Consider the following 144,179-nt stretch of genomic DNA (forward strand, 5'->3'; position numbering starts at 1 on the left):
AGGGGAATTAAAACTTCTGCTGCATGAATCAAAAACTCCAACAAATGATTAGTGGCAGTACCAGACCGACTCCAGTGCCAAGACGGTCAAGAAGAAAGCTGAGTGACTCAGTGCTCAGAGTGTAACCACGGTGTGCAATCCCAACCATGCAAGAAATGAAGGTAGGAGAGTTGTTCACATGCTTCATCCCTATTCCTGCTTATTTCCTCAATTTGACTGTGCCTTGATGAAAAAGAGTGGTGGTGATCCACCAACCTCAAATTCAACCTAAAGGCCCAAAAAACACCCAAATTAGACCAAATCATCTGTAAAAGTTGTACCCTATCTCCTGCAAGACTCAAATGTAATCAGAAATTGTGCACCATTGTTACAAACCCATGGCCACAATTTATCCAAAACCGTCACGGAATGTTGCTCCGTAAAAGCTACACAAATAAAAAAGCAAGTAACCTAAAACATACTCCATGTTGTGCAAAACAGTACTGTGCTACAAGTGGTCATAAACTAAAATGCCCATACTTTGATGTGAGCCCAGAGGTCTCACATACCAGAGGTCAAACCGCGTTAAGCCCTTGCTTAAATTGAGAAAACTATCACCGAAGAACCTGCGGTCGTTGCAACTGTTTACAAAAATAACACAAAAAGAATCATAACTGAACTAAGAAGAAACTCAGATTTGTAGAGCAACATAACATATATTCCATGTCTTACCACTACTTCTAAATGTAAAAAACGGAGGTACCAATGTGCTTGCCTCTAGCGACAGCCGAGCCCCACCGAACAGTAAAGTGCCTGGAACAATATGTGTAATATGTAAATAAACTTCCCTCATAAAGATAATAGTCTCTTCCTAGCTATGGCATTGAAAGTATTCAAGCCTGAAACTTACCTTTGTCGGCCACGACCTCTAATGCAAACAAACTCTGACAAACAACCGTACTGAAAGGCACTGAAAAGATCTCACTTGTCTGCTGCGACACGCTTTTAAGGATAGTCCTGGAAAGAAGACTAGTAGTAACATTAGTGAACATGAAGAAAGGACATGGCACCGGATGCTATATCTCCTGAATGTTAACAAGGCAATAGAAATGTGAAAATACACCCACTTGCGAAGAATATACACATATTAACACCTCTGGATTTATTTCCTCCTCCACCCCTCCATTACTCCAGTCTAACTAACAAACTCTCATATCCGCGGCTCAAAATAACTCATAATAATACTAAAACTGTACTCATTATTTAACGATACTAATCCATCACTAATTCTTGTTGGGTTCCGGAGTAGCGTGCTACTCATCGAAAAGCGCTTCGACGCCTCGTCAGGGGTAGTAAGCGCTATATAAATACGATTACAATACAATACAATAATATTAACGTACTGGAAGCAGCGTTAGGCTAATGCATTTCAGTATGGCGGTCCGCATCACACACTAAAATGTAAAGTCCCGCATTTAGAGTGCCTCTCAAAGCAGTCACACCAGAGCGCTGCTAGAATTAGCACTGTACAAAGCAGCGCGTGGTCGGGCTGTTCTGACAGCCACCGAGTGTGTGACTAACAGACTTTGACTGCGCTTGCTAGCCCCATTCACCTCGGCATTCAGGTGCCATGATGAGGGTCATGGAGACCGCAACAATGTGTCCATGATTTGCCTAATGCCAGCCAGAGACAGGGCTACTTAATGATGGGGGGGCTGCCAGCAGCGTGAACGGGCAGCAATTTTGGGCCAGATGTATCAAAAAAACGAAATGCATATCTTAAATAGCAAATTTAAAGAAATCGCTATTTAAGAAATGCAAAATGGTATGAATTTTGCGATTCGGTAAAAGCGATTTCTTAAATTTCGCAAATGCTATTACCGAGTCGCAAATAGTGAACCCAACCCCATTTGCACCTACGGGCATGTAGGCCCATAGTTGCAAATGTTTTTGCATTTCCCAAATTGCGAATTCCACTTAGGAATTCGCAAATTAGGAAATGCAAATCCCAGGGTGCTGGGGGCCTAAGGCCCCCTCTGCTGCACCCCAATTTTTTTTTAAGGACATGTGAAGCACACACGCTACATGTCAATTTAAAAAATGCATTTATAATGCATTTTTAAAATGTGCACATGGTTACCACCAAACTTTAATTTGTGGTAATTGCATTTCCTCAATGCCCAACTCGCATTTAGGAAATGCTTGATACATGTGCTTTGGAAATCGCAAATAGGAATTCTCTCTTTGCAATTTCCAATTTAGAGAATCGCAATTTGCGATTCTCTAAACGGGGTCGCAATTTTAAGGAATCGCTATTTTAGCGATTCCTTAAAATTGCACAATGAATGCCTTTCATACATTACGAAAGGCATTTTTGCATTTGCAAACTGACAAATTTTGCAATTCGCACCGTTTGTGAATGCAAAAAAGCTTGATACATCTGGCCCTTTGTTTCTTAAAGTCTCGCAGCCTGCCGCTGCTCACACTACTATCTGTTGCATCAGCAGTATTTGGTGCCTGCAGCCTCTCATGAAGCCGTTCGAGTCCGGAGCGGACCACGGCCGCTGCTGGAGACACTTGTCGTGGCTGTCTGTCACTCTCAGGTAATTTATCCTAATATATTTACTGTAGACTAGAGCGTCATCACTGCTGAGCCTATTGTGCTCACTGACTGCTTTCCTCTCAGGCTGCGCTGGATGGTGCCATGGCAGTCTGGGCTGAGCTGCACTCAGCTCTGAGCTGAATAATCCAGCTCATAATCATTTTATTATTACATTTAAATATTTTTGTACAAGTCGCTTTACAATTCGCTTAATTCTCATTAGGTCATGACCTTGTACATGCTGTGAATCCCAGGTATGCCGCTTCAGCAACATGTCGTCCAACACAAGCGAGATGTGGAGCGCTAGCGAGTCACTTTATAGTTGAAAACACTTGGAAACATTCAATTATCACATTCGCCAAACAACAGCACCCAATAGAGAGCTGTCTTAGATTTTATTACATGACCAGAGGCTCATTTTATGCTTTCTTTTCTTACTTTAATAACACAACAGCCAAGAAACATCAAAACTCTGGGAAAAACTACAGCATTACATTATAATAGATAGTCCAATCACACGTCGAGTAAGAGCATAACTATCTTGACTGAGACAAGACCTCTTTTCTTACTGCTCCCAGTCAAGATAAGTACTCTGCTCGCTTAATTTATTTACACACGGTGTATTTTCAATTCTCATAATGTCTTTTTATTGTATTTTAAATATTATTGTGACTTCTCTTAACGTTCATTACTTCTTTCACAAGTGTCTCACACACACTTTGGAACGTTATCATCCTTCCTTCCCCTGCGCTACTTCTCCTCGCTGCACTGCTTCGAACGTCTGTAACATTCAACTCTTCAGGCACTTATCTTGACACTTCGCCCTTCAAAGCAGCGGTGCGCCTCCTCACTTGTGTTAGCGAGTTACACGTCTAAGCGCCCACAGCCTCCCTACACTTCCGAGGGCGCTTCTGAGAACGAAACGCCTCCTAGTGGGCATTTCTTCCTCGTTCATTTAATTGATTGCTGGCACACCTCTGTCGCATCTTCCTCAGGCCTGCCAGACCGTTCCCCCTTATGATTAATCCCCAAGGGTTGGTTTTTTTTGTCTGAACTGACAGTCAGGTTTTTGTTAGTGTTTTTTACTCTTTCCTTTTAGGTTTCCTATTTATTTTCTTATTTTATTGATTGATATATAATTTCTTCCTAAATAATAAAAAAAAAATCACCATGTCTGGTGATGAACAGGCCCAATCTTTAAAGGACAATCTAAAATCCTTTATAAAAGATTCTGGCCCTCATTACAACCCTGGCGGTCGGTGTTAAAGCGGCGGAAAACCCGCCAACAGGCCGGCAGGAAAAAAATGGAATCACGACCATGGCGGAAACCTCCAACAAAGACAGCCACTTTAACACTCCGACTGCCACGGCGGTACAAACAAACACTGCGGCGCTAACCGCCAACAGACAGGCGGAAGACAGTGTACCGCCCACAGTATTATAACAGGCCAATCCGCCACCTTTTTCGGGGTGGTTTCACTGCGAACAAAAACACGGTGGAAACAGGACTTGGAAGGGAAAACGCCCACCTCTACACACCCCACGAGGAACCAGGACGTCATGGAGCCGGAACTCAATATTCTACCTGCCTTTGTCTACCTGCTCCTCTACCAGGAGCACGAACGCCGGTGGCGAAGACCACGGTGAGTACTGCACCTACGGCACAGGGGAGGGGGGAGGGAAAAGAGAGTGACACACACACGCAACACGAAACACCCCCACCCACCCTCACCCACTACAGCAGACACACTAATACATGTTGATACATTACAGTTACACCCCCCAACCCCACCAGAAGAATGCAAAGACAAAAGGAAATGATTGTAATAATTGTAATCAATTAAAATCCAGTACTCAAAAATATATATACACTATAAACAAATATATATACCAATAATACAAGTCCAGGTATTGCACCATTTATAGTCCGTGGACCAATGGGCCCAAAATGCATGGGTGAGGCCCACACGCGATACCCAATCAAAACGGAGAGAACACTGCAGGGGCGTCAGATAGAAATACAACAGGCACCTCAGGGGGAAGGGAAGGGGGGCACCTCAGCCGGATGAGTGCACGACGCCAGATCCACGAGGGGGCTCAATGCCCACTGCTGTATCCTGGCGAGTGCAAAGCCACAGTCTCTCAAGTCTCTCCAGTGGGTGGTTTGCCCACTGCTTTATCCTGGGGAGTGCATAGCCACAGTCTCCTAAGTCTCTCCAGTGGGTGGTTTGCCAATGGCTTTATCCTGGGTAGTGAAAAGCCACCGCCTCTCAAGTCTCTCAAGTGGGTGGATTGCCCACTGCTTTATCCTGGGGAGTGCAAAGCCACAGTCTCTCAAGTGGGTGGTTTGCCCACTGCTTTATCCTGGGGAGTGCAAAGCCACAGTCTCTCAAGTCTCTCCAGTGGGTGGTTTGCCCACTGCTGCATCCTGGGGAGTGCAAAGCCACAGTCTCTCAAGTCTCTCAAGTGGGTGGATTACCCACTGCTTTATCCTGGGGAGTGCAAAGCCACAGTCTCTCAAGTCTCTCAAGTGGGTGGTTTGCCCACTGCTTTATCCTGGGGAGTGCAAAGCCACAGTCTCTCAAGTCTCTCCAATGGGTGGTTTGCCCACTGATTTATCCTGGGGAGTGCAAAGCCACAGTCTCTCAAGTCTCTCAAGTGGGTGGATTGCCCACTGCTGCATCCTGGGGAGTGCAAAGCCACAGTCGCTCAGGTCTCTCAAGTGGGTGGTTTGCCCACTGCTTTATCCTGGGGAGTGCAAAGCCACAGTCTCTCAAGTCTCTCCAGTGGGTGGTTTGCCCAATGCTTTTTCCTGGGCAGTGCAAAGCCACAGTCTCTCAAGTCTCTCAAGTGGGTGGTTTGCCCACTGCTTTATCCTGGGGCGTGCAAAGCCACAGTCTCTCAAGTCTCTCCAGTGGGTGGTTTGCCCACTGCTTTATCCTGGGGAGTGCAAAGCCACAGTCTCTCAAGTCTCTCAAGTGGGTGGATTGCCCACTGCTTTATCCTGGGGATGCAAAGCCACAGTCTCTCAAGTCTCTCAAGTGGGTGGTTTGCCCACTGCTTAATCATGGGGAGTGCAAAGCCACAGTCTCTCAAGTCTCTCCAGTGGGTGGTTTGCCCACTGCTTTATCCTGGGGAGTGCAAAGCCACAGTCTCTCAAGTCTCTCCAGTGGGTGGTTTGCCCACTGTTTTATCCTGGGGAGTGCAAAGCCACAGTCTCTCAAGTCTCTCCAGTGGGTGGTTTGCCCACTGTTTTATCCTGGGGAGTGCAAAGCCACAGTCACTCAAGGCCACAAGTGGGTGGATTGCCCACTGCTTTATCCTGGGGAGTGCAAAGCCACAGTCTCGCAAGTCTCTCAAGTGGGTGGTTTGCCCACTGCTTTATCCTGGGGAGTGCAAAGCCACAGTCTCTCAAGTGGATAACAGTCTCCACTGGTTCTGGAGGGGGCTTTGTGCCCAGAGTGCTTCATCCTGCCAAGGACAGAGGTAGTGGATGTAAATCTCCACTGGTTTTGGAGGGGGCTTTGTGCCCAGAGTGCTCCATCCTGCCAAGGACAGAGGTAGTGGATGCCTTTCTCCACTGGTTCTGGAGGGTGCTTTTTGCCCAGAGTGCTCCATCCTGCTAAGGACAGAGGTAGTGAGGGGCATATTTATACTCCGTTTGCGCCGAATTTGCGTCGTTTTTTTCGACGCAAATTAGACGCAAAACTAACTCCATATTTATACTTTGGCGTTAGACGCGTCTAGCGCCAAAGTTCCTGGAATTAGCGTCATTTTTTTGCGTGAACACCTTCCTTGCGTTAATGATATGCAAGGTAGGCGTTCCCGTCTTAAAAAATTACTCCGATGCTATTGCGTCGGATTTATACTCCCGGGCAAAAATGACGCCCGGGAGTGGGCGGGTCTAAAAAACCTGCATTTGCGCCGGATTTTAGCGCCTGGGTCAGGGCAGGCGTTAAGGGACCTGTGGGCTCAGAATGAGCCCAGAGGTGCCCTCCCCTGCCCCCAGGGACACCCCCTGCCACCCTTGCCCACCCCAGGAGGACACCCAAGGATGGAGGGACCCACCCCAGGGACATTAAGGTAAGTCCAGGTAAGTATTTTTTTTATTTTATTTTTGTGGCATAGGGGGGCCTGATTTGTGCCCCCCTACATGCCACTATGCCCAATGACCATGCCCAGGGGACAGAAGTCCCCTGGGCATGGCCATTGGGCAAGGGGGCATGACTCCTGTCTTTGCTAAGACAGGAGTCATTTCAATGGGGGATGGGCGTCTTAAAAAAATGGCGCAAATCGGGTTAAGACGATTTTTTTGCCTCAGCCTGACTTGCCCCCTTTTTAGACGCCCAAACGCCATTTTTCCCTACGCTGGCGCTGCCTGGTGTACGTGTTTTTTTTTCACGCACACCAGGCAGTGCCGGTCGGCTAACGCCGGCTAACGCCATTCAATAAATACGGCGCCCGCATGGCGCTTCAGAATGGCGTTAGCCGGCGCTAATTTTTTTGGCGCAAAACTTCGTTAGCGCAGTTTTGCGTCAAAAAGTATAAATATGGGCCTGAATGCCTTTCTCCACTGGTTCTGGAGGGGGCTTTGTGCCCAGAGTGCTTCATCCTGCCAAGGACAGAGGTAGTGGATGCCTTTAACCACTGGTTCTGGAGGGGGGTTTGTGCCCAGAGTGCTTCATCCTGCCTAGGACAGAGGTAGTGGATGTGAATCTCCACTGGTTCTGGAGGGGGCTTTGTGCCCAGAGTGCTTCATCCTGCTCGTGGCGGCCTCTGTAGCGGCGGTGCTTGCGGCGCTCATTGGCCTGCGGTGCTGGTGGGTGGCTCAGTGAGCATTCTTCTGGCGGCGGTGTCCTGGGCGGCGGTGGTGGTGGCGGCGGTGTCCTTGCCAGCGGTGCTGGTGGCGGCGGTGTCCTGGGCAGCGGTGCGGTGTCCTTGGCAGCCATGCTGGTTGCGGCGTTGTCCTGGGAAGCGGTGCTGGTAGCGGTCTTGTCCGCCATGCAGGTTGGCGGCGACTTCCCTTTCTTTCTGTGCCCCTTCCCCACCTTGGATGGTGGCGCAGCTTTCTTCCCACTCCCAACTGTAGTCCTGGTAGGGCCCTTGGTGGCAGGTGTTTTACCCTTCTCCCTCCGGGCAGTGGCCAACTTCTTATGCTTCTGAGGTGGGGGACTGTCCGTGGTCTGGCTCCTTCGCACACTGGCTGCCCTGCTTCTTGGCGCACTCCAGAAGCCGGTTACTGCTGGCACCACTGTTCCCGCTGATGTGGTGGCTGAGGTGCTGGGTTGGGACCTGGAAAGGCATGCCCTAGGGGACTGAAGTGGTGGGGGAGGTGAGGTAAAGAGGTCATTGTTGGACAGGAAAAGTTTTTTATACACACTGGGACGGGTAGATGGAGTGGGTTTGGGAGTGGAGGAAGAGGTAGTGGTTGTAGGAGGTGTACGTTTGCTGACTTTGGGTGAAGGTGCCTGGGCTGGGGCTGTTGTGAGGTGGATGGCTGTTGGGTGGGTGTGTGACTGCGTTTGTGTACCTTGGGAGGTGGGCTCACAGACACACTGGGAGAGGACACAGGGGATGTGTGAATGGTAGTGGGGGTGGTGAGTGCACATGAGCGGTGTGTGGTGATGGGTGTGCTGGTGATGGACGTAGTGGCTGAAGATGTAGAGCATGCAGGTGTGAGTGGAGACGTGACAGGGAGGGAGGAGAAAGACGAGGAGGAGGGGGACACAGTGGAGGCAGTGGCTGTTGGTATGTCTGCATGGGTATGATGCTTGTGTGAGTGGCTGTGGGATGTGTAGTGCTTATGTTTTCCAGAGCTGCCCTTGTGTGTTGAAGTGTGTGCATGCTGGTCTGATGGTGTGCTTGGGATAGGATGAGGTACAGGGGTTTGGGTCTGGGTGGAGGAAGTTGGAGGGGGGAGGCTGGACACAGGGACAATGGCTGCCATCAGTCCGGAGGCCAGAGTCAGAAAAGCTCGCTGTTGGGCTGCCTGACCAGAATGAATGCCCTCCAGGTATGTATTGGTCTGTTGCAACTGCCTCTCTACACACTGGATGGCATTCAGAATGGTAGACTGCCCAACAGTGAGGGATCTGAGTAGGTCAATGGCCTCCTCACTGAGGGCAGCAGGGCTGACAAGGGCAGGTGCTGAGGTGCCTGGGACAAAGGAGATGCCCACCGTCCTGGGTGAGCGGCCACAGGGCACACGCTGAAGGGCTGCTGGGAGGGTGGTGCTGGTAGGGAGGGTGGCAGCTGTACCTGTAGATGCGGGGGGCACAGAGGGGCCCGCCACCGTAAGGGAGCTCCCATCAGAGGAGGAGTCCGTGTCGCTGGTCTCAGCTCCTGTTCCCGCCGTGGAGCTCCCCTCGCCCTCCGTCCCACTGGTGCCTTCATACTCTGTTGTCTCGCCCTCCAGGGCCATGTGGGATGCAGCTCCCTCCTGCTCCGGTGCCACTGCTCCTCCACCTGATGATGCTATTGCACACAAGAACAGGGAGACCAAAAAAAGGGGGGGGAAGACAGAAGAAAGACATTTTGAGTGCATGCAATACCGCTACCGTTGGCGGACACTACAGACACAGAAGACCTCTGCACTACGCCGTGCACTTAGAGTTCCCTAATTAATCACAGGGACATGGGGTACAAGGCCTATGCCCGATTGATGCACACATGGAAGTCACACGAGCCTAACTAGGTGTAGTTGCCTCTGAACACTGGTGGGGTGGGGTGCTGCATGGCCTGCCTTACGAAGGGACCTTGCCTACTAAACTCGCCCTGGCCTAGGGGAACCCACAGCCCACCTCCCCCACCCAGACACCTCGTAATGCGCACTGAATCAGCTGAATGAGAGTGTACTCACCCCTTTTGGTTGCTGTGATGCTCTCAAGTGCCCATCCAACTCCGGATACGCCACCGCCAGGATCCGGAACATCAGGGGGGTCATGGTGCGACGGGCACCCCTCCCACATTGGGAGGCCATCCCCAGCTGGGCCTCCACCGTCTTCTTTCTCCAGCGGCGAATGTCCTCCCATCTTTTCCGGCAGTGGGTGCTCCGTCTATGGTGGACCCCCAGGGTCCGGACTTCCTTGGCGATGGCACGCCAAATATCCTTCTTCTGGTGGGCGCTGACCTACAGGAATAGTACAGGGGAAAAGGAGAAGATTTAACCGTCTGGACCGTCACAGTCATTGGCCCGCGTTCCTACCCTTGCCATGATGCACATGCACTCACCGTAGTTTCATGCACGCCTCATTCTCCCCCCCCTATCTTCCTTCCACACCATTCCACACAGGCATTGCCCATACAGCATGCTCACAGTGTACTCACCTGTTTGTCTGGAGGACCGTAGAGTAGCGTGTACTGGGGGAGGACCCCATCCACTAGTTTCTCCAACTCCTCTCTGGTGAAGGCAGGGGCCCTTTCCCCAGAGACATGAGCCATTGTCTCTTCTAGATTGAGGTTGCAGCAGCACTTGCAGTGTAAGTCCTCTCCTGTCGAAGATCAGGTATCAAGTGAGTGAACAGATAGAAAATGGCGGTTACGTCCGCGGCGGTGCGTACCGTCACCGCCTGCGTACATCGTCAATGGCTCCTGGGACCCATAGGGTCCAATGTTAACCAATGCAGGATTGCGCTGCGGTCTTCGACCGCCTACCGTGACTGTGTACAACGCCAGCGCAGTTACCTCATATCCCCTTGTCCCAAATTACAGGTCAGGCAGCCGCCATTTCAGGGGGCCACATGGCATTAATTTTAAATGAGTCACACATATCTAGGCCTTGCATACACATTAAGACAGGGACATAGCGGATTTAAAAATGTGTGCAATGAAGTAGTGTTTTCGTACCTCAGTGTTGCCTGACCCTCTGCTCGCTGTTCTCCTCCATAGAGCACGTCCGCTGGGACAGGTGAGGAGATGGCGGCATCCTCCGGTGTACAGACTGCTGGTGGACCTGTCGACAACGGAAGAGCGACATGTAATTGTCACCTACAGACTGGACCGTGCCACAATCCAGGAACTGTGTGTCCAGTTGGAGCCGGACCTGATGTCAGCTATCCGCCATCCCACAGGTATCACCCCTCTAGTGCAGGTGCTCTCAGTACTCCATTTCCTGGCAAGTGGGTCTTTTCAGACGACAGTGGCCATAGCATCAGGGATGTCCCACCCTATGTTTTCCAACGTGTTGTCCAGAGTGTTGTCTGCCCTGCTGAAACACATGCACAGCTACATCGTTTTCCCTCAGGTGGAGGATTTGCCAACAGTAAAAGGTGACTTCTATGCCCTGGGACATATTCCCAACATCATAGGTGCCATTGATGGGACACATGTGGCCTTGGTCCCCCCTGCAGGAGTGAACAGGTGTACAGAAACCGGAAGAGTTACCATTCTATGAATGTGCAGATGGTGTGTTTGGCCGACCAGTACATCTCCCATGTGAACGCCAAATTTCCTGGCTTAGTGCATGACGCTTACATTCTGAGGAATAGCAGCATCCCTTATGTAATGGGGCAACTCCAGAGGCACCGTGTGTGGCTATTAGGTGAGGACATAGACCCTATACAGTGTGACTAGGTGTCTGGGTTTGGAGTTGTCCCTAAGGGTTAGTGTGTGTCTAACAGTTGTCCCTCAACATTTGCAGGTGACTCTGGGTACCCCAATCTGTCATGGCTACTGACCCCAGTGAGAAATCCCAAGACAAGGGCAGAGGAACGCTACAATGAGGCCCATGGGCGAACTAGAAGGGTTATAGAGAGGACCTTCGGCCTCCTGAAGGCCAGGTTCAGGTGCCTCCATATGACAGGTGGTTCCCTATTCTACTCACCAAAGAAGGTGTGCCAGATCATCGTGGCCTGCTGTATGCTTCACAACTTTGCGACGACAGGTGCCTTTTCTGCAGGAGGATGGTCCAGATGGAGGTGTTGTGGCAGCTGTGGAGCCTGTGGACAGTGAAGACGAGGAAGCAGAAGAAGAGGATATCGACAACAGAAACACAGTGATTCATCAATACTTTCAGTGAGACACAGGTAAGAAGACATCACTGCCTGCTACATCTGATACACATGTTCTACCTCTCATCTGTCTGTCACTTTCACCCAGTGTATGGACCCTGAGTTGTCACTTTCCCTTTTGATTTCACAGATTTGGGTCCCACTGTGTGACATCTGCTTTGTTTCCTCATGGACTAGAGCTGTGTGACATAGATATGTTGACAATACAATGGATATATCATTTTTACTTAGTTATTGCAAATACACATTTTTGAAAGCACAGACTGACGCCAGATAGTTTTGTGATTTAAGGGTGTTTATTTAAGTGCTAAATAGTGGAGGGGGTTGTAAAATGGTCAGGGGTGATGTGGAGCCTGTGGACAGTGAAGACGAGGAAGCAGAAGAAGAGGATATCGACAACAGAAACACAGTGATTCATCAATACCTTCAGTGAGACACAGGTAAGAAGACATCACTGCCTGCTACATCTGATACACATGTTCTACCTCTCATCTGTCTGTCACTTTCACCCAGTGTATGGACCCTGAGTTGTCACTTTCCCTTTCGATTTCACAGATTTGGGTCCCACTGTGTGACATCTGCTTTGTTTTCTCATGGACTAGAGCTGTGTGACATAGATATGTTGACAATACAATGGATATATCATTTTTACTTAGTTATTGCAAATACACATTTTCGAAAGCACAGACTGACTCCAGATAGTTTTGTGATTTAAGGCTGTTTATTTAAGTGCTAAATAGTGGAGGGGGTTGTAAAATGGTCAGGGGTGATGGTGGAGGAATGTCCATGGCAGAGTCCAGTCTATTAGTCTCACAGGTGCATTGGCCAAAGGGGCATAGGAAGTGGAGCTGGGGCAGTTTAAGAATGGACAGGGTGACAAAGTGGGACAAAAGGATGACAATCAGGGTGGTCTCACTTCTTGTCGGGGTCTTGGCATTGTTCTCTGTCTTTGTCCTGGATCTCAGGGACCGTTTGCGGGGTGGTTCTCCATCTGCAGGGGGTAGGGTGCTGGTGTGGTGGTCCTGTGGCGGTGCCTCCTGTCCACTAGTGCCGGCAGAGGTGTTGGGCAGTTGATCGTCCAGGCTAGTGTCAGGGGCCCCTTGTTGTGCCACAGTGTCCCTCCTGGTGTTCACTTCAGCACCCCTACAATGGTGCCCAGGGTGGAACTGATGGCTTTGAGTTCCACCCTGAACCCCAAATACTGCTCCTCCTGCAGCCGATGGGTTTCCTGAAACTTGGCCAGTACCGTTGCCATTGTCTCCTGGGAATGGTGGTAGGCTCTCATGATGTTGGAGAGGGCCTCATGGAGAGTGGGTTCCCTGGGCCTGTCATCCCCCTGTCGCACAGCAGCCCTCCCAGTTCCCCTGTGTTCCTGGGCCTCTGTCCCCTGAACTGTGTGCCCACTGCCACTGCCCCCTGGTCCCTGCTGTTGTTGGGTTGGTGGGTTAGCCTGGGTTCCCTGTAGTGGTGGACACACTGCTGCTTGATGTGTCCTGGGGACAGAGGTATGGGTGGGTGCTGTGCTGGTGTTTCCAGAGGGGGGAGGCTCTGTTGTGGCTTGTGCCAGTGTGAGGGGAACCGACTGTCCCGAGGTCCCAGACAGGCCGGGCTGGTCATCTAGATCCAGTTGGACAGATCTGCTGTCATCACTGTGGGCCTCTTCTGTGGGGGGAGTGGACATGTATGTAACCTCCTGTCCAGTGACGTTGGGTAGGGGTCCTACAGGGGTGTAAAGGCATAATTATTGCATCTGTGTGTGCCATGGTGTGCAATGGGTGGGTGACCCTGTACCCCAGTGCTTACATTCTTGTGTAGGACCTTGTGTGATAATTGATTAGGGGTGTGTGTGGGTATGTGCAGGGGCCATGCATTGGTGATGGGTGTCCATGCTTTGGTGTTGAATGCAGGGCTTAGTGTTGGGATGGGTGGGTTGTGATGGTGGGACATATGTGAGGAGTTGGAGTGATGGGGGTGAGGGCGAGGGTGGGGGTATGTGAAAGCATGCAGGTAGGGTAGGGGATGAAGTAGTGAAAGCTTTGACTTACCAGACTCCATTCCTCCAGCTACTCCTGCGAGGCACTCAGGATGCAGTATAGCCAAGACCTCCTCCTCCCATGTTGTTAGTTGGGAGGGAAGAGGTGGGGGTCCGCCGCCAGTCCTCTGAGCCGCGATGTGGTGTCTTGAGACAACAGAATGTACCTTCCCCTGCAGGTCGTTCCACCTCGTCCTGATGTCATCCCTAGTACTTGGGTGCTGTCCCACTGCGTTGACCCTGTCCACGATTCTGCGCCATAGTTCCATCTTCCTAGCTATGGTGGTGTGCTGCACCTGTGATCCGAATAGCTGTGGCTCTACCCGGATGATTTCCTCCACCATGACCCTGAGCTCCTCCTCAGAAAACCTGGGGTGTCTTTGCGGTGCCATGGGGTGGTGTGGGTGATGTGTGAGGCGGTGTGTGTTTTGATGTGTGGGGTGATGTTAAGGGGTGTGTGGTGTTTTGTGCGTGGATGTGGATGTGTGATGGTGTTGTGTGCCTCTGTATGGTGGGGTTGTCTTTGCTGTACTGTCTCTCTGGCCTTCGTCTAAATTTCTGGTCAGAAGGGTTTGTGGGTGATGTGGGTGTGTGTTTTATATTGTATTGAGTGTGTGGGAGTGGTGTGTGTATGTGTATCAGGTGTGTGTATTAGGAATTGTCCAATGTGGTAGTGTTTTGTAAATGTGTGTGTATTTCGAGTGCGGTGGTGTGTACCGCCAATGGAATACCGCGGTTGAAAGACCGCCACGTGAATTTGTGGATCGTGATGGTGTGGGCGTATTCCTGTTGGCGTGACGGTGGAGGTTTTGTTATCGACAGTTTATCACTAACATTTGGTGTGGCGGACTTGTGTGGGTGTCTGGATTTTGGCGGATTCCGAGCTGTGGGTCGTAATAGCTGTGGCGGAATTCCACGGCCACGACGGTGTGTTGGCGGTCTTCTGCATGGCGGTAAGCAGCACTTACCGCCAATGTTGTAATGACCCCCTCTATCTCTATGTTAGACATAGCAAAAGATTTAGAGGCCTTTATTGCTAAAATGTTACAAGGCCCTTCTGATATTCCTTTAAAAAAGGAAAGAAAGATGTGGCTCCTTCTTGTGGACCCCATAAATGCATTACAGTAAAGTTTTGTCCCCCCTCCCGAGAGGCGAATAATTCGGGACTTCCTAGTTCACCCCCATTGTAGAACTCCAGGACACTGACAGTGATGGGACTGATGGTTTGGATGATTTTTCATTTCATTTGATTTACAAGATGACAATTTGAATGACTGGCCTTCCGAGAAAAGGCGTATAATTTCTCCTCCAGATATTTCTTCCCACTCTCTGTCTTATGATATCTAAGATCATGCAAGGGAACCAATGTTTGACCCTAGTTCGATTCACCATCCTATTTCATCGGAGTGGTTTTCTTCTGACCATGTGTCAGATTATGTTTAATTCTATTTAAGACATTCCCTGGAAAAATCAACCAGAAATAAATTAAAATCCGTATGTCCCCCCCCCCTCCCCCTTCCCTTCCCTCTATGGTGGCTGATACACCTGCAATTGACTATAATAAGCTATTATTTTTTACTAAGTTTGGCAAGGATCCCAAGAAAGGGGTGAATAGAGCCAGGTCCAATTGCCAGGACAGACTTCTGGATTTAATCAGTTAATTAACCAGAATTTTGGATTTGGCCAAACGTGGATCCAGGCACACTTTCTAATTGGGCACAGCGGGCAATCTGCATGTTAGGCAATGCAAATGCATACATCTCTCAGGAACAGTGTAAGAGTAGTTTTTTTAAAAATCAACCCAAAATTGAGCAGCCTGGCGACCAAGGAGGAGGGTCCTGAGGCAAAAGGTCTGCTATTCAGCTACTCTTTTATCAAGAAAATTGGAAAATATGTTTTCACCTTCACCGCTGTTGACAAAGCCCAGGTGTCGATGAAAAAGATTTTTTCCCATCAGGTTTTTGGCAGGGCTGGCAAAGGGAGGAGCCATTTTGCCAGCTGATTTGCATCAAGAGGACAACCTCTCAGCAGAGGCTCCTGCAGTGATAACTTACAACAAGACTTTTACCAAGGATACAAACCCTAGTTCTATCCCAGATGCTCATGTGGATTCCGCAACAGGAGTTACAATCTCAAATGAACTCATATCTCAGGTTAAAACTTCCAGATCTGGCCCTCCTCTTGTAGGAGGCAGATTAAGAACATTTCTAAATGCTGGTTGTCTCTGACCTCAGACCTGCGGGTGATTCAATCTGTACAGGGCTACTTCATTGCATTGTATCAAATTCCTTTTCAGACTCAACTTCCTCATCCTCTACTTTTTTCTAAACAACTTTTTTCTAAACAACAATCTCTTTTGGTCCAAGAACAAATTCATTCCTTACTTGCAAAACAAGCAATATAACAAATCCCTTTCAATCCGTCAGGTTTCCGCAGTACCATATGTTTTGCATTAAAAAAGAACAAAAAACATTGTCCAGTCATAAATCTCAAGCTATTCAACAACTTTGTGCTTTATCATCATTTCAAAATGGAAACCATTCTCCACCTCAGATATATTTTACTCCAGAACATGACGGTTCTTGTCTATCATTCGTACAGGAAGTTTTTACATTCCTAATGGGAAAATTCTTTCAATTGCTTCAAAACTGTTCCTTTGAGCCTTTCCCCAGCTCCGTAGTGTTTCACCAAAATTCTACAACCCGTAGTAACTTTCCTAAGGAGTCAGGGTGTAAAACTCATAGTCTACCCGGACGATTTTCTGATAATGGCTCAAGACAAATCTTGTTTCTTGTAACATCTAACTTTTTACCAAGAGTGAGATGATGCCTAGGTTTTTCAATAAACTTTCCAAAATCTTCCCTCATTCCTCCTCAGCGGCTCGAATTCCTGGGTTTCATGATAGATACTTTTCAAGCTATTATCCAATTACCTCAACAGAAGGTAGAGCTCATAAAAAAGGAAATTTGTGACACTCTGGGGGTGATTCTAACCCTGGCGGGCGGTGTTAAAGCGGCGGCCAGCCCGCCAACAGGCTGGCGGTCAAAACAATGGAATTCTGACCCTGGCGGGAACCGCCAACACAGACAGCCACTTTAACACTCCGACCGCCACAGCGGTACAAACAAACAGCGCGGCGGTCACCGCCAACAGACAGGCGGCACACAATGTACCGCCCACACTATCACAACTCACCAATCCGCCACCTTTTCCGGGGCGGGAGCACCGCCGATAAAAACACGGCGGAAACAGACTACGAATGGGAAAACGCACACCACTACGCACTCCAGGAGGAAGGAGGACAGCATGGAACCCGAATTAAACATCCTACCTGCTCTCGTCTACCTTCTCATCTACCACGAGTACGAAGTCCGGCGCAGACGACAACGGTGAGTACTGCACCTACGACACACGGGAGGGGGGAGGACGAAAGGTTACGGGCACACACATATGCGACCCCCCCCCCCAACTATGTACACACCAATGCAGAGCAACAATTCACAGTGACACCACCCAAACACCCCTGAAAAATGCTATGACATAATCAAATTTGGAATAAATATTTATGTAACAAAAAGCTCCTGAAAATTATCGTACAACCATGAAAGATATTTACAAGAAAACAAATGATATACACATCAGTGTATAACTGAAGTAACAAGTCCTGCACATCCTACGAATTCATCATGTCCGTGGGCCAAAGTTTTGAGAAACAAGGGCAAAGCCCACACAGGAGACCTGAGTCCTTTGGAGAGAACACTGCAGGGGCATCAGATGTAAAAACTACAGGCACCTCAGGGGGAACGGAAGGGGGGGGCACCACAGCCACATGAGTCCACGACGCCAGATCCACGAGGAGCCACCATGCCCACTGTACCATCCTGGGGAGTGCAAAGCCACAGTCTCTCAATGTCTCTACAGTGGGTGGGCTGCCCAGTGTACCATCCTGGGGAGTGCAAAGCCACAGTCTCTCAATGTCTCTACAGTGGGTGGGCTGCCCAGTGTACCATCCTGGGGAGTGCAAAGCCACAGTCTCTCAATGTCTCTACAGTGGGTGGGCTGCCCACTATACCATCCTGGGGAGTGCAAAGCCACAGTCTCTCAATGTCTCTACAGTGGGTGGGCTGCCCACTGTACCATCCTGGGGAGTGCAAAGCCACAGTCCATCAGGTGGATGACAGTCTCCACTGGTCAAGGAGGAGGCATGGTGGGCACAGTGAACCATAAACAGTGCTTGAGACGGCGGTGCCCAGCGGAGCAGTGATTGAGATGAAGGGCCCAGCGGAGCGGTGCTTGACAGGAAGGGCCCAGCGGAGCGGTGCTTGAGAAGAAGGGCCCAGCGGAGCGGTGCTTGACAGGAAGGGCCCAGCGGAGCGGTGCTTGAGACGGCGGGGCCCAGCGGAGCGGTGCTTGAGAAGAAGGGCCCAGCGGAGCGGTGCTTGAGATGAAGGGCCCAGCGGAGCGGTGCTTGAGAAGGCGGGGCCCAGCGGAGCGGTGCTTGAGAAGAAGGGCCCAGCGGAGCGGTGTTGAGAAGAAGGGCCCAGCGGAGCGGTGCTTGAGAAGAAGGGCCCAGCGGAGCGGTGCATGAGACGGCGGGGCCCAGCGGAGCGGTGCTTGAGAAGAAGGGCCCAGCGGAGCGGTGCTTGAGATGAAGGGCCCAGCGGAGCGGTGCTTGACAGGAAGGGCCCAGCGGAGCGGTGCTTGAGAAGAAGGGCCCAGCGGAGCGGTGCTTGACAGGAAGGGCCCAGCGGAGCGGTGCTTGAAACGGCGGGGCCCAGCGGAGCGGTGCTTGAGAAGAAGGGCCCAGCGGAGCGGTGCTTGAGATGAAGGGCCCAGCGGAGCGGTGCTTGAGACGGCGGGGCCCAGCGGAGCGGTGCTTGAGAAGAAGGGCCCAGCGGAGCGGTGCTTGAGATGAAGGGCCCAGCGGAGCGGTGCTTGAGACGGCGGGGCCCAGCGGAGCGGTGCTTGAGAAGAAGGGCCCAGCGGAGCGGTGCTTGAGAAGAAGGGCCCAGCGGAGCGGTGCATGAGACTGCGGGGCCCAGCGGAGCGGTGCTTGAGATGAAGGGCCCAGCGGAGCGGTGCTTGAGAAGAAGGGCCCAGCGGAGCGGTGCATGAGACGGCGGGGCCCAGCGGAGCGGTGCTTGAGAAGAAGGGCCCAGCGGAGCGGTGCTTGACAGGAAGGGCCCAGCGGAGCGGTGCTTGAGACGGCGGGGCCCAGCGGAGCGGTGCTTGAGAAGAAGGGCCCAGCGGAGCGGTGCTTGAGATGAAGGGCCCAGCGGAGCGGTGCTTGAGATGGCGGGGCCCTCTTCAGCGGTGCCTATCTTCACGGCGGGCCCTGTTCAGCGGTGCTCCTCTCCACGGCGGGCCCTGTTCAGCGGTGCTCTTCTGCACGGCGGGCCCTCTTCAGCGGTGCCTATCTTCACGGCGGGGCCCTGTTCAGCGGTGCTCTTCTGCACCGCGGGCCCTGTTCAGCGGTGCCTATCTTCACGGCGGGCCCTGTTCAGCGGTGCTCCTCTCCACGGCGGGCCCTGTTCAGCGGTGCTCTTCTGCACCGCGGGCCCTCTTCAGCGGTGCCTATCTTCACGGCGGCGCCCTGTTCAGCGGTGCTCTTCTGCACCGCGGGCCCTGTTCAGCGGTGCCTATCTTCACGGCGGGGCCCTGTTCAGCGGTGCTCTTCTGCACCGCGGGCCCTGTTCAGCGGTGCCTATCTTCACGGCGGGGCCCTGTTCAGCGGTGCTCTTCTGCACGGCGGGCCCTGTTCAGCGGTGCTCCTCTCCACGGCGGGCCCTGTTCAGCGGTGCTCTTCTGCACGGCGGGCCCTCTTCAGCGGTGCCTATCTTCACGGCGGGGCCCTGTTCAGCGGTGCTCTTCTGCACCGCGGGCCCTGTTCAGCGGTGCCTATCTTCACGGCGGGGCCCTGTTCAGCGGTGCCTATCTTCACGGCGGGCCCTGTTCAGCGGTGCTCCTCTCCACGGCGGGCCCTGTTCAGCGGTGCTCTTCTGCACCGCGGGCCCTCTTCAGCGGTGCCTATCTTCACGGCGGGGCCCTGTTCAGCGGTGCTCTTCTGCACCGCGGGCCCTGTTCAGCGGTGCCTATCTTCACGGCGGGGCCCTGTTCAGCGGTGCTCTTCTGCACCGCGGGCCCTGTTCAGCGGTGCCTATCTTCACGGCGGGCCCTGTTCAGCGGTGCTCCTCTCCACGGCGGGCCCTGTTCAGCGGTGCTCTTCTGCACCGCGGGCCCTCTTCAGCGGTGCCTATCTTCATGGCGGGGCCCTGTTCAGCGGTGCTCCTCTCCACGGCGGGCCCTGTTCAGCGGTGCTCATCCAGCAGGTCAAGGGAGCCAGACCTGGCCTGGACTCCCTGCTCAGTCGCCCTCGGACCGTGACGTATCTGGACCCTTCGGGGACGGACTCCTGGCCTCCTTAGTGTCCTCCTTCCCAGCTGGGATGTGGCATGTGGGGTCCACCTTCTCCGCGCTCCTGCTGCCCTTCCGCTCCTTTGATGGGGCTCTTGGGCCCTTGCCTCCTCTAGATGGTGTGGCTGGTGAAGTGGCCGCACATTGCTCCTTGGGGGCAGCCCTGTCACTCCTCGCACGGCGGCCCTTGTTTTTGCGGGTCCTCTTGCCGGGGGGGGGGGGGGCTGGACGTGTCCTTGCTGCTGATCGATGTGTCACTGCTGGCAAAGGGTGGACTCCAGATCCCATGCACAACAGTGACACTCGAAGCTGGGCTGGTGGTGGCTGCGGTGCTCTTGGGACTCTTTGCAGATGGAGGGGGGAGCTCATCGGAGGGAAAGAGGTTAAGATTAGCCAGGAAAAGCTTTTTAGGTCCAAGGTAAAGGGTAGGAGAAGTGGTGATGGGAGTGGAGGAAGAGGATGTGGTTGTAGGAGAGTCAGGTGTGCTGTCATTGGGTGAAGGTGCTGGTGCTGTAGGCTGACGTGAGGTGGATGGCTGTTGGGTGGGTGGCTGCCTGCGTTTGTGTGTCTTGGAAGAGGGGGTGACAGACACAGTGGGAGAGGACACAGGGGACGTGTAAATGGCAGTGGGGGTGGTGACTGCACGTGTGCGGACTGTACTGGAGGGTGTGGTGGTGATGGAAGCACTGGCTGATGTTGGTGTGCATGCAGGTGTGAGTGTAGACGTCACAGGGAGGGAGGAGGGAGACGAGGAGGAGGGGGACACAGAGGTGGTAGTGACTGTTGGAATGTCTGCATCTGGGTGTTGCTTGGGTGAGTGTTTGTGGGATCTGTGGTGCTTGTGTCTGGATGAGCTGCCCTTGGGTGTTGAGGTGTGTGCAGGCTGGTCAGATGGTGTGGATGGGATAGGCTGAGGAACAGGAGACAGAGACAGGCTGGAGGCAGTCAGAAGAGGGAGGCTGGAAACAGGGACAATGGCTGCCGTCAGTGCTGAGGCCAGAGCAGTGAACGCTCGTTGATGGGCAGCCTGACCCGAATGAATGCCCTCCAGGTACGCATTGCTCTGTTGCACCTCCCTTTGCACACCCTGGATGGCATTCAAAAGGGTAGTCTGCCCAACAATGAGCGTCCTCACCAGGTCAATGAGCTCCGCACTGAGGGCAGCAGGGGCAACAGGGGCAGGGGCTGAGGTGCCTGGGGCGAAGGAGACGCGCGCCTTCCTGGGCGAGCGGGCACGGAGCGTAGGCTGAGGGGCTGCTGGGAGGGCGGTGCTGGTGCGCTGGGTGGCGGCTGTACCTGTAGAGGCGGGGGGCCCGGATGTTGCCGCCACCGCTAGGGAGCTCCCATCCGAGGACGTGTCGCTGTCGCTGCTCTCACCAGCGGTCCCCGTCGTGGTGCTCCCCTCGCCCTACGGATCACTGGTGCCCTCGGTGTCTGTTCCTGGGCCCACCGGGGCCTTGTGTCCTGCAGCTCCCTCGTGCTCCGATGCCAAATCTCCTCCGCCTGATGATGCTAATGCACACATGCACAAGAAGATGAAGAGAAAGGGTGGGGGGAGAAAAAAGAAGACCAGGTTGAGTGCATGCAATGTCAACACCGTTGGCGGAGAGGACAGACACAGGAGCCTCATGCACTAAGCCGCGCATTCGGGGTACACTACTCAGTACTACTGACTAGGACAACAGGCCAAGAGACGTCAAACGCGCACATGGGTGATGCTGGACCTTCAATGGCTGTACTTGTCACCCTACAGAGGTGGGGGCCGGGGGCACAGGGCCATGCCTAAGGGAGAGGACTACACTACAGAAAGCGCCCTGGCCTCCTCCCCCACCCAGACGCCTCCACTGCGCAGAAAGATGGGAGAATGTGCTGATACTCACCCCCTTGTGTCTGCTGTGATGTCTTAAAGCGCCCATCCAATTCAGGGTAGGCCACCGCCAGGATCCGGGACATCAGGGGGGTCATGGTGCGACTGGCACCCCTCCTAGGTTGGGAGGCCATCCCCAGCAGTGTTTCTGCGGTCTTCCTTGTTCCGCGGCGGATGTCCTCCCACCTCTTGCGGCAGTGGGTGCCCCGTCTGTTGTGGACCCCCAAGTTCCGGACTTCCTTGGCGATGGCACGCCAAATCTCGATCTTCTGATGGGCGCTGACCTATTTGACATGTACAGGGTTGAAAGGAGGAAATCATCAATGACCTGCATGTTAGATGTGATTGGCCCCCCCCACCAACTTTGCCATATGGCACATGCTCTCATCTGTCGTGCGTTGCACTCCTCATTCGCCCCCCACCCCACCAACTTACATCCACCCCAATCCACACAGGCATAGCCCATTCCATGTGCACCCGGTGTACTCACTTGTTGGTCTGGAGGACCGTAGAGTTGCGCATACTGGGGGAGGACCCCATCCACGAGCTTCTCCAACTCTTCAGACGTGAAGGCAGGGGCCCTTTCCCCAGTCGCAGCAGCCATTGTCACTTCCAGACCGAGGTCACAGCAGCACTTGCAGTATAGGTCCTCTCCTGTGGATGATCAGGTCTCGAGTGATCAATCAGCTAGGAAATGGCGGTCACGCCCGCGGCGGTGCGTACCGCGGCGGTGCGTACCGCGCCCGCCGGCGCACATCGTCATTGGCTCCTGAATCCCATAGGCTTCAATGTTAACCAATGCGGCTTTGCGCCGCGGTCCTCGACCGCCTACCGCCACGGTGTGCCCCGCCAGCGCATTGACCTCACATCCCATTGTCCCACTTCACAGGTCAGGCAGCCGCCATTTCAAGGGCCTACATGGCTTAATTTTGACTGCGACACACAGACCTAGGCCTTGCATTGCCACACATACACGCCTTTCAACCCATTGCCATTCTTTAACTGTGCAAGCTGTCTGTACGTACCTGTGGTTTGCCTGACTCTGTGCTCCATGTTGTCCTTCCTAGGCACCGTCCGCTGGGACTTGCGAGGAGAAGGACGAATCCTCGCGTGTACCGACCGCTGGTGGACCTGTCGACAATGGAAGAACGCCATATAATACTTCGATACAGACTTGACCGTGCCACTATCCATGAACTGTGTGCCCAGCTGGAGCCAGCCCTGATGTCCCCCATCCGCCAACCCACAGGGATTCCCCCTCTGGTGCAGGTTTTGTCAGTCCTCCATTTTTTGGCAAGTGGGTCATTCCAGACAACAGTGGCCATGTCATCTGGAATGTCTCAGCCTATGTTTTCAAAGATTTTGAGCAGAGTGTTGTCTGCCCTGATGAAACTCATGCGGAGCTACATCATTTTCCCAGAGGAGGGTGACTTGCCTACAGTGAAGGGTGATTTCTATGCCCTTGGACATATCCCCAACATCATTGGTGCCATTGATGGGACCCATGTGGCTTTGGTACCCCCAAAAGACGATGAGCAGGTGTACAGAAACAGAAAAAGTTATCATTCGATGAAGGTCCAGGTGGTCTGTTTGGCTGACCAGTACATCTCCCATGTAAATGCCAAGTTCCCAGGGTCAGTGCATGACGCGTATGTGATGCGAAATAGCAGCATCCCCTATGTGATGGAGCAGCTACAGAGACAACGTGTGTGGCTAATAGGTGACTCTGGTTACCCCAACCTGCCTTGGCTACTGACCCCAGTGAGGAATCCCCGGACCAGGGCAGAGGAACGGTACAATGAGGCCCATGGGCGAACTAGGAGGATCATCGAAAGGACCTTTGGCCTCCTGAAGGCCAGGTTTAGGTGCCTGCATATGACAGGGGGATCCCTGATGTACTCACCAAAGAAGGTGTGCCACATCATCGTGGCCTGCTGTATGCTTCACAATCTGGCATTGCGACGTCAGGTTCCTTTCCTGCAGGAGGATGGTGCAGATGGTGGTGTTGAAGCAGCTGTGGAGCCTGCGGAGAGTGAAGAGGAGGAAGACTCAGAGGACGACACAGACAACAGGGACAGAGTAATAGAACAGTATTTCCAGTAGCACACAGGTAATAATCACCCATGCCATTTTACATTTCCTGAAAGCCTCCTGCATCTCAACTTTGTCGATTTCCCCCCAGAACTATGAACATGATGTTTGATTTTCCCTTCCCTTTTCTGTGCTGTATGAGCCACTGCGTGACCTCGGCTTGGTTGGCCCATGGACTAATGCAAAGTTACCTCGGTATGTGTAATTCACAATGTTAATAATACGTAATAGATATGTAATGTGTCATACATTTGTAAATAAGACAGGCTGAGTCCTGATTGATTTCAGTGCAATGTGTGATTTATTATTAGTGCATAGATATTGGTACATGATAGTGAAACAGTGATGGGTGGGGGTGGAGTAATGTCCATGGCGGAGTCCAGTTCTCAGTCTCACAGGTGCATTGTCCATATGCCTGTGGCAGGATGCAGCAGGGGCAGTTCAAGGTTTGACAGGGTGGCAATGTGGAACAGTGGGAGGACTTCAGGGGGTATGTGATGCTGGCGGGGGTCTTGACATCCTACTCTGTCGTTTTTTTTTATCTCAGGCTCCTTTTGCGGGGCGGTTGTTGTTCAGCAGGAGGTGGGGTTCTGGTGGGCTGTCGTTGTGGTGGGGCCTCCTGTCCACTAGCGCCGGCAGAGGTGGTAGGCTGTTCCTGTTCCTGGCTAGTGACAGGGGCCCTGTGTGAAGCCACATGGTCCCGAAACGTGTCCTTTATACGGTTCAGGGCCTGGACTATGCTCCCCATAGTGGTTGAGATGTTGGTGAGTTGGTCGCTGAACCCCATGTAGCGTTGCTCCTGCTGTGCCTGGATCTCCTGGAACCTGGCCAGTACCGTCGCCATCGTCTCTTGTGAGTGGTGGTAGGCTGCCATGATGGTGGTGAGGGCCTCTTGGAGAGTGGGTTCCCTGGGCCTCTCCTCCCCCCCCTGTCGCACAGCAGCCCTCCGAGTTGCCCTGTTTCTCTGGGCCTCTGTCCCCTGGACGGTGTGCCCACTCCCACTGCCCCCAGGTCCCTGTTGTTGTTGGGTTGGTGGGTTACCCTGGGGGCCCTGTAGTGGTAGACACACCACTGCTTGACCTGTCCTAGAGACAGAGGCATGGGCCCGCTGGGTGGGAGCTGTGCTGTTGTTCCCAGAGGGGGTTGGGTCTGCAGTGGCCTGTGTCTGGGTGAGGGGAACCGACTGCCCAGAGGTCCCCGATGGTCCGGGCTGGTCGTCAGGTTCCAGGTCGACAGAGCTGCTGTCATCACTAGGGGCCTGTTCCGGGGGTGGGATGGACATTTCTGGTCCCTCCTGACCTGTGTGTTGTCGTTCGGGTCCTGCATGGAGTAAGAGGGTATGGTTATTGTTTCTGTGTGTGCATTAGCTTGCGTTTTATGGGTGCCCTTGTCCCCCAGTGCTGGCATTCCCTTGGGAGAGGTGTTGTGAGGGTGTTTTGTGGGGGGGGGATGGGTATGTGCAGTGGTCATGCTTAGGTGATGGGTGTCCATAGTTTGGGGATGGCATGCAGGGGTTGGTGTTGGGTGGGTTGTGCTGGAGAGACATTCTCAGGGAGGATGTGTGCTGGGGGGTTGGGGGTGAGGGTGGGGGTTAGCATGCTGGGGGGGGGGTGAAGTGGTTGGCCTTGTACTTACCAGAGTCCATTCCTCCGTGTACTCCAGCGAGGCCATCAGGAGGCAGGATGTTTAGTACCTCTTGCTCCCATGTTGTGAATTCGGGTGGAGTGGGTGGGGGTCCCCCGCCAGTCTTCTGCACTGCGATGTTGTGTCGCGAGACCATCGAGCGCACCTTCCCCCGTAGGTCGTTCCATCGTTTGCGGATGTCCTCTCGATTTCTGGGATGCTGTCCCACCGCGTTGACCCTGTCCACGATCCGCTGCCAGAGCTCCGCCTTCCTTGCTATGGTGGTGTGCTGAACCTGTGAGCCGAAGAGCTGGGGTTCCACTCTTATGATCTCCTCCACCATGACCCGGAGTTCTTGGTCCGAAAAGCGTGGGTGCCTTTGTGGTGCCATGGGGTGGTGTGTATGAGGTGTGGGGTGGTGTATGTGATGATGTGTGTGTTGGTGTGTGGTGCTTTGTGCTTCTATGTGGTGTGTGTGATGTTGTGGTGTGCCTCTGTGTGTCTGGCTCTCTATTCTCTGATGTGTCTCTCTCTCCTTCGTCTCTGGTTTTTGTTGGTAGGGGTTTGTGGGTGATGTGGGTGTGTGTTTTATATGGTATTGGATGTGTGGGAGTGGTGTGTGTATGTGTTTCAGGTGTGTGCCTTTCAAATTGTCCAATGTGGTAGGGGTTTGTAAAGGTGTGTGTATTTTGACCGCGGCGGGGTGTACCGCCAATGGAATACCGCGGTTGAATGACCGCTGCGTGGATTTGCGGGTCATAATGGGATGGGCGTATTTCTGTTGCCGTGGCGGTGGAGGTTTGGTCTTCTCCAGTTTACCGCTGGCCGCTGATGTGGCGGACTGCAGTGGAGGGCGGATTTTTTGAGGTTTTGCAGTTGTGGGTCAGAATGTCCTTAGCGGCTGACCGCGGCGGTATTGTGGCGGCCTTCTGACCGGCGGTAAGCGGCTTTTACTGCCGAGGTCAGAATGACCCCCAGAGGGGGTGATTCTAACCCTGGCGGGCGGTGTTAAAGCGGCGGCCAACCCGCCAACAGGCTGGCGGTCAAAACAATGGAATTCTGACCCTGGAGGGAACCGCCAACACAGACAGCCACTTTAACACTCCGACCGCCACGGCGGTACAAACAAACAGCGCGGCGGTCACCGCCAACAGACAGGCGGCAGACAATGTACCGCCCACACTATCACAACTCACCAATCCGCCACCTTTTCCGGGGCGGGAGCACCGCCGATAAAAACACGGCGGAAACAGACTACGAACGGGAAAACGCACACCACTACGCACTCCAGGAGGAAGGAGGACAGCATGGAACCCGAATTAAACATCCTACCTGCTCTCGTCTACCTTCTCATCTACCACGAGTACGAAGTCCGGCGCAGACAACAACGGTGAGTACTGCACCTACGACACACGGGAGGGGGGAGGACGAAAGGTTACGGGCACACACATATGCGACCCCCCCCCCAACTATGTACACACCAATGCAGAGCAACAAGTCACAGTGACACCACCCAAACACCCCTGAAAAATGCTATGACATAATCAAATTTGGAATAAATATTTATGTAACAAAAAGCTCCTGAAAATTATCGTACAACCATGAAAGATATTTACAAGAAAACAAATGATATACACATCAGTGTATAACTGAAGTAACAAGTCCTGCACATCCTACAAATTCATCATGTCCGTGGGCCAAAGTTTTGAGAAACAAGGGCAAAGCCCACACAGGAGACCTGAGTCCTTTGGAGAGAACACTGCAGGGGCATCAGATGTAAAAACTACAGGCACCTCAGGGGGAACGGAAGGGGGGGGCACCACAGCCACATGAGTCCACGACGCCAGATCCACGAGGAGCCACCATGCCCACTGTACCATCCTGGGGAGTGCAAAGCCACAGTCTCTCAATGTCTCTACAGTGGGTGGGCTGCCCAGTGTACCATCCTGGGGAGTGCAAAGCCACAGTATCTCAATGTCTCTACAGTGGGTGGGCTGCCCACTGTACCATCCTGGGGAGTGCAAAGCCACAGTCTCTCAATGTCTCTACAGTGGGTGGGCTGCCCACTGTACCATCCTGGGGAGTGCAAAGCCACAGTCTCTCAATGTCTCTACAGTGGGTGGGCTGCCCACTGTACCATCCTGGGGAGTGCAAAGCCACAGTCCATCAGGTGGATGACAGTCTCCACTGGTCAAGGAGGAGGCATGGTGGGCACAGTGAACCATAAACAGTGCTTGAGACGGCGGTGCCCAGCGGAGCGGTGCTTGAGATGAAGAGCCCAGCGGAGCGGTGCTTGACAGGAAGGGCCCAGCGGAGCGGTGCTTGAGAAGAAGGGCCCAGCGGAGCGGTGCTTGACAGGAAGGGCCCAGCGGAGCGGTGCTTGAGACGGCGGGGCCCAGCGGAGCGGTGCTTGAGAAGAAGGGCCCAGCGGAGCGGTGCTTGAGATGAAGGGCCCAGCGGAGCGGTGCTTGAGACGGCGGGGCCCAGCGGAGCGGTGCTTGAGAAGAAGGGCCCAGCGGAGCGGTGCTTGAGAAGAAGGGCCCAGCGGAGCGGTGCATGAGACGGCGGGGCCCAGCGGAGCGGTGCTTGAGAAGAAGGGCCCAGCGGAGCGGTGCTTGAGATGAAGGGCCCAGCGGAGCGGTGCTTGACAGGAAGGGCCCAGCGGAGCAGTGCTTGAGAAGAAGGGCCCAGCGGAGCGGTGCTTGACAGGAAGGGCCCAGCGGAGCGGTGCTTGAGACTGCGGGGCCCAGCGGAGCGGTGCTTGAGAAGAAGGGCCCAGCGGAGCGGTGCTTGAGATGGCGGGGCCCTCTTCAGCGGTGCCTATCTTCACGGCGGGCCCTGTTCAGCGGTGCTCCTCTCCACGGCGGGCCCTGTTCAGCGGTGCTCTTCTGCACCGCGGGCCCTCTTCAGCGGTGCCTATCTTCACGGCGGGGCCCTGTTCAGCTGTGCTCTTCTGCCCCGCGGGCCCTGTTCAGCGGTGCCTATCTTCACGGCGGGCCCTGTTCAGCGGTGCTCCTCTCCACGGCGGGCCCTGTTCATCGGTGCTCTTCTGCACCGCGGGCCCTCTTCAGCGGTGCCTATCTTCACGGCGGGGCCCTGTTCAGCGGTGCTCCTCTCCACGGCGGGCCCTGTTCAGCGGTGCTCATCCAGCAGGTCAAGGGAGCCAGACCTGGCCTGGACTCCCTGCTCAGTCGCCCTCGGACCGTGACGTATCTGGACCCTTCGGGGACGGACTCCTGGCCTCCTTAGTGTCCTCCTTCCCAGCTGGGATGTGGCATGTGGGGTCCACCTTCTCCGCGCTCCTGCTGCCCTTCCGCTCCTTTGATGGGGCTCTCGGGCCCTTGCCTCCCCTAGATGGTGTGGCTGGTGAAGTGGCCGCACATTGCTCCTTGGGGGCAGCCCTGTCATTCCTCGCACGGCGGCCCTTGTTTTTGCGGGTCCTCTTGCCGGGGGGGGGGCTGGACATGTCCTTGCTGCTGATCGATGTGTCACTGCTGGCAAAGGGTGGACTCCAGATCCCATGCACAACAGTGACACTCGAAGCTGGGCTGGTGGTGGCTGCGGTGCTCTTGGAACTCTTTGCAGATGGAGGGGGGAGCTCATCGGAGGGAAAGAGGTTAAGATTAGCCAGGAAAAGCTTTTTAGGTCCAAGGTAAAGGGTAGGAGAAGTGGTGATGGGAGTGGAGGAAGAGGATGTGGTTGTAGGAGAGTCAGGTGTGCTGTCATTGGGTGAAGGTGCTGGTGCTGTAGGCTGACGTGAGGTGGATGGCTGTTGGGTGGGTGGCTGCCTGCGTTTGTGTGTCTTGGAAGAGGGGGTGACAGACACAGTGGGAGAGGACACAGGGGACGTGTAAATGGCAGTGGGGGTGGTGACTGCATGAGTGTGGACTGTACTGGAGGGTGAGGTGGTGATGGAAGCACTGGCTGATGTTGGGGTGCATGCAGGTGTGAGTGTAGACGTCACAGGGAGGGAGGAGGGAGACGAGGAGGAGGGGGACACAGAGGTGGTTGTGACTGCTGGAATGTCTGCATCTGTGTGTTGCTTGGGTGAGTGTTTGTGGGATCTGTGGTGCTTGTGTCTGGATGAGCTGCTCTTGGGTGTTGAGGTGTGTGCAGGCTGGTCTGATGGTGTGGATGGGATAGGCTGAGGAACAGGAGACAGAGACAGGCTGGAGGCAGTCAGAAGAGGGAGGCTGGAAACAGGGACAATGGCTGCCGTCGGTGCTGAGGCCAGAGCAGTGAACGCTCGTTGATGGGCAGCCTGACCCGAATGAATGCCCTCCAGGTACGCATTGCTCTGTTGCACCTCCCTTTGCACACCCTGGATGGCATTCAAAAGGGTAGTCTGCCCAACAATGAGCGTCCTCACCAGGTCAATGAGCTCCGCACTGAGGGCAGCAGGGGCAACAGGGGCAGGGGCTGAGGTGCCTGGGGCGAAGGAGACGCGCGCCTTCCTGGGCGAGCGGGCACGGAGCGTAGGCTGAGGGGCTGCTGGGAGGGCGGTGCTGGTGCGCTGGGTGGAGGCTGTACCTGTAGAGGCGGGGGGCCCGGATGTTGCCGCCACCGCTAGGGAGCTCCCATCCGAGGACGTGTCGCTGTCGCTGCTCTCACCAGCGGTCCCCGTCGTGGTGCTCCCCTCGCCCTCCGGATCACTGGTGCCCTCGGTGTCTGTTCCTGGGCCCACCGGGGCCTTGTGTCCTGCAGCTCCCTCGTGCTCCGATGCCAAATCTCCTCCGCCTGATGATGCTAATGCACACATGCACAAGAAGATGAAGAGAAAGGGTGGGGGGAGAAAAAAGAAGACCAGGTTGAGTGCATGCAATGTCAACACCGTTGGCGGAGAGGACAGACACAGGAGCCTCATGCACTAAGCCGGGCATTCGGGGTACACTACTCAGTACTACTGACTAGGACAACAGGCCAAGAGACGTCAAACGCGCACATGGGTGATGCTGGACCTTCAATGGCTGTACTTGTCACCCTACAGAGGTGGGGGCCGGGGGCACAGGGCCATGCCTAAGGGAGAGGACTACACTACAGAAAGTGCCCTGGCCTAATGTCACCCACAGCCCTCCTCCCCCACCCAGACGCCTCCACTGCGCAGAAAGATAGGAGAATGTGCTGATACTCACTCCCTTGTGTCTGCTGTGATGTCTTAAAGCGCCCATCCAATTCAGGGTAGGCCACCGCCAGGATCCGGGACATCAGGGGGGTCATGGTGCGACTGGCACCCCTCCTAGGTTGGGAGGCCATCCCCAGCAGTGTTTCTGCGGTCTTCCTTGTTCCGCGGCGGATGTCCTCCCACCTCTTGCGGCAGTGGGTGCCCTGTCTGTTGTGGACCCCCAAGTTCCGGACTTCCTTGGCGATGGCACGCCAAATCTCGATCTTCTGATGGGCGCTGACCTATTTGACATGTACAGGGTGGAAAGGAGGAAATCATCAATGACCTGCATGTTAGATGTGATTGGCCCCCCCCAACAACTTTGCCATATGGCACATGCTCTCATCTGTCGTGCGTTGCACTCCTCATTCGCCCCCCACCCCACCAACTTACATCCACCCCAATCCACACAGGCATAGCCCATTCCATGTGCACCCGGTGTACTCACTTGTTGGTCTGGAGGACCGTAGAGTTGCGCATACTGCGGGAGGACCCCATCCACGAGCTTCTCCAACTCTTCAGACGTGAAGGCAGGGGCCCTTTCCCCAGTCGCAGCAGCCATTGTCACTTCCAGACCGAGGTCACAGCAGCACTTGCAGTATAGGTCCTCTCCTGTGGATGATCAGGTCTCGAGTGATCAATCAGCTAGGAAATGGCGGTCACGCCCGCGGCGGTGCGTACCGCGGCGGTGCATACCGCGCCTGCCGGCGCACATCGTCATTGGCTCCTGAATCCCATAGGCTTCAATGTTAACCAATGCAGCTTTGCGCCGCGGTCTTCGACCGCCTACCGCCACGGTGTGCCCCGCCAGCGCATTGACCTCACATCCCATTGTCCCACTTCACAGGTCAGGCAGCCGCCATTTCAAGGGCCTACATGGCTTAATTTTGACTGCGACACACAGGCCTAGGCCTTGCATTGCCACACATACACGCCTTTCAACCCATTGCCATTCTTTAACTGTGCAAGCTGTCTGTACGTACCTGTGGTTTGCCTGACTCTGTGCTCCATGTTGTCCTTCCTAGGCACCGTCCACTGGGACTTGCGAGGAGAAGGACGAATCCTCGCGTGTACCGACCGCTGGTGGACCTGTCGACAATGGAAGAACGCCATATAATACTTCGATACAGACTTGACCGTGCCACTATCCATGAACTGTGTGCCCAGCTGGAGCCAGCCCTGATGTCCCCCATCCGCCAACCCACAGGGATTCCCCCTCTGGTGCAGGTTTTGTCAGTCCTCCATTTTTTGGCAAGTGGGTCATTCCAGACAACAGTGGCCATGTCATCTGGAATGTCTCAGCCTATGTTTTCAAAGATTTTGAGCAGAGTGTTGTCTGCCCTGATGAAACTCATGCGGAGCTACATCATTTTCCCAGAGGAGGGTGACTTGCCTACAGTGAAGGGTGATTTCTATGCCCTTGGACATATCCCCAACATCATTGGTGCCATTGATGGGACCCATGTGGCTTTGGTACCCCCAAAAGACGATGAGCAGATGTACAGAAACAGAAAAAGTTAGCATTCGATGAATGTCCAGGTGGTCTGTTTGGCTGACCAGTACATCTCCCATGTAAATGCCAAGTTCCCAGGGTCAGTGCATAACGCGTATGTGATGCGAAATAGCAGCATCCCCTATGTGATGGAGCAGCTACAGAGACAACGTGTGTGGCTAATAGGTGACTCTGGTTACCCCAACCTGCCTTGGCTACTGACCCCAGTGAGGAATCCCCGGACCAGGGCAGAGGAACGGTACAATGAGACCCATGGGCGAACTAGGAGGATCATCGAAAGGACCTTTGGCCTCCTGAAGGCCAGGTTTAGGTGCCTGCATATGACAGGGGGATCCCTGATGTACTCACCAAAGAAGGTGTGCCACATCATCGTGGCCTGCTGTATGCTTCACAATCTGGCATTGCGACGTCAGGTTCCTTTCCTGCAGGAGGATGGTGCAGATGGTGGTGTTGAAGCAGCTGTGGAGCCTGCGGAGAGTGAAGAGGAGGAAGACTCAGAGGACGACACAGACAACAGGGACAGAGTAATAGAACAGTATTTCCAGTAGCACACAGGTAATAATCACCCATGCCATTTTACATTTCCTGAAAGCCTCCTGCATCTCAACTTTGTCGATTTCCCCCCAGAACTATGAACATGATGTTTGATTTTCCCTTCCCTTTTCTGTGCTGTATGAGCCACTGCGTGACCTCGGCTTGGTTGGCCCATGGACTAATGCAAAGTTACCTCGGTATGTGTAATTCACAATGTTAATAATACGTAATAGATATGTAATGTGTCATACATTTGTAAATAAGACAGGCTGAGTCCTGATTGATTTCAGTGCAATGTGTGATTTATTATTAGTGCATAGATATTGGTACATGATAGTGAAACAGTGATGGGTGGGGGTGGAGTAATGTCCATGGCGGAGTCCAGTTCTCAGTCTCACAGGTGCATTGTCCATATGCCTGTGGCAGGATGGAGCAGGGGCAGTTCAAGGTTTGACAGGGTGGCAATGTGGAACAGTGGGAGGACTTCAGGGGGTATGTGATGCTGGCGGGGGTCTTGACATCCTACTCTGTCGGTTTTTTTATCTCAGGCTCCTTTTGCGGGGCGGTTGTTGTTCAGCAGGAGGTGGGGTTCTGGTGGGCCTCCTGTCCACTAGCGCCGGCGGAGGTGGTAGGCTGTTCCTGTTCCTGGCTAGTGAAAGGGGCCCTGTGTGAAGCCACATGGTCCCGAAACGTGTCCTCTATACGGTTCAGGGCCTGGACTATGCTCCCCATAGCGGTTGAGATGTTGGTGAGTTGGTCGCTGAACCCCATGTAGCGTTGCTCCTGCTGTGCCTGGATCTCCTGGAACCTGGCCAGTACCGTCGCCATCGTCTCTTGTGAGTGGTGGTAGGCTGCCATGATGGTGGTGAGGGCCTCTTGGAGAGTGGGTTCCCTGGGCCTCTCCTCCCCCCCCTGTCGCACAGCAGCCCTCCGAGTTGCCCTGTTTCCCTGGGCCTCTGTCCCCTGGACGGTGTGCCCACTCCCACTGCCCCCAGGTCCCTGTTGTTGTTGGGTTGGTGGGTTACCCTGGGGGCCCTGTAGTGGTAGACACACCGCTGCTTGACCTGTCCTAGAGACAGAGGCATGGGCCCGCTGGGTGGGAGCTGTGCTGTTGTTCCCAGAGGGGGTTGGGTCTGCAGTGGCCTGTGTCTGGGTGAGGGGAACCGACTGCCCAGAGGTCCCCGATGGTCCGGGCTGGTCGTCAGGTTCCAGGTCGACAGAGCTGCTGTCATCACTAGGGGCCTGTTCCGGGGGTGGGATGGACATTTCTGGTCCCTCCTGACCGGTGTGTTGTCATTCGGGTCCTGCATGGGGTAAGAGGGTATGGTTATTGTTTCTGTGTGTGCATTAGCTTGCGTTTTATGGGTGCCCTTGTCCCCCAGTGCTGGCATTCCCTTGGGGGAGGTGTTGTGAGGGTGTTTTGTGGGGGGGGATGGGTATGTTCAGTGGTCATGCTTAGGTGATGGGTGTCCATAGTTTGGGGATGGCATGCAGGGGTTGGTGTTGGGTGGGTTGTGCTGGAGAGACATTCTCAGGGAGGATGTGTGCTGGGGGGTTGGGGGTGAGGGTGGGGGTTAGCATGCTGGGGGGGGGGGGGTGAAGTGGTTGGCCTTGTACTTACCAGAGTCCATTCCTCTGTGTACTCCAGCGAGGCCATCAGGATGCAGGATGTTTAGTACCTCTTGCTCCCATGTTGAGAATTCGGGTGGAGTGGGTGGGGGTCCCCCGCCAGTCTTCTGCACTGCGATGTTGTGTTGCGAGACCATCGAGCGCACCTTCCCCCGTAGGTCGTTCCATCGTTTGCGGATGTCCTCTCGATTTCTGGGATGCTGTCCCACCGCGTTGACCCTGTCCACGATCCGCTGCCAGAGCTCCGCCTTCCTTGCTATGGTGGTGTGCTGAACCTGTGAGCCGAAGAGCTGGGGTTCCACTCTTATGATCTCCTCCACCATGACCCGGAGTTCTTGGTCCGAAAAACGTGGGTGCCTTTGTGGTGCCATGGGGTGGTGTGTATGAGGTGTGGGGTGGTGTATGTGATGATGTGTGTGTTGGTGTGTGGTGCTTTGTGCTTCTATGTGGTGTGTGTGATGTTGTGGTGTGCCTCTGTGTGTCTGGCTCTCTATTCTCTGATGTGTCTCTCTCTCCTTCGTCTCTGGTTTTTGTTGGTAGGGGTTTGTGGGTGATGTGGGTGTGTGTTTTATATGGTATTGGATGTGTGGGAGTGGTGTGTGTATGTGTTTCAGGTGTGTGCCTTTCAAATTGTCCAATGTGGTAGGGGTTTGTAAAGGTGTGTGTATTTTGACCGCGGCGGTGTGTACCGCCAATGGAATACCGCGGTTGAATGACCGCCGCGTGGATTTGCGGGTCATAATGGCATGGGCGTATTTCTGTTGGCGTGGCGGTGGAGGTTTGGTCTTCTCCAGTTTACCGCTGGCCGCTGATGTGGCGGACTGCAGTGGAGGGCGGATTTTTTGAGGTTTTGCATTTGTGGGTCAGAATGTCCGTGGCGGCTGACCGCGGCCGCGGCGGTATTGTGGCGGCCTTCTGACCGGCGGTAATCGGCTTTTACCACCGAGGTCAGAATGACCCCCTCTGTCCCTTCCTCTCTGTTCCCTCAGATCGATAGCTTGTCTTGTGTGTCTCCTCTCCTCCTCTATTCAAGGCCTCAGACACAATCTCATTCTGGAAGGATGTCTGCACCTAATAGCACAAAGGATTTTGGATCTTCCTGGAAAACCACAGGAATTTCGGAAGAGGCTATCTGATATGTCCGACAATCCTGGGCTCCTGGAACAACAAAGGTATACAAATTGGCCTGGCTGGCATGGTGTAGCTGGTGTATGGACAGGGGTTCAGCTCCCCTTTCAGCAAATGTCACATTAGTTGTAGATTTTCTAGCCTCCCTGGCACCCCAGGGATAAGCTTATAGGACTGTTAATACCTACAGATCTGCAATCTCTTCTAAGCATGGTAGAGAGGACGGAATACCCACTGGTGAACATCCCTTGGTAAGTTGTCTTTTGAAGGGAGTACGTCTTGCTAAACCGCATATACCCAAATATAATGTTATGTGGGATGTTAATTTGGCTTTACAGCTGTTTGTTTCATGGCCAGATAATGATGAGTTATCGCTTAAACATCTATCTGTGAAATTAACTATGTTGTTATGTTTGGTTTCTATCAAACGTGTATCTGTCGTAAAGGCTCTTTATGTCTCTTCTTTCCATTACTTCTCTCTGGAGATCTATTTCCCGATTCACCTATGTACCAAAACTAATTTATCAACTGTCCATTACCCTTTTTCCCTTGTCAAAATAAATTGTGCATCGGCAATTGCTTAAAATTGTACATTTCTTGAACTGCAGACCTCCAAAGTCATTCCTCTTCCCAACTTCTTCTTTCCTTTCAGAAACCTCACAGACCAGTGTCTGCCTCTACCTTGGCCATTAGGTTAAATGGGTGTTGATCCTAGCTGGCGATTCTACCTCTTCTTTTGGGGCCCATTAAATTAGAGGAGCCATTGCCTCCACAGCCTTTGGGCGGGTGCTAATTTACAGGACATTTTCAGATCTGCAGATTGGTCAAAAGTTAACATGTTTAGAATTGAGATTTTCCTAGCCTTGGTGTCTGAAATGTTATTAAAGACACGGAGGCTAGTATTATCACACCACAGTTTTATAACCCACCCTATTCTTTATTTGCAGTCCCTATGCCTTCATCTGACTCCACTGCATCCAGTTAATCCACAAGGCGCATCTCCCCTGCTGGTTCCCTCCTCTCAAATTTCTGCTTCAGCTCTTCGAGGACTCATTTTGCTATCTGTTTTCCTTATAGACACCTTTGAGGACTTGCTATCTGCATTACTGACTTTGTGTTTTTTCTTAATTTTGCTTTCCCCTTATTATATTTATTGACTCTCACAAGAAAAGAGCTCTTGTTGCTCTCAGTCAAGATAGTTATGCTCTTACTCAACGTTTGATTGGACTATCTATTATGATGTAATGCTGTAGTTTTTTCCCAGATTTTCTGGGTGTTGGTGTTTCTTGGCTGCTGTGTTATTAAAGCAAGATAAGAAAGCATAATACTTGCCTCCTTGTCTTTAATAAAATCTAACCTTTCAGACACCAAGGCTAGGAAAATCTCAATTGCGTGTTTCATCAGTTGTAGAAACGTTAACATTTGAGCTCTATCCTTTCTACCAAGTGTGTAGGTGAAAGCTGTTTTTTTCATGTGGAAGTCTTAAATAAGTCTCTGTCGAGAAACAAAAGTGATATTGTTAGTACTGCGGCCCAGATGTGGGACCTCACCCTCTCTTATAGGAAGCAGCCAAGTGGCACTCCGCTGGTGATGTGATTCTCTACATGTCCAGCCTTCTTTTCCCTTCCTTTGACCACATTCTGGGTCTACCTGATTAGGTTTATCCTTATATATTACAAGAGATAGGAACAGACCACCAGCCATTTCACTGTGGATGACAGCCAAGGCTTAAGCTTTGATGATGACATGGTCTTGGAAATTCTGAAAACCCCATCACTGTTAGGGGCAGAAGGGACAACCCCCACAGGGAGCCAGTCGGAGGACTGGAACTCCTTGGCAGCAATGAAGAGACAGTGGGTAAAAACCACATTTCATGACACCATCATGACTGAGTATTTGAGGGCTATTACCTGCCCCAATTGACTGATGGTTCACAATGTCCCCGCATCGTCTTGGACGATGCCATCTTTAAGAAGGAATGGTTTCATGTGGCATGAAAATGCACCCGGGACTGGCTTATTCTGGTGATGAACACAGCAAAAGGGTTGGCAGATGCTTTATTGGTTAGGATTCAGATAGCAGAGGGAGCTCTAAAAACAAGTAATTTAATTGCAGCTTACAAGACCAAGCTGGCTGAAATTAACAAAGAAACTGCTGATAATAGAGACTATCTGATGAAACAGAAGATTACCGAACTTCAGAAGAACATTCAGAAATATGATAAACAAAAAATCTATCCTTACTAAAAGGAAGATTATTTAATTACTCCAGGAGACACTTCATCTGATGAGAGCCAAAGCTAAAGGAGAAGGAATTCTTCATTCAATAGCAACTCTGGCATATACAGTTTGAGGAAGGGATTAAAACAGAAGGGGTCCCCCACCAGCTATGTTTGGCTATGGTATGGCATCCTATCAGAGACCACCGATTTGGTAGTATCCCATGTTCACACATGGCCCACAGCAACCCTTTCCTCAACCATTCGACACAACTTTTTTAGGCAGAAGTTTTGGCAGAGGAAGAGGACGAAGAGGAGGTCAGAAAAAGGTCATTCGCAGAAACAAACTACTGCAACAACAAATGCAGACCTTGAGTCAGACAGGAAAGAAAATTTGATAGTGAATCTGTCTCACAGGGTACCTACGGAGACAGAAACCAGAGTCCTCAAAAAAGGCCTAGGCTTTGTACCTACACCTAAGATCGATAGGTTCCGAGATAATTGTAAACTTCAGAATTTCTATTGAAAAATACACCTAAGGCCTCTCTTTCATGAGAGACCAAGTGCTGAACAGACAGACTCTGGATTTCAGAATCCTTCCAAATTCATCCCCTCTACAAACATGGCACCAAATGAACTCCTGAAATTTGAGCAGGTGGTTCTGAAAGATATAGCCAAATGTTCATGGGGATCAGGTTTCCACAATATGTCCAGTTGTAAATTAGATGCAGTAAAATCCTTTGCTAACAATACCCAAATCACTATCAAACAGGTAGACAAAGGGGGAGCGGTGGTGATCATGTCCACCACTGTCTACGACATTGAGTTTAGTCAGCAATTGGTAAATAGAAATGACTATACTCCCATCAACCAGGATGCCACTAAGCGTCTTACTACCCAGATCACTTCACTTGTAGCCTGTGCTGAGGCAGATGGGTGGATCACCAAAAATACAGCTAATTTTCTGGTAAACAATAGACCAAGGATACCTTATTTTTACATTCTGTCTAAAATCCACAAGCGCCTCTGGCCACCCCCAGGAAGATCAACTGAGTCAGGAATTGTCTCCCTTCTGGAATTCTGTGACTATTTTCTACAGCCTTTAGATAAGGAAACACCATCTTTCCTACAGTACACCAGGGATGTCCTTAACCTGATTGGGGACATAAACGATACACAAAAGATTGATTTACTAGTGACTCCTGATGTAGAGGCACTCTAAACCAACATCCCACAGGCAGCAACCTTGGAGGTAATAGAGAGTTCTTACGTTCTGTAGAGTGGACATCTTCTACCTCTGGGAGTTTTATCATGGAATGTGCCAATTTGGCTTTGACAGTAAACTTTTTTCAACATGGTGAGCAATTGTATCATCAAACGCAGGGGACATCTATGGGGAGTACATTTGCCCCCAGTCTGGCATGTTTATATGTGGCTGCGTTTGAGAAAGAAATGATCTTTGATTAGTCTAATCTCTTCAGTGCCAACATATCTTTGTGGTGCAGGTATATTGATGATACCCTGATCTTATGGAAACGGGATAGAACAACATGTGACAACTTTTAGGACTGCATAAACACTCTGAATCCAAACTTATGTTTTTCATGCAACATCTCTGAAGAAAAACCCTCCTTCCTTGATCTTAAGTCTTTTTTCTACAGTCGCCACCACCCAAAATCACTCAGGAATAATATGCCCTATGGACAGTTCTTACAGCTGTGCCGTAACTGTAGCACAATGCCGTATTTTGAGACACAGGCACTACAGCTATCAAAAAAACATGGAGGCATGAGAATACCCACCACATTGGGTTAGCACGCAAAACAAATGCCAGAAACACTAACACAGAAGCCTTGTTGGAAAAACGCCCAAGATGATGTACTAACTTGTGTGACTACTTTCACGCCTGACTCCAATAGCTTACAGAGAATCATAAGAAAACACTGGGATATCTTACAAATATGTGGCTTAGTATTGCCACCTCCATGTTTTGCCTTTAGGCGCACCTCCAATTTAAAAGATATGCTTTTACACACATAACCACGCAAACCACCAGAACAGAGCAGGGACGTGCCCCAGGTGACAGGACATTTTCAGTGTGGATCATGTGCAGTTTGTGTTTTCACAAATGCAACAAAAGAGATCAAACTCACAGACACGTTGACTGGGCAACAAAGGACCCACACGAACTGCGACACAAGAAACTGTATATACGTAGTCACATGTCTCTGTAATAAGAGATATATAGGGATGACAACAAAACCAGTAAGGACACAAATCATGGAACACCGGAGTAATATCTGGTGTAGAAGAACAACCACTAAGATGTGTACACATTTTCTGACTGAGAGACATTCTCCTGATGATGTATGGTGGACAGTCTTGGAGGCACCATGGACAAGAATCACCACACCTGTAAATCATTGTTTAATGTGATTTAAGACAACCTTGAATTCTGTCCCTCCATTCCAGAGGAACCCGAGCTCGCGTAGGTCGTCTTGTGGAGTCCTTACTACGACTATGTGAGTACTATTTGTGATATACAAAGAAGGATGCCATACTTTGGATTTACAGAAATAGTCCAGGCTTCACTACATCAGTAATAATAATTGAGCATGCAGATGACTTTGACCAGAAGACCATAATTAATTACTTGAATTTCTAGGTGCTACCGAATACAAAATATCCCCAGTCCTGATGATGACCCTACTGTACATTGATTTATGTCTACAAATGGGGTCGAAACGTCGACACAAAATTGAATGTGGATTGTAACTGTAAAAATACTTTGTGACTTCAGGGCTTCCTGCATTGACGGAGCCGTTAGAAGTCCATATTGTTCTTAACCACCTTCTGTACATATTGTATATTACACTATCACTCTCATTTACAATATTCACTTTCACTGTGTTTCAACATAGGAGCACCTACTATCACAGATATTGAAAATGTGAAATATATACTGTTAAAATTCGTTAAAGGAAGTAAAAAGGAATAAAAAGTGCAATTAATACAATAAAGATTGGATATACGTAATTGTCAAACTGACAGCTTACCGTGGAAGTCTAGGATTACTTCCCCTTTGCATTGACCATATAATAATCTTGCATTGCAAGACCAGCATGCCCTGTGAGGAAGAGGAGAGCACTGGAGGGATCAAGATTCAGTGGGAAGCCATGACGAGTGGACCCCCTTTGCGAGGTGGGAGGAAATGGCTGCTGCTCTGATCCGATTGTTGCCATTGAGGAGGACGAAGTTAGCAACCCTAATATGCTAAAGGAGGTCTGCCTTGAATTGAGCCACGTACATCACTGTGCCAATCACGCCAGAGACAGTGAGTCGTGAGGAGCCAGAGACCTTGTATGCCAAGAGGGTCCTCTGTGAGAAGGTTGCTGTGCTGTGAAGGCTGTTGCCTGTGTGCAGTAGTGAGCCACAACCCTACATGCCAGGAGGAGCTTCCGCAAGAAGACTGCTATGCTGTGAGTGCTGTAGCCCTTGTGCCATGGTGAGCCACAACTCTGTATGCCAGGAGCTGTAGCTGAGGACTTCGCTTAGTACACACAACCATTCCTCAAGCAAATATACAAATGATTAAATATTGAATTAAATTTTTTAAAAAAATATTTAAAAAATACAAATTTGATTGAGAACATTGAAGCTTCTCTAAATTCAATTGAGCCCAATCATCGTCCGTACTGTATTCTGTTTGATGCACTTGCACTTGCCCATGAATTAATCTGAGGATACTAACTTCATTTTTAGCTTCCAGTTTCAAATTCCTTCTATTTCACACGATGTTCCAGTATTTTCGAAGTGTACATTTTGCTTCTTTATTTATAAACACTTTATTATTCTGTTGATATTATTTAATTTTCTAAGCAGTCACAGACCACCAAAGTAGGATTCTTGGACCACCAGGGGTCCCCAGACCACAAGTTAAGAACCACTGGTCTAGAAGAACCCGCAAGAGTTTGTATAGGTAACATTCTTCACCCAGTGCAGGCAGGATCTTCACCCAGGTTGCAGTGCTGAGAGGGCTGTGTGAATGGACTTTGCTACCAATCTGATATGGACTAGGCGGTTGCATTGATGCTATTATACATTTCAGATATTTTCAGCACTGTAGCTCACCAGATTGTGGTCTCTGGGATCAGGGTCTTGCTTGGTTTCAAAATTTAATGAGTTTAAAACCCCAAAAAGTGACACTAGCACATTAAATCTCGCATACCTGATGTCCTGTTTGCATGTACCTCAGGGACTAATCTTGTAACCGTTTTTTTTAACCTGTATGTACATCCGTTAGCATGCCTTATACCATCCTATGTGTATGCTGTTATGTAAGTTAGTGATATGCAGGTCATAATCAGCTGAAATATAACAAACAACAAAATAGAGGCACTGCTTCCATTGGTGAACATGGAACCATTGTCCCTGGAGTCAGTCTTTAGGCGATATTCCGACTCAATGTGTACAAGTCTTGGTTTCAAAATCGACTAAACTTAAATTCCTGGTCTTGTTTTGTTTTCAACTTTGACCCCGGAAAATAATTCCCCAGTTGTGTATTACACACCAGATTATGACTCCGAATGCTTTTATATCTTCCTGGGTAGAGTAATGTAATGCAGTCTACTTGGATATTTACAAATCTGCTGTGAATAGATTGCTACTAATACAGAGCCCTTAAGCTAGACTGGTTGTGGGTTTGCCCAGAGGTGACCACGTCTCCAGGGTTGACTCCGCATCACTGACTGTGTATTCAACAGAGGATTGTATCTACATGCTTGGCTTGTACACAAATGAAATGTCATTCAGAAACATATGACACTGTTGAAAGGTTCCAAATGGCACTGCTTTTCTTGTTCCCTTAGATTAGCAGGACGAGCATTGCTCCTTGTTCCTCAAATCAAATGGGTAAGAGTCATAGGCACAGTTCTCATGGTTGCTTCTGCGGTCCAGTAGCTGCCTTTGTCATTGCACCAAAAAAATTACTTTGCTAAACATAAGGAGTGGTCTAAAAACCTACCTATAGAATGCTAACTGTTCACAGCAGCACTATATGATTCCGGTGCCATTTCTATTTTGCTGCACATCACTAGTGAGACCAAACTAGGTGGAAACCAGTCTGGCCTTGCTTGTGATCCCATCTAGAGGAGAACTGGCCTGGCAGTGTGGCTGGGTCGTTCCAATGGGAGCAGAACCAAGTCCGATTTGCATCTGTCTATGGCTACAGTGGTGAGAAGGGATGCATAAGAATGCGGTCTGTGCAGTTACCCGTGACTCAGACTAATACCTTATTCCTTCCAACCACTTTATTGTTTCTTGTAAGGGACCAGAAACTTGGCACCAAGAAACCAAGAACGGCGCTCGTTCTCCATTATAAATTATAACATTATATAGGAAGTAATCCAGTTTTTATAGACAACCACACATTTTGTCGAATTTATAGTACATTGCTAATCGTACATTTTCTTATAAATTTAACGTACATCTTACCTGAAAGATTATTATTATTAAAGCGTAACAAGTCTGAAAACGATTACAAAAAATCTCTTTTTTTACCTTTTTTTTTTTTTTTTACCAAAAAACAACATTTTAAAGAAGACATGCCTTCATGTATTAATTTATGAAATATATTTTTATTTCACGGTTGTTTTACAGTTTATTACGCAACGTCGACTCCATTGCTTCTTAAAATTGTCAGCTGTGTGAAACACAAGAAAAATGATTGATCTGACAGTAACTTTGGAAGGCAAGAAACACTGCAATAAAACAGTAAGCAGCGACTTGCCAACTGAATAAACTCTGGCTCGCAGCCATTTTCCACACTGTTCGGCTACGTTCGATTTTCTTCAAAAAACTATCTCTACTTTTAGCGCCAATTAAAATGTAGGTTGGCATCTCTCAGTGTACGCCTCGCTCACCTACGGAAACTAGGGGTGGCCACAGGTGGGGGAGAAAAGAAGCTTTGACGTCTTTCTGTAAATAATATGTTTGCCAGCGCGCCGGAGGGGCTTCTGCGTCTGCTCCTGTAAATATGCTCAGCTGTAATCCCCCGAAGAGCCCGCGAGGAGATCGAGGCTGACTTTGATGAATGCAAGCCATTGAAGAGCTTCTGGCTCAAAATGGCCGCGGCAGTCAACAAGAATTCTACCAGCGACGTGATGAATATCAGCTTCCTTGGAACACACGCAGACTGGCGGATGATGGAACAATCGGCGACAACCTTACTGGCATTGTTATTATTTAGCAGAAAAAAACATGTTTTTGAACGTGGTGGCTCGTTGGAAGAATCGCTGCTTGCATTTCTTAGTCTGCACCACCGCCAGTGGCAGCAAAGCAGAATGCTACTCCGATAGCTTCCACTTCGACTCTGTTTCTTCCAGTGCTATTTAGTCCGGGCCAGATGGCCAAGGACCATTGGACTGGCATCCAGCTTCGCTGCCAGTATTTAACACAATCGGTCCTAGTGCGTATCCTTGCACCTTCAACATCTTCTATGGGGGTTTGGGGGGAGCAGAGGGCTTGCCCGGTCTCCCCCCGGGCTTATCAGGCAAAGGTATAGAACCACAGAGGGGGCGAATCCTAATTGGCTGGGTTACAGGATGGGGTGGGCTTTATGGGTGGGGATATATAAGATGAGGGCAGGGTGTGGGCGGCCTCTTTGGCCGTTGTCACACCCAGGAGGCGGTACTGTTTTTTGGGGGCGTAATGGTTACAGAGTGCTAATTTGAAATTGAAAGGTGCTTTTTGGGCTGTTAATTAGTGAATATGGAGCCTAGTAAAGTAGTACAATCGTTGAAGGTGTTACAAGAGGAGGGAAGGGAGGATTTCATAAAGGAGGGGGTGCTTGAGCAAGCGTGGGTGGGGCTGAGAAGACCGAAGAGGTCTTCTGCTGAAGGAGTGACGGCAGCAATTTTAGCGTGCACGTAACCGGAGCAGAGTCCTAAAAAGTTTAGGAAATGTAAATCAAAAAGCTTTTCTGGCCGTAAGATTTCGGTTTCGCCAGAACGCGAGATGCAATTGGTGGGGGAAAGTGAAGTGGCATTACCTGTTGGGAGCCCAGTTCGCTGGGATGACGTGCGTTTTGTGAGGCGGTCTGGTGCTTCATTTTGGCAACGAGTTGCGGCGGTCGGGAGAGGGTCATTGCCTGTTGCTGCGGTGCGAGATGATGGCCAGGTGGGGGTGTTCGTTTCCGGAGCGCGCGTGTTGAAGAGTCAATGCGCGCCTCATGCTGCGGTGTCTGTTGTGGGCCGGGCGGGGGCGTCGTCAGTTGGCGTGCATGCATTTAAACTCAGACGCACGTCAAAAGATGGCTCAAAGCAAGCTCCACCCGCCATCGAGAGCGACGCAGAGCGGTTTGAGCGTGTATTAGAGGAAGGCCCCTTCGGAGGGGCATCCAATATGGCGGCGCCCTCGGAAGCCTCTGGATTTTTGACGGTTGAAAGGGGCAGGCAGCAGCCAAGTGGTGGAAAGGATCGGGCTACGCTTTCCGACATGGATATTGTAGTTATTGATTCAGATGATGAGGGAGAGGATGGTAAGGCTATAGATAGTGAGGTTGGGAGTAGGGTAGGTCTTACATCTGTAGGTTTTAGAGCGAAAGGTGGTAGGTTGATTCAGTGGGTGCCTAGGGTGACTAGTCCCATGCTTCGTAGAGTTCAGGAGTGGGAGGTTGACAATCAGTCGGTCTTTAGGGCTGGCAAGCAGGTGGAATTTGTAGATGATCATGGAACTGTGCTTAGGGGCACAATTTGTGGTGCTGTTAACGCGTCCAGCCCTTATAAATTACTTGTGCTTGGACACGCTGGAAGTCGGTGAACCTTTTAGCCGAGTTAGGCTCTCCTCATCCTAGAATAGTCGGATCACTTAAATCAATAATCAATAACTATTGTAATCAATACCCAATACTCTATTACTAGATCAAAATAACACATTAGGAATCAATAGCAGTCGGTATTTTGACGCAACATGACCTTTCAGTCATGAATAACCACACCAGTTTATTAAAAGTTAATGAGTTTATTTCCCTATATTAACAAAGCTAACACAATATATATGAGTCTCAAAATCAAATGATATATGTATACGAACATTACTAGCTGTCCATAACGACGGAAGAAACACAATCTACGCAAAATCTGAATTATAATGCACTCGGTTATAGCAATACAAATCACTAATATGAGTAATTGAGTTTGACTAATTGCATACATCGGTCAGCATAACAAGATTTCAATTCAACATGGTGCGTCAAGTGAATACCTCGACTAACCTCTAATTAGCATTGGCATGTGGGGCTTCATGCAAAACGAATTTAGTCATCACAAATTTGGAAAACTTCTAGTTTGGGCCCTATCAAAATAGCAGTTGGTACCTAAGAAGGAAAACACAATGCATAATACAATTATCCTTTCATAATTACCAAATACAATCAGCATTCAAGAAAGTCTTCATCCTTCAGGTACCGGTTCGATCAGCATGGGGCAGATTTCAAAGGGGCAGAGTTAAGGGCAAGTTTCCTTGCGGCAGCAAGGAGAATGGGGCAAAGTTACTGCATGGGTAAGACGGGGCAAATTAAAGTTAAAGTCTCTAGGGTGAGAATTCTTAAAGTCTCTTTCTCCGGAATAGAGAAAAGGGCATCAAGATGTCGTCCAAGATGACGTCTGGCATTTGGCTTCAAAGATGGCATCAAGGAAAATGGCTGACTTCTCTTTGTCCGGTGGGTTTAAGTAAGAAACATTCCAAATTCTTCAGGGTCTTCCATTGGAGGGTTCATAGGGTGGCTTCAATTTGACCAATGAATAGTGTCTTTCTCCTAGTACTCATTTATGCATACATTGTCCTTGGAGCCTTGGAACACAAGTTGCAACAAAGTTTGCCAATTAATTTTATCTTAAAGCCTTTATTGTCTGCACCTGCAGGAGCTGACCTTGCATCAAAGAGGATGAAACCGGCCTAGTACGAAACCTTGGAGATAAGTGTATTAGTCATCTCTACTGGAAAAATACAGCTTTAGAATAAAATAATGTTTTTGTTACTATAAGTGAAAACCACGCAGTTAAAATTTGAGACCAGGCGACTAGGCCAAAGCCTCTGCTAAATTTAAGCTAAGCATACAACAGTTTCAACAAGAAAATCATAGAATACATCTGCAATTATGACGGATTACTACATTTGTCAATTCTTCATGATTAATTAAGCTTGTTTATAATAATGGCGAACTACTCCGTGGGCACAATTTCCCACGTACATTATTTTTCTTTGCTAAAATCACACTACCTTATACGATTTTGTTACATGATATATGAATATATGTTGGTCCTTCTTTTTCTGCGTCATCAATCCCTCCTCTGATGACTAATTATGTCATCACATCAAATCTTCCACCACAAATTTTATTTCATTAAAATTCTGTTGTAGTAATTTGGCACTTCAGTCAATTCCCTCTTTCTTTTGGTTCCCTTTGATTTTTTTCTGTATATTTCTACTATTTTGTTTTCTATTTTCTCTTCTCTTCTCCTTTTGTTTCTTGTTTTCAATATTTTAATAGCTTTCCATATTCCCCAAATACCTAATAAACAAATTAACACTATTAATATTCCTTTTACTATTTTCAGTAAGAATCCATTCCAAATGCTGCTGAGCCAATTTCCGACAGAAGCAAATCCTTTTCCAACCTTCTCCCATACTCCTGGTTCTTTCAATTCTTTCAAATCTGTACTTTCATTAGTTAAATTTGTAAGCATTTTTCTAATTTGCCCGCTGTTGTTTGGAATATAAGAACAACAGTGACGTGCACCAAGCATTTTGCAAACGCCGCCATCCTCTGCTAAAAGAATGTCTAAAGCAAGCCGATTTTGAAGAGTCATCGCTCTTTCTGCAGCAAGTTCAGCATCCATCAGGATTATAGCTCCTGAGAATTTTGTCAGCATGTTATCCACAATAGTAGACAACTTTCATATTTTAATTGAATTCAGTATGACTCCTACTGAAGGAATCATCGCTCCAAATATATCTCCTACCACACCAGAAGCTGTCTCCCTTTTCTGAACATGATGTGATTCAGACAGCTTTGGAAAATTCTTTAAGTCGTCCAGTTGATAAATCTTTGGAAATACTATTCCCAAATAACATCTCCCATACCATCCTTTTGGAAGACGATAATAGGCATTAAGTCCACAAATATAATATACCCCTGGAATAACTGGGTCTTGTTCATTCAGCATGAACGTCCATTTAGCTTGAAACAAAAACGTATGTTTACATTCACTCGTTCCCACAAAGATTGTGTCATAATATGCTTTAGGTCTATGTACACAGAGCCTCCCTACGTGTAATGCATCCAAAGCTAGTTTCCCTTGTGTCTTTATCGCGGCAAAAGCATAGTTATCTACAGATGTCCTTTTGTGTAATTCCCTTTCTAATTTCTCCTTCCCCGCTTTCCTCCTATCGTCAGTGTAATCTAAAAAACTTTTCTCCATCGGTGAAAGCAAGCATGTAAGGTTTTCTCTGTGAGCGTAAGCTGTGTGAAAAGGTGACAATGGCTCAAAGAAACCCCTCATTAATTTGATATAATAATCTCTTGCTACTTTACTCAGGTACTCTATTATAGGGATATATGCGAATACAACATATTGATTGGAATAAAAATAGTGAATATACTCCTGGCCATAAAATCTGGTCATTATTAAACTACATGAAATTCCATACGTAAGAGGCATACTATGATATGTCACTCCTTCCATTACTGAGGTAGGTATTTGTGTGCACACATAACAATCTTTCGCATCCATTTTCTCAACATACTCATTCAACAAGCGATAGAAAACGTTGGACGAAAGTTCCTTCTTATCATGCAAATGTCTTTCGTCTTGTTCGAGTTTCTTCAAAGGAGTTAGTTCAGTAGTGGGTTTAGAAGTAGAAGCATCATTCGCGTCTCTTTCATTCCCTCCATGCATTCCAAGAATTATTGCCATAACTGTTAGTACACATGCAGTTATTAGACCTATACACATGTATTTACAACACTTCATTTTATGTCCCTGTGTAGTGTAGCCTGTCATGATCTATATAGAATCAGAAAGTTGAAGACACTTTATCAAATCAGATTTGCAGATATATATATAAAGCTGAACGAGTTCAATGTTCACACGATTCTCTTTAGCAGCATTAGTCTCTTATCGGTTTAGCAGCTTTGTCTGAAGATCGGTTTCAAAGTCAATCAGGTTATCAATGTCTTATTCGGTAATGTTCATGGAATTTCACTTCTCAAGTGCCAAAGTGACGTTCTGCTTCTTCGTTCTCAAGACTGAGAGATAGGAATTCGTCTGACCAATCGTTAGTGGCTATGTATGCCCACTCCGGACCAGAATATCTTCTGCTCAGTATTCTTTTCCTTTTCAATTTTGCATCTCCTTTTGATTCTCTCTCACTGGTACTTTCTTCCTTGGCCGGGTCTTTCTCTTCACTTGGTGTTGTTATTGCGACAGACACTTCTTTTCTTTTCTCTTTCAACTTTGGCCCTTCACTTTCGTTTAATATTTACCTAGTTCTTAATTTCACCGGCGATATGCTTTGTTTCCGTTTCGCACTGTTTTAACCTGATGGACCTGCAACCGGTCCTGGAAGAGTTTGAACAGTTTCACCCTGTCCTGTCTTGTCTTCTCCCCTAGGAGGTCAATCAGGTTTTCCTTTTCTTTTCCTGTATCGTCTGCTTCTGGGAAAGCCCTCCTCTGATCAGGCTCTCCTGCTCCTTCACCTGTCTCAGGCATTTTATCACCTTCAGGATCTTTGTCACTTCCTGAGGCTTCTCCTTGGTCCTACTCAAATGAATCAGTTGTTTCTTCCTCAGAAAATATCTCCCCTTCCTCTATTTCTGCTTGTTCGCCTCCTGGTTCTCTTTGACCAGTCTCGGTGCCTGGTGCTCTCTTGTCAGTCACTGGCGATTTCAGCACTTCAACTTCCTTTTCTGTGGGGCACGTCACCCTTTTCGTGTGACTGGCGTGAATCCAGTTGGGAACTCCCGCACACTTCTCAGCGGTGGTAGTTGTCAGAATCACTTGGAAAGGTCCTTTCCAACGGGGTTCCAGACACGACTTCCTCACGTGCTTCTTTATCATGACACAGTCACCTGCTTTCAGGGCGTGTCCTGGACCTTGGATCGGTGGCAAGGTGGTTGCCTCCACCTGGTGAGAAAAAGAGCGTACCACATCAGCTAGACCTTTGCAGTAGTCCAACACCATATCATCTGTAATATTCAAAAGAGCATTTGCAGGAACTGCTGGAAGCCTCATGGCTCTGCCCATGAGGATCTCATGCGGTGACAGTCCAGTCTTTCTATCAGGGGTGTTTCTCATTGACATTAACACCAAGGGCAATGCGTCAGGCCATTTCAAGTTTGTTGATGCACATATTTTCGCCATCCTTGATTTCAATGTGCCATTCATTTGCTCCACTAGTCCTGATGCTTCAGGGGGGTAGCTACAATGCAATTTTTGCTCAATGTACAGCGCTGCACAAAGTAAATTTATTACTTCGTTATTGAAGTGACTTCCCCTATCTGATTCTAAGGAGATCGGGAATCCGAAACGTGGTATTAGTTCTCTCAAGAGTAGTTTTGCAACTGTAAGGCTGTCATTTCTACGTGTGGGGTATGCTTCAATCCAGTGACTAAAAATACACACAATCACCAACACATACTTCAAGCCTCCATGCACAGGCATCTCAATAAAATCCATTTGCATCCTGCTGAATGGACCACCTGCTCTTCCAATGTGGCTCAAATTTACTACTGTTCCCTTCCCTGCGTTCATTTGTTGGCAAATGACGCAATGATGGCAAACTGCTTCAGCAACGTGACGGAATTTGGGATTAAACCAATCGATTTTAAATAATCTAATCATGGCATCCCTCCCAAGGTGGGCTTGTCCATGATAAAATCTGGCTAACTGTGTCAAAAGACTGTCTGGCAGAACCAATCTCCCTTCACTTGAAACACAAAAATCATCTGGTTTCTTTACGCACTGTAACTTGCTCCATGAGAGTTTCTCATCTTCACTGACATCATTCTGTAGGGATTTAAATTCTTCGATTGTATCTACAACCTTTAGAGCAAAGGCTTCACTTGGTTCAAGTTCTGGCTCATTTATCAAGTTCCATTCGTCTCTGAGCAATATACAGTTCAATGCGCAAAACCTTGCGACTTGATCTGCATACCCATTTCCCAAAGAAACATAGTCTTGTGATTTTGAGTGTGCACTGCATTTTACCACTGCTACTTCTCCTGGTAACTGGATGGCATGTAACAATTCTCTTATTCTTTCACCATTTTTCACTGGTGATCCTGAAGAGGTCATGAAGCCTCTTTGTGACCACAACTGCCCAAAGTCATGTACTATTCCAAATCCGTACTGACTGTCAGTGTAAATGGTGACTTTCATTAATGCGGAAAGTTGGCAAGCTCTAGTAAGTGCTACCAGTTTCGCTACTTGTGCAGAGTAAACTCCTTGAAGCCAAGGCGCTTCCAGAACACCTGTTATTGTACATACAGCATATCCTGCTTTCAATATTCATAGTGCATCTCTTAAACATGAACCATCAACAAAAATAACTTGATCATTTTCTTCCAATCGGGTGTCTTTGATATCAGGTCTTGGTTTTGTACAAAATTCAGTCACCTGAAGACAGTCGTGCTCGATGTCTTCAGCGTTCTCAATTTCGACATTTTCACTGGGAAACAAGGTTGCTGTATTCAGCGTAGTGCACCTTTTCAGCTGCACATTAGGTGAACCCAAAATTATTGTCTCGTACCTTGTAAGCCTAGCACCGGTCATGTGCTGTGTTCGGGAATGTGTCAAAAGTATCTCGACTGCGTGAGGGACCATGACTGTTAAAGGATGTCAAATCACTATTCCTTCACTCTGATTTAGGCTGATAGCAACTGCTGCTACGGCACGCAAGCACCCTGGCAGTGCTGCTGCGACCGGATCCAAAGTAGCTGAAAAATATGCTACTGGTCTGTTCACGCCACCATGGGCTTGAGTCAAGACAGACAAGGAACATGCATCACGTTCATGACAAAACAATGTAAAAGGCTTTGTGTAATCAGGCATACCTAAAGCTGGAGCCCTGCACATGCATTCCTTTAATTCAATGAAAGCATCCATCTCATCTCTTTTCAGCACTATTTCATCCAGCGCATCTTTCTGGGTCAGTTTCAGTAAAGGTTTTGCTAGAGTTGAGAAATTGGGAATCCATTGGTGACAGTAGCTCACCATTCCCAAAAACTTTCTCACCTCTCTTCTCGTCTTCGGTGGACTCATTTGAAGTACGCTTGTTATTCTCTCTTTCATAATTCTTCTCGACCCTTTCTCTATTTGGTGACCCAAATATTTCACTTTCTTCTGGCAGAACTGTAATTTTGAAGGGGACACTTTGTGTCCGTTCCTTCCCAAATGGTTCAATAGGGCAATGGTGTCAACTGTACAGTCATTTTCTGTCTTGGATGCGATCAGCAAATCGTCAATATACTGTACCAAGATTGATTCAAATGGTAGTTCCAATGATTCCAAATCTTTCTTTAGAATCTGATTGAAAATTGATGGTGACTCCGAAAACCCTTGAGGAATTCGACACCAACTGTAGACTCTGTCTAGGAATTTGAAGCAAAAGAGAAATTGGCTGTCCTCATGAAGAGGCACAGAAAAGAATGCTTGTGACAAGTCGAAGACTGAGAACCACTCAGCATCACAGGGAATTTGAAACATTATCACAGCTGGATTTGGTACTACGGGATAACATTTGACTATTATGTCATTTATTTTCCTCAAATCCTAAACAATCCGGACCTTTCCACTCGGTTTTATTAGTCCCATGATTGGTGAATTACATGGATTACTTAGCACTTCTTTCAGTACTCCCTGTTTCACAAACTCATCAATGAGTTGGGTGACTTTCATGAGGGTGTCTTGCGACATATGGTATTGTGGTGTCTGGGGAAAATTTACATTGGGTTTTACAGTCACTTTCACTGGTTCTACTCCTTTGACCAATCCTACTTCTTTCCCTGTCATATCCCACACTTCCTTTTCAACTGTTTCCTGTAACTCAGCAGGAATATCTGCTTCAGTGAGAATTGGATAAAGAGTAATCAGGGGATACTCTTCATCGACAGTTTCCACTTCGTCCCCTCCTAAACTGTCCTCTTCTTCTTCATCACTGTTTGTCTGAATTTTAATTCCATCATTTGAACACATAATCCAGCATCCCAATTTACACAATAAATCTCTCCCTAATAGTGATATCGGGCTTGAGTCACACACCACAAATTTATGTGACCCTTGATAGTTACCAATTCTGACTTGCACTGGATCTTTGATTGGGTTTGTCAGGTACCTATTTGCTACTCCCACTACTTGAACTGCTCTCCCTGAAAGTGGCAAATTTGGTACTTCGATGCTTCTAACTGTAGAGCGTGTAGCTCCGGTGTCAACCAAGAACGAAACACGGTGACCCATAACTCTTCCTTCCACATACGGACCCTTTTGATCAACTTCCAAGGATGCTGCAAGCATACAATTTCCATCCTCATCTGAACTTTCACTTTCCCTTGCATCGTTTATTCCATTCTCACTGTGTAAAGGGAATTGGTGTACTGTGTCATTTTGGTTCATCCCTTGACCCGCAACCTGTTGAGGAAGCATTACTTGTTGCAGATTCATACCCTTAGTATTTGCATTTGCTGATTAGGTACCATAGGAAACTGCTGTTGCATTGGCTGCAACTGTGCCATTTGTGCACGGGGCATTTGCACCTGCTGCGGTTGTATGGGTTGTAAACCCTGCATCTGATTTATATTATTTTGAAAATTTGGATTTGGACCTTTCAATTTCGGTCCTCTGATATTCTGAAATGCATTGACATCATTGTTTTGCTGACCTACACCTTCTTGCACCATCATTGGGCACTCCCGTTTCCAATGCCCGACGATTCCACACGTGTGATATGGCATCACCTTCATTATTGCCTGTATACCATTTGGAATCATAACAGTATTTAAATCAGGACCATTATTCACAAAACCTCCTCGGCCTCTGCCTCTCATTTGTGGCTGAAACATAGCATTTCCCTGCTGTTGCTGCTGCGGCAACTGTTGTTGAAAACCTTGTAAACCTTGCAAACCTGTCTGAGCTGCTCTAAGCTGCATCACCATCACTTTTTCTTTCAACCTTTTCTGCTTTTGTCTCAATCTCATCCCTGCAGTATTTGGCATAGTTCAACACTTTGTCGATCGATTTTGACTGCCAACAAATCAAATGCATTTTAATCATCTGACTGATCTCGGGTCTCAACCCTTCTACAAATCTGAACACAAAATGGAGCATGTCCTTTGCCTCAATCGTTTCCGTGCCACTGTAATTTTTAAACGCTTTCAACAATCTCTCATAGTACGCATGTATTGACTCTTTAAATTCTTGTGCCGTTCTGTCAATCCTCTGCCAATCCACATTTTTCGACGCAACCTTTGTTTTCAAGTGCTCAATCACCTTATCGTATAAACTCATTACCGTAGGTGATGGTGCACCTGTGTCCCTATCTCTTTCTGGTTCACTTGTCGGCCAACCTACAGCCCTCTTACAATCTTCCCACAAATCTGCCGGAACCACAGTTTCGAATAAGGTGTTCAGGCCTTCCCAAAGACATTTTGCGAGTTTCACAAATCTATCTGTTTGTTGATACCATTCAATCGGTTTCTCTCTTAATTTAGGGAAATCGTCCGTAAAGGATTGAATATCACACCTGTGCCACGGTACAAGTACAAGTTTTCCCCCTGCTGTTTCTCTCATTGGCAACATGGTTATCAGGTCGTCATTCTGTTGTGCTTTTTCATTCCGATCTGGGGTACTTTCTTTCTTTTTGTCCTTTTTCTTAACCCATCTACTTTCCCACTTGTCTAAACATCTCCAGACCTGTGAGCTCTGCAGTATCTCCTTAAGGTGTGTTTTCATCCCTGCAGATCTCATGTGTTCAAAATCTTTTGTCTCAAAGTCTAGCCCGTAACCTCTGCTCAAGTGTTTAGTCTTACCTATATTGATCTTGTTTCTATCTGCAATTTCTTGTAACTTCTTATGTACCCTGCTTACTTCTCTTGTAATCCTAGGGCACATGTATCTCAGCTCTTCTTCTGTGTATGATTCTAACCTGTTCAGACCCATCGTTCCCTCTACTAGTTCATCTGCTTCCATGCCCAATCTTATTTTATTCAGGTATTCTTCTCCCTTCCCGCTGGGTGTACTCTGTGGGGAGTTCAGACTGTTGAACCATTGTGTTAGCTGTTGTGCGTTCAGTCCCATCAATGTAGCACTTACATCAACTGCTACTGATGGTTGCTGTAACACTTCAGTTTTTGAAGTTAGCGGTACTATTAGTGGTGGATTTGACCTTACCACAGTTGACGGAGCACAAATTGGAATTGGACTAAATTCCGACAAAGACCCAGATCCATTTGGCAGTGTTCCTACCGGAGTCGTTTCTGGAGTATTTTCTATGCATCTTCTCCCTGTCTCATTTTGTGTCATTACCCCTTGATCGCATACGTTTGGGTTTGCCTGTATATACGATGGTACTGGCAGACCTACAGTGATAGGCAGAGATATTGCATCTGGATTCTGTCTGTTCCCCGAATTCTGTGGCATGTTAATCCCCACGTTATGGTTCATCATTGCTGGCATATTTAACTGGCTCTCTGTTACTCGAGTGTACCTCGGCACTTCTTGTACCTGCTTTTGAGGCATCAAAATTTGTGTTGATTCGGCTTGAATCAATGTCGGTTTTTGATAATTCTGTCCTCCCTGCACCATTAAATCAGAAGTCATTCCCAGATTATGCTCATCACAGCAGCGCCTTTGAACCTGCGGCCGATAATTATCGACAGGTTTCAATTTAGGCACGTCAGGATATATTCTCTGAATTTGTGGTATTTGTGGTGTAAAAGGCATATCGGAACTGCTCTGCCTCTGTGATATTCTCAAATTCGGTGTCACATTACCTTGTATTGGTTCTGGAGGGGCAGTGCTAGTGCTTGAGCCTTTTTCGCTTTCCACATATGGTGGCGGGCGATCGTTTAGCAATTGCATAATGAACTCCTCTGACTCGTCTGACCTTTTCGAATTTCTGTTGTTTTCTCTATCTCTGGACTGACTCCTGTTTGTTTTATAGGTAGCTTTCCTTCCTTCCGTCTCTACTTCGTCAGTAATTGCTGGAAACAATTTAATTCCCTGCAATACATCTGATCTCCAAACCTTTTGTGTGCTATCCCATCTAGCATCCGCTAGTGTCTTTTCTACTTTTCTCACTCTTGTCTCAAATTTCTTTTGTTGTTGGTTTCTAGCCATTAGCTCCCAAATTGCTAATGCCTCAAACTGTGCTGGTCTTGGAGGTACTTTCATGTCGTATAGCGCGAATCTTAGATTCTCCAAAACTCTTAGATTAAACGACCCATGGATAGGGAACGCTACACTTCCATGTTTTCCTGTTAATTTGCACCATTGCTTTAGCCAAGGACATGGTGCGACGCCCTTTTCTTCAATCACGATGTAAGATGGTGTACCCTCAGGCGGTGTTTCTTCTCCCACATTTGCTTTAATATATACATCTGCCCTCAAAGCACTCTTGAATGCTTTGAAAAAGTTCATCTTTCCGTCTTTTATTTTTCTAAAATATGTAATCAATAAGTGACTTTAATTCCCGGAATACTCTTCGCTTGCCTTTCCCCACCAATTGCGCTTCACGGACTGCGTCCAATCCGTGCGCGACCCTTCTCACCAACCAACCTATCCCAGCGCGGCTCCTAGTGACGTCACACTCACACACTGCTGCTGACAAAGTCCCGCGGCTTGTCCTCCTTCATTCAGCTTCACTCAAAACTAATTTCCGCACTATATCGCGAGCACTAACCAAAAAGAAGAAAACAAATCTTTTGGTTTACTACAGGAAGGGTAATACAATCGCTTCAGAAACCTTAGGGATTTTTCACTAGCCTCGGCAGTTATTCCATCTTTCTCGGTTTCCCGCTCTCGCAAGCAAAATTTGACCCGCAAACTTTACTCTCAACTGACAAATGAACTATTCTAGTGCACCTTAGAATTAGTCAAATCTCAAAGTCGAAAACTTTCTTTCATTCCTCAATATTCATACTAACTCGTTGACCACGCCCGATCAACCTATTAAACCGAACAGATTACAACATCAATCGTCTCATACACTTTTCAACATACTCCGGAGTCTCTTGACCTCGCAGGGCCCGTCTCAACATCAACAACCACGTGGACAATTTTCCTGCACAAAGCGCTACACACATGTGAAGTTCGAAGACTTCCCTACTCTCACACTTTGGAGTAACACTCCTCTAAAATCTTTTAATTGGAGTTCGTAACCCCCTAAAATCCTCACAAACTTCTCAATTAATCTGCGGCAATAAGCTGTGCAAGCGCAAAACCCTAACTTCTCTCATACCGTCACTAGAAACGCCAGAAACATTCTCACACCTCCATTTCCTCCATTCGCAAGCTCCGAGATTCCGGGAAAGTCATTGGGGATTTAGGGCATCATCATCTCTCCAACTTGTTTTATCAAAGAAAATTCTAACCTGACTCCGTCTATTGTTCGGATGGGGTCCCAAAGGGCGAAACCATCAATATCTGCTACCATCTACTGTTAACGCGTCCAGCCCTTATAAATTACTTGTGCTTGGACACGCTGGAGGTCGGTGAACCTTTTAGCCGAGTTAGGCTCTCCTCATTGTAGAATAGTCGGATCACTTAAATCAATAATCAATAACTATTGTAATTGATACCCAATACTCTATTACTAGATCAAAATAACACATTAGGAATCAATAGCAGTCGGTATTTTGACGCAACATGACCTTTCAGTCATGAATAACCACACCAGTTTATTAAAAGTTAATGAGTTTATTTCCCTATATTAACAAAGCTAACACAATATATATGAGTCTCAAATTATATATGTATTCGAACATTACTAGCTGTCCATAACGACGGAAGAAACGTAATCTACGCAAAATCTGAATTATAATGCACACGGTTATAGCAATACAAATCACTAATATGAGTAATTGAGTTTGACTAATTGCATACATCGGTCAGCATAACAAGATTTTAATTCAACATGGTGCGTCAAGTGAATACCTCGACTAACCTCTAATTAGCATTGGCATGTGGGGCTTCATGCAAAACGAATTTAGTCATCACAAATTTGGAAAACCTCTAGCTTGGGCCCTATCAAAATAGCAGTTGGTACCTAAGAAGGAAAACACAATGCATAATACAATTATCCTTTCATAATTACCAAATACAATCAGCATTCAAGAAAGTCTTCGTCCTTCAGGTACCGGTTCGATCAGCATGGGGCAGATTTCAAAGGGGCAGAGTTAAGGGCAAGTTTCCTTGCGGCAGCAAGGAGAATGGGGCAAAGTTACTGCATGGGCAAGACGGGGCAAATTAAAGTTAAAGTCTCTAGGGTGAGAATTCTTAAAGTCTCTTTCTCTGGAATAGAGAAAAGGGCATCAAGATGTCGTCCAAGATGACGTCTGGAATTTGGCTTCAAAGATGGCATCAAGGAAAATGGCTGACTTCTCTTTGTCCGGTGGGTTTAAGTAAGAAACATTCCAAATTCTTCAGGGTCTTCCATTGGAGGGTTCATAGGGTGGCTTCAATTTGACCAATGAATAGTGTCTTTCTCCTAGTACTCATTTATGCATACATTGTCCTTGGAGCCTTGGAACACAAGTTGCAGCAAAGTTTGCCAATTAATTTTATCTTAAAGCCTTTATTGTCTGCACCTGCAGGAGCTGACCTTGCATCAAAGAGGATGAAACGTGCCTAGTACGAAACCTTGGAGATAAGTGTATTAGTCATCTCTACTGGAAAAATACAGCTTTAGAATAAAATAATGTTTTTGTTACTATAAGTAAAAACCACGCAGTTAAAATTTGAGACCAGGCGACTAGGCCAAAGCCTCTGCTAAATTTAAGCTAAGCATACAACAGCTTCAACAAGAAAATCATAGAATACATCTGCAATTATGACGGATTACTACATTTGTCAATTCTTCATGATTAATTAAGCTTGTTTATAATAATGGCGAACTACTCCGTGGGCACAATTTCCCACGTACATTATTTTTCTTTGCTAAAATCACACTACCTTATACGATTTTGTTACATGATATATGAATATATGTTGGTCCTTCTTTTTCTGCGTCATCAGTGCGACTATGGAGGATGGTAGGTCAGGTTCGGCTCAAGTTAGGTTAGATTTTTGGCAGCCAAGTCAAGGTGCGTACCGGCCTGGGTGTGATAGTCCTCAGGTTTTTGGCGGACATGAGGTTTTTACGGCAAACCAGCGGTTGGTGCGGCCGTCTGGTCTACAAGTACCAGTGGGGGCCAGGGCACCCTCAGGACACCGGCTTGAAGGGAGGGTGAAACCCGGAGCGGTTCACTTGACATCGAGGGAGGCAGCGGTTCGAGAAAGCGGATCTTCGGATCCTAATTTGGTTTTTGTCGAAAACATTCCTGCTAGCCAGGGCGCTAGTTCAGGCTTGGACATCGGTGAGGAATCTTTGGACTATGATGAAGAGGATCCAGTGCATGGGGTGCAGTCAGTTGCTACAGTGGAGAAGTCTAAGACGAGCAGGCGGGCGGTCCAGGGTGATCGTCTTTCGTGTCGTCATCGGGAGTTGGCTGGAAATTTGCTCAGAGGTGAGGTTTCTGGTTATGAGGCAGGGATGGTTGGGGTTGGTTATGGGGATAATGCGGTTGTGGCACAAGGTAAAGATAATGTTGATGTTGCTATTCAAGTGAGCGTGGGGGATGTGGCGGAGGCAGGTAAGTTGGAAGCTTCTTAGGGTGTTGCGGATGTGGTTATAGGGAAGTTGGAAGTGGCTCAGGTAAGTGCAGGGCAGTTGGATTTGAGTGCTTCGTTTGGGGAGGCTACTCAGGGTGGGACTAAAGCTAAAAAGTTGCCTTATATGGGAGTGTCGATGCCTTTGGGGGCGCATCCCACTCAAAGCTTGAAGGAGAAGATTTGGAGAGGCGAATTCATTGATGTTTTTAAACTGCTGCACAGGGAGGTGCAGGCAAAGGAGGGTTCCAAGGAGGAGGAATGGGAGCTTGCTCGTAGGCCTAGGGTCCCAAAGACAATTGAAAATTGGTGGAATTTGTAGATGATCATGGAACTGTGCTTAGGGGCACAATTTGTGGTGCGACTATGGAGGATGGTAGGTCAGGTTCGGTCAAGTTAGGTTAGATTTTTGGCAGCCAAGTCAAGGTACGTACCGGCCTGGGTGTGATAGTCCTCAGGTTTTTGGCGGACATGAGGTTTTTATGGCAAACCAGCGGTTGGGGCGGCCGTCTGGTCTACAAGTACCAGTGGGGGTCAGGGCACCCTCAGGACAACGGCATGAAGGGAGGGTGAAACCCGCAGCGGTTCACTTGACATCGAGGGAGGCAGCGGTTTGAGAAAGCGGATCTTCGGATCCTAATTTGGTTTTCGTCGAAAATATTCCTGCTAGCCAGGGCGCTAGTTCAGGCTTGGACATCGGTGAGGAATCTTTGGACTATGATGAAGAGGATCCAGTGCATGGGGTGCAGTCAGTTGCTACAGTGGAGAAGTCTAAGACGAGCAGGCGGGCGGTCCAGGGTGATCGTCTTTCGTATCGTCATCGGGAGTTGGCTGGAAATTTGCTCAGAGGTGAGGTTTCTGGTTGTGAGGCAGGGATGGTTGGGGTTGGTTATGGGGGTAATGCGGTTGTGGCACAAGGTAAAGGTAATGTTGATGTTGCTGTTCAAGTGAGCGTGGGGGAACGGGGCGGAGGCAGGTAAGTTGGAAGCTTCTCAGGGTGTTGCGGATGTGGTTATAGGGAAGTTGGAAGTGGCTCAGGTAAGTGCAGGGCAGTGCTTCGTTTGGGGAGGCTACTCAGGGTGGGACTAAAGCTAAAAAGTTGCCTTATATGGGAGTGTCAATGCCTTTGAGGGCGCATCTCACTCAAAGCTTGAAGGAGAAGATTTGGAGAGGCAAATTCATTGATGTTTTTAAACTGCTGGACAGGGAGGTGCAGGCAAAGGAGGGTTCCAAGGAGTAGGAATGGGAGCTGGCTCGTAGGCCTAGGGTCCCAACGACAACTGAAAATTGGACTTCTGAATTTTTGATCTATGTAAGTGTTTTCTGCAAGCATTTCCCGGATAGTTGTGTGGCCCTGTCTAAATACATGGATGTTGTGGAATGAGCTCAGATGGATTATGGAGGGTTCGGCTGGTTTCGATATGACGTACAATTTAGAGCGCGTAAGGCTATTTATCCGGAGAAAGTTTGGGGTGAAATTGACAACGAGTTATGGATGCAGTGGTTGAGAACTGCAAGGAATGCGCCTACGACGCATACGGCAAGTGGTCTACTTGTCCAGTATAAGCCCTTTCAGGGGCAGCTCACCCAATTTGGGGTGGGATTTGGACAAAGAGGGCAGTTCCCGCATAACGGGGCATGCTGGGCATTAAACAGTGGAATGTGCAGTAGGCAACAATGTAAATTTCATCATGATTGTTCCAACTGTGGGGGCAGACACCCAGCGTACCAATGTTTTGGGGGGTTCAATTGGGCTTGGCAAGGGGAACAGGGCAGAGGAGCTGAGAGAGGAAGGGCACATGGGCCGCAGCTGGCAGGTAAAGGGCCCTACTCCTATTAAGTTGGAGGTGGTTGGTTATGGTTACAATTTTATCCTTGGTTGGATGAAGCTAAAATGTTGCTACGGGGGTTTCAGGAAGGTTTTAAATTATGTTATAAAGGTCCAAGGTTAAGGAGATGGGCCAATAATTCGAAATCGGCGAGAGAGTTTCCAGAAGTGGTAAGGGCTAAGCTGCAGAAAGAGCTGGATTTAGGCAGAATTGTGAGCCCTCTTCACAGCTGGCCATTACCTAATTTGACTATTTCACGTTTAGGAGTGGTCCCTAAGAAACAGCAAGGTGACTTTCGGCTTATTCACCATTTGTCTTGGCCAGCAGGAGCGTCAGTTAATGATTTCATTGCGCCGGAGGATTCGGTGGTCCATTATGCATCGGTGGATTCTTTGGTGGGAAAAGGTGGGCGTGGCGCTGAAATGGCAAAATCAGATATTCAGTCAGCATTTAGGCTTTTACCTGTTCATCCAGAAGATTTTTCATTGTAGGGTATGCAGTTTGAGGATGCCATATACGTTGACAGGATGCTACCGATGGGTTGTTCTGTATCTTGTTCTTTGAGATGTTTAGTACATTTCTGCAGTGGTTCTTTCAGTATCAGTGTGGTTTTAGGTTTGTTACACATTACTTGGATGATTTTTTGTTGGTGGGTAGGACTCAGTCTGGTGAGTGTGGTAAGGCTTTGGTTGTTTTTGAGCAGATGATGGACAATTTTGGGGTTCCATTGGCCCATGAGAAGACTGAAGGGCCATATACATGTTTGAATTTTTTGGGAATTGAATTGGACTCTGTGAAAATAGAAGTGAGGTTGCCATGTGAGAAGGTGCAGCAGTTGGTCTCTTTATTGGAGGAAGCGGTCACGAAGCCAAAATTGGAGTTGCGTCGGGCTCAGAGTTTGCTGGGTCATTTGAATTTTGCTTGCAAGGTGGTGAGGGTTGGCAGAGCCTTTTGTAGGCCTGGGTTTTGCAATGCGACTGGGTTTTGCAATGCGAGGAGCAGTTTTACTGCATCATCACGTTCGGCTTCGGGCAAGTGTCAGAGAGGATTTGAGGATGTGGATTGGGTTTTTGCTGGAGTTTAATGGGGTCACCATATTAGTGGATGAGTCTGATAGGTTTTGGCAAATTCAAATTTTTTCGGATGCCTCTGGAGCACACGGTTTCGGTCTTTTCTGGGATGGTCACTGGGCAGCAGAGAGTTGGCCTTTGAGTTGGAAAAATGCTAAACATAGCATCGCTTTTTTGGATTTTTCCCACTTGTTGTAGTGTTGTCCATCTGGGGTTCCACGTTTGCGAATAGGAATGTTGTTTTCAATGTGGACAATCAGTCGGTGGTTAATCTGGTATATTCGCAGAGAGCAAAGGATGAGAAAGTACTGAAGCTTCTGAGAGACTTCTTGTTGAAATGTTTGACATTTAATGTAACTTTCAAGGCAAAATATGTTCCAGGAGTTAACAATGATGTTGCTGATTCTCTGTCTTGTTTCCAGTGGCAGAGATTCCATGGGCTGGCACCGGGAGTGGATGTACTGAAGACAGCGGTCCCCGGGGAGTTGTGGGAATTAGGAGAATGAGGATGTTGGAGCTGGTTCAGAAGTCCATAGCTCCGTCTACGAGGAAGAGTTATGCTCAGGCCTGGTTGGAATTTTTAAATTCAGGTGCTGTTAAACGGGAGGGGGGTGTTTTTGAAAAGGAGAGAGGATGCGGTCCAGTTCATTATGCAACAGATAGAGATGGGTTTATCTGCTGTTACTAAATCAGGTAAGTTATTGGGTATTTCCTTTTACGGGAAGTATTTTTGGGGATATGACCCTGTTGAGGGGCAGATTTGTAAAAGATTGATTTCGGGTTAGGCAAGGGAAGGGGGGGTGAGGATGGATCGCAGGCGCCCTATAACATCACATTTGTTGCAGGAGTTGTTGGGGGATTTGGCTGACGTTTGTTTTTCAGATTGGGAGGTAACATTGATGTCGCTTTGCATGTCAAGGCTTTTCCACTGAGCTTTTAGGGTTTCAGAGCTTTTAGGAGTGAAAGGACACGATCTTTGGATGTTCAGGTAAGGAATGGCGATATAGTTATATGGCTGCGAGTATCCAAAATGGATTAGTTGGGGAGGGGTCAAGAGGTTGTTTTAAGAGGTACTGGTTCTTGCATTTGCCCTTTTAGGCTTTGGTTTTCTTTTGCAAAATGTTTGCCGGAGTTATCAAGGTTTGTATTCATTCACCAAGATGGTTCATTTTTAAGAGCTCATCAATTGCTTGCAGTTCTAAAAAAGAAAATTGGATTATTGGGTTTAGATCCTCAATGCTATGGGACTCATTCTTTTCGGATTGGTGCTGCTACGGAGGCGAAACGTCTGGGCAAATCGGATGGATTGATTATGGGTATGGGGAGGTGGAAATCACAATGTTTTAAGCGTTATGTCAGGTTGGATAAATGATTTTCTGCTTATCTTGTTGGTTAGGTTATAAGGCTTGGCTATGTTGATGCTATTCTTTTGTGCGGATTTGCTTTCTTTTTGCCCCCCCCCCCCCCTCCTCCATCCCCTTTTCCCCAATGACACTTGTTTTGTTAAGAATTTTTTCATGCGTTTTTTTGCTGTTCTTTTGTAGGTTGTGTCGGGGGCCCGGATAGAGCATATTCATTTACTGGGATAGAGAAGCAGAGGAAGAAGGTTAATAGGGAAATGAGGAGATTTTGTCAGGTTCAGGGGTTTTCTTTTCTGCATCATAAGAACATAGTTGTGTTGGATTTTGAGTTGTTTCAGCTGGATGGTGTGCATTTGGCATTTATTTATAATGAACATTATTTATTAGATTTTAGGATTATGATTGCAGATTTGTTGGGGGAGAGGCTTTAGGATCATTAGTGGTAAGTTTTTTGGGTGGGGCAGGAAAACGCCTAGCGGGTTTTCCTGTGTGGCGGGGATTTTCACATAAAGGCATTGGGGGGGAAGAGGAAGATGCAGAAAGATTAGAGGGCAGGGAGGTTTTCTCAAGGATCACAAGGGAGGAAAGGCAAGGGGAACTACAGAAGGTGGGCAGCAGGATAGATGGGGAAGGGATTGATCAAGGGGTATTGGGGAGGGGCAAGTTTAGAGGGTGGGGGAGGGGTTAGGAGGAAATATTGTATTAGTGAGGTTATGTAGTTTTGTTAGGCTTAATGCCAAGGTTATTCTTTATACCAGACCTGTTCTATTAAAGCCGCCTTTACCCCTAAGATGAGCTTCTGTGGTTTGTACGCTTTTCGCCCGATGAATAGGGCTTGTTTAAGGTTTGAAGAGGAGTTTTTCAAAGTGTCACTGAGGCCCTGTAGGGGCTTCTGTAGTTCAGGATTTCGGCCATGCAAGTGCTAGCGCGCCTGGTCCTTAGTAAGTAAACGTACAAGGTGATGCGTATAGGTCGATGAACCTTTTGAATCACATGGAGCATCCTAGTCATGCAGTAACCATTCAATCAATTAACAACATCGATAATCATGAAACAATTTTAGTTAATCACCTTAAAAACCATCTGCTCATGAATAACCACAACTCGGAAAGGCGTTAACAATTTTTATCTCCCTATTGCTTACAATTCTAAATCATCTGTTAGAACTTTATTCAAAACCACTTCTTTATTAATTTATTAACATAAAACATCATCTCTTGAAAGAAACGTATATAGCAATACAATTTCACAAATTAGGAATATCAGCATTAATAACAAAGTTCAGCAGAGTAAGTTTGTCAGTTGTTTGTCACTGTCAGCGTCACCCTTAACAGTCTGCCTAACCAAGATTAGCATCAGCATGTGGGACTTCATGCGAAAAAACATTTTAGATAATGAAATTTTTTGGGAAAAAATCTATCTAGAAGAATATCTATAATCAGCGCAGTTGGTACCTAGAAGAAAAGGTATACGAATTGTCAGTCACATTTTATAGCTACCTATCCAATCAGTCTTCGTCTTCAGGTCATCAATTTGTATGAACCCAATATCAGCACCTCGGACAGCGTCTCCAGACGTCATCAATTTTCTCCCCGAAAATCTCATCTCTCGCCCCTTGTCATGACTTTTTATTAAGGTCTCCCAGTCCATACTCCTAATTGCTAATTGGTCAGTCAGTCAGCAGATATGACTTTAACCTGTAGTTTTTGTTTACCAAATCTACTAATTTTCATATGTTCTAAGTCACAAGGTGCGGATTGGTTCTTCATGCGATGCCCTCATCATCCGGCTCATCAAGTATCAAAATTGTTGCATATGGCTCTTCAATCAGTGCCTCTATTGTTCAAGTCCTGGGAAAGTACATTTAGCCTTCTCTACACATTATTGTAGCAAATTGTCTTCATCATCTCCTGTCCGCTGGTACATTGCAGAATATCCTAGCTAAATAACTTGAACTTGGAATGGGTCAAGGTTGTATACAGCAGTTTCCAGTCCTTTGCAAGGCATTCGGTTTTTCCATGTTTCGAGTGTGCGAGGCCCAGTGGAACTAGGCCTTTAGTCCAGCTAACTTAATACTATAAATTAATGTAAAACATAGGTTATGCATCTCATTATGACATATTATTAAATTTTTCTCATATATTTTCATTATTGCGTACAATTTCAGTTGTTTTAGTACACAGGCTGATCATACCCCGAGGGCACATTTTTAAACGTGCACATTATTTTTCTACGATTAATTTCTCTACACATTTTCTCATTAGTAATAACATATAAATCATTAATAATTTTCTTGATTAGCATATCTGCTTCAATACAGGTGACAGGTGCTTCCCCCTGAAGAAGGCTGCTTATGCTGAAGATCACTCAGGGAGAACTACTCCATGGTGGCAGTTTTGGCATTCCTTCCTAGCAGATATTGCTGTCACTATGTGTGGGTGCTAGCAGTGTACCCCAAAAAGAGGTATACTGCTAGTGTCCACGTTACAAGTGTCTGGGAATGTTTTTCAAGCATGTTAGGGATGCTTGTGTGCAATGTTCTGATGGACTGGCAAGCAGCACATGCTGATCTTCCTCAGTATCGCGGTACTGAAAATGTTAGTGCAACCAATCACATCTAAATTAGGCAGCTTGCCCTCCACATGTTTCAAGAGTGTCAATGCTGACACATGGTTTCCGGATAGCTGAAGCTGATGAAGGCTCCACCATTGCATCCTTCTGCCTTCTACTACTCTTGTCATAGGTGAGCAGAATGCATAAGAAGCTTAAGTCAGATTACTACCATGCTCTGAATCAGGCTCTAATTGTCAAAACCAGCTTGTTTTTTTTCTATTGAGATAATCTATTCTACTCTTTCACAGTCCCCAGTTAATTCTGTTTTTTAATGTCTATGCTGAAAGTCAGCTCTGATCTCATAAAAGCACAGGCTTGAAAAGTGATCTTACTCTGAGCCATTCACAAATGTAAATTGCATTTGTGAGTTATTTAAACTCATGATTTACTCTTACAATTTGAGTAACTTTACTTCTTTTGGCTACTCACAAAACCCAAGTGTAAAATTACTCAAAGTTACTCAAAAGTATAGCCTTCACATCTCCACTCCCTGTGAAGGCACATTTATGACTGTTAGTTACTATTACTATAAAAGAAACATTAGTAAGTCCAACATGGAATATGACCAACCACTGAAACTGCAACATTGTTCTATAGAGATTAATGTAGGGGGAGATTTATAATAGTGGAGGTAGTGACTTAAAATAATGGAAGTAGTGACTTAAAATGAAAGATAATGTTAAGAAATGTCATTATTAAAATAAAAGTATAAATAAAAATAATAAAACATTTAGAAAACCTAAAAACAACACATATTTATTATTTAATTAAAATTATTTTAATAACCCTTTTTACTTAAAAAAATAATGCAACATTTTTAAATTGAAATATAATTAAATTACTTTTAATTCATTTTTATAGATCACTTAATAATTATTATTCCACAAGAAAATGATTTGCACTTTCAATAATTATTAATGCATAACAATATTAATGTTTTACTTTAGGTGGGAATTTATGTTTTAAATTAAACGTCAGAAAAATGTTTTATTTAATTTAAGATATTTGAGTTAAAGCTGTAATTCAACATTGTTAATTTTGTTAATCCGTACTCTAGCATTTTTGTATTTAATTCTACATGTAAAATATATAAAATTATTTTACATGAATATTTAATGTAAAATATTTAATTTAATAAATGTATGCCCAACATAGTTCATTTATGTGATGACGTTTATAAAACCACAGACAACATGATTCAACAATTAATGTACTTTGCCAATTATTTATGTGTTCCATGAACCAGTATATATTAAATTGCAAAGGTCGTGTAAGTAAGAAATTCTTAAAAAATTGATAAAAGACTAGGAAGAAGGCACAGTGACTCTCGAAAATGTTTTGCTGCCTATAGAGTGTTGTATTGTGCAAGCTTTTATTCAATCATGATGCTTGTTGTACAATGAATAATCAATGCATTCCAAAACTGAAATATCATTTACGTTTCGAATACTTGAGAATAAATGTAACAAAGTCTCCATCGGGACAAAACAATAAAAGGTAGTGCCTTGAAATGGAGAATACAGATCAATACCAGTCTCAGGGGGTCATTCCGACCCTGGTGGCCGGCGGTATGTTGGCGGTAACACCGCCAACAGGCTGGCGGTGTTCCGCCAGCAATTATGACCGTGGCGGAAAAGCCACGGTCATACCGCCGGCCCCTCCACTTTCCCGCCAGGCTTCTGCCTGGCGGGCATAAACCCCAGGGCAGCGGTGCAAGCACCGCTGCCCTGGGGATTATGAGTCCCCGACCGCCAGCCTGTCCGTGGCGGTAAACACCGCCATTGAAAGGCTGGTGGTAAGGGGACTGGGGGTGCCCCTGGGGGCCCCTGCACTGCCCATGCACTTGGCATGGGCAGTGCAGGGGCTCCCAGGCATAGCCCCATCGCGCATTTCACTGCCCGAATTTCGGGCAGTGAAATGCTCGACGGGTGTTACTGCACCCGCTGCACATCAACATTGCCGCCGGCTCTATTACGAGCCGGCGGCAATGTTGATGTGCCATTTCCGCTGGGCCAGCGGACGGTAATGCTGTTACCACCTCAGTATGTAAAAACTGTATGACCAGAAAGGAAGAGGAAAATCTTATCTCCACCCACAGAAACATAAATGGAACAAGATTAAAGAAAACAAAAAAATTGAAAAATTACATTATTGAATGTAGTGGTGTGCCAACAAGAGCCTAATGTGCAGAACACCATGGCATGCAGGCGTCGAGGAGTATGTTCACTGTATAGTAGATTTAGCTCACTAACTGTAAAAGATATAGGCCCTCATTATGACGTTGGCGGTAAATCCCACTTACCGCCACGCTGACTGCCGCCAACATACCGCGGCGGCGGCAGATATCCGTTCACCATATTATGACACACAGACACCAATCCGTCACTATTCAGCCACAGACACAAATCGGCCACGCCAAAGGTCAGTGATAAACTGGCGGTATCAAAACCCACACCGTTACACCAACAGAACAACGCCCACCACATTATGACCCACGAATCACCACAGTGTACATTCAATGGCGGTAAACCATTGGCAGTACATACCGCCGCACTCAAAATACACACACACAAACAAAACAGCACCACATTGGACAATTCAAACAACACACACCTGACACCCATACACACACCACGCCCACACCACTATAAAACACCCACCCACATTACCCACATTACCCACAACCCTTTACGACTACAAACAATTGCCACTGGAGAGAGACAGCAAGACCACTGACACAACCAGAGCCACACACCACTCACACCTATACACCACTCACGTAGCCCACATCACACACCCTAACACATTACCCTACACACCCTCACCTACACACCTCACACAACACCCATGGCACCACAAAGACACCCCCGATTCTCAGAGGAGGAGCTAATGTTCATGGTGGAGGATCTCATCAGGGTAGAGCCTTGGCTATTTGGAGCACAGGTGCAGCAGATATCCATTGCAAGGAAGATGGAGGTGTGGCGGAGGATCGTGGACAGGTCAAAGCCGTGGCACAGCACCCAAGAACAAGGGATGACATCAGGAAGAGGTGGAACGACCTATGGGGGAAGCTACGCTCCATTGCAGCAAGACACCAACTCGCTATACAGAGGACTGGCGGTGGACCCCCACCTCCTCCTCCACAACTAACAGCAAGTCTTGGCAATCATGAATCCTGAGGGCCTGGCCGGAGTAGGAGGAGGACTGGACTCTGGTAAGTCAACTCTTTACTACTATCACCCCCTACTTCATGCCATCACATACCCCCACCCTCACTCCCATCACTCCACCACCTCCTACACACACCACCATCACATCACACTCATCCCAATGCCAAGCCCTGCATGCTATACCAATGCATGGGCACCACTCACAGCCCTGCATGGACACCAATCACTAAAGAATCAGCTATCCCACCACATACCAACTTACACAAGTGGAAGCTGGCAGGGCAAATACAACGAAAGAGGGCAAGCCACTGATGCACAATATGTCACACACAGAAAAAATAACACATCATTTACATCCCCACAGGTATCCCAGCCAATGTCAGCGGAGAGAAGTGCCAGCAATATCCAGTCCCCCCACAGAAGAGGCCCACAGTGATGAAAGCAACTCTGGTCGCCTGGATCTGGATGACACCCCTGGCCCATCAGGGACCTCTGGACAGTCTGTCACCCAAGCCCAGTCACAGACAACCACAGAGCCTCCTCCATCTGGAAATACCACTACAGCACCCACCCAGTGTACCCACACCTCTGTCCCCAGGACACGTCAATCAACAGTGTGTCCACCTCTACATGGACCCCAGGCCACACCTCATGGAGAAGTGTGGCACAATGATTAGAGCGGCAGACCCTGATGCAGAGATTTGGCCCGGGACCAGGGTTCAATTCCCGCCTCGACGGGACGTGGGCTCAATTCCCTTGGACCAGATAATTCTCATCTCAGTGCCTAATCTAATTAATGGATCTCACTCTGTAACTCTGGGCAATAGCTTGCTTAATCTCCACAACAGCCCTGATAGTGCTTGGATGGCTGGCTTCACCCTGGGGGTTGCCCAGGAGAGGGTGCCTCAGAAGGAAAAAAGCTAGGAGGGGCTCCACAGTGGTATGCGTACAGCGCCTTGAGACCCTAACGGGTAAGTAGTGCGCTATGCAAATGCGAAGTTTTTATACCCATGACAATCAGGGACCTAGGGTCCGTGGCAGTGGGCACACGGTTCAGGGGACAGAGGCACAGGACAACAGGGAAACTGGGAGGAGTGCTGTGCGCCAGGGGGAGGACAGGCCCACGGAACCGACTCTCCAGGAGGCACTTGCAGAGATCCTGGGAGCATACCAACATTCCCAGGACACAAAGGGCCAGATCTTGAACAATGTGCAGGAGAACAGGCGGCTGCAGGAGGGACAGTACCAGGGGATCAGGGAGGACTTGCAGGCCATCAACACCACCCTGGTCTCCATAGCAGGGGTGCTGGCAGACATGGACAATATAATGAGGGAGGCAGTCTCACAATAGCGGGCCCCTGCCACTAACCAGACATCTGAACTGCCTTCCACCTCTGCTGCTACTAGTGGACAGAAGGCCCCGCCACAGGACTCACAGGCCACCAGCACCCCTCCCCCTGCAGAATGAGAACCACCCTGCAAACGTTCCCTGCGATCCAGGCAGAAGCTAGAGACTATTGCCAAGACCCCGCTAGGAAATGAGACTCTCCTGAGTGTCACCCTTGTGTCCCACTCTGTCACCCTGTCCACCTTGAACTGCCATTGCTCCCCTTCCTATGTCCCCATGGACAATGCACCTGTGCTACAGACTGGAACTCTTCCCTGGAATTTCCTCCATCATCACCCCATCCCATTGCACTTGCCCCTTCATTTATTAGCACTTCAATAAACACCCTTTGAAAAAAAAACATTTTGGAGTATGTCATGTATATCAAATAGGTATTTATTGTAACAGGTACACACATTGCAAATCAACTGTACAGAAAATGAGCACGTATGAAAGACCTGTAGTTGGTTGCAGTGATCACACCAGGAGCTATTGTGAGGCACCAACATCTGAAAAATGAATTGCCAAAAGGTACATTAGTGGGCATAGAATTGGGAAATAACAGCATGCCAGTGCCAAAGAATTACAAAATAATGACAATAAAATGTGAAGTAACACTGTCTTACCTGTGTGTCATTGGAAATATTGTCTGATCACTGCTGTACTGTTGTCCTCATCCTCGTTCTCTGCCTCCTCATCCTCACTGTCCACAGGGTTCACTGCTGCCACAAGGCCATCTCCAGCCTCCTCCTCCTGCAGAAAAGGTACATGGCGTCTCAGGGCAAGGTTGTGCAACATGCAGCATGCCACTATTATCTGGCAGACCTTCTTGGGTGAGTAGCACAGGGATCCACCTGTTAGATGGAGGCACCTAAACCTGGCCTTCAGGAGGCCAAAGGTTCTTCTGCCCTTGTCCTGGCATTCCTCACAGGGATCAGTAGCCATGATAGGTTGGGGTAATCAGAGTCACCTGCAAATATTGAGGGACAACATTTAGCCCCACACTATCCCATATAGCCTACACCATACCCATACACCAACATATACTGGGTGGGGACCAAGGCTCACCTATTAGCCACACCCTGTGCCTCTGTAGTTGGCCCATCACATTTTGGATGCTGCTATTCCTCAGGACAAAGGCATCATGCACCAACCCAGGATACTTAGCATTGACCTGGGAGATGTACTGGTCCACCAAGCACACCATCTGTACATACATTGAGTGGAAACTCTTACGATTTCTGTACACCTGTTCATTTTGACGGGGGGGACAAAAGCAATATCTGTTCCATCAATCGCCCCAATTATGTTGGGGATATGTCCCATTGCATAGAAGTCAGCCTTCACTGTGGCCATATCTTCCACCTGAGGAAATACAATGTAGCTGCACATGTGTTTAGTCATGGCAGACAACACTCTGGTCAGCACTATTGAGAACATTGGCTGTTGCATTCCTGCTGCCAAGCCCACTGTCACTTGGAAAGAACCAGTTGTCAGGAAATGGAGCACTGATAGAACTTGCACAGGATGGGAGATCCCAGTGGGGTGACGGATAGCAGATATCAGGTCAAGCTCCAATTGGGCAAACAGCTCTGTGATTGTGGCCCTGTCAAGTCTATAGGTGAGAATGATGTGTCTGTCCTCCAGTGTAGCCAAGTCCACCAGGGGTCTGTACCCGGAGGTATGTCTCCATCTCCTATTCATCCGCAGCTGTAGCAATCTAAGGGACAAAAGAGTGGGACCCGGTCACAAACTGAACAATGGGGCAACAACAGTACGATGCAAGCTGACAAATTGTAATGAGTGAGGGAGAATTGTCCTGTATGTCCAAATTCAAACAGTGATGCAGATACTTACCAGGGCCTGCCTCCGCCCCCCTGAAATGGCATCCACCTGTCCTGTGTGGAGGGACAGGTGGAAGTGAGGTAATTCCGCTGACGTGCGCCGTTGCGGGAGTCGGTCGGGAACTGCAGTGCAACTCCGCTTTGGTTGACATTGGGCCCTATAAGGTACTGTGGCCAGTGATGATCTACGCTGGCGGTGACGGTATGCACCACCATGGACGGGACTACCATTTTCTATCTGATTCCTCCTTTGCTACCTTACCTTCAACACGAGAGGACCTACACTGAATGTGCTGCTGTGACCTGTGTCTGGAACCTACCATAGCCCGTGTGACTGGGAAAAGGGCCCCAAAGTGGTGGATGGGGTCCTACCCCAGTACGGACTGCTGTATGGGCCTTCAGACCAACAGGTGAGTACACTGTGGGTACGATGCATGTGGCATTAATGCATGGAGTGGTGTGTGAAGGCCTCGTGTAAGGGGGGTGGGTGGATGTCCCCTGGGCGGCGTACATGTTGTGTGCTGGGCCATGTGTGTGTAAATGATGATGTGAAGGGGTATGGTGGGCCATAAGTGTAACAAGCAGGACTGTTTGACTTATTCCATTTTCCTGAGTGTATTGCCTCTGCAGGTCAGCGTCCATCAAAATAAGGGTATATGGCGTGCCATCGCCAAGGATGTGCGGACCCTGGGGTTCTACGGCAGGCAGAGCACCCACTGTCGGAAACGGTGGGAGGACCTGAGACGCTGGGCATGGAAGACCGCAGAGGCCCAGCTGGGGATGGCCTTCCAACGAGGAAGGGGTGCCTGTCGAACCCTGACCCCCCTGATGGCCAGCATCCTGGCAGTGGCCTATCCTGAGCTGGATGGGCGCTTGAGGGCATCACAGCAGCCACAATGGGGTGAGTACAGTGCCCGTCATTACAACTTACACATGACAGGGTGGTATGCAGGTGGGGAATCTGTGTCAGTGGGTGCCCATAGCCAGGCCTGACATTTCAGGTAAGGTCCCCTGGTGGCAAGGTTTCAGAAGGGATAATCCTTCTACCTAGCTCATAGGCATCCACTACTGGTCAAGGCTGCATGGTTTCTATGTGTGCTGGATTTGCCGGTGTGTGCCCCTCCCCATGCTTTGGTGGCTAGCAATATCACGGGTAGTGCAATGCATAATGCGTAGGCCTGTACCCTGTGTGTGAGTGTGCTGTGTACGCTAACGGTGGTGTTGGTGCAGCCAGTGACCAAGTGTATCCTTTGTCTCTTTCTCCCCCTTTTTATTTTGTCACCCTGTCCTTATGTCCATTAGCATCATCTGGCGGAGGAGCAGAGGCACCGGCGACGGAGGGAGCTGCGTCCCACAGGAGCCAGGAGGCAGAGTCCACGGACGGTGAGGGCACCAGTGGGACGGAGGGCGAGGAGAACACCACGGTGGAGCCTGGAGGGGACAGCTTGGACACAGATACCTCCTCTGATGGAAGCTCCCTGGTAGTGGCGGACACCTTTGTGACCACCCCAGCTACAGGTACAGCCGCCACCCCCGCACCAGCACCGCCCTCCCAGCAGCCCCCATTGAGTTGCCCGTGCCTGCTTACCCAGGAGGGTGGGCATCTCCTTCACCCCAGGCACCTCAGGCCCTGCCCCAGTTAGCCCTGCTGCCCTGAGTGAGGAGGCTATTGACCTCCTTAGATCCATCTCTGTAGGGCAGTCAACCATTGTGAATGCCATCGAAGGGTTGGCAGCCCAGATGCAACAGACTAATGCATTCCTGGAGGGCATTCACACTGGCTTGCTGGCCCAACAGAGATCAATCCAGGCTATGGCCTCCTCTCCGATGGCAGCCATTGTCCCTGTTTCCACCCTCCCCCCTCCAAGTTCCTCTTCCCAAACCCATTCCCCTCAACCCCAACCTATCCCAAGCATACAGGCAGACGAGCACGCACACAAGACAACAGACAAGAGTGGCACAGGCAAACAGAAGCACCACACTTCATCCCACAGGCACTCACACAAACACCATCCAGATGCAGACATACCAACATCCACAATTTCCACTGTGTCCCGCTCCTCCTCCTCCTCCACCTCCCTCCCAGTTCCGTCAACACTAACACCTGCATGTACTACACCATCATCCACTACCAGCATCACCACCACACCTAGCAGAACACACACCTTACTGCCAGACACCTCCACAACAGCCATGTACACGTCCCGTGTCCTTTAGCATTGTTTCTGTTTCCCCCTCCTAAAGTACACAAACGCAAGCACTCAGACACCCAACAGCCATCCACCTCACAACAGCATGCAGCCCATGCACCTGCACCTAAAATCAGCAGACAGACACTTCCTAAAACCACTCCCTCTTCCTCCACTCCCAAACCTTCTCCCTCTTCCTGCCCCACTGTCCCTAAAAAGCTTTTCCTATCACCATTCCTATCCACCAAGACTCTTCCCTACCCCTTCCTCCCCCTGTCCTGCATGTCTGGCCAGCGTGGCAAAAACCCAGCCAAGCACCTCAACCACCCAGTCCATGGGCTCATTAGTCACCACACCCACTCGTTGTGGGAAAGGATCCAGGGCACATGTTCTGAGGGTGAAGGAGCTTGCACCAGGCAGCCTCAAGGGTAAAGAGTCTGAACCAGCTGCTGCCAGGAAGCCTAAGGGGCCCTGCCCCAGCTGCTGCCAAGAAGACAAAGGAGCCTGCCCCAGCTGCTGCCAAGAAGACCAAGGAGCCTGCCCCAGTCGGTGCCAGGAAGACCAAGGAGCCAGCACCAGCAGGCAGGAACGGCAAGGGGCCTGGGGCAGGAACTCAGATGGAGCCCCCACCACCAACCATGGTTGTGCAGCCATCCAAGACTGCATGGGATGGGCTGGAGCTTCCCCCCACCAACAGCAGCAGCACCACCACCAGTGGGCAGCCATCAGAGGCTGCAGGGGATGGGCTGGGGCCTCCCCCCACCAGCAGCAGCACCACCACCACCACCACCAGTGGGCAGCCATCCAAGGCTGCAGGGGATGGGCTGGAGCTTCCCCCCACCAGCAGCAGCACCACCACCACCACCAGTAGGCAGCCATCTGAGGCTGCAGGGGATGGGCTGGACCTTCCCCCCACCAGCGGCTGCAGCAGCACCACTACCACCACTGAACAGCCGTCACTGCCGGTGGATGGTATGTAGTCCTACCTCCATGGGCAGCTGTGCAGGCTGCCCCCTGCAAATCCAGTGGGTATGACACCCACATGAGAGACTGTGACCTTGTACTCCCCAGGATCAAGAGCACAGGGCACGATGCCCCCTCCAGAATCAGTGGGTAAGACACCCACCAACCCCAGCCTCCCCAGGATCAAGAGCACAGGGCACAATGCCCCCTCCAGAACCAGTGGGTAAGACACCCACCAACCCCAGCCTCCCCAGGATCAAGAGCACAGGGCACGATGCCCCCCTCCAGAACAGTGGGTAAGACACCCACCAACCCCAGCCTCCCCAGGATCAAGAGCACAGTTCATGATGCCCCGTCAGAACCAGTGGGTAAGACACCCACCAACCCCAGCCTCCCCAGGATCAATAGCAGAGGGCACAATGCCCCCTCCAGAACCAGTGGGTAAGACACCCACCTACACCAGCCTCCCCAGGACCAAGCACAGGACATGCTGCCCCCTCCAGAGCATGTGGGAAAGTCACCCACCTGAGAGACTGTGGCCTTGCACTCCCCAGGACAAAGAAATGGGCATGTTGCCCCCCTCCAGAGCATATGGGCAAGTCACCAACTTGAGAGACTGTGGCCTTGCACTCCCCAAAACCAAGCCCAGGGCATGTTGCCCTCTCCAGGCATGTGGGCAAGTCACCCACTGAGAGACTGTGGCCTTGCACTCCCCAGGACAAAGCACAGGGCATGTTGCCCCCCCCCCAGAGCCAGTGGCCTTGTTTCATCTCCCGGCTGAGGTGCCCCCGTCCCCTGTTCCCCTGAGGTGCCTGCCTATTTACCAACTGATGCCCCTGCACTGTTCTCTCCCTGTTGATGCAGGTGATGAGCGGGGCCTTGGACTTTGGCCTGTGGCCTTGTAGCCCACGCAAACTGAGGATTGGGCAGTGTCCCTTGAACTGTACAACTGTAATTATCTGTTACATTGGCTAAACTTTATTTATACTGTGTTGATCCTATTACACTCACATTAGTAAATTTATTGTGTCCTTGCATTATTCCTCCGTGTTACTGGGTAAATATGTTTTAATAATGCAGCTGCTTGTGTGTATGGTGTTGTGGGGGGTGTTGTGCTTGTGTGTGTCACTCTATTTTTCCTCCCCCCTTCCCTTGTGTGCTAGGCGGCTGTTCTCACCGCCGTCGTCTTCGCAGTCGTTGGTGTTCGTGGTTGAGCAGCGCGTAGAAGACCATGGGAAAGACATGCAGCTCGGGCTCCATGGCAGCGTGGTTGTTCCCTGTACCTCCAATGGTGAGTCCTTTCACTTCTGTACATTGTTTCTGCCAGGCTTTTGATGTTGTTGGTACGGCCCCGGAAAAGGTGGCGGTTTCCTGTGTCTTAATACAGTGGGCGGAACATTGACTTCTGCCTGGCTGTAGGCGGCTTCCGCTGTGGTGGCAGTTGTTTCCGCCCTGGCGGTCGGTGTGGTAAATTGGCTGTCTATCTTAGTTCTATCCGCCATGGTCATAATTTGGCAGTAATTACCGCCAGCCTGTTGGCGGTGTTACCGCCACTTTTACACCAACCACCAGGGTTGAAATGAGGGCCATAGTGTAAAAATGTATTAATTCACAACATGTGGCCATGACTATAACAGGTAACAGAAAAAATATACAGGGAGTGCAGAATTATTAGGCAAGTTGTATTTTTGAGGATTAATTTTATTATTGAACAACAACCATGTTCTCAATGAACCCAAAAAACTCATTAATATCAAAACTGAATATTTTTGGAAGTAGTTTTTAGTTTGTTTTTAGTTTTAGCTATGTTAGGGGGATATCTGTGTGTGCAGGTGACTATCACTGTGCATAATTATTAGGCAACTTAACAAAAAAAAATATATACCCATTTCAATTATTTATCATTACCAGTGAAACCAATATAACATCTCAACATTCACAAATATACATTTCTGACATTCAAAAACAAAACAAAAACAAATCAGTGACCAATATAGCCACCTTTCTTTGCAAGGACACTCAAAAGCCTGCCATCCATGGATTCTGTCAGTGTTTTGATCTGTTCACCATCAACATTGCGTGCAGCAGCAACCACAGCCTCCCAGACACTGTTCAGAGAGGTGTACTGTTTTCCCTCCTTGTAAATCTCACATTTGATGATGGACCACAGGTTCTCAATGGGGTTCAGATCAGGTGAACAAGGAGGCCATGTCATTAGATTTCCTTCTTTTATACCCTTTCTTGCCAGCCACGCTGTGGAGTACTTGGACGCGTGTGATGGAGCATTGTCCTGCATGAAAATCATGTTTTTCTTGAAGGATGCAGACTTCTTCCTGTACCACTGCTTGAAGAAGGTGTCTTCCAGGAACTGGCAGTAGGACTGGGAGTTGAGCTTGACTCCATCCTCAACCCGAAAAGGCCCCACAAGCTCATCTTTGATGATACCAGCCCAAACCAGTACTCCACCTCCACCTTGCTGGCGTCTGAGTCGGACTGGAGCTCTCTGCCCTTTACCAATCCAGCCACGGGCCCATCCATCTGGCCCATCAAGACTCACTCTCATTTCATCAGTCCATAAAACCTTAGAAAAATCAGTCTTGAGATATTTCTTGGCCCAGTCTTGACGTTTCAGCTTGTGTGTCTTGTTCAGTGGTGGTCGTCTTTCAGCCTTTCTTACCTTGGCCATGTCTCTGAGTATTGCACACCTTGTGCTTTTGGGCACTCCAGTGATGTTGCAGCTCTGAAATATGGCCAAACTGGTGGCAAGTGGCATCGTGGCAGCTGCACGCTTGACTTTTCTCAGTTCATGGGCAGTTAATTTGCGCCTTGGTTTTTCCACACGCTTCTTGCGACCCTGTTGACTATTTTGAATGAAACGCTTGATTGTTCGATGATCACGCTTCAGAAGCTTTGCAATTTTAAGAGTGCTGCATCCCTCTGCAAGATATCTCACTATTTTTGACTTTTCTGAGCCTGTCAAGTCCTTCTTTTGACCCATTTTGCCAAAGGAAAGGAAGTTGCCTAATAATTATGCACACCTGATATAGGGTGTTGATGTCATTAGACCACACCCCTTCTCATTACAGAGATGCACATCACCTAATATGCTTAATTGGTAGTAGGCTTTCGAGCCTATACAGCTTGGAGTAAGACAACATGCATAAAGAGGATGATGTGGTCAAAATACTAATTTGCCTAATAATTCTGCACTCCCTGTATAATCACTTACCAAAATAAAAATATTAGAAAGTAATGGGTGGGGGCTCAATGTTTAGCGGTAATCATCAATGACTCTAGGGATAAAATAAAAGTGGACAAATGAGCCTTCCTGTGGATGCAGAAAAAACACAAACATACCAGCGCTCATACTGAGAGTCTTCCAGCAGATTGGAGGTGGCCAACCACATCCAAAGGCTAGTCATATTAATAGCCGTTGATAGCGCCAGTGTAAGTTTGCACGCCATCCATTGGGTTAATCCAGGAAGAAATCAGAAACCCATCTAAAAGCAGACTCAAATCTCATGTACATTACTATAAAGGGTACAAATTTGCATTTGGAAAATCTCAATATAAAATAAGGGTCATGCAAAAGATGAAAAAAAGGTTATGCTTGAAAACAAACTCCCAGTCAATGGAAGTTAGTCCGTGTTATAGGTTATGAAAAAAACTAAAATATTTAGAAGAAATGATGACAAAAATAAATATTTAAATTATACAAGTAGAGGGTAATTTACTGAGCCAATACTAACTGGAATGCAAGGGGGTGGGGGTAGTTCTAGATTTTGACATCATAGGCGTCAATTGGGATCCGCCAGATAAATGTTACAAAACAAAACTCTCCAACATACCACCCATGAAGTGATGGATTCATCCATTGAAAAAGCTGACACCAAACATACACCAACAGCACATCATTCAGACACTAGTCAACTCACTGACTCCTCTCCAACCAAAGACTTGTCAGAAACATAAAAAATGAATGTCAAAAAACATTTTTTTTGTGCTTCACACCAAAAATACAAGGATGAGAAAAGAATGCAGGCATGCCATTTTGTATGCTAAATCCAACTTTATCCAATAGAAAGTAAATGTTTTCTAACCCTGCGACCTCACTTTCCTGGTTTTCTGGATCCAACACCACTTCATGCTTGGAATCCCTCCCCTCACTCTCTAAATATGAGGAATTCCACCACTGGCCCTCATCCACTAAAAACACAAATACCTCATAATATTTTCATTTCTGCCTATCAGCAACAATGATCATTAAGCAGCTCAAATCACTCAATTCTTACCTTGACCAGCTACCCGCTAGCATTGTCAACTTTCACTTTTTTAAATCTAACTAGTAGAGTCCCTCATTAAAAGAATCTTCTGTTGACTATTTAAAGTTTTCATAAATAACCCCATTATTAGAAACCCAAATGTCAGTTCAGATCTGACTAATACGTAGCTTCATTGGCTGACGAAAGCTGTGGAGAGATGCATCACAAATCATTTGACTATCATCATTGACAACGAACATCTGCTTAAGGTCTATCAATCCAGCTTCTGTCGGCATTTCTGTATCAAAACAACCACACAGAGTTTCCCGGTTGTAGAGCACTGTGTATTAGGCAAAGGAGACAGCTGTGTATGCATATTGTACTGTACTGTACTGTACTTCCTACTCATACTGTTTACTTGTGCTTTATAACTGATAGGACATGCAGTTGGACATAGCAAGTTGATTCAAAGTCTGGACTATTAGAAGATATTTCACAGTCAGGTCATGAACTGGTTTTCCTCCTTTTCCACAAACATACATAAATTAGCGAAGGTTGGAAAATACTTCTCAAGAAGACTTGCTCTACTTCAGTGAGTACTCTAGGGCTTGAGCCTGGCACCTGCTTTGCTCAACCTGTACAAAGAACCACTTGAATCTGACTTTTAGAGGACATGTTATGTTATAGGGCCTGATTTAGAACTCGGTGGACGGGTTACTCCATCACAATGGTGATGGTTATCCCATCCGCCAAAATCTAAATCCCAATGGTGGGATTCCACCCATCCCACCAATGGGATTTAGCTTTCGGCAGATTGGATATCCGTCACCATTGTGACGCAGTATCTTGTCTGCAGAGTTCTAAATCAGGTCCATGGTCTTTTTTTTTTACAACACAACTACTCACCCCTGAAGATGCAAGGCACTATGGAGAAGAAAACCAAAGGGCATAATGTAAAAAATAATAAAATATAATGATCTCATAAAATTGCTGAAGAAGCCTTTGTAGTTTTAGGTATTTTCTAAGACAGGTAAGAATTGTTGCACTCTTCATGTCCAATGAGAATGAGCTACACAATCCCGATGCCAGTTTTGGCTCACAGTGAGGGATGGATGGTAAACAGATGTCAGCAGACTTCAGATTATGCCACAGGAAATTCCAAATCAGGAATTTATGCAATATTTTTGTTTTTTACTACAATGTTGGTTTAAGAAGAAAACTGTGGAAGCATTTCTTTTCTAAATAGGAAGCCAATGCAGTTTATCTAGAACAGACAATGGCCCTCATCATGACTTCAGCGCTCAAAACAGTTGACCGCCGAAGTCACGCCGGCCAGGAGACCTTCAGTGATGGCGGTCTTGAGCCCGCCATATTATGACTCCTGGCAGCGCTCTGCCATAAATTGGGTGGAGAGCCGCCAGCAGCCATACTGGTGGTTGGCAGTCTAGTGGAGGTTGCTCCACTGGCACCGCCACGTCATCACAACACCGCCCGCCATATTACAACTTTGTAATCGATGTGGCAGTGTTGTGGTGATGGGGAGGTGCCGGGGGGCAGGCCCCATGGACCCCGTTCCCTCCCGGATGACCACCACGAGCAGGTAAGGTGATCGTCCGAAGGGGCGGGCGTGGTGTTGAGTATTGTGTGCGTGAATGGGGGTGTAAGTGTGTGTGAATGGAGGGGAGGGTGTTTGTGTGCGTGTGTGCGCATATATATGTGTGAATGCGTGTCACTGGATGGTGTTGTGGACACGTGTATGTCCGTGAATGTGTGTGCATGCGTGGATGGGGGGGTGGGGAGAATATATACGGGGGCAGGGGAGGTTGGTGTCTACAGGGTTCGGGGGATGGGAGGGGAGGCCGTGGCTGTTTCTGGGGGGTCGCATACAGGAGGCAGAAATGTTCATTCCTGTCACCAGGGATTTCCTGGCGAGGTTGCCGCCAGAAAATCCCTGGCGGAAAGGAGACTCATAATACCATCGGCGGTAGAAGTGGACCGCTGGTGATATGCCTCCGGCCCGGTTGTCCAACCACCCTGGCGGCACAGGTGGTGAACTGGCTGCTGTCGCGGTGTTACTGCCACCACCGGTGTGGCGGAGCAGGACCGCCAAACTCATAATGACCACCAATGTTCGGTTAAATCTGGAAGTCCCCAAAATAGTCTGGAAGCACCAATTTTAATTAGTTGGAGATGATTAGGGCATTAACTTTCCCAAGTGGTTGTAGTCTGTGCAGGTGAGAGTTAACAATGTATGTTTGGTGGAGTTGCTAGAAGGTGAGAAGCCTGTGCAAAAAAATCATCCAGTCTGCCTAAAAGATATTGGGCCATCCAATCACCGGGTTTAAAAGATCCTACGCAGTGTAAAATGGCAGGCAAAAGTAATATGGCCCTTCACCATGGCGTTAACGTAAGTATTTGCATAATGTGAAAATTAGCTGATACTTTTGTATGATAGGTAACTGAAAACCTGGAAGACACTATCAAAGAAACAAGTCATATTCTCATTTATCAACGATCCCCAAAAACTGTTTATAATATTGAAACTGGTCTTAGCTGGTAGAAGATAGCCAGCAATGTCTGGGTTACATCACAACTGCTGAACTTGTGTAAATCAACATAGGCTTTGACATGTGCAGTAAGGCTTCAATATGTATTTTTATCATTCATACATTAAGGGCCAGATGTAGGAAGGAAGCAATTTGCGAGTTGCAAATTGTGAGTCCTTCCGACTCGCAATTTGCAACTCGCAAATTGCTATGCAGTACGGTGTCTCAGACACCGACTGCAACTCACTATGGGGTCGCAATGACCCACCTCATGAATATTCATGAGGTGGGTCGCAAATTGCGGCCCCATAGCGAGTATAGGCACTCGCTAACATGGAGGCCTGTTGTAGTCAGCAGGCCTCCATGTTAGCGACCTGCTTTTCAATAAAGCAGTTTTTTTTTTTTTTTAAATGTAGCCCGTTTTCCCTAAGGGAAAACGAGCTGCATTTAAAAAAATCCGAAACCTTTTGTTTCGGTTTTTTCAGGGCAGGGAGTGGTCCCTTGGACCACTCCCTGCCCTGAAAAAATATTTTGGGGTCCATTCACAAAGGGGAAGGGGTCCCATGGGGACCCCTTCCCGTTTGCGAATGGGTTACCATCCACTTCAAGTGGATGGTAACTGCGACTCCATTTGCGACCGCATAAGCGGTCACAAATGGAATTGCATACCATTGCGAATCGCAAATAGGAAGGGAACACCCCTTCCTATTTGCGATTCGGAAATGCATTTTGCGAGTCGGTAACGACTCGCAAAATGCATTTCTGCATAGGAAACACGCATTTGCGAGTCGCAAACGGCAAATTTTGACGTTTGCGACTCGCAAAGTGCTTCCTACATCTGGCCCAATATGTCCAGTTGTATATATTGATATGATCAGAGTTTGTGCATTTAAAAATAAATGGTACAATTTTAGGGCTGATAAGTCAGGTCCACTTGTTTTTTGTGCATATAACAAATGTGTACTTGGATTATGTTGTTTTCCTAAAAATCCATGCTAACAAAGCAGAGAAATACAATTTTCATTCCCTGGTGCACGCACGAGGGAGGATGACTTTGTGTATTCTGCTTCACAGGAATACGTAGTAGTAGTAGTGAGTTTCCAAGTATGTTCGGAACAAAAATACTATTCAAATATCGTTGAACATAACACGCCACATAACACCATACATATGAAATGTGCATAAAAGACTTGTGTTTGTGCAAGTAAGACACACAAACTGCTTGCTATGTCACGTTGTGCTCAGTTGCATCGCATTGCATTGGCTCGCGGGAGCCTGCAGTTGGGGCAGGAGGAGTACACTATGATGATAATGATGATAAAAATAGAGAATAACCCATCACACCAAGGGGACAGGGTTCTATGAAACCAAAAATACAAAAATTTCCCTGGGTGCCATACTTATCTCAGTATTGACACTCCTCATACGAATGAAACCAACAGCACATACAACCATACATCGCCATGTATTTAGAAAAAAAACATGGCAATGACTAATTGTGCTGTCTATGATGATTTTCCATGTATGATATATATGTGCTTCAATTTTAATGGTGTTATTTTTATATGTGATATTTTGAATGTGGAGAAACTTGTAAATTGTGTACAAAATATAATATATTAAAGGCATGTATGTCTTCTGACTCTCTAGTTCTATATGGTTCAATGTGCTGTTGGTTTGATTTGTATGAGGAGTGTGAATATTGAGATAAGTACTCTACCCTGGGGAATTCTAGACTTTTTGGTTTGGAGTACACTCTGATGCCATCCAAGGGTCCAGGACTTGGGGGCACCTTTTGGGATCAGTGCGCACTCTAGCAGTGGCCAGCAGCAGGGAAAAGGCAGGTTTAGTTGAGCCTGGGCAACTAGGCAGATGCAGGATAGCTCTCTGGAACTTGTTATGGCCCTGTAGCTCAGAACAGGAGGGCAGTCAGCTAGCCCTTGAAGTCAGTCTGGTGGTTCTGGGTTCAAGGGACTAGTCCAGTCTTCCTTCCTCAGGCATCAGGGCAGTCCTTTCAGCATCAGGACAGCAGAGCAGTCCTTCTTCTGAGTCTTCCGCAGGTCCAGAAGTGATCTATAGAGTTGGTGTGAGGGAGGGTCCAATATTTCTACCTAATACCTGTGTTGAAGTAAGACAAGCTTCTAGACTTCCCTCCCACATCTGGTTCTGAAATTTAATTCCTTCCCCTCCCTGGGTCCGGGGGATCTGGGGTGACAATAGACAAATCCGAAGTCTTTTGTTAGTGTGCTGAGGCAGCACCTTTGATGTGCAAGTGTGGTAGGTCACAACTCTACCCTCCCATCCTGACAAAACCTAGTCCTCCTTTTGTGATACTGTCTGGGAGAATTACACAAAGGCTATATGCCAACTTCACCTGACCCGGGGACATGCAGCAGACACCAAATGGTTAGGAGAAGAAAAATGCCAACTTTCTAAAAGTGGCATTTTCAGAGTTGTGACCTAAAATCCAACTTTACCAGTAGAGAGGATTTTAAATTACATTTCCTTATAGATTAAACTTGACATTCCTACCTCTCCCAAACAAATGTTATCACTTGTTAAATGTAAGACGATAAGCCAGTGTTATCTTATACAGGTGGGTGGCCTCATAGTAGTGCAAAGTAAATTTGTGAGTTTTAACTTAAACGTATCCAACCTTTTAAATACACTGCACACTGCCCTATGAGCTGTTTAGGGCTTACTGTAGGGGTGACTTATATGCATTAAAAAGGAAGATTTAGGTCTGCCAAAGATTTGTTCTGCCAGGTCGTAATGGCAGTTTAAAACTGCATACAGGCTGCAATGGCAGACTTGAGATATGTTAAAACGGCTGGTTAAGTGTGTGGCACAATATGGGGGAATACCACTCCAAGGATGTCAAGTCTGGCAGTGCATTACTAACCAGTGCGTATACCTGCTTGTTTCATGGTGTGGGTTGGGGTTCACTTGCAGATGAGAAATTCTCTAACTGGTTTGTCTGGCTGTTAACACTCTCACCTACTGGAGCATATCTCTGTAAGAGAAGAGGAGTTCTAATTTCTTCTGAAGGGGTTGCAGTTTCCTTTTGAGACTTAGCAGTTAATTTAGGAGTGGCACAACAGAATAGTTGACCTGAAACATGAAGAGCGAGATATATTAGGACTTGGGCACATAGTAGCGCTGTGTTTGAGCTGCATCTATGATACGACTCAGATGAGTGCTTGGACTGTGCTAGATATACTAACAACAACAAATCGCAACCCTAAGGGTCTTCCTTCAAGTTGATAATTTTCACTAAACAATTTAAAAAGAACATGTTGTCACCCTATTCAGAGTTATCAAATGGGAGTGAAAAAAAGTATTCTTTTCATTGGGGCTACCAATAAATTGAATACAATATTACAAAAAATATACTGTTGTACATCATTTTTGTTTTCAGTTTTAAAGCAATAAGAGACATGCTGCACACACCTTACAATAAACATATGAACAAATTGCCTATATATACAATACAAGATATTAAAAACCTTCTTGCGCTTTTTCACAAATCTCATAAGGATGAGGATGTTGTAGATAGATTGGTCCAATTGACGATAAATTATCGATGCGTCAGTCTCATTACCAAGTTTTGTGGACCAGGATTGGGAATGTAGTGCTAACCCAAACAATTTGGGCTTACTGCTGGAAACACAAATATAGTATTTAGTATATAGCCCTAACATACTATTTGAATTAGGTACAAATACCTCATTACACTCAATTTCATGAAGCAATAATCTTGTTGAGAAAATTAAAGTATCATTGTTGAAAACTAATACTGAACTCAGACAAAAGGAATCAGACCAGAGAAACAATGATGCCAACCTGAACTAACACACTAGTAACAAAGAAAAGCTAAAATTACTAAGGCTAGAACCACCTAATTGCAAGTGACACTCAACATGCTGAAATCCATTAATTAGGGTACATTCCACCATGTGCACCAAAACCGTTAATCACTTGGCCGGCATTGATTCAAATTTGACCAGATCCTTTGAAACTGCTGATTCACCAACGGAGTACATAATAAGTCTGAAATACAAGAGGAAATGAGAGAAAACACCTCATAGGATAGCACATATTCAACTGAAGCATATCATAAACAAACAGTACGGTACTTAGAAAGCAAAAATTCAACAGCCAAAGCTGCTGTGTCCCCGGCAAAAGTTGTGCAACTGGATGAGCACCACACTACTGCTCAATGTATACAGCTGTTAATTGCAGTTGTTGAAGATGTGTGAAGTACATAGAAGACTTGAGTGCAGCAGGCATCATCCTGGGCCCTACAGTCCTTTTGCTTCTTCAACCGCAGTGACCTACGAGGACAATGAGGCCAGATTTATTCAGTGACACAATGCCTCAGGGGAATGGTGCACTTAACACTTTGGTGAGGACTCTGGAGTAACAAAAGCAGTGCTAATAGAAAGTACTGAAGTGCTTGAGGTAGCAAGGACCCAGGCTGTGCCTAGACAAATTCCAGTTCTGCCATTCTAGCATCAAATATGTCACATTGTCTCTCAGTATGGAATAGACGTGATCCCAACAAAGGTGGAAGTTTTCAGAAACTGGACATATGTGACCACTTTGAAATCTGTTGAACCTTCTGGGTTTCTGAATTATCTAGCATGGGTTTGCCTCTGGATTTGCCAAGAGGTCGGACACCCGCTAGCATAGCCAGTGTGCTATGGGCCCCAAAGAAAAGAGGGAAGTGGACCCCTGGCTGCTGTTTGGGTTATAAAATACAGCAATAATCAGGGTTCAGTGGGCCCCGCTGCCATTGCACCTGCTGCAGTAATGAAAGATATACCACTGCAGACATCAGATTGACAATGGAATGCTTGCCAATAAAAGAACATAAACTGAAAACTGCTCCTGAAGGGAAACCTTGCCACACGGTTTGTACGAGGTAGGGGCGTAGCTCCAAGGAGCTGTTTGGGGTGTTACCCCCTCCTAAAAATGTATTCTGCAGTAAATAGTTGGGTACAAGTGCTTTCCATTGGGTAAAGGTAAGTGTCTGTTGGATTTCATCTGGAATTTTTACATGCCCAGACTGACAAAAATACACAAACTCTCTCTTGTGCATGTATTGAAGGCCTTAATGAATGTTGATTAGTTTGGAAAATGTTGCGTTTAAGTACTCACTCCTCTTCCTTTCCACTTCTCCTTAAGCCCCCCTCATGTCTGGCTTCTCATATAAAGAGTTTTAACAAGATGTTTCCCAACGAACCTGTTGGGAAATCTGAAGCTCACACCCCTCCAGTCATACTGACCAAGCTATGCCCCTGGTAAGACGGCTGGACTCATTGATAGTGAAGTAGCCTTCCACACCCTGACAGAAAACTCACAACAGCCTGGCCTTCACCGACCCCAGTCAACCCTACTTCCAACATATTTATCCCATCGTTGGAGGGTTGGGAGCTGTGCTGTATCAAGAAGGCAGAGTAAAAGGGCATGAAGACTCCACCAGCTGTAGTCTGTGGGGGAAGACCTACAAGTTAAAAAAGAAACTGGATTTCTTTGCTTTGAAATGGATTGTCATAGAGGAGCTCCATAACTACCTGTGCGGTGATACATTCATGATAAGAACAGTCAATAACTCCTTAAACTACATGGCAATATCAACCAATTTGGATGCTACATGAAACAGAAGGCTTACAGCAACCTGCAGTACTAGCAAGGTAAGAAAAACATCGATGTCTGTGCCGTCAGGCATCCTCACACCAGTGAACCTGGGCCTACATAGTGGAGCTGTCAGAGTTAAGTGATGGTTGTCCAGTTGCATGCTGCCAGCCATGACTCTATTTTAAAGCCACTTTTAGCAATGCCACTAACCTGGATCTGATGGCACTTTCCCTTATTCTGTAACCACACCAGGCAGACCTTCATGAGTTTTAAAGAAAGCACCAAAGAAAGCAAGATTTTGGTGTAAACACTTTATCATTTATATGCAATTCATTTTTGAGTAGATTGCACTTTATTGGCCTTTCAATAATAATATTAATTATTACATGTCCATGAAAAGAAGGTGGATTACAGTCAGTGTCTTTTTGTTTTCAAGGAATGTTTGTTTTACTGGTTTGTGCTCATTCTCAAGTGTGCTAGTTGATGACATTAGACACCCTTGTTTTAAATTATACATACTACTTTTGTACATTAAATTGTTAGAAATTGGGTCTCTAGTTGGCAGAGGTATGCACCCTGTCCAAGTAGGGACCATAATCCTAGTCAGGGTCAGTCAGATACACAATCTAAATTTACCTGTGCTCACTCTCTGGCAGCTTGGCACAAAGCAGTTCGGCTTAACTTAAGTGGCAATGTGTAAAGTATTTGTGCAACATCTGAATTACAGTAACACAGTAAAAACTCAGCAAAAAGACTCCACACCAGTTTAGAAAAATAGAGAATATTTATCTCAGTAAAATGAGACCAAAATTACTAAAATTCAAAAACTAGTTCTCCAGTTATGACTTTTTTAAGTTTATGGGTTAAACAGTGCTTGAAACGTTCTTCGTTTTGCAAATGTTTTTGGCGGTCACACTAGACTAGTGAAAACGAAGAATTCCAATCTGGAGTCTTCTAAAGAGGTTCACTCCTAATATTTTGATAACATAATACCCCCAAATCACTAGCGAGTAGAAAGGTATCTGTGGGGGCTCCCAGATCGTAGTAACGGCACTGTTAGAGCTGCTCCCCAAAGGGAGAGCAGGCCGTTTATACGCACCCCACAGGCCCAGTTGAGAGACATTACCTTTACTGGAGAGGCTACCGATATCAGAAAGCCTTTTAAGTGGGGCCCACGTCGTTGTATCTTCGTGGAAGGGGGCCGCTGATGTAGAGCACACAGTGTTGAGTTTGTTTCCATAGGTGGGCTCACGAGCTCCCGATCAGGATCCACATCACTGCAAGCCACAGGTAACCTTGGCACTGCGTCGCTGTGGGGTCGCACTGTGAGGAATTCCCGTAGTGCTGCAGTGGCACACTTCCCTTGTGGATAGCAGTGCTTGTAGGGTATGAAGTGCTGATCTTATCAGAACCAAACGCTGATCTTGAGGAAACTCAGCTGGAGATCAAACACGTGCTTATCCTTGCTGAATTCAGCTGCTGTACTCACGGATTGCCGAGTCACATGGCAGTGGTAGGGAGGTGAAGTCTTTGATGGCTTGAGACTTCATGAACAGGGGGCACGCCCTTGCAGTTACTTGGGATTCAAAAGATTGTTGAGAGTAGGTTCAGTCCTTCGCACTTGCAGGCTAGAGGCAGCAGGCCAACACAGAAGCGTAAGTTGCAAAGTGGCAGTTCCTCCTGTCAGCACAGCAATCAGCAGGCAGCAGGCCAACACAGCAAAACAGTTAACATAATGGGAGTCCCTCCTGGCAGCACAGCTCCGATTCTTGGCAAAGTCTCCTCAGGACCCACAATTGAACTGATTTGGTGGGGTTTGGCATTCAGTATATATACTCAGTTGAACCTTTGAAGTGGGGGACAAGTCAAAGAGATGCTTTTGAAGTACATAAGGTCCATAACCTTACTTCCCTGGTTCCAGACACTCTAGTGGGTTATGCAGCTTTTTGTGGGGGGAGAGGGACGGCCCTATTCAGGTGTGTCAGCTCCTCCCTCCCATCTAGCCCAGGAAGATGTATCAGCCTGATGATGGGCCATTAGGATGCAAGTGTCACACTCCAGCTCTATTTATGTGTAACTGTCTAGAGGGAATGCACAAAGCCCAGCTGTCATCTGTCCCAGACGTGTATTTAGAGACCGGCGGAGGCACAGAATGGTTAAAGTAAGAAAATGCAAACTTTCTAAAAGTGTTATTTTCAGACTTACAATTTAAAATCTGACTTTGCCATAAGTTGTGGTTTTAAATTGTGAGTCCAGAGACTCCAAACTCCACACTTCTATATTGTCCCAATTGGAAAAAGACACCTAGGATGTTTTAGGACAATCCCAATGTTAACCTATAGAAGAGAAAGGCCTTGCAGTAGTGAAAAACAAATTTGATAGTTTTTCACCACCAGGGCATGTTTAAACTTAAAAAGTACATGTCAAACTTTTTAAATACATTGCACTCTGCCCTTGGGGGTATCTAGGGCCTTCCTTAGGGATGACGTACATGTGATAAAAAAGAAGGTTTGGGCCATGCAAGTGGGTACGATGGCCGAGCGAAATGGAAGTTTAAAACTGCACACAAAGGCACTGCCGTGGCAGGCCTGAGACATATTCACAAAGCTATTGTATTGGGTGGCACAATCAGTGCTGCAGGCCCACTAGCAGCATTTAATTTAGAAGCCCTGGGCACCTATAGTGCACTTTATTAGGGACTTATAAGTAAATTAAATATGCCAAATGCATATGAGCTAATATTACCAAGTTTTGAGTAAAGAGCAACTGTACTTCAGCACTGGTCAGCAGTGGTAACGTGCCTAGAGTCCCAAAGCCAGCAACAATGAGGTAAAAAAACAGGAGGTCAGTAGGCCAAAAGTCAGGGAAAACCAGGCCAAGGATGGCAGGTCTAACATCAGTCATTTAGAACTTTTGATCCGTCTTAGGCATTTTCATTTTACTTTCCCTAATATTTTGGTGGTTTTAATGCAACAATTTAAATTAGCTAATTTAGTCATGGGTGATTATGCTTGCACAAAAGTGAACAAACACTTGCCATATATTTTAAAATACAGTGGTCTGCTACACCTGTTCATTGCCAATGATTTTTACCTATTTTGAGAGGTCACTTATGTGTTCAAATTGCTAAACTGACTGCTAATTGTTGGAGATAAAGATTGTGTATTAGACCAGCTGTATGTTATAAACTTTTCGCCAAAAATGTCATCCATGCATGACATACGTGTTTCATTCAGACTGTGCAGTGTTTACAGAGACACCTGGGAAATTACCCCCCCCCCCCCCCATATTACCTGAGGTTTCATTAGTTTTCCAGTCATCAGAAGTTGAGAAACACTCAGCACAATTGCAATTGCATATATTTAGTTGGGTTTGTTTGTTAAAAAGTTGAAATGGATTTATTTTTTTCTGATAAACTTGAATATTTGGCCAAGCAAGTTATTTTCATTACCTTCAAATGCACTAATAGATATTGGTTTATCTAATGTGCCATTAAAACACCAAGGCAATACTCAATTAAAATACATTCTAGATTAAACATTTAAGAACTTTTAGATTAAACATTTAAGAACCATATTAAGAGAAAAAGCAGGTTCAGCGTGTGTTGTATACATCTGAATCCGCTCTAGAGAAAAAGGGAAAAAAGCATGTTTACAGCAAAACTGCATTGGACACGGGCAGTCACACGAGGAGAGTGAATGGTCTTTCAAGATTAAGACCCGCTGACTGGTCGTGTGATGTGTAAACTAGCAAACTGGCAGGCGCAACTACTGCCAATTAGACTGACTGAACAAGAGAATAGTTTATTGACTGACTGCCCAAGTATTAGAAAGATTGACTGAGTTGTACTATGTCATTGACTGAAGTGTATTTCAATCGAGTATTGCCTTCGTGTTTTAATGCCACATTAGATCAACCAAATTAAGGTAATGAAAATAACTTGCTCGGCCATATATTTGAGTTTATCAGAAAAAAATAAATCCCTTTCAACTTTTAACAAACAAACCCAACAAAATATATATGCAATTGCAATAATCGTATACCAAAAAGTTACTTATATACCCTGGCTTTGTTTAGACCCAAAATGTAAATGGACTTCCAATTTGTTGGCTTGGCAAGTATTTCCCATGGCAACTCGGTAAGCTTTACACCATTCATAGATTTTCTTAGAGACTTCTATAGCAAATTTTACTCCTACATATTGTTCTCCAGGTGTATAAACTGCAGGAGCATTTTTGAGGAAATGTGAATTATCACAGTAAACTATTCTGTTTATTTTACAACTGGGAGACTAATATTCCTACTGGAGAAATCCCTTCTCCTTGTTTCCCATCCCCTTCCTCACCTGGGAAATGCACCTCTATGTTGTTTGTGTTGGCATTTCTACTATTTGCAAGGGGAAAATGGCCATAGTATTTTTTGACCCTGACTCTGGAAGAACATACTATACTTGCAGTTGCTTCAAAATCATCACGAGTAATTAGTCAAGGGCAAGCTCCTTTTTAGGGTGAAGCTTGCGGGAGCATGCACTAGTGTATGTGTCTCGTTTGCGAGACACTGTTGTATACAAAAAGAGGTTGGAGCCCCGACTGTGTCTTACCATTTGTCTGCTTCTGCGTCACTACTCTTGCCACCTTCTTCATTGGCCATTTCATCCAAAACGTCACTTCTGATGCTTGCTGTGGAGCAGGGACAAAGCATGGATTGGTTAAGCTTAATCAGTGCTCGTCCGCTGCTCCCAACAAGATTGAGGTACTATTTCTTGCCTCCTCGCGGTCTCGTCCTCTGCTGCTCCCCCCATACCACTTGCAAGTGTAATCACACTCCGTATTTTTGCTTCTCCAGCCCCCCATCACCCTCCTCCTGTGGCTTCTTGTCCATTACCTCTACCACCGTAAAGGGGTGTTGCTTGCTTTTTTCCTCCCCCTCCTGATGCTGTCATGTTCCCAAAAAGCCTTCCATCGTTTCTTACAGCCCTCCCACCTCGTTAGAAAAAACAGCACTGGCAAAGCTTTGGCAATGTTTTTATATAATTATTTGGCAACTTTGAATAGTGCCATTTCGATCCAAATGTATTAGACCACTTTACGTGACCACCAGTTACTTGAACACGGTCCTTCTCACCCGCTGCTTGGCGCGAGTTTATAGCAGACTCAGGTTTTATTTTGTTGTGGTTGCTTATATTCAGCACCCCTCAACCCTCTCATCACTGTTTTCAATCAAGTTGATTTCAATCCCTCAGCCTCCGTCGTTGCTTTTGATTCTCAACCCATCCTCCCATTGTTGTTTTCAGTTCTTGCCCCTAGCCTTCCATCCTTTTCAGTTCTTCCCCCACCCTCCTGTTGTTGTGTTCAGTTCAAACCCCACCCTCTTGTTATTTTCAATTCCCCCACCCTCCCATTGTTGTTTTCAATCACCCCCCCCACCCTGCCGCCATCTTCAATTCCCCTACACCATGGTTTTCAATCACCCCCACCCTCACACCTTTGCTAGCAGACCTCCTGGCTCACACAACCAGCTTGCCAGAAAAAAATGGCAAAGATTTGGCAATGTGTTTGTTAATGTATTTATTTATTGTAGCTTTACATAGGTCTAATTTAATATGACAGTATTGGGCTACTTTACATGAACATGTTACACTCATGTGGTCCAGCTAACCTGCTGCTTGTTGTGAGTTTATAGCAGACTCAGGTTTTTGTTGTTGTTGTGATTGCTTTCAATCCCCTTTACTCTCTCAACTTTTTTTTCAATCACCCCCACCCTCCCGTTGCTACTTTCAATTATTCCCAACCCTTTCATTTTGATGGCTGGGCCTGTTTTCTACCCCAGTCCAATCCTGCCTCTTTCAATTGGTCAGGTTTCTTACACTCCAAATAGATTCCCCCGTACTAATGACATATGAAAACAGGGTCCTTGGCTGGAGAAGGAATGCCTTGACATGAGCAGTGGTGGATGCCACTGAACGGGGGTGGCGGGGTGGGACATGGTGGGAGTTAAAAAAAAAAAAAAAAAAAACACTTTCCTTCTCCTTTGGGAGACGCAGTTCATTTCCCCTCCGTCCTCTTCCTCTTCCCGGCAGTACACAGGCTCCTAGCCAATCACGACGCTGCTGTCACCAGCATGACAGCAGCGTCCTGATTGATCTGAGCGGCCTGCTTCATGGCTCATATTGGGAGTGGGAGCCTGTGCATGATCTCCAGTCGGCTGTGCAATACAGCCTGGTAGAGAACATGCAAAGTGCGCATGTCTGTTTGGCCGGCCCAACACGGCTGGCCAAACAGAAATGCACACTTTATGGTGCACATACCCCTCCTCGAGCCTTCCTCTGGCCCCCTCCAGCCCAGCCCCGCCTCGCACCTCTTACTCCCAGACAAAATAAAATGATAATAACATAGCATTATTATCATTTTATTTTGCTAAAATCCAGTGGGGCAACGCTCCTCTGCCTTAGCAGGTCCTTGGCTGGAGAAGGAATGCCTTGACATGAGCAGTGGTGGATGCCACTGAACGGGGGTGGCGGGGCGGGACAGGGTGGGGGGTGGTAGTTAAAAAATTTTTTTTTAAAAACACTTACCTTCTCCTTTGGGAGACGCAGTTCATTTCCCCTCCGTCCTCGTCTTCTTCCTGGCAGTACACAGGCTCCTAGCCAATCACGACGCTGCTGTCACCAGCATGACAGCAGCGTCTTGATTGATCTGAGCATCCTGCTTCATGGCTCAGATTGGGAGTGGGAGCCTGTGCATGATCTCCAGTCGGCTGTGCAATACAGCCTGGTAGAGAACATGCAAAGTGCGCATGTCTGTTTGGCCGGCCCAACACGGCTGGCCAAACAGAAATGCACACTTTATGGTGCACATACCCCTCCTCGAGCCCTCCTCTGGCCCCCTCCAGCCCAGCCCCGCCTCGCACCCCTTACTCCCAGAAAAAATAAAATGATAATAACATAGCATTATTATAATTTTATTTTGCTAAAATCCAGTGGGGCAACGCTCCTCTGCCTTAGCGGAACAGCCGCCGCTGGACATGAGGGCATCTTGTAACTGCTTTGGCCTGTGGCCTCATTTCATTCACAGTCACAAGCACATACAGACCAAGACAATACTGTACTTCCGGAGCCACTGGCTCATCCATAAGAGGTGTGTCGAATCACATGCAGTGTGTGTTTGTTTTCATTATTGAGAAGAGGTTTTTACTACAGTGCTCCATCCCATCATGTTAATAGTATTTGATTAATTATGACAATGTTCAGTGGAATGACATAATTGTGGTGTTTTGGAGATTAAAATGACAGGGACAATAAAAGGCTACGGGTACGTAGGGCCAGACAACAAGAACAAGACCGACAAAATTACTTTAAATTTATTATACGAAGTACTCCAGCAACAAAATTACATTTTACCGGCAGTGCAGAACATCTATGCATCATTGCAGAAGATATTGTCCTACCCAGTTGCAATTTTTAATTCTGATAGCAGTAAACCTGATGTCAGGATGGAAAACAAGATACAATACTGCTAAATTTTTTCGGGGCATAAAGGATGAATGTTCTTCACAGGGAACAATATTTTTCATGTCTAGAAAAAAAGTATCCAGTGCAAATGCACTGAAGTGCTACCTTTACGGATATGGAATTGTACAGCCAAGACAGGCACGGTTCCTCCGCTAGGGCAGAGGAACATCACCCCCCCCACCTCCTCTGCCAGCAGCTGCAAACCTTTTACAAAAAAACAATATTAAACCATGTTTATTATTGTTTTTTATCAAAAGGGACAGCGCCACAGGTTGTGAAGAGCACTGAGGGGGACTGCATAGCACTGCCCCCTCATTGCGCATGTATGTTTGGCCAGCTGTCTCGGGCCGGCCAAACACACATGTGCAGTAGGCTCTCTCCAGCCTGGCACAGTGTTGGCGGGCTGCAGAGAGCAGGCACATGCTCCCAGTCTGCCTGGGAGCGCCCTGGTTGGGCACTCCCAGCCAATTCTAACGCTGCTCTGAGCAGCGCCAGGATTGGCCACAGGGCAGGCTGGGAACCTGTGCCTGCAGCCTGGCTGCTGCAAAGGAGCGGCGTGGTGGTGACGGCAGTAGCAACGATGATACAGGTATGTTTTTTTTTTTTAATTAATCCCCCGACCCCACGCGCATCACCCTATTAAGCACCGCAAGTCGCTCCTGAGCCAAGAGCAACAGTTGCATCTTTCGAGGAGTACACCTGGAATTCTTTGTGAATTCCGTAACTTTATTACATCTACTGTCAAAATAAGAGTGACCTTTCAAGCTTCAAGACTGACATTTGAAGAATTGTAGAGTTGGCAAGCATGTCAACTAACTTTTTTTAATCAGATGTAAGTACTAGAGCCAGTGTTGCTCCCCTCTCCAGAAATGCAAACCAATGTAGCTACGTTGCATTTTGCAACACACGTCCAAAAAGTATTCAGCAAAAAGGTAATATTAGGTCCAATCCAACCAGATAGCACAGCTGTCTGGTTTGACATCAACATCTTGGGGACATTCTGAAAGCTGCCCAGGGAATGCATCCTGCCTATTGCTTACCATTGACTTTGTAATTTGTAACTCAGATGTAATTGCTTTCTATTTTCTGGCTTTATTTGTTTTAGGCTGTCCAGCCTGAGTATGTCCCTCCCATGGATCATAGCCTATTAACTGTATTTCATGACACTAAAATCTATGACACTCTACACCGCTCTGCCAGTCCACTCTATGACACTTTACTCCACTCTATGGCACCACATGCTACACCACTCCATCACACTACTACACTCTACTCCACTTTACAGAACTCTCTCCATGCCACTCAGTGCCATTCTACTCCACTATGCCACTCCACTCTGTCATTCCACTCTATGCCACGCTGCTCCATTTTAGAACACCCTACTCCACTCCACAACTCCTAACTCTATGACAGTTGATGCCACTCTACGATACTCTATCACTCCACTCTGTGACATTCTACACTCTATTCCACTCCACTGTACAAAACAATACCGCACTCTACACCCCTCCACTCCACATCCCTCCACTGTATGCCCATCCACTCTACGGCACTCTACTCCCTTCGAGACACTCCATCACAGCCCATAAAAATCTTTGGCACTCCACTGTACTGTACGACACTGTACTCCATGCTACAACACTGTAGTCCACCACCCAACACTTCACCCTACGATACTCTACTCCACGACACTCCACTCTACGCCACTCCACTTCACTACACGCCCTCCACTTCACTCTATGCCACTCCACAACACTCCATGCCAGTCTAATCATACGGTGACAGTCAACGTCACTCCATAACATTCTATAACACTCTATTCTGTCACGCTACTCCACTCTGCTCCCTCTACTTTACACCTTTTCACTCTACTCCACTCCCTCCATGCCACTCTACGATAGGCCACGCCATTCTATGACACTTCTTGCCACTCTGACTCTCCACGCCACTCCACTCCACACTACTCTATGACACTTCACGCCACTCTACGGCACTCCACGCCGCACTATGACATGCCATTCCTAGCCAGTCTATGCCACTCCCTGACACTCTGATACTCTGTGGCAGTGATTCCCAACCTGTGATCTGGGGACCCCAAAGGGTCTGTGAAGCCTCCTCAGAAGGTATGTGACTGCTTAGAAAATTATATAATATTAAAAGATTAGGTCCCTAACTTTCAGTCATGACGGTCGGTGGGGGTCCCCGGATTCCAGTATTGATAGAGCGGGGTCCAGAGCATAGGCAAGAACTACTGGCTTTGCCCATACTTGTTTGATGTGTACTCTCTTGTTGAGCTTGCAGACCAGGGGTACCTGGGATGTTTTGTGTGTTTGTAATCTGTGCAATCCTATTTTCATCTATGCTTCGATGGATTATGTTAGAATTTGCCCTTTTACCAGGGTCATCCAGCATTTTTGCCTTTTATCTGAACCCTGTTTTTCTGGCTGTAGAACTCTGTTTACTTTACTCCTGCAACCCAGTGGTAGGGTGCCTGTGCTCATCCTTTTCACAAGATAAAATTGGTATACACAGGACTAGTTTATTTAATTTGCCTATATATGCCCCAAGTATATGGTATCAAGTGTAGCCGGTACCTGTAAATTAAATGTTACAAGTGAACTCCAGCACATTTGCTTCCAACTGCAGTGGGACTGTAAAGCACATCTTCAGGTCTACCATTGTAGCTGGACTGTGTCTTTTAAACTGCACATTTGACCTAACAAAATACCCCCTTTTTGACAGGCCTATTTAAAAAAATATAATAAGTCACCCCTAAGTTTGTCTTCCCTAAGTTTGTCTTAGTGCCCACCATAAGACAGGGCACATGGTATTTAAATGTCCTTATAGTGAAAAGCCTAAAAATCTATTTTCACTGTGGCAAAGATCTCTGCTTCCATAGGAAAGCACTGGAATACATTATGACACCTTATAATGGTATTCGCGTTTGGTAGTAGCTAGAAAAATATTTAAAGGGCTCTTTTAAATACTTCAACAACATCCAAATGAGTGGTAAAGTCGAATTCTCTCTAACTATTAAAGAAAATGTGCATTAGAAAAGTTACCTGTTCCGTGCCTAAATCCTCTAAAGCCTTTCTATGACTTCCAACTGTCACCTGACTACAGATGGCTCCCCACTGGGAGATGTGATCTCCTCCCAGGACAGGGAATAATGGGCCTTGGGAGTGGGGGTGGGTTGTCCTCGTATTAACAGGATTGCCTGGGGGTGTGCCCAGACCCTTGGTGAACTTAAAGAGGCTTACCCTGTCACAATTAGATGTAGCTAACACCCATGCCCACACCCTTCTTTTGTCACCTCAATCTTGCCGGCCGCTATCACACTAGGCCTCTTGTTGACAGTGTGCTGCTTTGGTTTTTAATATACATTTAGGGTGCACCTCAAATGAGGGAAACAAGATATCAAGACAATTTGTGTATTCCCTGTCTGGTTGCTGAACTCAAATTTTGTTCTACCAAAGTTCTGTCTCTTGGTTTGTTGGGACAAAGACTGCCTAAAACTGGATTTTAGTGCTAGATGTGAGACAATACTAGATTTACCAAAGTACACCCCCTCTACGCACCCCAAGAGCTCAAGTTTAGTGTGGCTAAAGACACTGCCCATTTTGAAATGCTGAAAGAGGACAGCGTTGGCCCCGGGAACTTCAACACCACTGCACCAAAAAATGTAGGAGGCTGGCCTGGCTTATTGTGGGTACCTGATGGTACTTACACCTTGTGCCAGGTCCAGTAGGTAGCTATAGCAGAGCAGCTTAGGCTGAACTAGGAGACATGCAAAGCTCCTACTATACCACTTATATCATATAGCACTATATGAAAAGAATCACAATACTCAGTGTTACTAAAAATAAAGGTACTTTATTTTAGCGACAATGTGTCAAAAATATCTCAGAGGATATACTCCCTTAGGAGGTAAGTAAAATACACCAAATATACACACAATCCAAAATCAGGGAAGTAAACAGTTAGAAAAGTAGTGCAAACACTGTAGAATACAATAGGATGCAATTGGCCTAGGAGCAACACAAACCATACACTAAGAAAGTGGAATGCAAACCACTTAGGGACCCCAGGCCTAGTGTAGTGTGTAGAGAGTTGCTGGGAGTGTAAGAAAACACTAAGGGTGTCCAAGATACGCCATACCAAGACCCTGAAAAGTAGGAGTAAAGTGACCCTACTTCCCCAGAAACACACTAAAGTTGTGATAGGAGATTCTGCAAAGGCCACAACTGACTGCAAAGCACTGAAGACTGATTCCTGGACCTGAGGACCTGTAAAGGAAGGGGATCAAGTCCTAGAGTCACAAAAGTGTCCGGGGGGGGCAGGAGCCCACTAAACCCCAGATGAAGGTGCAAAATGGCTGCCTCCGGGTGGAAGAAGCTGAAGATTCTGCAACAACGGAAGGTGCCAGGAACTTCTCCTTTGCACAGAATGCTGGAGGATGCAGAGTTGTTTCTTTGGAGAAAGACCACAAACAAGCCTTGCTAGCTGCAAAGGTCGTGGTTGAAGAAAATGGGTGCTTCTCAGGCCCAGGAAGGACCAGGAGGTCGCCACTTAGAAGAGGAGACAGAGGGGGCCCTCAGCAACACAAAGAGCCCACGCACAAGAAGGCAGCACCCACAGAAGTACTTGAACACGGGTTCAATAAAACTGAGCATGGCGATCGTCTCAACACTACAAAGGAGGATCCCACGAAGCCGGTGGTCAACTCAGTGAGTTGAGCAATGCAGGATGGAGTGCAGGGGACCTGGGCTGTGCTGTGCACGAAGGATTCCTTGCAAAAGTGCACAAAAGCCCTAGCAGCTGCAGTTCACGCAGTACACAGGATTACTGTCTGGTGTGGGGAGGCAAGGACTTACCTCCACCAAACTTGGACAGATGGACCACTGGACTGTCGGGGTCACTTGGATCCAGCTCCTGTGTTCCAGGGCCCATGCTTGTCACAATGAGAGGGGACCCAGAGGAACAGTGAAGCAGATGTTTGGTGCCTGCGTTAGCAGGGGGAAGATTCCCTTGACCCACGGGAGATTCCTTCTTGGCTTCCAGTGCAGGGGGAAGGCAGACAGCCCCCAGAGCATGCACCACCAGGAAACAGTCGAGAAAGCCGGCAGGATTAGGCGCTGCTATGTCACTGGTAGTCTTCTTGCTACTTTATTGCAGTTTTGCAGGCGTCCTGGAGCAGTCAGCGGTCGATTCTTGGCAGAAGTCGAAGAGGGAGATGCAGAGGAACTCTGGTAAATTCTTACACGTCGTTATCTGAGGAAAAGCCCACAGAAGAGACCCTAAATAGCCCTCAGAGGAGGATTGGCCGCCTAGTCAGGTAAGCACCTATCAGGGGGGGTCTCTGACGTCACCTGCTGGCACTGGCCACTCAGAGGCCTCCATTGTGCCCTCACACCTCTGGATTCAAGATGACAGAGGTCCGGGACACACTGGAGGAGCTCTGAGCACCACCACTGGGGTGGTGATGGACAGGGGAGTGATCACTCCCCTTTCCTTTGTCCAGTTTTGCGTCAGAGCAGGGGCTGGAGGATCCCTGAACCAGTGTAGACTGGCTTATGCAAAGAGGGCACCATCTGTGCCCTTCAAAGCATTTCCAGAGGCTGGGGGAGGCTACTCCTCACCAGCCCTTAACACCTATTTCCAAAGGGAGAGGGTTTAACACTCTCTCTCAGAGGAAATTCTTTGCTCAGCCTTCCTGGGACTGGGCTGCCCAGACCCCAGGAGGGCAGAAGCCTGTCTGTGGGTTGGCAGCAGCGGTAGCTGCAATGAAATCCCCAGAAAGCTGGTTTGGCAGTACCTGGGGTCCATGCTGGAGCCCCAGGGATGCATGGGATTGGCACCCCAATACCAGATTTGGCATGGGGGGACAATTTGATGATCTTAGACATGCTACATGGCCATATTCGGAGTTACCATTGTGAAGCTACATATAGGTATTGACCTATATGTAGTGTACGCATGTAATGGTGTCCCCGCTCTCACTAAGTCTGGGGATATTGCCATGAACTATGTGGCCAGGGAGCCCTCTCACTTAGTAACTTTGCATCTAACCTTCACCAAGTGAGGGTTAGACATATAGGTGACTTGTAAGTTACTTAAGTGCAGTGTAAAATGGCTGTGAAATAATGTGGACGTTATTTCACTGAGGCTGCAGTGGCAGTCCTGTGTAAGAATTGTCTGAGCTCCCTGTGAGTGGCAAAAGAAATGCTGCAGCCCATAGGGATCTCCTGGAACCCCAATACCCTGGGTACCTAGGTACCACATACTAGGGAATTATAACAGTGTTCCAGTGTGCCAATTAGAATTGATACAAAATGGTCACTAGCCTGCAGGGACAATTTTAAAGGCAGAGAGAGCATAAGCACGGAGGTTCTGATTAGCAGAGCCTCAATGACACAGTTAGGCACTACACAGGGAACACACATTCAGGCCACAACTATGAGCACTGGGGTCCTGGCCTGCAGGATCCAAGTAAGACAGGCAAAAACAAACTGACACACAAGTAAAAATGGGGGTAACATGCCAGGCAAGATGGTACTTTCCTACAGGGTGTGCACAGGAGTCATTCCAAACCTACAAGCCCACACCAGGCATAAATGTGTCATCTCCAGGCATCCACTTCAGAGCTCTCCTGGACCTGTTCAAGATCAGAAGGGGACTACACGTGCTGTCTGCGACCTGAGAAGAGCCGTAAAGACTATACCTGCTCTCCCCCATGTACCAAGACAAAAAAGTGAACTCTATGGTCACAAGGCTGACCTTCTATGAAAGCTCCAGGGACACTAGAAGCTATAAGAGGCCTCTTCTTGCAACTGCCAACTGACTAATGGCCATTGCTTCTGCACTTTTCTCTCCTGTTGGCTTCTGTCTCCCCCCGTACATCTCCAAGTGCCAACCTTGAGGTCATGGTGTCTTTAGCAGTGTTCGCCTGTGGTGGATTGAGACTTTGTGGATTAAACTCAGAAGGTAATATCCTTGTCTATGATGAAATTGGTTAGTGTATCCGACACACGCTTCATTACGACCAGCGTCAAGTTGCACCTTAGTACTGTTCAACAGTTAGAATTTTGTGCTTGCTTCTTGGCCCTATGTCTACTTAAATCTTTAAAAATTCATTTTTCTTGTTCCGCCTATTGAACTTTGGTAGTTTTGGTGTTAATTTGTTTACTACCTTGAAATCTATTTTTCCAAATCATTTTGGGATCTTCATTGTTTTGCATTTCTCCTTTATTACTGTTTTAGTACTGCTTAAATATTTTACACACTCCCTCCTAGTTAAGCCTGTCTGCTCTGTGCCATAGCTACCAAGGGGTTGAGCTCATGTTTATTTAGTGACTTTAGCAGTTCACCTTGACAAGGACTGTGATTATTATTTGGGGTGGGTATTCACTGCCCCCAACTAATAATCCAGTTTCTTACAGACAGCATTCTATACATAACTGTATACTCCTCCAAGGCTTCAAACACAATTGCCCTTACTTAGGCATATAGAAACTACAGTGGCCTACAGTGGTTATTTGGAGATTAGAGGTAATGAGAAAGCTCAAGAGATAGTGCTAAAAAAGATGGTGTCTCTCTCATCCCCCAACCTTTCACTCACATCCCCCATGCAATGTAGAGGGAAGTGGAGGCTATAATGTTCCCAACACATGTTCCATTGCTAGCTTTACTATCCGTAAAATCCTCTACAAAACAAATTTGCTGGTGAGCGTAGCATCAGGTCTGTCCTTTTTTGTCTGGGACCACCATGCACACCATGATGGTAGTGAGCAAAAAAAAAGCCAAATGTTTCATACACTCCTTTTTAATTTCCAAAGATAAATTCCTGCTTATATGGTTTTTGTTAAAATATAGAAATTTAAAAATTACTCACTGGTCCATCATGACAATTTCATGGCGAGTTGGTGTCACTATTTTTTGGTGAACCAGCTCCTGTTACCAACTATGAGCCATTTTGCCTGAAAAAACACCAGTATTGCAGTTCTCTCAAAATACAGCATCCCACCAATGATAAGGGTTTGCAGCAGAACCTTTAAATATTGTTTCATCGTTTTAATTGAACTTAGATCAGTTCTAGCCTTGGTGAGCAAGTCCCTACCTGCTAAGGGGCAGACCGATTTGTTTTTGTCAGCAATTGCAATTCCAGCACTGCTGCTGTACTTGTTGCTGCCATCTGTTTGACCTCTGCCCTAGGCTGAGATAGGCTGAAAATGTTGAAGTAGTGAGAGAAAGGCTTTGAGCTTCCTTCTGGAAACTGCCCCTGGTGGAGGCTTTCCCTAAAGCACAGAGATGTGCTTGACTGAAGGAAGTCCTCAGCTCTGATGCCTCCTCATTAGGATGAGACACTCACCTTGGGGTAAAAAACAAAGAAAGCCTTTGGTCCACATCAGAGCAGTGACTGCACATCAATGTGTTAGCGTTGCAGGCAGTACAAAAGCTCTGAAGGCCTTTACCAGCTCCCTTGTGGTGAGTGTTATTCAAATGTTTATGAACAACACAACCACCATCCATTATATTTACAGAGATGTTGAAGTGGGTTCTTGGACATAATGCTTGGGGGCCTTACAGTTGTGGTAATGGGCTCTGCAGCAGTGCATTTTCCTGGTGGCCGTCCATCTAGCAGTCATCCTCAAAGAGAGGAGGGATAGCTTCAGTTACCTCTCATTAGAAGGTCATGAATGGAAACTTCACCCCAAAGTGACAGACATGATCTTCTACAGATTGGGATGTCCCTCCAAGGACCTCTCTTCCACTACACTAAGCAGAAAATGTTGTGCCTAGTGCTTCACACCAAATGTTTCCCTGGGGGTAGCATTATCACAGGGTCTGCTCAACCTCTTCCCTCTGATCCCTCTGCTATCAAAGCTCCCGTAGAAGATGCGAGAAGATAGAGCACAACTGATTCTTATTTCCTCATATTGGGCAAGGAGCAATCGGTATGCTGATCTGTTGACTCTCCACATTCGACACCCTCTTCCTCCCCCTCAAAGAGTAGCTCTGTTTCCACAGTGGGATGATTGTATTCTACACCTTTATTCCCAGAAAACCTGTCTACATACATGGAGATTGAGTGATGTCAACCAGATACTTTGTCCATACCACCAAAAGAGCAAATCTCATCCTGACTCCCCCTAAACCTGCTATTGACTTGATCTATATAGGCAGATGATCCAAATTTGATTTTTGGTGTGAGTCCGCGGGCTTAAACCTGTTTGATTATTGTCTTTCCAATGTTCTACGCTTTGCATATTTCCTTACTCGGAGGGTTTTGGCAACTACGAAGATGCCACTGTGAAATATTATTTGGCAGCTGTGTCCACTTTCTTGGTCATGAGATCAACCATCTTCGATGAGTTCCCCCTTAATGTTGCTTTTCATAAAAAGCCTATTATGCTTGTTTCCTTCCAATGCCTTTATTGTTCTGCAATGGGATATCAGTTTGGTGTTAACCTCTCTTATAGCTTTGCCATTTAAACTGATTCACATTTGCTCACCTCCACTGCTTATTCTGAAGACTATTTTTGATGGCAATTACTTTGGCTCATAGTGTTTGCGAATATTAGGCCTTGTTGGTCCGGCAACCAAATCATTGTTTTTTTTTACCCAGGCAAGTTTGTCCTTCTTGCATCCACATTGTTTATGCCGTAAATCGTATAAGGCTTCTACGGGGGCCCATCTATCACTTACACATCTCCTCCTCCTCACCCTATCAGAGCCTCAGATTTTTTTAGATTTTCCAACAATTACACTAACATCTAATTTTCATATACATTATACGAGAAGTAGGGGGCATGAGAGGGGCATAAGAGGCAGTGGAATGGGAAAGGAATGCAGACTGGTAAGAGAACTAAGGCCCATATTTATGGAAGGTTAGCGCCACCTTAGTGTCATTTACTTTGATGCTAAAACAGTGCTAACTTAACTCCATATTTATATTTTGATGCTTGACCCATCTAGCGTCAAAATATTGGAGTTAGCGACATTTCTAGGAAGCGCCAACTGACCTTGCATCAATGAAATGCTAGGTAGGCATTTCCTTCCTAAAAATTACGCTAGTCCCCCAGCACCCTATTTCCTGGTGCAGAAACTACGCTCAGGTGGGTTTAGGTTTTAAGGTGGGTATGGGTTTCTGGGTGATAGTGGCATTTTTAGGTTTTAGGGTGGGTATGGGTATTGTGGTGGTAAGGGCATTGTTTGGGTGGGTATGAGTTTTTCGGGGGTAATGGGTGTTTAGGGTTTAGGGCGGGTATGAGACTTTGGGTGATAAGGGCATTTTAGGCATTAGGGCGGGTATGGGTTTTGGGGTGGTGAGAGCATTTTTAGGTTTTAGGGTGGGTATGGGATTTGGGGTGGTAAGGGCATTTCTAGGTTTTAGGGTGGCTATTGGTTTTGGGGTGGTAAGGACATTTTTAGGTTTTAGGGTGGGTATGGGTTTTGGGGTGTGAGGGCATTATTAAGTTTTAGGGTGGGTATGGGTTTTGGAGTGGTGAGGACTTTTGTAGGTTTTTGGGTGGATATGGGTTTTGGGGTGGTGGGGCTTTTTTTGGTTTTACAGTGGGTACGGTTTTGGGGTGGTAAGGGCATCTTTAGATTTTAGGGTGGGTATGGGTTCTGTGTGGTAAAGGCATTTTTAGCTTTTGATGTGATATGGGGTTTGGGGTGGTAAGGGCATTTTTAGGTTTTAGGGTGAGTATGGGTTTTTGGGTGGTAAGGGTTGTTTAGGGTTTAGGGTGGGTATAGGATTTTGGGTGATAAGGGCATTTTAGGGTTTAGAGTGTGTATGGGGTTTGGAATGGTAATTATGTTTTTGGTTTTAGGGTGGTAAGAGAATTTTTAGGTTTTAGGGTGGGAATGGGTTTTGGGTGGTAAGGACATTTTTAGGTTTGAGGGTGGGTATGGGTTTCGGGGTGGTAAAGGCATTTTTAGGTTTTTGGGTGGATGTGGGTTTTGGGGGTAAGGTTTTTTTTTAGGTTTCAGGGTGTGTATGGGTTTTGGGGTGGTAAGGGCCTTTTTAGGTTTTAGGGTGGGTATGGGTTTTGGGGTGGTAAAGGCATTTTTATGTTTTAGGGTGGGTATGGGTTTTGGGGTGGTAAATGCATTTTTAGCTTTTGAGGTGGGTATGGATTTAGGGGTGGTAGGGGCATTTTTAGGTTTTAGGGTGGTTATGGGTTTTTGGGTGGTAAGGGGTGTTTAGGGTGGTTATGGAATTTTGGGTGATTAAGGCATTTTAAGGTTTTGGGTGGGTACGGTGTTTGGAATGGTAATGACTTTTTTGGTTTTAAGGCAGGTATGGGTTTTGGGGTGGTAAGAGCATTTTTAGGTTTTAGGGCAGATATGGGTTTTGGGGCTAAGGGCATTTTTAGGTTTCAGGGTGGGTATGGGATTTGGGGGGGTAAAAGCATGTTTATCTTTGGAGGTGGGTATGAATTTTGGGGTTGTAAGGGGTGTTAAGGGTTCAGGGTGGGTATGGGTTTTGGGTGGTAAGAGCATTTTTAGTTTTAGGGTGGATCTGGGTTTTGAGGTGATAAGGGCATTTATAGGTATTTGGGTGGGTATGGGTTATGGGATGGTAAGGGCATTCTAGGGTGCATGTGAGTTTTGTGGTGGTAAAGACATTTTAGGATGGGTCTGGGTTTTGGGGTGGTGAGGGGATTTTTAGGTCTTAGGGTGGGTTTTTGGTCGTAAGGGGTGTTTAGGATTTAGGGTAGATATGGGACTTTTGGTGGTAAGGGCATTTTAGGGTTTAAGGTGGTATGGGTTTTGGAATGGTAATTACATTTTTGTTTGTTTTAGTGTGGGTATGGGTTTTAGGGTGGTAAGAGCATTTTTAGGTTTTAGGGTGGGTATGGGTTTAGGGGTAGAAAGGGCATTTTTAGGTTTTAGGGTGGATATGGGTTTTGGGGTGGTAAGGGCATTTTTAGGTTTTAGGGTTGTTATGGGTTTTGGGGTGGTAAAGGCATTTTTAGCTTTTGAGGTGGGTATGGGTTTTGGGGTGTTAAGGGCATTTTTAGCTTTTAGGGTGGGTATGGGTTTTTGGGTGCTAAAAGCATTTTTACATTTTAGGGTGGGTATGGGTCTTGGGATGATAAGGGCATTTTTAGGTTTTAGGGTGGGTATGGGATTTGGGGTGGTAAGGGCATTTTAGGGTGGGTGTGGGTTTTGGGGTGGTAAGGGGATTTTTAGGTTTTAGGGTGGGTATGGGTGTTTGGGTGGTAAGGGGTGTTTAGGGTTTAGGGAGGGTTTGGGATTTTGGGTGGTAAGGGCATTTTAGGGTTTAGGGTGGTATCGGTTTTGGAATGGTAATGACATTTGGTTTTATATGGGTATGTGTTTTGGGGCATGTAGGAAGCTGGCTCTGTATATACTATATCAAAATTAGATATAGTGTGCACAAAGTCCAGGGGTTCCCCAAGAGGCTTGACAGAGGCAATAATAGATGATGGTAATGCTCTATTTGTGGTAGTGTGGTCGAGCAGTTAGGCTTATCAGAGGGTAGTGTTAAGCATTTGTTGTACACACAACTTAACTCCAGACCAATAGGTTTTATACAGAAAATATTCTTTCTTAATTTATTTCTAGAACCACAAGATTCATTTAGTAAAATGTACTTTGCATAGTAATACTTAGGACTTTGAATGGAATCAACAATGTACACAGTTTTCATTAAAATGGCAAAAAGTTATTTTAAAAGTGGACACTGCAATGTTCAACAGTTCCTGGGGGAGGTAAGTAAAGTACAGTTTTTGAGGTAAGTAACAAACTTACAGGTTCAGTCTCTGGGGCATAGGTAGCCCACCGTTGGGGGTTCAAGATATCCCCAAACACCCAGCACCAGCAACATAGGGCCAGTTAGGTGCAAAGGTCAAACCGGAGCCAAAATAACATGGGCGCCTATGGGGACAGGGTGTACTCCGGTTCCGGTCTGCTTGCTGGTAAGTACCCGCGTTGTCGGAGGGCAGACCAGGGGGGTTTAGAGGAGCACTGGAGGGGCCCCAAGTAGGTACCAAATGCGCATCCTCAGAGGCACTGGGGCAGCCAGCTGCAGGTTACAAGCAGGGCGTCGGGTTCCCAATGGAGCTCAATGGGCCACTTAAGTGCTGCAGGCAAAGCACAGGGGTGCTTCTTGGGAAAGCCACCGACTGGGCAGGGAGGAGGGGCACCTGCTGGCCACTTCTGCACTGGTAGTCAGTTTCTCTTGATTCTGGGGGCTGCGGGTGCAGTGCTTCTCCAGGCGTCAGATATCTTCGTCCCGGGCAGTCCTGGTCAGGGGGATCCTCAGGATTCCCTCTACAGGCGTTGTTGCGGAGGGGTGGAGAGGTCCGCCCAGGGTGGACACTTGGACGGAATCATCTGGGGATCCTCTTTGGCTAGTTGGTTCCTCTGGACACAGGCCAGGAGCGTCGGGTGCAGAGTAGTTTTGGACTCATGCTTCTGGAGTGAGGTGGGAGTCCCTTTAAAGATGGCTTATTTTTCTTCTTGTTGGACAGGTCCGCTGTCAACGGGTGTTTCTTGGTCCTTGGTGATGCAGGCAGTCTCCTGGAGGCTTTTCAGCAGTCACCGGTCCTGTAGAACTTGTCACTTTTCTTTTACAGGGTCTTTGAAGCAGGAGACAGGCCGGTAGGGCTGGGACCAAGTCATTTGTTGTCTCCTTCTCTTCTCTGCGGGGTTGTCAGCTTAGCAGTCCCTCTTCTTTCTTGAGGACATCAGGAATCAGAGGAGCTGGGTTCAGGGTCGCCCCTAAATACTAAATTTAGGGGTGTGTTAGGATCAGGGGGCAGTAGCCAATGGCTACTTCCATGAGGGTGGCTACACCCTCCTTGTGCCCACTCCCTCTGGGGAGAGGGGCACATTCCTATCCCTATTGGTCCTAATCCTCCAAAGAAAGATGGAAAATTTCTCAAGTAGGGGGTCACTTCAGCTTGGGACACCTTAGGGTCCTGGCTGAGGGGGTGACTCCTCCTTGTTTTTCTCATTATCCATCTGGACTTGCCACCAAAAGTGGGGGCTTGTCCGGAGGGGTGGGCATCTACACTGGATAGAGTGCCCTGGGGCACTGTAACACCAGACTTGAGCCTTTGAGGCTCACCGCCAGGTGTTAAAGTTCCTGCAGGGGGAGGTGTGACCCTCCTCCACCCAGGGCAGGCTTTGTTTCTGACCACAGAGTGCACAAAACTCCCCCTATGTGGTCAGAAACTGGTCTGGAAGTGGCAGGCTGGGAGAGACCAGTTGGTTCTACACTACTAGGCTGGCTGACATACAGGGGGCATCTCTAAGATGCCCTCTGAGTGCATTTTGCAATAAATCACACACTGGGAGCAGTGGGGGGTTATTGTGCTGAGAAGTTTGATACAAAATTTCCCAGTATTCAGTGTAGCCATTATGGTCCTGTGGAGCTCGTAATGACGAACTCCCACACCATATACTCAGTATGGCTACCCTGCACTTACAATGTCTAAGAATTAACTTAGACACTGTAGGGGCACAGTGCTCATGCAGCTATGCCCTCACCTGTGGTATAGTGCACCCTGCCTTAGGGCTGTAAGGCCTGCTAGAGGGGTGACTTACCTATGCCACAGGCAGTGGTTGGTTGGCATGGCACCCTGAAGGGAGTGCCATGTCGACGTTGTCTTTTCTCCCCACTAGCACACACAAGCTGCAAGGCAGTGTGCATGTACTGAGTGAGGAGTCCCTTAGGGTGGCATAATACATGCTGCAGCCCTTTAGGGACCTTCCCTGGCCACAGGGGTACCTTTTACAAGGGTCTTAACTGTGTGTCAGGGCTGTGCCAATTGGGTAAACAAAGGTACAGTTTTGGGAAAGATCAATGGTGCTGCGGCCTGATTAGCAGGGTCCCCGCATACTTCCAATCAAAGCTGGCATCAACACTAGGCAAAAGGTGAAGGGGTAACCATGCCAACAGTGGCATTTTCCTACAGGGAGTTAAGGGCATTTTTAGGTTTTAGGGTGGGTATGGATTTTACGGGGATAAGGGGTGTTTAGGGTTTAGGGTGAGTATAGGATTTGGGGTGGTAAGGGTATCTTTAGAGTGGATATGGGTTGTGTGGTGGTAAGGGACTTTTTAGGGTTTATGGTGGGTAGAGTTTATATATTCTACACCTACCTCTTTACTTTTTACCACACATGTGCCTTTACCAACCCTGCCTCTACAGTGAAATGTTCATGGTAAAGGCATATGCGTGGTAAAAGAAATGTTGGTGTAAGTACACGTGTGGTAATGACTCAGGCGTTATACTTAACTCGTTGTAAGTGCATGTGTGATAAGTGCACAGGCTGTTCTGACATACAACCGAGGGTAGGTATTGCTTTGTGACTCAATCATAAGGCGAGGAGTTTGAAGGAAGTATCTATCAAAATACAAGAGCTACTTACTTTTGGTAATTACATTTCAATTCTGTATCTGCTGGAAATTCCTAAACATCCTCCCTACTCTTTGAAGTGTAGCACCAATTTATAATTAAATCCAAGGGTACGCGATGATGTGTCTGCAGTTATTGTTGCAGGTATTAAGCTCTTATGGTTCCTCTCCACAGTGCTTTAAAAATGTGCAATAAACTGGCTCGCACTTTTCAAAGTCCAATCTTGTCACATCCTGGTAGGAGAAACTGCGACAGGAGTCTTGTAGCATCACCTGGGTGCTGGAGATCTATTGCTGAAGGGAAACATGTTCAAGCTGAGGTCTGGCGCCTGGCGGTGAAGTATCCACCAGAAACATTGTTACCGAAGGTAAACAACTTTCTCTTTAGTATTCATCCAACACGTTTATAAAGTACTCTCGAATTACAGTGGCATTAGTACAAAAGTACGGTGTTTGCCTATTTCCTTTGACAAGGTTCTCTTAAGCATGAGCTTTTATGACTTCGGACACAGCACTGTTTCATGCACGCGTTATTTGTTCTTTCGGAAGCCTGTCCTCGCTGGTTCAGACCCGGAGTCAGGTGTTTTGTTTGCTGACTGCAAGCAGAGTGAATAACAATTGGATACAACCGGCTCGCGGGCAGCGCGCGGCACTGGCAGTAATGAAGAGAGGGCAAACCCATCCTGGCACATCTCTCAGATGAAACAATAAAGCTCGAACAAAAGGGCATCCAGAGGCGAGCCATTCATCAAGCTGTCTCCGGCACGGTTCTGAGAGGTTTCAGAGAGAGGCCGCTCTGTCCTGGAGGCGCAGTTGTGCACGGATACCTGCCTACTACAATTCATGCTGCCGTCGTGGGAGCGGAGGACGTGAGCCATCCGCTCTGCGACTAAATTCGCAGCCTATTTTCACTCTCCCTGCACTGCTGAAGTATATTAAAACAAGGATGCCTAACACCTTCACCAGCGAGAAACTTTACAGCTGTGTGTGCAGTGCTATCTGTCCTATATTGGTCCACAGTTCAAATCAGCTGCGTAGAAAAAAACTGTTATAATAAATAACATTAACTAATGCACCTGTATAGTGCACGCCACTGTAGCGTCTTCCCCAGCCTGGTACCCCCCAGACTGACTAGGCCACACGGGGAGCTGTAAATCACAGCTGCGCCTCTGAACCCTAACACTCTAAAGTGAGCTCTCTTGCATTCCGTTCTAGCGATTACAATTACGTCACACACTGATACGGAGTCCTGGGGAGCCATAAAGGCTCCGTTCCAAATCATGCAGGACACTGCATCTACTATAGATCTTTTGTAAGAAGAGGGCTAATAGGTCGTTCTGACGAGAAAGGCCTCCACCCCATGGCTGAGGCACTGAAGGACCACCAGTAGTCCTGTTCACCCTTCGAAGGATAATTCACCCACAATGCCAGCTCCAGAGGAGGCTGCCAACTTCACTACTTATACTTCTAGCCCCACAATCATATAATTCCCCTTTACATATTTGACTGTGGTTTTCTGCTACATTGATCCTCTGGTTGAAAAGTTACTTACGTTCATTGGCTACTGAACTCTGGGTGCCCTGTCTTCTCCCTGAGGGCTTCATGGGATGTTTAATTAATTGTGAAAGGACAGTATTTCAGGCTGCTAGCTGATCACTGATGTTAGGCCTTTTCATGCCAAATATTAATAAGGACATTTATTTCAAGTCACCTTTTGTGCCAATTCCTAAAACGCATTGAGGCCTTATTAGGCCAAGAGAAGGTGTTTTAGAGTTGGCAAGATGCCTGTTGTTTAAACCTTTGTAGTTGAACAATAGGACTGCTATTGATGCATCTCCATATGATCACTCATGCTCATGCTCATTGATAGTACATAACTGCTGGTGAAGGGGATGGAATTTGTCCCAGAGTTTTATGTCGGGTTCCTCTGCTGCACTGTATCCCGCGTTCATGATCGCTGCTACCACAGTCCCTCTTTCCCTAGCCCTTGTAATCCACTCTCCTTAACTGAGATACTCTCCGCTGGAAGTTGTTCAAGTTGTATCATTACCCCTGTACTTTAAAACTGCAGCTTGGATTTCTTTCTATAGTGAGGTGATGCCAATATTCTCTCCATCTGCCTACCATCATACAGTCATCCACGGCCCCTCTCTATTTAGTTGTCCCCTTACACACTATCTTAACAATGTACGTGGCGATGAGGCTTTACACTGTGTAAAGATATCTTTCAAAGTAAATTGATAACATCGTTTAATGTAAGTTGTATGACCTCCCTTAGTTACACTCCCCTTACCAGGAAAATCATCTGTCTCCCTTGCAACCAGAAAAGATGACACGAAGATGTGTAGGTCATGTAATTAGTAGCAACCACCCACACCCTCCAGTTGACTTGCCAAATACTTCATTCAGTGGCTTTAATAAATGCAGAGTATGTCTTCTCATGAAAAACCTTCTGTACAAACCTTTTAAGACTTGGACTGAATGAGGAGTCTATAATAGGTCAACCACAAGCTACCAGTAGGCACTAGCATGTTTTGAAGAAGCTGGCTCGCTCTCTGTAGAATTTAGGAGTATGCAGCTGCCTCCCAGCTAAGGCTGCATTTTTTAAATCTGGTCCAGTGAGGCAGAGAAAGGTGGCTGGATCAGCATGCTGTCCACACTCTTCTTAAATTAACAATCCTTTTGCTGCTGCCTAGGAAAAGCGTGACCATATATACATATCAAGACCAGAGAACACAGTTTGTAAATTGTCTTTCTGATAAATATTGCTTCTACAACTTCATATTTCAATAAAACATATTTGGAGGGTATTATATTGATTTAGAGGATTCATTTTTTCAGAGCTGCACTCCATTGGCTTTTTGTTCTTTTCTTTCTCCACTTTCTTTGTCTCTTTCCATCTTTTTTCTCTTCTCCGCTCTTCTTTCTCTCCTGTTTTCTTTGTTCTCCCTTTCTCTTTCTTTCATTATTGCTTTCTTTCTTTCTTTCAATCAATCAATCAATCAAACATTTCTAAAGCATGGCTAATCACCCGTAGTGTCTCAAGGCGCTGTTTATGGGCGTGCTGCTCAATCAAAGAGCCAGGTCTTGAGGTCCTTCCTCAACTGCTTGAGTGATGCTGTCTGCCTGAGTTTGAGAGGTAGCGTGTTCAATGTCTGGGCTGCGAGGTAGGAGAAAGATCTTCCTCCTTCTGTGCTTTTCTGGATCTTGGGTACGGCTGCGAGGGTGAGCTGGGGCGAACAGTGTTGTCTGTTGGGTACACAGAAGGCGAGGTGGTGGTTGAGTTATGCCGGTCCTATGTTGTGTAGTGCCTTGTAGGTGTGGACCAGGAGTTTGTGTGCAATGTGCTTGTTGACTGGGTGTCAGTGTAGGTCTCTGAGGTGGGAGGAGATGTGGCTGTGTCGGGGGATGTCCAGGATGAGTCTGGCTGCTGCATTCTGGATTCTTTGTAGTCTTGATTGTAGTTTCTTGGTGATACTGGCATAGAGTGCGTTGCCGCAGTCCAGTTTGCTAGTGACAAGTGCGTGGGTGACTGTCTTCCTTGTGTCGGAGGGGGTCCACTTGAAGATCATTTGAAGAATTCAGAGGGTGTGGAAGTATGACAAAGAGACGGCATTGACTTGGCAGGTCAAGGATAGTGAGGAGTCCAGGATGATGCCTAGATTGCGTGCGTGGTCCGTGGGGGCATTTGCATTTCACAGTGTTGTGGACCACCAGGAGTCATTCCAGACAGAAGGGGTGAAGCTGATTACAAGGATCTTCATCTTGTCCGAGTTGAGTTTGAGGCAGCTGGCTTCCTTCCAGGCGGCGACTGCTCTCCTCCCTTTGTGCAAACTTCTCTTGGCCTGCACAGGGTCGTCGGACAGGGAGAGGATCAGTTGGGTATCATCGGCGTAGGAGCCCGTGTTGTTTGGTGATCTTGGCTAGTGGGGACATGTAGATGTTGAAAAGCGTCGGGCTGAGTGTTGATCCTTCGGGTACTCTGCAGCATGTATCTTTGGGTTCTGATGTGAACAGCGGTAGTCTGACACTCTGTGCTCTTCCGGTGAGGAAGGACCTTATCCATTCAAGTGCTTTATCTCGGATACCACTGTTGTGGAGTCTGGCGCAGAGGATGAGGTGGGAAACGGTGTCAAATGCAGCAGAGAGGTCGAGGAGGATGAGTGCGGCCGTGCCTCCGTGGTCTAGTATGGCGTGTATGTCATCGGTGGCTGCTAGCAGTGCTGTGTCACTGCTGTGGTTGCTCCTGAATCCGAATTGGGAAGGGTATAGGATTTGGTGTGTCTCAAGAAATTTGGTGAGTTGCTGGTTGATGGCTTTTTCCGTTACTATGGCTGGGAAAGGGAGCACAGAGATGGGTCTGTAGTTCTTCAGCTCCCTTGGGAAGGTGGTGGGTTTCTTGAGTAGCAGGTTGATCTTGACATGCTTCCAATCTGATGGGAAGGTGGTGGTTTCGAAGGATCACTTGATACGTCGGCAGAGCTCAGGTGCTATGGGGGCTCTCGCCAGGTTGAAGATGTGATGAGGGCACAGATCCGAAGGTGCTCCAGAGTGAATGGAGTTCATGAGTCTTTGGGTGTCCTCTTTGCTGATGGGAGTCCAGGAGTTCAGGTTCTGGTGTGGTGCTGGGTCTGTGGTGATATATGTGAGCGATGCAGGAGGGTTTTGGTTCTTGAAGCCTTTGCAATTGTCCTGGATTTTTCAGTGGAAGAAGGTGGCGAAGTTGTCACAGGGGTCTTGGGAGGGATGGATGAGGTGTCTTCCTGGGATCTGTGAATTATTTGATGATGGAGAAGAGCTCTTTGCTGTTGTGGGCGCTGGTGCTGAGGCGTTCTTGAATGGTTGCTTTTTTGGAGGCTCTGATGTTCTGGTGGTGTGTGGTGACCGTGTTCTTGTAGGCTATGTGATCTTCGGCTGATTTGCTGTTCCTCCATTTCCATTCCAGACGTCTGAAGGAGCTTTTGGACTCTTGTAGGTCTGTTGTGAACCATTTAGGTGTTTTGCTATGTCGGTTTCCTGAACGGGGCTATGCTGTGGGCACATTCCGATAACCAGTGGTGTAGATTGAGTGTGGATTCATTAGCGTCTGCTAAGTCCGGGTGGAGGGGTGGCTGAGAGAGTTGGTGAGTTGCACTTCTGTAACTCTGCCCCAGCATCTGCCAGGGGAGTGGAGGGGGATAGTGACATGCAGTTTTCTTCATGAAGGTAAAGTGGACGCATTTGTGGTCGGTCCAGTGGTTTTCAGAGGTGTGAGAAATGGTGATGTTGTTCCCTGCTGAGAAGATGGGGTCGAGGATGTGTCCCGCTATGTGGGTAGGGACGTTGACAAGTTGTTTGAAGCCAAGTGCTGTGAGGTTGTCCAAGAGGTTTGTGGTGTTGGAGGCATCGTGGATATCAATGTGGAAGTTGAGGTCGCTGAGTAGGTTGAAGTCGGTGGAGGTGAGCGCTTGGGGAGCGATGAGGTCGGCGATGTGTTTGCAGAATCGAGGTTGGGGTCCAGGCGGCCTGTAGATTAGTGAGGAGCTGGGGTTGGTCTGAATCTGGAAATGAAGGTGTTCATGGGTTGGCTGGGACTGTGACTCGTTGGTGGTTGTCAGGTGAAGGGTGTTCTTGTAGACTGTGGCAATGCCTCCTCGCAGTCGGTTGGCTCTGTCCTTGTGGATGATTTTGTAGTTGTCCGGGATGGCAGTGGCGATGTCCAGGGCCAAGGTGGGGGTGATCCACATCTCCGTGAAGAAGACGACATCCGGGGCTGTCGAGTCTGGGAGGTCCCAGACTTCTACTGTGTGCCTAACAAGGGAGCATGTGTTGAGGAGTATGCACTTGAGGTGGTCGTCCGGGCTTGGTGGGGGATCCTGTGGTGGTCCTTGGAGGGTGCAGAGCATGCGGGGCACAAAAATGGTCCATGAGTGTTCCTCTGGTCGGTTAGGTCGCAGGCTGAGGATCTTCCTGGGTTGAGGGCGCGTAGTGTGTTGGAGTTGAACCAGTGGATGGAGCGAGGAGCAGGGACCAGGGCACTGGGCACGGTCCGCTGTGCAGCCGAACAGCAGCTGGCATTAGGAAGGGGAGGGAGGTGGGGGGTCCGGTCAGCTGGGAGGTGGGAGGGCAGGAAAAGCACTTCGTAGGGAGGTAGGGGACAGGGCTGCAGGGGCAGCAGCAGTGTGGGGAAAACGCAGGGAGAGTGAAGGGAGAGAGAAAGAGACAAGAAGGAAAGAGAATCAAATGGAATAAAAAGACAGAAAAATACACAGAATAAAAAAAACAGAAGTAAAAGCAGAAGTAAAAGCAGGAGTAAAGAGAGACAAAAGATACTTATATGCCAGTAGGCGACCAGGGAGGCGCAGGTGGGAGCCTGCAAGTGGGGGTGGGCCTTGAACTGAGAGTCAGGCAGGCTCTCAGTTTGCTTGAGGCAGAGGCAGCAGCAGCAGCAACAGGTGGAGCTGCACAGAGGAGGGCAACAGACGCTGACAGGAGGTCAGAGGCATCTTTATGCTTTCTTTCTATCTTTCTTGCTGGCCCCCCTTCCCTCCTCCCACTTCTTCTTAGTTCATCTCTTTCGTTATTCCTCTCCTTTTTGCTGTCTCTTTTTGTTGTTTATTTCTTTTGCTCCTCTTCTTTCTTTTCTTCCATCTCCCTTTTCTCCCTTTCTTTTCCTTTCTGTCTTTTACTTTGTTAGCTCTCCTTTCCATGTTAGTTTGTTTATTTTTATTTTGCTTCTTCTTACCTTTTCTCATGTGTTCCTTCCTTGCTTCCTCCCTTTCATTGCTTGTATCTCTTGGTCATTCCTCTGTAGCTTCAGTCCTTCTTTCCTCCTTCTCTGCTTCTTTCCTCCATTCTCTTCTTTCCCTTTCCTTCTTCCCTTTCTCATTTCCTTTTCTCCACCCTATCAGTTCTTCTTTCCTTTGCATCTCTTCTTAATTTATTTTGGCTCTTTCTCCACTTGATTCCTTTTTCCCTTCTCTGTTTTTATTCCCTTCTATGTTCCTTCCTCTCCTTCCATCCTTCCTTACTCTACTTCATTTTTCTCTCATTTGTTAATTTCCCATTTGTTCCTTTTTCTTCCTGCCTCCTTTCCGATATTTTCTCCTTTTTTCTTTTCTTATTGTTCTCATTTGTTTCACTTTTCTCACTCTCTTTTTTTCCTTTGTGCTCTTTCTAACTTTTCTTTCTTCAAAAACACTTACGTTCATAAAGCAATCTCTTCCTTCTCTAATCTTCTCTAATTTGTTTAATCTTTGCCTTAATTATACATCCATTGGCATGGGGATGACTGCAAAGTGGTGTTTACTTGCATGCTATGTAGTATGCATGTCTGTATTACTAATAGTCATGGTTAAGGGTGAAATGAAGTGTGTGTGTGTGTGTTTCTCCTAAAACGGCAAAAGCTCAGGGCCCATCATGAAAGTAACTCTGGTAGTAACTACCCACCAACATTATTCTTTTTTAAACTCTTTATTGAAACATTGTTGATCGTACAGCATGTACAGGAAATGGTCATAGAGTATCATATATCATACATAGCAATGAAGATCTACATTGTCAAGACAGAATGTGGCTACGCATCAATAATGGCGCTTTTACTGCCTATTACATTTCATGTGGCTTTCACCAACATCGACTCAACAGGAGTGGTCTACCCTTTTCTCCCAACAACATTATCCCCTGTTAGTAACCTCTAAAGTCACGCCAGGCCCTCCATACTTTCTCCCATTTCTTGGAGCAGTCCCTGCTCTGGTAAACTATTTGGTCTGCCCTCTGGCGCCATTCAAGGTCTGATTCCTAATCTTTGATTCTTGGGGGAACAGCCATTCCCCAGGCCCTTGCTATATTGCACTTAGCCACCCCACAGCTGCTACCAACCAGATCCTCTGATACCTGGGCAAGGGCTCCTCTCCTGATTGTTGTGAGGAGGAGCCATTTTGCATCCATGAGAACTTCCAAAGACAAAACTTGGGATGTTCTCTCAGTGACCTTTCATCAGTACTCGTATACCAATGGACATTCCCATACAATATGGAAGAATGTGCCCTCTTGGTTGCACCTCTGGGGGCATAATGATGTGTGTGCTCTTCCTACCTGTGTGGCAGGGTCTTAAAGTAGTGGGACCTATGCAGAATCTTAAGTTGAACTACACTGAACCAGGCACGAATTGCAATTTCCCGCTGGCTCTAAATGGCTTCCACCCAGTCATCCTCGTCTGTGTCACCTAGGTCTTCGATCCAGGCATCCCTCAGCCCCACCAACGGATCTGGGGAGTTGTTGACCAGTTTTCTGTATATTGTAGAGATTGCCTTGTCGGTTATAGACTCTGTGAGTAAACGCTCCTCCAGAGGCAAAGCCTCTGGTAGTTGCTCTCCCTCTAGTATATGACTCCTACGGGGATACCCCAGTTGTAGGTAACTATATTTCTCTGAGTCTACCAGCTCGCATTCCTGGCAGAGTGTCTCAAACTGTGTACTAAGGCTTGTCCACTCCAGACATCGCCCAGGTGCTGTATACCTATTATTTCCCATCTTGAGAAACCTGTCAAGCCACTCCCCTCGTTCAATAAGTCACTGTCTCATAATGTGGTCAAGTTGGTGAGTTTACCTCTCCAGCCCAAATAATTTGTGGCCTCCCTCCATAGCCTAACCACTGTCTGGGTGTGTGTTGACAAGTCCTGTTCTCGTTTCCTATGATAAAAGATTGTCTCATGCCCTCTGTGACCCATGACTTCTCTATCTACTCGATAGGCTGGTTTCTGATAGTCTAAGAAAATCCAGCTATTGATTATTAACAACTTCATCACCCAATAGTACTTCAGGATATTCGGGACTGCTAGGCCACCGTCAAATACTCCCCTCTGTAGCTTACACAGAGTAATGCATAGGGTGCTTCCATTCCATAGCAGTAGATGGGCTTCATGGTCGATTTTCCTAAAGAACTCCAGTGGATCTTGAATGGTGTATTTTGGTGGCACATAAGGGAGGCGTGGGAGAGTTATCATTTTATAGAGAGCTACTCGTTCCCTTTATGGATAGTGGTAGGTTCTTCCATTGGGCGACATCCCCACAGAGCCTGTTTGATTGTGGGAATATGTTCGTATGCAGGAGTTCTTGTAGGCCTCAGGTGGCATAGATCCGAAGGTACTGGAAGCCCTCTAGCACTAATGGTGTCGTGCAATCAGCTGGGAGCTTCGGGATTTCACCCGACAGAGGGAAGACCAATGATTTAGTCCAATTAATTTGATTACCTGAATAGCTCCCAAAGATGTCAGACACCTGCAGTATTCTGGCTATGGAAAAGGATAGTGGAGTAATGTAGAGTAGGACGTCATTGGTGTATAGGGAAATGTGTTCCTTCCAGCCTCCATCAGCCCTCACTCCCTTTGTAAGTGCGTCTTGATAAATCGAGGCCGTAAGTGCTTCGAGTGGCGGCGCAAAAATCAGGGCTGCTTGGAGGATCGTATCTCGAAATCAGTAGTTAAATATCCTAGCAATTATAGTTCATGGCAGGACACCTGGTCGTGGTGGGGGGGCCCGGTGTCTTATGTGCCCTCTCAATTGAAAAGAAGTTGGACAGTCTTTTCGACTAAAGAGTGTTTAGAATGAGGTCTTCCAGGAAGAGATTGATGCCTGGCCCCTCCGCACCTTCAGGGACCCCCACTACATAAATGTTAATGCATCTAGCTCTCTCCTCTTGGTCTTCCAGCCTGGTGGTGATAGTTGTGTTCTGTTTTGTTAGAGTTCGGACTTGTTCCTCCAGCCTTTTTGCTGTTGAATTCGGTCCATTTATTCACCAACATTATTCTTTATCTTGAATCATTAAGGCAGGGCCAGTTTTTGGACATCAACAAGTGTATTTTTGGGCAATTAGCAGTATAGTCAAAATCTGCTGGCTCCTAGCTCTCATAATGAGAATGTTGTCCTGCCATGTATTTCATTACTAAAGACTACAAATCAGAGACATTCACTTCTCACAGCTGATTCATAAACAAGAGGAATGGGACAATGCACCTCTCAATGACATAACGTACCTAATTTAATCCACATAGTAGGCAGTAGCTCAGAATGTTTTAATTGAGCAGCAGTAGCCTGACAACTGAAAAAGTTGGAGACCCCTGAACTGGATCATAAGGCTGTATTTTTTAGTTTTGGAGGCTGGGGCACTGCTCTACGCTCAATGTGCATTTGTTTTATCAGTGTGTAAAGAGATTATTTAAATTGCTGGTGAATACATTATTGTTTTAAACCTTTGCTTTCCTTTCAGATAGAAAACACAACTTATTATTTACTTTGCAAGGATCATGCTAACTCTACACAGAGAAAAGTTAATATGGATGTCCATTTATTTTGCTGTTGTCTCTGCGGTTTACAGCCTATTAATGCAGAACATGTTTATATTTGCATGAAGGGGCCACTTTATAGTTTATCTATCCTGTGAGGTCCTTGTTTTTCGTTGTACCTGTGTTATTTTACGGCTTTATTGCTACAGTATTTTAACTTGGTTCATTCTGGAAGTGCATTCGCTGTCACTATCTTACTGCAGTACTGGTTTGGCATGTTCTTTGAAAGTCATAGCTCTGCAACCCAACAATTCCTGATATTCTCTATTGTGTACTTTTACCCCCAGCAACCATCTGCATGAATTCATATACACCGCTTACAACTAATAATCACACCTAACTCCTAATACTTTAACCCACCACCAAGAAACGTGTGAAAATGCATGGAATGGTCTGCTTGAGCGCACAAGACCAACACCAAAAGCTAACAATAACCAATAACACAGGGTCACCCATTAGCCCTGGCTTCTGGAGCAGCATACTGCCTGGCATAAAGTGCTTCTACGCCTCATCTATAGTAGTAATCACCATATAAATGCAATTACTACACAGTTTGTCTGGTTTCAGATAGTAGCTTTTAAATTGTTAGCACTTATTTAAATAGAGCTCGTATTACAAAACTGACTGGAACTCGAACCTGTGAACAGTACAACATACCTATCTCTACAATGGATACATTAGCCCTCTGAGTTATTTTAGTGGCCCATTTATGCATCTTACATGGGACCCTACACACCCTCTCTGAAAGCCCACAGAGGAGGCAGACAGACTCCTGTCTCCTCCCTATGCCCAGAGGGGTCTGGCAGTTATCTTACCAGTCCTCTGCAGGGGCGCCCCACTAGTGTATGGGGCTGGCTTGGGCCAGCTACGGACACACTGTGACTGCAGATTCATCCGTGTGGATGAGGGAAAAGGTGGCTGAGGAAAAGCTGATTTGCTGTAGCCCAGGTTTGAAGAGCCACTTTCACCCCCATCATCTCCCGGAAGGAGGCCAGCAGAGTCCTTCATCTGACACCTCCCCTTCCAGGCCTGCACATTATGGGCATGGGTGGGCTGGTTCCCCTAAGCAGTCTCGCTGGAGTCCAGGTGAGGCGGGTCATTTACACCCTTGTCTCCCCTTAGGAGACCAGATTTGTTCTACCTTGATCTCTGCCCTGCCAGCTTCTTTGCAAGAAGGAGGCCCCCCAGATATGTCCCTGCAAGTCAGTGGACTGTGGGACTCTCTGTAGAGGAGAGAAATAGGGAGAGCCGGGATAGAGAAGTTCCCGAGTAAGGGTAGAGGAAGAGAAAAGGCTACAGAAAGAGTAAGAAAGGGACAGAGAAGCTCTAAGAGTGAGGATTAGAAAGAGAATGTGCTGAATTGACAGTGATAATGTACAATTGTGGTGAAGGCAGCGCTTTAAATGTGCAGGTACTGTCCGGTACTGAGTATGTGCACATCTTCAATTTGAAAGGGAGAGTACCAAAGGGAGAGTACCTGCAATTCTCAGCACTGCTGCAATACATTCAATGCAAGATTACCGGGCATTTTCAGGCGCACACAGGCGCTCTAGATAGTGAGTGCCAACACTTCTGCATCTCCATTTAAAGCACTGGGTGAAGGCCGGGGTGAGAGAAAGTTACAGAGGAGAGGAGAAAGAAACAGGAGTGAGGGGAAGAGAGCTCGAGAAATTAGAGGGAAGAAGGATAGGAAGTGGATAGTTAAAGGGTGTATGAGAAGTTGAGAAGTCTGTGTGTGCATCTGCTTGAGAGAGGAGGGATGAGAGATGAGAGAAAGAGGAGAGAGGACAGGTGCTGCACTGGCCACGCTTCCTGGGGGTATGAAACAGACAGAGACATTTCAATGAATGGGCAATGTGGACATCCACAAAGGCCCCCACTTTCCAGGGCCCCTCCCGATAAAATGATCTCTCGCTCTCTTTTTCGCACTTTTTACTTGTTACAACAACCTCTCTAGCTGGACTCTGTCCCTCTTCCTATCCTTGTCCCACCACTTTCTATTTGTCTGTCTACCTCTTTTTCTCTCCTCACCCATCACTTATTCTAGCATCTCTCACTATCTGTCATCACCCTTCTTTACTGATCTCTCTATTTTTTCTTGTCTATCTCCATCTAAATTACTCTTCACTTCACTCCCCACTGCTTACCTAGCATCTCTCTACCCCTCCCTTCTCTTTGTACCTCACCTTTTGCTACTTCTTGTCTTTTTCAACCTATCTTTTTGTGCCTTATTTCTCCCTACCTCACCAGCCACTAAATCCCTGTCCATATCTATCTACCCCTCTCTGACTGCCTTTATGTCACAACTTGTTTGCTCTCTACCTCTCTTTCTCTGCCTCACCTATGTCTCAGTCTCAGACATCTCACTTTACTTGACCCAAGCTCTCCTACCTCACTTCTTTTCTTTCCCTCTATCTCCAATGATCTGTACACCGCTACATACTTACTCAATCTCTATTTAAGCCCTTTATACCACATTTCTATCTATCCCATCTCTCTCTTGCAAATACACCTCTCTGTATCTCACCTGTCTCTACCTCTCTGTCTCTTTTACTATTTGTACCAACCTCCATGTCGCTTCATCTCCACCCCATGTCTACCTCACTCCATTCTCAGCACCTCGTAGTCCTTTTCATCGCACTGCCATGTCTACTTCCTTTGTCTACTTTACCTCTCTCTCAACCACATCTTTTTCTTTACCTTCGCAACTCTGTCTATGCCTTACCTCTCTCTTCCTTTCTCACTCCCTCTCCTCATCACGTCTCTCACTAACTCACATCACAAACATTACCTCATCTTTCTCCCCTAAATTCCAGTCTCTCACTGCACAACCTCTCAATTTCCCTCATAATTTGATCACTGTCTCACCTCACCTCTCCTTTCTAGCACTATTACCTTTATGTCACGTCTCTCACATCCTTACTCCTTTATCGCGAACTTTTTTTTTACCTCTAGCCCTCTTTTAAGCTACCACTGCCTTTTCTCTCTCTTTCAGCTTTCAAAACACCTTCCCTGCCTCTTTTTGTTTACACTCCCATTCTTCCTGTCCTAATTTCACCCTCTATTTCAACTTTACATCTGCCTCTCTACTTCACCTTTCTTTTTTTGTTTACAAATCTACATTTCTCGTTACATCACTTCCCACTATAGCTAACATATCTTTCTGTACCCTGCTTCTCATTCTGCCCCTCTCTACCTCAATGCTGTCTCGAGTGTTTCTCCAAACTTCTTCCTCATTGTTTCGACTCTTCTGTAATCCCCCCTTCTCTTCACATTTAATTATCTCAATCTTTAGCTCTCTACATATCTACCTCTCTACCTCGTTCCAAAATCTTATCTATCGCTCTACCTGCCTTTGTCTATCTACTGTTTCGTCTTTCTTTTGTGACATTCTCATAACCTCATTGTCCTTTCTATATTTCTCACTCAGTAGAACTGGAGATCACCCTCTGGCCAGAGAACAAGGGGAAGGACAAGGCGGGGAAGATAATTATGCGGAAAAGTATTACATTTCACCTGATAAAACTGTGAAAATCTTCAGAGAAGTGCTCTGATTTTCACTATTTCAACAAACGGGTCAGTAGTCAACAGGGATTTATTTGTGATTACAAAAATTAAGCAATGAAAGCTACGTCAAGCACACTGTGCAAATGTTTTTAATACTATGCACTGGTCCACTAAGATTTCTGCAGGGCACCCTTACTGTGTCTCTTATATAAATTTATAAACTAGCATGTTAGACACTGATTTGGACATCAAATATTGCTTTTGCATGACAAAATAGTTAGATCCAAACACAAAAAGAAATGGCCTTATCAATACTTGTTCAAGCTTTTATTTTGGTACTATTTGGCTGGCAGACAGCTTCAGCCGTTATTGCGTCCATTTCTCAAAGTGTTACATATTATTCAGTGCTCTTTGGGACCATGAAGGCTTTCATTAGCTGAAAATGCACAGAAAATTCACAGCTGTTTTGAACAAGGGTCCCCAAAAGAGGTCTTCTCTGGGGGCCCAAAAATCCTTAAGATGGCACTGAAATCAGCAGGCCTGAGGTGTTTGTGCCTTAAGGCTCTGATCACATTCTCTTCTCATCCAGCCACCGAGTTGGAGTTTCTGGGGGGAAAGGGTGTGATCTTGAAAGATTTCCTTCCTGTCTCCCGATTTCCATACCTACTTTTACGAGATGAAAAAGATACATGCAACTGAATTGTACAGTCCCCACGATCAGCAGGATCTAATCAAAAGGTTGCAGCAGGAGGTAAAAGCAAAGCGCTAACCAGCCCATAGGTGGAGAGTAGGCTCTGCTTCAAGAGACTGCTGCTTCAGACTACTTACTAACCTCCTCAGCCATCTCGTGCCCTGCTTGGAGGAAGGAGTCAAGACTTAGGCCAAGTCCTTCAGTGGCCCAGGCAGAAGGCAGGTCACAACTCTCCTATCCAAAACCACACAGGGTCACTCAGCCCCCATCTAATTCATCATTAAACCTCACTCGACTCCACAGAGGACTGACCAACGCAGACTGACCTACTCTTTCATCTTGGCTTTGGGCTAGGTTTCTGTCGGAATCAAAGCCCAGGACATAGTTGGTTGGGACAGGGTATCTCACATCGTTACGCAAGGCACTGACACTGCCAAGTAAGCAGTTTTCAAAGCTGCAGTATTTCTAGTCTTTGCCAATGTAACTGTCTCCTTTAAGCTTTAAAACGAATAATTAACCACACGTACTTGCAAAAATGAGTCCCTTGACATTAAGCCAGCAGTGCTTCATGAAAGGTTGTGATCCCGAATGCGGGCCACTATTTTTGTGGTGTCCGGGCCTATTTTTGATCCCAATGAGACCTGGTGTTTGTGTCTGCAACACACTCAATTCCAGTTTATTTGCGAACCGACCATGGCTAAACTCTTCAAGTCATAGGATTTACAAAACACATGCGTTTTTCGGTATTGTGTACATGTCGCGTATACTTTGCATAATGTACACAAGTACAGGTAGTGTAGGGTATGCATCATGCTTATGCATATGCAAAGCGGTGAAATACATCGTATGCATCATGCTTATGCATATGCAAAGCGGTGAAATACATCGATGGTAGCATGCACACGCAACAACAAACAGGCCTGTGTGCGACTGCACAAACACGTGGAAAGAGGCGCTATAAAAGACAATGAGCACAAGGCTCTTCACTGATGTGTGTGGACACAGCCACAACCAGGCCCCATTTAAGGTGAGATGCACCAATATTCCTTGCTATCCAGGCCACTGATGCAGAGCATGAGTGGGAGGGGGAGTCACGTGGTAAAAGGGACCATGAAAAACACACTGCTCAATAAAACTCTTATGCAAGACAAGAGAGATGATAAAATCAGGGCCCCTGGCACTACCTAACATTCACGATCACTAAATTACTGCGAACACCGGAGCACCCCTGAAAATGAGAAAACACAATAAAACTAATGCGGTTGCTGTAGAGATTTAATAGTTCAAGCTGTGTTCATAAACATGTACCGTTTGCTTCCAAGTGTCAACACAACCTCTGCGAAATCGACTTTTCATACGGTTCGCAAACTTTTATTCTTTACAATCCTGTTTATTGTGAACAGCGAAAGAAAGCTGAAAGAAGGACAATCCCAGTGAGAATCGTATTACAGAGTGACTAACTTTCAGCAGAAAAGGAAAGTGTTTTGGAGTTCAGGAAAACGAGGTACAAGTGCAAGAAAATAATCCTATCACACGGTTTAGGGTTAGGTTGGATAAGTTCCTTAACAAAGAATATTTTGCAAACTGGGGACTCAGAGACTCCAGGTCACCATCTCCTTACTCAGGGGCAACCAACTTCAATGACGAAGATGAATGACGACAGTGTGACCCTCGTAATAGTGTACAAGCCCACAGGTGCAAAGGGCTCTCCCTGGACCACACAGGCCCTCTTACTTTGGCCATAATGCGGGCAACGAAGAACAAAAAGATAAAAGTTGGTGTGGGGGAAGGAGTCTGGCCATGGATGAATATGGCTACTTCTGAAAGAAGTGGCCCATAGTCTGGCCAACTGACACAAAGACAGTGACTGAGCTCTTTGAAGACAGTGAGAAGATGAGTAAGGAAGACGCTTCTCCTCATCTCCATCATGCAGGCCGCTGACTGTGGGGTGGTGCGTGCAGCCAAGCCACGCATGTGCGTCTGAGCTGGGGGCACAGTAGGTGATGCCGGCGGCACTATGGCTATCAGCAGGGGACAATGGGGCATATTTACAAGAAAGTGGTGCATCAGTGCTGATGCACCAGTTTTCTTGCGTCAACACTGCCCCACCTAACGACACCATGTGTGCGCATGTTAGGCCAATAGCAACAACATTTTTAATGCTATTGTGGCGCTTTGCTGCACTAATGTCGAAAATGTTGACTCTAGGCCAGCAAAGTGCAAGGAGGCCCATTGATTACAATGAATGCGTCACTTTAACGCCTGCTTTGAGCAGGTGTTACAAATGATGCCAAAAATGGTGCAATTAAATTTTGTAGATTTCACTGCGCCATTTTTCCGGGACTCCTAATGCAGGCATAATGTGGCGCTAGGGGTAGCAAAGTGCATGCATTGTGCCACTTAGTAAATATGGCGTGGCGAAAAATGCCTCCTTGAACCACATTAGCATTAAAAAAATGACACTAGTGTGGTGCAAGGAGGCACTAGGGCCTTGTAAATCTGGCCCAATGTGTCTTTGGGGCGTAAAGGGGGATGAGGCCTGCGGATGTGGGCAGAAGAGGGACAGTGGGCTAAAGACGTGGGAGAGTACAGCAGCCCATATCATCAAGAGGAAGCCATTGAACTGAGCCGGGCCTGCTACAACCTGTGGCAAGTGCACGGTGGACCTAAGAAACTGGGCCTGACTTAGATGTTGCCTCATAACCTCAATGAGAGACCTGAACTACTAGAAGAGCTTTCATAGTATCCCGGTTTTTCACCTTCGCTGAGGTGATCTGGAAATGGAACATCCACAGTGCAGGGACTGTGTAGTGACCCCGTTCTGGTTCATCTCTTAGTATCCTAACCTGACTGTACTAAAACACACCTGTGTCTGCATTGATAAGCACATCTGATTATTGCATTTGCTATGACATAACAAAAGCCCCCACGGCTCCCACGGTGCAGGGGGTGAGCTGCAAGGGGCCCCCTCAGGAAAACTGGTAGGTGGTGGGCCTGGGAGGAGGGGGCTCCTCCGTGTACTTTTCAGGAGGGCTCCCTCATGCTTTGTAATGCCACAGCCCATGGCCACCAGCAAAGCACCCGTAGAACTACTTTTTACAGAGATGGTGAGGGAACCAAGACAACTGGTGCCCTAGAAACACTGGAAGTCTACCTAGAAGCAATCCTCAAAGAAATTTCAGCAGTGCAGGTTTGGCTGGGCTTGATGGATGCAAAGATGTCCGTCTTCACAACATAATTGTAGATAAGCGGGCGGAAATGGGATCCTTCAATGCCATGATCGAGGGAGTAGAGAAAAGAGTAACTACCATTGAGGAAAGACTGACAGAGTTATTGCTCTTGAAAACTGAGCGTGACGTGACAACATCTTATTATGTTGGTTTTGTGAAAAAATGGAGAGCGTTGACATGAGAGCTTTTTTGATAACGATTCTCCCTCGTCTATTGCACATGGATTTCACTCCACTTTAGGAGCTGCAGAGGACCCATGGAATCCGAACAGCTACCATCAGAGACACGGACAAACGTTGACCAATCATATCTTGGTTCCTCCAATATAAACAGGCCCAGCAAGTCCAATTTTCTTTATGGTCCTGAAAGAAGCAAGAAAAATGCATAAATACACAGTCCTACACTAAGGTGGAGGAGGTGGGTAAGCAAAACTGCTTGGGCGAGGTGGGAGCATGTAAATTTCATGGACTTTTTGTGCATATACATTCCAGCTGTTGGTATTGATTAACCACTGGTCATCCACTATATCAGCTGCCTGGGCAAATACAATTTTCTTTAGATAGTTTTGCTATTGTTTTACTATTTTATCATCCTTATGTGGTTATTTTTAGGTTTCGCCTGCACAGAGCTGTGCTGTGCTTGTAAAATCTATTGTATTCAATATAAATCTTAAAAGGGACTTACATCTCGTCCTTGCTTATCATTGGTTCCTGAGCTTGCCACTTACTTTTCCTACGTTTCTATTGGCTGTAGCATAATTCCTTAATTTACCATTGCTTGTTTCTCTTATCACGTGGCCCAAGTACTCATTCTCATCCACTTTGGTGGGTGGAACTTCATTTATCGTTAAGGGTGCGTGGCATTTATTTCCTTTACTCGGCTGCACGCATTTATAGCATCTGGCTGCACGCATTTCAAGCGTGCTTGTGAGCTGTATTTTATTTCTAATCATATGCCTTTTATTTAATCTCTTGGTGTCAGCACACATTTCAAGTGTGCTTGTTTTTTAAAGTCATGTGATTAAGTGACACTGCCCAGAAATACAGGATGGTGAAGCCACGTGAGACTCGAACCCTTGGTCTTTTGATCCGAAGTCAGTTGCTCTGACTGTAGTGCCATATCCTTCTTTCCACTCGCTCCTACTCCTCTGCGTTTTGCTATTCTACTCCAGTTTTCATTTCGTCACACCTTCGCCATTTTTGCCAGCTACCATGACGGTGTTAATGGGAGTTTATCATTTTCCCATGCCTGCTGCATACTAATGCGGTCCATGAATGTTATCTGGTAGAAAGGCTCGCTCCAGCAAGCTTTGATTGTACACCGAAGGTGGAATGTTTCTGTGGCTCATGGGACAGTCCTGCCACATATTATCTTAAACTCCTGTTTGTATTTAGCAACCGCGATCAATACAGAGTCCACTCTGGATAAGTTGTGAAAGGGAAGAGTTCATCCTAACGTTTCCTTAATTGAGAAAAATAAAGGAAATATTTACTTGTTGGAATGTTCTCTTTGGACCACACAGCATCATTCCTGCAAAGGAAACCCTACAATCAGAATTACATTTAGTTGTGCATAGACCACACATTGCGGCAAACTGATTAACCGAAAAATGTGTTTGCATTTCCAAGCCGGGATAAATGGTTTATTGTTCAAACATTAGAACTTTCAGAAAAATGTTTTAGAAAATCAGAATTTGTTTAAAGCTCTCCACATTTTATCACATTCAGTCCCTTTGCTGAATAACACTGCATGAACAAATAAATATCTGGAGAGTGGTGTGGACTAAAAATTTCAGATTTTACCTTAAATATGTTCTTTTAATTTTACGGTTCCAGTTTTAATGCATCACACCAAGTGCTTCATTTGAGCCAGTGGTTTCCGGTGCGGGGCACTGGCACTCATTTTTGAGGACCAGCACTTATTTTTCTGCCTCAAACATTTACTGCAAACAAAAGACACATATGGAAAATACAGAGGAAGAGAAAAATGAAAAAGGGTCACCTAGGGAGAAAGCTGCAGGAGTGAGCTGAAGGGGCAGAGAGTGGCTGTAAATGGATTAAAGAGGCCCAAGATGTCTTCAGGATTACGCTGCCTCTGTATTCTGTGCTCGCATATTGAATTGCAGCAGTTGCTGTCTCAGAGGAGAGCTCTCTGGGCACGGGCACGTTTACATTTACAAATTAAGCACTGATCACACCTACGCATGGAATGTCTTCTGGGTTTTCAATAATTATAGTGAAAGATGTTTTAAAGTATGTGGCAGTGGTTGTGCTCAGTTTATTGACAGGCACGCTGCTTCTTTATCATGTCTTGAGGAAATGGCATTAGCATGTTCTAGATAAGAGGCCAATCCAGATGTGACTTTCAAAGGAAATGCAAGTACTTATTAAGGAAAAAAATATTATTCAAGGAGTTCAAAGGGACAGTAAAACTGTGGTCATAAGTTACCAACCGGTTTACTGTCGGGTGTTTAATGCATCCCAATAAAAATCAAAGGGCTTCACAATCTCAAAAAGAATTCACAAAACCACAATTACAGAATGACTATTCAAGATTCCAGAAACGTATTACTGATCCAGTCATAACTCTGTAAAATATATATTTATGTGTATGGTATTAAAGGATTCTAAAATCCGGTGGAAAAAAATGCTTTAGTTAAGATCATCAAAAAAACAAGCATTTGAAGGATCTCACATATTTTGTTATGTCTGAAGTGTGTTAGAAACAAATACTTTAAATTAATATGATCAAAACAAACAATTTCATTAGGCGATATAATTTCCACTCATTTTTATCAGTGCACTGTATGGTTTTATTAGTAAAAATCTATTTATGTGCAAATGTAATGGTCATTTCAGTTGAAAATGTGTTGTCTGTAATGGCAGTGTGCTACCACACCATGAGTACCCCACTCTACACAATTCCACTATGCTCTGCACCACTCCACTTTACACCACTCCATGCCACTCTGCACCACTCCACTCTACTCCATTGCACTCTACGGCATTTGACTCTGTGCCATGTCACGCTACTCCTCCCTACTCTACCATATACCACTCTACTCTATGCCAATGCACTCTTGCCCACTCTACTCTGCACAACTTCACTCTACGCCACTCTGCAACACTGCACTCTACACCAATATACTTTACATCAATGTACGCAAAACCAATAGGTTTTGCCTTCTGACCGTGTAATGGCTTTTTTAAACTTTAAGTTATATTGCACATCAGCTCAACTGCTCTGCAATATGTAAAAACATTGCCAAACTCAATAGAATTCCTGTAGGCGAAACCTATTGGCTTTGCCAAAGCTTGTTGGTATCTACATTTGCTTTGTTACAGGGGAACTGTAACATAATTATCAGATGTGTTTTACTACATAAGGTGTTTGATCAGACAGTAATTTATGAGGCAGGTGGCTTTTCTTCAGAATGGGTGGATCTGCCCTCTTTTCTGTTAGTCTGGTAAAGTTCCTTGCGTGAAAAAAAGGGCATTCACGGTGCTCATAAGTGGTTCGTGATACGCAGGATTTTCTTTATTATAGACAAGGTCATGATGAAGGTACCTTTTTGACCAGAGGAGGCTTAAAATGTCCTCACTGGAAAAAAAAGGTATTACGTTGGCGTGTTGCCACAAGGCAATGATATCATGTTGTGTATGAGGAATTGTATTTTGCTGATTTTTGAAGAAGCTGTTGATGGCAGTACACTTTTCCATGGGTTGGTCTAGGGGTGTTGAAGTAAGCCTCAGCAAAGCCTATTAGTGCAAGGGGTTCACCTTTCTCTGCACAAAGTCCTCAGACCATGTAGGAAGAAGTTGGCACAGAAACTGGAATAAAAGACAAAAGTTTATTAACCTCATGAGGTGGTACTACAGTTCAAACAGCACCCTAGGGTAATGTCTGAAGTAGCACACTGAACTGAGAGAGCATGGTCCTTTTATACCCACACAGGGGCTAAAAGGAGATGGTACAATTATGGAAACAAGACTTGTATACATGTAAGGTCATGTGGAAAATGCACAGTCGACAGGTAGGAGGAGCTAACAGTTTCCAAGGACTAACAGCTGCAGACCTTAATGAGCATGTGCGAAAGTAAGAGATGCTAAATATAACTTGTCACTAGGCAGATTTCAAGAGCAGTTAACAGAAAGGTAGGACAGAGCACATGGTGAGCACATGGCAGCATGTAGCAGAGAAAATGGCTGCCATGAATACAAAATGGATTCCGCAAAATGTTCACAATAGTTACTAAATACAAGATGTCTTCTGCTAATGCTTAATCTAATCACTGCTAAATTACAACAGACTGTCCTTTCAGCATTAGCTGAAGACATTCGTCTTTCTGGGTTAATCTAAATATTCATCCTGTATACTTATGCTCATCCTTTCAGCTATTTCCTTATCTAACATATGTTGTGCCTTCATTTCTGTAATATTTCTTTTCGTAGGCATACAAGCAGTAATACACATGGAGCAGAACATTGGACCACACTGAATACAGATACAGCATGTAAAAAATATTGCAATTATTACACCCAGGATAGTCAGTAGTTTCCAGCCCCAGGCGGAAACAAGAGCCCAAAACCATCCAGAAAAAGTCCAAGTATAAGTCTCTGTATGGATTTCTGCAGCAATTTTATGCAATTTAGATATTGCATCATATACTGAAGGTGAGTGATCTGGGATAAAAACACAACAACTACTACCGATGATTCGACATGCACCACCTCGATCAGCTAATATCACATCTAGTATCATACGATTTTGGAGCGCTACAATCCTCGCAACTTGGAGCTCCTCAGTAATAATCCCAAGTGCCAGAGCTGCCTGATTGGTAACAGCTTCCACAACCCTAGTCAATTGTCTCACTTTCCTACTGTTTAACGCAACACCTACAAAGGGGAACAATCCTAAATTAAAATCAACATATTGTTGCAGGCTAGTATCCGTTTGGTCTACCTCATTTGTACTTATTTCCCTTTTATATCTATTGTTAATGATGTCATTGAACAGTTTTAAATCTTGGTGATATGATGCAGGAGCCAAAAACACAGGGGGTAATAGAAAAGATACATAACACACACCTGACCACCCAACAGGTAGTTGGTAATATCCATAGTTACCACAAACAAAATATGTATTATGTGAAGCTGTAAAACTACTATTATTTACACTCTCAATAGTTAAAATCAAGGTACAATCGCTTATCCCTACTGGAATTCGTTCAATGCTTCGTATACATAAATCTGCTTTAGTTTTTGTAACAGAAATCACAAATTGTTCTTTCTTGTCAGAGTCTCGTATATTTGTGAAGACATATAGTATTGAAACATTGTCCGGTTGATACTCTTCCGATTCCCATTTAGTTCCTTTAGCTTGGGGATATCCATCTTTGTCTTGGTAGCACACTTTATTAAGGCGAAAAAGAAGTCCGCCCTCTGTACGTTTTCCAGATGCAAACAAAAGCATGTACCAAGCTTGACAAGAACCATTGTGTGAAAAAGGAAGAGGAATGAAAGGTGTTCCTCCTTTCTTTTGATGCGCAGGTATCATTCCACATACCCAACAGTTAGTAGTATTTGTAGCATTATGAGTATGATGCAACATCTGAATGAAAGTATTATTGAAGTACGATTGACGGTGCTTCTGCTCCTGATTGGGAAGCGTAAAGTAATAGTGATCCTCTGGTACTGGAGTAGTGGCAACAAAAAACTCACGAGCAGGAGACTTCTTTTCAATAAACCAGGTGATTGTTGCTGTAACCACCAAAACAACAACAAACCCCATAATACTAATGATCAATTTTTTATTCATTTTAGCAACAGTGATAATCAACACTTTCAGAAATGAATTAAAAACAATCGTTGGAGCTCTTATCCCTGGGCAGCCGCTGATTTCTTCACCACGGGCCAAGACGGGTGTCACTACTCTAATGCACGGCTGATCCACCCCCCTTGCCACATTGGCTCTCCGTTTCACTAACCCAGGGCGGTAGCTCAACCAGTCTTTTCAAAACAATTTTCAGATTCTTTCCTTGGTCTCAAATTATATCGCGACACTCCAGAAGTCGTATGGTCCGGGAAGACCTCTGCAGATTCGTCAGGTGATATAGCACGGCCTTTCTCCGTAGTCAAAATCTCTCGATGATCGGTCAGCACAGCAGGTTCCACCAAGGTAGGTAGCACTCTCTTGCAGTGAGTACTATGGACCCAATTCTTTCGGTTCGTCACTCGAACTGCTGTCCTTGTCGCAAGGAGCACCTGTTCTGGGCCTCGCCACCTTGGTTCCAAGCTGCTTGATCTTTCAAAAGACTTAATCATCACCTGGTCACCAGGTCGGAGTTCATGGCCTTCACCTGTAGATCTGTCAGGAAGTGCTTCTCGAACCTGTTGATGAATAGAAACCAAATTGTCGGTTAACTGTGCCAAATAATCATTCATCAGGACACAAGGTACATCATATACAGATTTTGGTTTAGGAACTCCCCAAATATTAATTGGTCTCCCAAATACTACTTCATAGGGGCTAAGGCCAAGTCGGGAGTGTGGCACTGACCTAATAGACAATAATGCCAATGGTAATGCATCCGGCCAAGTTAAGGATGTGGAAGCCTGTATCTTCGCTAATTTCAGCTTCAATGTAGCATTATACCTTTCCACCAACCCTGCTGATTGTGGGTGGAAAACCGCATGGAACTTCTGTTTGATCCCTAATCCTTTCAGGACATACTTAATAACTTCCCCAACAAAATGAGGTCCGTTATCACTCCATAAAAGTCTGCAAACACCAAACCTAGGAAAAATTCTTTCAAAAGCACCTTCGCTGTGGTAATAGCAGTATTATTCTTTGTGGGGTACGCCTCTATCCATTTACTGAAGGCACAAACCACCACCAAGACATAATTTAAATTGTTGCAGCGTTCAAGCTGAATATAATCCATTTGTAGAACTTCAAAAGGTGCAGTTGGTGTAGCAAACTCTCCTGCAGGAGTACGTGTCGCTTTTCCAGGATTGTATTGTAAGCAGATCAAACAAGACTGTACTACTCTCTTAGCTGTACTGGAAATTTCTGGATGCTCCCAAACTTGCGTAAGCAACTTCGTTATTGTTGAAGCTCCAACATGTGCCATCTGAACCATAGGTTGTACAAAAGCTAGAGGCAATTTCCATTTATCCATCTGCTTATTCCGCCAACAGCCCTCATCATCCAATTCTCCATCTTTAGACCATTGCTCACGTTCTTTCACAGAAGCAGATTTCTGTATATCTAATACGTCTTGTCTAGCATTATGCCAACGTTCAGCTTGTGACTTCACTACATACATAGAAGTAGTACTTCGCTGCATCGCAGTCTCACGTGCTACACGGTCTGCAAGAGCATTACCTTGCCCTATCTTATCGGTCACTTTCTTATGTGCACTACATTTCACAATAGCTAGTTTATTTGGATATGTCAATGCAGTCAAGAGGTTATGCACTCATTCTCCATGCATTATCTGCATCCCGTGGGATGTGAGAAAACCTCTCTCCTTTCAAAGCAAACCAAAATCATGAGCCACTCCAAAAGCATAGCGGCTGTCTGTGTAAATGTTCACACTTAAATCAGTACTAAGCTCACATGCTCGTGTCAAAGCTATTAGTTCAGCTGCTTGAGCTGACTTCTGTGGTATACGAGCTGTCTCCACTACCGTGTGTATTGTGGTGATTGCATATGCAGCTGAGGTCGTACCATATGGCAACTTCAAACAAGACCCATCAACCCACAGTTCCCCGTCTACATCTAAAAGGGGCGTATCTTGTAAATCAACACGACCCTTTGTCTGTTCTTCGGTAAGGAATATACAATCATGTGTTTCTTGTGACTGAGGCTGAGTCACCGGATATGGCAACAAAGGTGCTGGATTTAGTGTTGCACATCTCTTCAGTGTAATGTGAGGAGCCAACAATGTCAACTCATAACCTGTCATACGGGCGCTAGTTAAATGTTGTGTCTTTGTTTGATTTAAAAGAGCATCAACCGCATGGGGTACTAGCACCAACAGCTTATGTGACAAAACTATCCCTTCACTCTGACGTATTGAGACAGCTGTTGCGGCAACTGAACGAAAACACCCGGGCAACGCTCGAGCGACAGGATCAAGTACTGCTGAAAAATATGCACAGGGACGCTGCTTATCGCCATGTGTCTGTACTAAAACTGACAATGCACATCCATCTTTCTCGTGTACGTAAAGTGCAAAAGGCTTCATGTAATCTGGAGTACCTAACACTGGTGCAGAACAAAGGGCTTGTCGCAGCTGCCGGAAAGCAGTCTCACATTCATCTGTCCATGGGAGGGGCATTGGAGTATCTTTAGTCAAAAGTGCTAGCAAAGGTTTGGCAATGTGTGAAAACCCTAATATATATTGCCTACAAAAAGAAGTAAGACCAAGGAATGCACGAATATCTTTCTGAGTAGAGGGTACTGGTGTGTCTAAAATTGCTTGAATACGATCTGATGTAAGTGCACGGCCCTCCTTAGACAAAAGGTGACCTAAATAGGTTACCTTTGGTCTACAATATTGCAATTTCTTTCGTGACACTTTATGATGGTGTGAAGCAAGAAAAGAAAGTAAGGACAAAGTGTACTTTTCACATTGCTCCGGGGTATCAGCTGCCAACAAAATATCATCAACAGATTGTATGAGAGCCACACCTTCAGGCAAAACAAAAGAATCAAGTTGTCGTTTTAACGCCTGACTATAAATACTTGGACTCTCCGTATAGCCTTGAGGAACTCTGCAAAATCTATATGATCGTTTATTCAAAGTAAAACCAAACAAATATCGGCTGTCAGGATGAATAGGGATCGAAAAGAAAGCATTCTTCAAGTCTATCACAGAGAACGTAGTTGCTGTCGGGGGAACCAAAGTAAGGAGTGTCGTGATGTCAGATACCACAGGATATTGTGGTATCACAATCTTATTGACTTCTCGTAAATCAATAATGAATCGGTAAATCCTAGCATCCGTATCCTTTTTCAGAATAGGAAGAATCGGACTGTTACAAACATTATACAGAACTTCCTCGACAACTCCAACTGCAATAAGATCATACACAATTCGTGTGAGTGCTTCTTCGCACTCCTGTGAAATTTTGTATTGAGGCAAACATGGCAATACAGCTCCCTCCTTGACACTAATATGTACCGGTGGAATAATCATTTGTCCCACATCAGTATCTGAAGTAGCCCACAAAGTACTAGGGAGTGAAGCTAATGCAACATCCTCTTTAACGAGACAAACTCTTTCCATCACAGGATGATTATCATTTAAAATAACACGCACCCCTTCAGGAGAGCATCGTATTGTAGCCCTGAAATACTTGAGCATATCGAGACCCACAATATTGTCTGGTGTATTTGGAGAAAGCAAAAATGGACATGGAGCAGTAAATTTATCAACATGGAATGCAAGTGGTTGTGACAATGGGCTAGGGGAAGGTGTTCCATCGAAACCTATCGATGTAATGGTTAAGCCAGACAGGGGAGCCCTTGGAATCAATTGTTTAGACAAGGCGCTACGAGTAGCTCCTGTATCAACCAGAAACTGATCAGTAAGACCCAAAACATGTGCTGTAACATAGGGACCCCTCTGATCTACTGGAACTTCAACTGATTCCTTACCCCATCCTAGGCAATCCTATGCATAAGCAGAATCTTGGAAATCAGGCTGCACATGATCAGACATCTGGTATTGGTTCCGTCTATCAAAAGTGTTAAACCCATCCTGCCCTCATGTATTAGCATCAACCCTAGCATGATCATTTGTGCTTCTTCCAGGTCCTGAATATCCTGAGCGATTTCTCATTTGTCCCCGACCACGTGAACACTGCTGAACACGTAGTGCTGGACAATCGGCAGCCCAGTGCCCAAATTTCTTACAATACGCACACTGATCATCAGACAAATTCGAACGAGTGTAAGAAGAACCATAAGATCCACGTCCACCTCTATCACTACCTCTAAAAGGCGGACCATAAGCTTGAGCCAACATAACCTTCGTCTTTAATTCTTTAATATTTTTCTCCTCGCTACCTTTTGCTTCTAATTCCTGTCGTTCATAATACTGAGCCATAGTCAAAAGAGATACCGGAGTAGAGGTAGTCCATGAACTTTCACTAGCTTTTAGACGACTAGCTATTCCTGGTAACAGATTTGCAACATATTTATCGACGAACAAATGTCTGCCCGTATCATCTGACAATGACTGACCGCTAAAATCATGAAATGCTTCTTTAAAGCGTGTAAAGAAATCAGAGACCGATTCATCTGCCTTTTGTTTACAAGACGCTAAAACAGCCAAATCTATCTTTTTTAGGGGGAATAATCGTTTTCAACTTAACTAATATGGCTGCAGGAAGATCTAGAATCAACTGATATGGCTTTTTCGCAGGTTCCCTATCCCCGTCCATCTGTTCTATTTCTTTCCATGATGCCCCAAAAACTGTACGATCATCAATTTTACGAACAGTTCTCCACATATCTGGCGGTAATATCAATCCGAAAAATAAATCAATGTCAGCCAAAGTCATAGTACAAGAACTAATTGCTCCCTCAACTTCCTCATAAAAGGCGGCTGGATTTTTCCGCGGGTCAGGTAATGCTGTTTTAAGTGCCATTACATCTGCCCTATTCCAAGGAGTATACACCCAATTATAAATAAAATAACCCTTAGCATCAACAGAAGTTTTATCATCATTTGTACCCAATCCTTTAGGAGGAACATACAAAGGCGCGGCCTCCCGCATTGGTTTCGCGTGAACTATCATAGTCTTATCTGTTTCAAAGATGGAAGCTTGCGCCCCTTCAGTCTGAGATGCTCGTGCAACTGCGTCTGCAGCCCTTTTCTCTTTTTGCAAACGGACTGCCACAATACGTAATTTCATTAAACGCCTGATTGCATCAGCCACCTGGGAGAAAACAAAAAGACCATCACGCATTTGCTTATGATCAGCTGCTACATCATCGGGCTCTAACTCATCAGAATATTTCCGATATAGTTCAATAACTTCTGAGCCAAATGCCTCAGTAAAATATAGCTGCTCCTTTTCCGTCCACCCTTTCATGTTGTCTAAAAGTTCAGAAGCAGAAACAACGCTACAAATTGTTTTACGAGCAATAGATCTAAGCTCAGACGCACGGTCAGCAGGCAGCATAGAGCGACTGTCCCGCATCTTCTGTTGCTCCGAACTGGAGACTTTAGGTAACTCATGAGGGGCAGAAGGGACGACATACGGAGGTGGAGGGCGATCTAGTAAGAATAAATCATCATGTGGTTTATTAAGGATAGGATAGAGAGGTTGTCTAACAGTGTATTGGCCAGTTACCTGTAGCTTACGTTCTTTCTCTTCTAGCTCCTTTAAGTCATTTCTTTCTTTCTTTCTCATTTCCAATGCTTTCACATATACATTCTTCCGCTGCTCTTTCTCAAGCAAGGCTTGCTCACGCTTCACTCGTCCACGAGCTTCTTTCTCCCACATTCGTACACAGTCAAACATATCTTGCCTAGACTTTCGCTTACACATACATTGTTCCACATACTCAATCTTTCGCAAATCAAATGACCCATGCATAGGCCAACGTAACTCAGGATCCGCGCGGGTGTATTTATTCCATAATGTGCTGTACATTATAGAAGAAAGACCATGTTTAACATACATATCTCTATTTGACGTCCCCTCTGGGGGTGCCGGTTGCGATTCTTCCAATCTCAAATTGGTACCATTACAAAAGCAACACATCCTACGAAATGCGCTAAAAACAGGCATGCCAAAAATAGTGCAGAATATGCAATATTATAATCAAAGTAGCACTTAAGGTGCCGTTCAAATCAAAATTAAATTGGAGAAAATTCTCCTCATTGACTGCCTATATAAATTGCAATTTATATATCAAATCCAAGAGGAGCCAAGATGGCGGCCGGGACGGTTGCTTGATCCGAGCGCTCCGTTCCCGGCCACTTCGAGATATCCTGGCAGGCGCCCCCCCAGCGGCCTGACAGGGACGGCCGGGACGGCGGCGCGGCTGGGGGAGACCGGGGCATTCAGCTCGCGCTGCGAGCGCGCTCCGGACCCCGCGGGGCGAGTCTGGGACTCGTCGGCCCGCGCCGAGAGAGCGGTGAGAGGCGGGGGGAGCTGCGGCTGCGGCCCCGGTCGCGATTTCACCGGGCGCGGCCGCTGCCTGCCTCCCCGCCTGCTTGAGACTGGGAGAGCAGGGGAGGCGCGTCCGGCGGAGGATTGTGCAGTCTTGCACTGCCGGGCGCCCTGGGACTCCGTCTTGAGGAGCTTGGGCGCCATTTTTGATCTCGGCGGCCGGCGGGGAGAAGGGCGGCGGAGGAGCAGTGAGGAGGCCCGGCGGGGCAGACGAGGAGCGGCGGCGGCTCAGCAGGCAGCGGGGATTCCAGGACCAGAAACTTTGAGCATCAGAATAAAAAAAAATAAAAAAAAAAGAATAAAAATAATAATAAGGTGAGGAGGGCGCCCACGAGGAGGGGAACACCAAACTTCACGGAGGAGGTAAACCTAGGGGGTGGCAAGCGCCCCCCCCTCACTCCACCGCTCCACCCACGCAACTGGGCAAGACAGAAGCGCACTGCGTGCTCCTGGGAGCACAGCTTATCCACCACAGGCAGAATGGATGGCTGGGCCGGACTGTGGATGCGTGGACTGTTCTGGACTTTCTAGCAGTGGGTCCCTGCCACAAGGGTTCCTAGCTGCACAAGGCATATTCGCAGCACCCCGCGAGCGCCCCAACCCGGGACCTTTCCCGTGCCTCGGCGCCTCACCCGGCCGTCCAGCAATTCTCCCCTCTATCTGAGGGAAACCTCTGACACCAAGCCCTGCCGCCACACAAGAAGAAACAAGCGCTCTCCCCCAAGGACAGTACCCCCTACACATTACGACACACCCGGCGGACAGCCCCATGGGAACGCTGAGTTAGACCATTGAACTTATCAATGACTGCAGTATTTGTCACTGAACACACAGGCCAAAATTAGCCAAATCAGGACTGGATGCTCCTTTGCTTTACTGCCTAATCACAAGCCCATCAGTGCGAAATCCCTGCGGATCGGGAGGCACCCCCTGACAGCCAAAATGGCCGGTAGAGCCAAGTCAACCAAGAACCCAGATCGAACAACCCAAGCGATAACGCCAACAGATCAACAACTTGGCCCATCCTTACAATCTCTGGAAAACACACTACTAGCGCATTCAGCCCAGTTCGAGAAAGTATTGCAGGCAATACTGGACACTAAGTCATCACTGGAGGGCAGAATTGATGCAGTCGTGCAAGACCTGAACCTCCTGCGAGTGGATCATCGCAGCCTAGCCGAAAAAGCAAAAACAACTGAAGCTGAGATAGCGGAACTAACCCCAATAGTGCAAGGGAATCAAAAACAAAGTCAGCGCATGGATGAAGAGCTGAAGATACTCTGGAGAAGATCCGAGGAAATGGAGAGCAGGGCGCGCCGAAATAACGTGAGATTTCTGGGATTCCCAGAAAGTATGCGGCAACCGGAATCAGAAATTTCCCTAGAGCAGTGGCTAATTAAAGAGGTGTTAAGTGGGGCTCCATCCAAGTTTTTCTCAGTTGAAAGGGCTTACAGAGTTCCGGGTAGGCCTCCGGGCCCTGGCCAGCCCCCCAGACCATTGATTGCCAGGTTCTTAAACTACAGAGATCGAGATGCAATATTGCAACAATTCCGCAATAAGGGCCCGTTCAAGTATGAAGACTCGAACATCAATGCTTACCCTGACTTCACGCAAGAGGTGCAGAATCGGCGTAATTCTTTTGTTAAAATCAAGCAACGCTTACGAGAACAGAACATAAAATATGCCCTGCTCTTCCCAGCCAAGTTGAGAGTAGTGATGGAGGACCGTACCCATATATTCACCAGTACCGAGGAGGCCTGGACATGGCTCCATGCCAAGGGCCTTGCACACCCCCGGGAAGACGCAGATGAGGACGAGAAATGGGGGAGATCCACTGCAGGGACGAGATCCAAACGGCGTACCAGAGGCCAGCCCAATGTCCGGCAAGCAGCAGAGGAAAGAGCAAAAGTCCTTAAAGAGACGCCACTACACATGCAAAGCAGCAATATAACTCCCGGTGGGCTTGTGGAGCTGGAACTGGATTCAGACACAGCCAGCTCCGTATCCACGGTAACTGGAGAACTAGGTGGGCCAAAGGTCACTCCGAGATCTGCGGATGAACTATAAACTAGTCGCTCAGATCCAGAGTGAACACCAGGGATGGCGATCGTACCAGGAAAACCTGCAGAGACTCCACGACACTGCCGAGTTGCGGGGACAGAACGCTTCCAACAATATACATCTTTGATATAAACACTAAGCTAAGTGACTTGGGGCACAAACAGGTGGCAAGAGGCGGGCGGGTGGGGCCAGAGGGAACGGAAACATGCCAAGGGGGGGCGCCTGAAGATATTGGCAGACTTAGTCTGCGGCATGATGTGAGCCCCTTACAAGAGCCACATCTGTAAGATATGAGAATCCCACTAGGTAAATCCAACTGGATAAAAGTTATGTTACGCATTTTTAAGTTTTGTAGTTTCATTGTAGTTGTAAGTAGCGTAGGGGGTTTAACTAGGGGGGTGGGGGTTAGTAGTTTAGTAGAAATGCAGCGATCGGAATCACTTAATGCACTAAAGATGTACCTGCACCCGCTATATCTAAATGTTAGCAGCAGAAAGGCAGAGACCAGATGGGCCAACATTAAAACCCAGGCTCATGTCACAGCAACATATCCCCTGCACCCTATAAGATGTCCTCTAGAAGCAACATGGGGAACCAGTATATTATATTAACATGGAATGTCAGGGGCCTAGGGACCCCGAACAAACGGGCTAGAGTGCATGCTCGACTTAAGAG

This window comes from Pleurodeles waltl, chromosome 2_2, assembly GCF_031143425.1.
Source record: "Pleurodeles waltl isolate 20211129_DDA chromosome 2_2, aPleWal1.hap1.20221129, whole genome shotgun sequence".
NCBI lineage: Eukaryota > Metazoa > Chordata > Amphibia > Caudata > Salamandridae > Pleurodeles > Pleurodeles waltl.